The following is a 144,179-nucleotide window of genomic DNA, read 5'->3' on the forward strand; positions in this document are numbered from 1 at the left end:
TACTGAAATAAATGAACTTTTCCACGACATTCTAATTTATTGAGATGCACCTGTATATTATAATTATATTATATTGTATTATATTATATTATATTCGTAAAGGAATCAGTGAATTAATATTTCACTCATTACATAAAAAATGCTCATTTGTCGCCACCTACTGGCGTATATTATATTATATTATACTATATTATATCATATTGTATTATATTATATTATATTATATTATTTATATCATATTATATTATATTATATTATATTATGTTTGTAAAGGAATTAGTGCTTTTGAATGAATATTTCACTCATTACATAAAATATGCTCATTATATTATATTATATTATATTATATTATATTATTTATATTATATTATATTATATTATATTATTTATATCATATTATATTATATTATATCATATTATATTATTTATATCATATTATATTATATTATATTATATCATATTATGTATTCAAAAAAAGTTATTCAAAAGCACTAATTCCTTTACAAATATAATATAATATAATATAAATAATATAATATAATATAATATAATATAATATAATATAATATAATATAATATGATATATTATATTATATTATTTATATTATATTATATTATATTATATTTGTAAAGGAATCAGTGCTTTTGAACAAATATTTCACTCATTACATAAAATATGAACATTTGTCGCCATCTATTGACGTATATTGTATTATATTATATTATATTATATTATATTATGTTATATTATATTATATTATTTACACATTGTATTGTACTGGATTGTTTTTGTAATGCACAGATTTATGCATAAATTTGCACATTTGGACATTCACTCACTCATAATCGCATAATGTATGCCGCAGAGTTTATACCTACAACAATTTCCACTCGAAGCTGTGCATATTCTATCACTAAATGTAGTGCCAAATAGTGTATAAACTTGAATGTGGTTTGATATGATTACTCACAACTAGAGGGTGACAAACTCAGTGTATTTCTGTAGAGTACAACTGCTTATCTTCACCTGCTTTTTGAGTGTGAAGCTGTGATTTGTCTATGTCATACTTGTGATAGCCTAATAATTTCAAGTTAGATTAGTTTGAACAAATCCAGGACTACTGAATGATCAATTTGTTATGGCTCTACTACAACACAAAATCACACATAACAGATTAGTTATCTGTCCTGTAGCAGACTGTAATTCAATGCTCTGATTCCTGTTATAGTTTGCAGTTACTGATAGATTTCAGGTAATGTTCAACCAATGGTCAGGTCTCAGTTTTGGACCTACAGAAACCTCCCCATCATGTGTATATCACTGATGTTTGCTTGTCATTATAGGGTTAAAAACCACATTTATGTTTAAACAACCAGAGATCCTCATTTGAAACACTCAGCCTTGATGCAATATAGTCTCATGATCTTGTTATTAATTGCATGGGATAGTATTTGTTGTTTATGCCAAGTTTTTTACTTGACTATGTCTTATGACCATGTGAATAAGTGCTCTGATGTGTTAATAACCTGTTTTGCTGCTGCATACTGTGAGCTGGTGCTGCATAATATCACTGAGAATAAAAAATAGCTATATATTTAAGTAGTAAAGTTAAGAGCAAAAAAATGCTAATTTTAAGTGCATACTTTTCTCTTTTACGTTTAAAAAAACATAGTATTGAGCAGTAAGTATCCGTAATAACATATTGAGTAACTTTGTCCTAAAGTTTAATCTTGTGACCATGTGACATGCAAAAGCACATTCATATGCTGTCAACAGGTCATGTTTCACTGCAAGACACAACAAATTCACTGCAAAACAATGTATTCTTGTTTTGTTAACTAATTCAAAAACAAAGGAGAGAAAATAAGGAATAGTTCATCCAAAAATGAAGATTCTGTCATCATTTATTCACCCTCATGTCATTCCAAACCTGTTTGACATTCTCTCTTCCATGGAACACAAAGTGAGATATTTAGTTGTATGTCTAAGCTGCTCTTTTCCCAACAATGAAAGTGTATGGGGATCAGAAATACAGTTGTGCTCAAAAGTTTGCATACCCTTGGAGAATTGGTAATATATGTACCATTTTTAAAGAAAACATGAGTGAGCAGGCAAAACACATTTCTTTTATTTCTTATGGGATTCATATTCAACCGTAGGTTATAACAGAATGGCACAATCATAAAACAAAACATCTCCAGGTCATTCAAAGTCTTTGGTCGTCTTGCATGAACCGCACGTTTGAGATCTCCCCAGAGTGGCTCGATGATATTAAGGTCAGGAGACTGTGATGGCCACTCCAGAACTTTCACCTTTTTCTGCTGTAACCACTGCAGGGTCAACTTGGCCTTGTGCTTAGGGTTATTGTCGTGCTGGAAAGTCTAAAAGCGTCCCATGCGCAGCTTTCGTGCAGAAGAATGCAAATTGTCTGCCAGTATTTTCTGATAACATGCTGCATTCATCTTGCCATCAATTTTCACAAGATTCCCCGTGCCTTTAGAGCTCACACACCCCCAAAACATCAGTGAGCCTCCACCATGCTTCACAGTGGGGATGGTATTCTTTTCACTATAGGCCTTGTTGACCCCTCTCCAAACATAGTGCTTATGGTTGTGACCATAAAGCTCTATTTTGGTCTCGTCACGTGAGGCGTGTCAAGGTGTTGTCGCCTTGACACGATTGTAACCAGGCTTTTTTGTAACCGGCATATTGTAACTGGGCTTTTTTGTGGCATTGGCTTCTTTCTGGCAACTCGACCATGCAGATCATTTATGTTCAAGTATCGTCGTATTATGCTCCTTGAAACAACCACACCGTGTTTTTCCAGAGCAGCCTGTATTTCTCCTGAGGTTACCTGTGGGTTTTTCGAATTTTCCACTTCTTAATAAGTGATTGAACAGTACTGACTGGCATTTTCAAGGCTTTGGATATCTTTTTATATCCTTTTCCATCTTTATAAAGTTCCATTACCTTGTTACGCAGGTCTTTTGACAGTTCTTTTCTGCTCCACATGACTCAGTATCTAGCCTGCTCAGTGCATCCACGTGAGAGCTAACAAAGTCATTGACTATTTATACACAATTTAAAAAGCCACAGGTGTGGGAAATTAACTTTTAATTACCATTTAAACCTGTGTGTGTCACCTTGTGTGTCTGTAACAAGGCCAAACATTCAAGGGTATGTAAACTTTTGATCAGGGCCATTTGGGTGATTTCTGTTATCATTATGATTTAAAAAGGAGCCAAACAACTATGTGATAATAAATGGCTTCATATGAACACTATCCTTAAATAAAAGACAGTTTTTTTGCATGATCAGTCATATTTTAAAATCAATGCCAAAATTTCACAATTTCTGCCAGGGTATGCAAACCTTTGAGCACAGCTGTAGCTGTGTTCACCTTCAAATTCATTTTATGTACATTCTGCTAAAACTTACTTTGTGTTCCACACGAGAAAGAAAGTTATACATGTTTGGAACAACATGAGTAAACAATGAAAGAATCCTCATTTTTGGGTGAACTATCCCTGTTGTTCCAAACCTGTATGACTTTCTTTCCTCTGTGGACTATCTCCGCTCTGCAGGTCCATACAATGCAAGTGACCAGTGACCAAAAATTTGAAGCTCCAAAAAGCACATAAAGGCAACGTAACAGTAATCTCCAGTGATTTAATCCATGTCATCTGAAGTGAGCCAATAAGTTTTGCTTGAGAACAGAACAAAATATAAATCCTTTTTCACTATAAATCTTGACATCAGCAGTCTCTTTGATGATCATGATTTCAAGCTCGATTGCACTTCCTAGTGCCATCTAGTGCTCTGTGCATGCGTCAAGCGCTAGGAAATGTAATTGAGCTTGAAATCATGACCAATGGCCAATGGCAAGATGTACAGTTATATTTTGGTCTGATCTCACCCAAATCCAACTAGACTGCTTTAGAAGACTTGAATTAAACCACTGGAGTCATATGGATTACTTTAATGCTGCCTTTAAGTGCTTTTTGGAGCTGCAAAAATTTGGTGCCCATTCATTTGCATTGTGAAGACCTACAGAGCTGAAATATTCTTAAAAAATCTTTGTTTGTGTTCTGCAGAAGAAAGAATGTCATACACATCTGGGATGGCATGAGGGTGAGTAAATTATGAGAGAAATATAATTTTTGGGTGAACTATCTTTAAGCATGCATGGCATAGTTAATATGTGCAGCAGTCAAAAAATGTAAAGGTTAATGATTGTTGTTTGAAGGAACGTCAGTGCAAGTTGACAGTTATTGCAAAATGTTGCTCATTCGCTCATGCTTTGAGGCAGCCAGCTATCAATACACTGTGCACAGTGTACACACCCTCTCAGAGCAGAAGTCATTTGTTTATTTTCAGCACCCTTGTCCAGACACACAGAATCGGGGCTTACATGAACTTAATGAACTTCAGGGCTTACATTTGTTTTGTGCATTGGTTTACACAAGGTCTGACAAAGTGTGTACAAAAATGAATCAAAATTTTAAAGTAAACAGAGTACAACTGGGCTAAAGGCCCCCAGGGTAAAAAGGCACTTTTGATTTTTTCTCCTAAAATACTAAATAGCAGCACATTCCTTAACACCTGTTTGTCACTACGAACTGCAAAATTGTCCTGATCCATGAGGTCATCATATACAATGTGTAAAGGCTGATTTTAAGGTCACATTTATTTTGGGACAAAATACTGTTCAGTTTTTCAGTCATTTTCAGTTTTATTCAAGGTGATTAAATCAAACATTTTTCAATAATTGTCCAATACATGAAAGGATAGTTTTTAGGGTAAGAAGCCCCCCTGTTTCAAACAACTTGTTTTTCTAAGTGGGATCACCCAGTTACAATGGAGATTCATTTCATTTGTTTATAGAATACTTGGGATGCTATGAAATGCCAAATGATAAAAATTAACAGGAAATAGTGCACCCTTTTCTGAAGTGGTTATTTTGAATAAGCATTATATTCATTTGTTACTTAAAAATCACCTTGCTGTCTCAAAAGTATATGCATAAGTTGACACATTTTGCACTATAACTATTTCCTCTATGTCTACATCACTAAAACTCCTCCAGTGGCCTTGTGTGGGGTAAAAAGCCCCTTCGCTACCTCTTTATAAAAATGAATTTAAATCAAAAAAGCCTTCCATTATGCTCCATCAATATTCGATAAAAAAACATTTTTTTAATCTTGATACACTTTGCAACGAGAAAGAGTGCCTTTCACCCTGTTGTACCCTAAACTTGGAAGGTTTGTGCCATATACATCAAGTCTTTTGTCTAAAGAAGATTTTGTTGTTTGTCTGTAGCCTATTAGTGCACCAATCTGCATGTCTGGCAGAAGCGTTTTCTTCGAGTAGGCAAAGGAGGCACTGCCTCCTCAGAAATTTGGGTGAGAAAATTAACCGACTATACATAAATAAAACAAATAAAATATTACGAAATGTGAGCTCAGACAATGTGTATAGCAATCATACTGTATTTCTCCAATCACTCTGTTTACACCCAGAGGGAGGCAGCGTCTCTAAAGCCTCCCTTCAGCTCTTTGCCGTCACATTTAGCCCCTAAAGCAAATTCTGCCAAATTTAGAGAAAAAGTCATGTGAGGAGAGACATTGGCTACGATTAGCGCTGATTCGTTCAATACGCTGTCAATCAATCAATGCGATAATCCCTGCCTCTCATCCTCGCAGCGGTCTCCGCAGTTCGCTATGAATGGGAGGAACTGATGGAAGTGGAAAAACTATTTGCACAGTAAACTACTAACTGACACAGACAACCGCACATTTGGTCACGTCCAAATTAACTTGAAATGACTTGAAACATGAAATGTTGTGCTAGTGAGCCGCTTGAGCGCTTGCTCTTAAATGTGGCAGCTCGTGCCTTCATGAAACCTGCGATGTTTACCAAGGAGTAGATGACAAATGATCCAAAAATAAGATGACTAAAAATAATAGGCAAACAGGGATATAAACATGAAATATACAGTACATGAAATATGCTTGTTGCTGTATTCTTGTAGGTATTGTTTTTTTGAAGCAATGTAAAAATAATAATTATATTAAAATGCATACATGTGATGAATCTTTGATTTGACTTGATTTAATAAATAGTGTTAATATGAACTTACAAAAATATAAGTATTTCATGCTTATTTACAGTATAAGTTAAAAGGTATTTCATACGCCTTCCCGTACAGAAATCTGATATATGGCAATTAACATACTTTATATTTAAAACTATAGTTCATTTTGTTTGGGCATATATGTATATAGCCTATACAAATCCTAGGATAATAAACTATGATTTAAGAAAAATATGTGTTACATATAGGAACAGCCATTTTAAGTATTTTGTTACTTTGTTAATATGTTGTTGCATTTTTAGCGAATATTATTTTATTTTTATTTTTTTTACATCATATATTTTGATGTAGGCTTACTTTTTATATCATATGTTGTGATAAACCAGATTTCAGATTTGTATGTGTTTAATCTGAATGTGATTTAAATGTCAACTAGAACTGAAGTAGGAATTTACATTGGATTAAAATAAATGGCATTCTGCCTCCTCATTTCAAAGGTCCACCACACGCCACTGATGTCTGGTGATATACTTTACAAACTCCTAAACAACAGGAGTTGATAGACTACGTAGCGTTGACCGATTAATCAGTAAAGTTTCAGCCAATTTGAGATTATCATCATTAAGCAGTAATCATGCCTGTTTGGCCGATAAACTATAGTGGTTCGCCCTTGTATCGGCTTGAAAATCTATTGACAGCCCAACAGATAAAAATCATTTTCTGTTTTCTATGTTTTAGCCACTTTTGTGTAAATATTGTGTAGAGTTAATCTGAGTTCAGCAATTTTATGTATGCTTCACTTGCCATTATTATGTTACATCATGTATTGGCTTTGTATCATCCATTTGGCCACCTTGGTCTCTAGAAATTGGCATTGGCCATTAAAAAAAATAATACAAAATTCATATTGGTTCACCACTATTTAAGAGATCACTGAAAAGAGATGTTTGTGGGAAATTTTATTAATCATACAAAATTATTTTCAGATGCTCTATAATAGTGACAGACTGATATTTTCGGGCAGGCTAATTAATCGGTTGGTTTTTGCTTATTTTGAGATTATTTAACCATTCCTGCTTGGTCGATAAACCAACATGATCACACTGGAAGTCGACATGTTGTTTCTGAGAGTTATGGCTCCCTAGGATCGGTCACATTATGCCGACTCACCGACAAATGGCATCTCTTTTTGCATCGGCTCCAGCGTGTTCACCTTCCCCTGTTGCAAGACCAAAAGTACGTTGCATCAGCAGTGTACCTGGGTTTGGATCCTGTGTTGAAAAACAAAGTAATCACCTTCACATCATCAGTGACGAATGCGATTCAGAGGTTGCATTTTTCCTCTAACATTACATTTTTACTTTAGGTTTAGGATTGGGGTTTGGGTTGGGGGTACAATTTATAAAATATGCATTCCTCTTCTCTGTTTTACAGCCTCCACAGCTGAAAACAACTCGCAACACAACTCGCTTTTGGCGCCCCTCTGTGGACATTACACCTGGAAAATGGAGCTCACACATGCCCATACGCCCAACAACACATACCGCTTTGGCCACTGGGGGCAGTGTTTCAAATTTCGGTAAGCGCAGACCAATTTTAGCTGAAGAAAACTCAACCTACTGTTTCCGATTTCACTGTGAGATCAGTCTGGACAAACAAAAGTTCTAGTTCCCATTGTGTCAGTCCCAAAATATACGAACATTCAATAGATAGACATCTTAAATTTTCAAATCTTCTGCAGAATAAGAGTTTAATTTCCGCAAATTTGTGTACATCTCGTTTGCCATCATTCAACTGTATGGTGTAACAAAATGTTAATCTGCAATTATGAAATTATTTCTACCTTATCAAACCCTTAAAATGTATTTTGTTGGTGTGACCTCATGTATTTAGGTTCATTCAGTAATGATAAATAATATTTGTACCTACAAAAAATAATAATAATTTAGATGTTACCACATGAAGCACAATTTTAGGTTAGTTTTATATTTTTTTCTGTGTATTATGTATTAATATCTGCATTATTTTGATATCAGTTGACCACTACTCAATATGAATAGATCAGTCATGTCCAAGTCGGCACCCTCCACCCAGCCCTACAATGTGTGCCTGCATGCATGGAAAACTAGTTTCATAACCACTACTAGAAAGTTCCTGGAGAAGACACTATTATGCACATGTTCATATCTAATAATCACCATCACAGATAAAACACAGTACTATTTTTTCCTGAGAGCTTTATGAAAGGGATTTTATGGGATTAGATTTGTAACAATGTACACGTTGTATTTTAAAATGGGTCGTGATATTTGAGAGCAACCCCTTAGTTCTGAGTCTTTTCCCTGAAACAGACCGTCCTTTATTTGTGCCACTTCATTCAAGAGTGAAAAACATTCTTTAGCTTTGCACAGCCTGTTCGACTTGAGCAGCTTTTGTAGCTCTTTGGAGGCATGTTCAGTTTTGCCATTTGTGGACAACGATGACAAGACACAAAAGCATGCTGGCCATAAATAGCGCCGAGCAGCAGAGGACTGCTCCCTGCCTGCGGATCAAATTCTCCAAAGGGAAAAAGCAGCCCCTGGCCGCAGTCCCATATCAACTGCAAGACCAATGCTCATTGAAAATGCACGACCTGTAAGAAGAAAAAAGGATGGGCTGTTATTTTTTTAAATACTTTTTTAAGTGCCTTAGATTACAACCAAAAGCTACAAGAAATAATTTGTTCAAAAGGAGTGGCAATACCTTATCTTCTCCTACTGGATTTTAAAGGAAGGTTTCAGGTTCAGTACAAGTGAAGCTCAATTTACAGCATTTGTGGCAAAATGTTGAAAAACAAAATTTTGACTTGTACCTTGTGTGTGTATATATATATATATATATATATATATATATATATATATATATATATATATATATATATATATATAAAAAAAATCACAGTTATACTATCAGGTGCTTACAATAGAAGTCTATAAAGGTTAAAATAAAAACTATTTCCAAAGTATAGCAACAAGATGTAAACATTACATGATTTAACATGATTTTAGAGTGATAAAATAGGTTACTAACCTTATCTGTGTCAAGTTAGATCCGATATTACAACTTTATTGTGAGGATGACGTCACACTGGTGAAACCTGTAATCTGGTAAATGCTGTAACATCAGTAAATCCCTGATTTTATCACACTAAAATCATGCTATCACGTAAAATGTTTATGTCTTGTGGCTATACTTTTGAAACAGTATACACAGTATTTTGATGTTTATACACTGGCCCCATTCACTTCCATTATGCCATACTATAACTCCGATATTTGCTTTTTTCTTTTCTTTTCTTTCTTTTTTTTTTTTTTTTTTATAAATGAGGGATGAGTCGAAATTATTTTTTGTGGTAATCAAAATTACGCCACAAATGCTGTTGATTAAGATGAACTTTTGTTGAACTCATTTCTTTAAACATGTTAATTAATCAAGTATATGACTTAGAAGCAAAATTTCCAAGTTCAGGTTTCACTTGAGGGTTGCTTCAAGGGTTGCTTGTTTTAACTAAACACTGTTGAATCATTTAATACACAACAGAAACAAGCAAACATATACAATATAATTAACTTAGTCTTAAAAGCTGTATACAGTGGCTCCAAAAAGTATTTGGACATTTAAGCCACACTTAAAAAATATCAGAATTTCATTGCAGAGTATACAAACCACATCAAACCAACTTTTCGCACAAGTATCTTAATTTTTCTGAGCTTTTTTATTTTCTAATTTTACTCCTTTTATCCAATAGGTAATGTTTTATCATTTAAATATGAAGTATTTTGCTTGAGAAGTTATATATATATATATATATATATATATATATATATATATATATATAAGTGTAGTCAGGACATTACTGATGTAAAAAACAGCACCATCACTATTTGAAAAAAGTCATTTTTGATCAAATCTAGACAGCAGCCATCACTCCAACACCTTATCCTTGAGTAATCATGCTAAATTGATAATTTGGTACTAGAAAATCACTTGCCATTATATCAAACACAGTTGAAAGCTATTTGGTTCATTAAATGAAGCTTAACATTGTCTTTGTGTTTGTTTTTGAGTTGCAACAGTATGTAATAGACTGGCATGTCTTAAGGTCAATATTAGGACAAAAATGGCAAAAAAGAAACAGCTTTCTCTAGAAACTCGTCAGTCAATCATTGTTTTGAGGAATGAAGGCTATACAATGCTTGAAATTGCCAAAAAACTGAAGATTTCATACAAAGGTGTACACTACAGTCTTCAAAGACAAAGGACAACTGGCTCTAACAAGGACAGAAAGAGATGCGGAAGGCCAGATGTACAACTAAACAAGAGGATAAGTACATCAGAGTCTCTAGTTTGAGAAATAGACGCCTCACATGTCCTCAGCTGACAGCTTCATTGAATTCTGCCCGCTCAACACCAGTTTCATGTACAACAGTAAAGAGAAGACTCAGGGGTGCAGGCCTTATGGGAAGAATTGCAAAGAAAAAGCCACTTTTGAAACAGAAAAACAAAAAGAAAAGGTTAGAGTAGGCAAAGAAACACAGACATTGGACAACAGATAATTGGAAAAGAGTGTTATGGATATTAACCCCATTGAGCTTTTGTGGGATCAGCTAGACTGTAAGGTGCGTCAGAAGTGCCCGACAAGACAGCCACATCTATGGCAAGTGTTACAGGAAGTGTGGGGTGAAATGTCACCTGAGTATCTGGATAAACTGACAGCTAGAATGTCAAGGATCTGCAAAGCTCTCATTGCTGCATGTGGAGGATTTTTTGATGAGAACTCTTTGAAGTAGTTTAAGAAGTTCTGAATCTAATAGTAATTTTTCACATTATTAATGTCCTGACTATACATTGTGATCAGTTGAATGCCACTTTGGTGAATAAAAGTACCAATTTCTTTCCATAAGAGCAAAATCTGTACATTATTCCAAACTTTTTGCCACCAGTGTGTGTGTATATATATATACACACACACACACTACCGGTCAAAAGTTTTGAAACACTTGACTGAAATGTTTCTCATGATCTTAAAAATCTTTTGATCTGAAGGCGTATGCTTAAATGTTTGAAATTAAATTTGTAGACAAAAATATAATTGTGCCACCATATTAATTTATTTCATTATAAAACTAAAATTTAATTTAAATTTTTTTTTTTTGAAATTGATGACTTGGACCAAATAATAAAGAAAAGCAGCCAATAAGTGCCCAACATAGATGGGAACTCCTTCAATACTGTTTAAAAATCATCCCAGGGTGATACCTCAAGAAGTTGGTTGAGAAAATGTCAAGAGTTCATGTCTGCAAATTCTAGACAAAGGGTGACTACTTTGAAGATGCTAAAATATAACACAGTTTTGATTTATTTTGGATTTTGTTTAGTCACAACATAATTCCCATAGTTCCATTTATGTTATTCCATAGTTTTGATGACTTTACTATTATTCTAAAATGTGAAGAAAAATTATAAGAAAGAATGAGTGTTTCAAAACTTTTGACCGGTAGTGTATATTTTTTAAAGAAATTCCACTTGCTTTGATATTTTGTTATTGAATACAATGATATTCATCATCATTATAAGTGTGACTTGAGAGTCCAAATACTTTTTGGCACAACTGTATGTTATCCTCGGCTTAGAATGTGAATAAAAAACATGGTTTTTCATTAAACAACTCTTTCAAGTAAAGTCAATTTGATGAGTGAGAAAACACACAGGCCAAACGTATCATGTGTTCTGGTAACACCCTGTTGATAAGACAGAGCATTTAATTGAGCCAAGAAATCCATCCAAGAATTCCGCCACAAGATTTTATTTCAAAGTGGCAACTTTCTTCGATCTCAAAAGTATTGCCATCTTTACAGATAATATATAATCTCTTTTACTGTGTAAAAAAAACCCAAAAAACTTCCAAGCAGCTTTGCCTTCACATTCTGTAGTGTAAACTGTGCATCTTAATCATAAAGACTGCAATGGAACAGTTCAAACTCATCTGTTTATGTCCTTTTGCATAATAGGAATGAAAACTGTGGTAATTTCAATTCCGGTTGACAGTCACAGAAATTCCAAAGTCCACCTTCAATTGGTAGTGTAAAAACTGAAAAGTGCTTTTTACCTGCATGGACTTTCTAACGTGTTTGCCATTTCAAACGAGCCAGATTAGGTAGAAGAGTTCAAATAAATAGTTTAAAACTTGTAAAGTGCTTGTTACCGGTTAATGCGTTGCTGTGAGGCATTAACAAACAGCAGTCTCATATATTCTCTTACAGCATAATAGCATATCTCTTCAAAACATTTTTTTTATAAAGATATAAACTGAGCTTGTGCTGGTAGCGCTGTTAAAGAGATAGTTCCACTCAAAAATCGGAATTTTGACATCACTTGCTCACCCTCATGTTGTTCCAAACCCGTATTACTTTTTCTTTTATTAGTATTAGTCACCATTCACTGCATCTTTTTTCCATATAATGAAAGTGAAAGGTGACTGGGGCACTAACATCTCTTTTAAGTCAAACAGATGAATGGTTACAGAACTTTCATTTTTGGCTGAACTATGCCTTTAATATTTGATCATTTAAGCTTCGCACTGTCATTTGGCAAAACATGCAGGGAGAGAGAAAGAGAGAGAGACAGAACATTCTTTGGGGAAGTACAAAAACTACCAGCAGCCAAGGAAATAGGCTAGCAATAAACTGGTAGATTTTTTTTTGTTGCATATACAGTATGTTAATGAGATATCCTTAATGTGTGTGTGTGTGTGTGTGTGGGTGTGTGGGTGTGTGTATGTGTGTGTGTGTGTGGGGGGGGGGGGGGGGGGGGGCAAAGAAATCAAACTAACAAAAGAAAGGGAAAAAAATGAAATACAAAAAAATAGGACTATTCCTTCAGCATCAAATGATAGAGACAGCTGCGATGATGAAAGCGTGTGGAATCCAGATGGCACATGGCTGTTCAGTTTACAATGGTCTCCCCTCCAGCGATACGACCACACTTCCTCCCAACTTTTCAGCCAGAGTTGAGCGGTCCTGAATGTCATCTAAACCATTAACCTGCCATTCGTGTTTGATACCTGAAAAAAATTAGGCACGACTGAACGTCACAATTCAAAATAACCCTTTTAGGGTGTTTCATCAACTTTCCTGTGAATTTCTAGAAAGTAAAATCCAGTTAAAACATTTTTCACACTATCACTAGTTTTTCAATTTGTCTGCTAACAGTGTCTAAATATGCATAATATTAGATATTTATTTATTTATTTGAAAGTCGTGAAAATTTCCATCACTGTGTCATTTCCACCACATCTGTAATTCATGTGTTTAAAAGAAATCTGTGATGTGAATGGCATTTTAAATTGAATAATAAAAAAAAAAACTATATATAAAATGACCAAATCCTTTGTCTTGCTAAGGCTAATTTCAAAGGTAACATTTTATGTATCGTAAATACACACAATAACACTATTACACAATTTCACAAATATTGTGTATAATGTATTTGTGAAATTGCAATTACACAAATACTCTAACTTTTTTTAAAAACTTGATAGAAAAAATGTTCACACAATAAATATTACAGTTGTTTACGTTTATTTTACTCTATTTTACTCTATTTAGATTATCATAGTTTTAAACATTTTAAAATTAGTATTTTATAATGGGGTTCTTTTTATAGTTTAATATTGAAAGTCCGTGTATAGGACAAGACTAAAACAGTAAAATCTATACATAAACGGCATTCGAAAAGTACCAGATTAAATGATGAAGGCATGGTAAAAAGTCAGTTTTAATGTGACCTTCATATAACAAACAGAAAAAAAAGTTGACATCCGTTCATAAAAATAAAAAAAACCCTGGACATGAAACTGCCTGAAGTTAAAGAAACTAATGATTTTCAAACAGGTTTCCCAAACACTTCCACCATCTGTCAAATATGTTTGTATAATGAATACTCAATGCAATGTTCTACTGTGTACAGCTAGAATATACAGCAACCCTGTATTGTCCAATCAGCATCCAGGACCAGAGCTATCTATTAAATAAATATGCATTGTGTGTATTCTTAGTGAATATGACAAGACTCACCTGTAAACTTCTTCTTAATGGCATCTTTAGAGCTAGCGTAGATCATCTTGCTTTTTAACGGTGCACCTTCAGGGGCCCTAACATTTTAACAAAGCAATTAAAAATGTATATTCAGTAAACATAAAAAAAGAAAAAGAAAATTGAGTTTAGCTTAATGTAGTTTTAACTGCACATGTGTCCACAAAGACTCCATACCAAAATATAAATACCAAGTCTTCTTTCTTAGATTCTTTTGTCTCATAAGTAGCGTCATATAAGCCGTATCTGCAGTCGTTGAGAGGTAGGAGTTTTACGAAGCAGGCGTAGGGGTCATCGACGGTGTTTCCAATGTCTCCAACTAAGATCTGCTTGCCTTCCTCTACGACAATCTTCTTCTTGTCTTCACTGAGACAGAACAGCACGGCCTTCTTGCGCTTTTTTACCTCATCTGAGGTCGAGGACTTCCGTACTTTCATGTCATTGAAGACTTTGATGACTTCATCATTGACTGTGACACCAGAAGCCTGTTGATAAGAAGATGGTGAGATGAGTACAGATTAGTGATGGATGGTTGCGAAATATGTTGTTGAGATCTTAAAGTGATGGTTCACTTTATAAATAAAAAGCACAAAAGTAAAATGATTTAAGGAACTGACATGCAGCTCTTGCCATACAAAAACAATTAATGGTGAACAAGAGCTGTCAAGCTCCAATAAGAACAAAAACACCATAAAAGTAGTCCAAATGTCATTTTGGCATCAACGTTGATACACCATTTTTTAATCCTGGACACATGACCATGGGGTAGACGCAAACTTATTGGTTTATTATTGAACAATTTATATTTATAATAGTTTATCAGCAATAATTTATATTTATATATAAATTAGCAATAATTTATATTTATAATAGATTATCAGCAATAATGTGTAATAGTTATAACTTAGCAATAATTTACAATAGCTATGGTTTAGAAATAATTTATATTTATAAATAAATTAGCAATAATTGATTTTTATTAACAATAATTTATATTAATATTTGTTTATCAGCAATAATTTATAATAGTTATAACTTAGCAATAATTTATAATACTTAGCAAAAATGTATATTTATAAATAAATTAGCAATAATTTATATTTATAAATATTTGAGCAATAATCTATATTTATAATAGTTTATCACCAATAATATATAATAGTTACAACATAGAAATAATTTATAACAGCTATGACTTAGCAATCATTTATATGTATAAATAAATTAGCAATAACTTATATTTATTGGAAATAATGTATATTTATAATAGTTTAATAGCAATATTTTATAATAGTTATTACTTAACAATAATTTATATTTATTAGAAATAATTTATATTTATAATAGTTCATCAGCAATAATCTATAATATTTATAAATTATCAATAAATTATACTTATTAACAATAATTTATATTTATAAAATAAATTATCAATAATTTATATTTATTAGCAATAAGTTATATTTATAATAGTTTATCAGCATTCATTTATATTTATAAGCACAAATTTATATTTATGATAGTTTATCATAATTTATAAGCTTATCAGTAAGATTATCAGTGGGAAAAGACTTAAATTTAAGTCTGTTTCTCACATAAACATATTGTATGGTTTCATAAAGCTTGCAATATTGTGCAATTTAACTTTGTATGGAGTAATTTTATTAAAGTTTTATGGTGCTTTTTTGTTGTTGTCTTTTTTAGAGATTGAAAGCCATAGCTACTATGAACTGTTGATGTATGGTAGGAGCTGAATAAAGACAGTTCATCAAAAACTCTCCTTTTATGGTCTACAAACAAAATAACAGCATACAGGTTTGGAACAACATAAGGGTGAGTAAATGATGACAGCATTTTCATTTTTGGGTGAACTATCCCTTTAACAGAGTTTGTGCATTTCAATTTTAAATATTTTCCAGAAGGATGGCCAAACTCTAAGCATTTCAGTATTTCAAAACCAATATCATGATACATACAGTATCCATAGTAAACAACATCTACTGTATGAACACACTATACATTATTAAAAGTAACAAGCCATCACATTTGGATCACCTCATTGGCATTGACTGATCATAAACCCTGACTCATGTACATGCTGTGCATAGCCAGCTGGTCTGTCACAACAGTTAGAATCTTTCAATACGCATCGAAAATGGACTGCAAAGGCCAAGTAATAGTGGGGTGCCTGGGGCAAGGTACAACTACGAGAGCTCCTCCTGTGAACTTTTTTAAAAGACTCTTAGTTTTAATGATCAGTGACACTTCACTCCCAAAACACTCAACACAAGGAGGCCCTCAGATGTTTCTTTTTAGAGTTTTAGTGCATTAATCTGTTGAATCGAATGAGATCTTAAAATTTTTTTTATTAAGCAGAATGCACCCCACTGTATATGGCAAGGCATTTTAACATTGATTCCTCAGAACTTACTGGTAACTATTTTAAAGTTACTAGCATGTATTTTTAGCTTCTAGTATCTATTCCAAAAGCAACTGGTATCTATTTCAGTTTTACTGGTAACTATTCATTACACATCCAAGTATTTATTTATTAGATAGTATATATTCCTATATTTACCAGTAGGCCTACTTATTGAATACAAAAATAATACATATTTATTTATATTTAGTTACCACTAAATGACTATGTAAATACAATTTTACTTGTAACAGCTCATTAGATTCAAGTATCCTCCTTATTCTTTAGTTACTAGTAGAACTTCTTTTTTTACTCATAATTTGTAATGACTAGTCAAAATGTCAGAGGCTAATAGATAATATCCGAAACAGAGCACCACAGAAATAAATGGCAAAAATGTGCAATTTGTCACCAGTAACAATTAAGCAGATCTTTATATCAAATGTGGTATCCATTTAAATAGATAATAATCACTATCGGAACAGTTACTAGTGTCATAAGTAAGTGGTATTTAATAAGTATTGGTATAGATAGTAGTACAGTTAATATAGGAGTACTAACTAAAGTTGATCTGTTCATTAAAATGTTTAAATCCCATACACTGTGATCTATATTTCTATGTTTAATCAAATGCTGCACTAATGTTAGTAATAGATATCTATCAAGAACCTCTGCAACACTTATGAAAAATAATCAAAGATATAATTAAATGAAACATTTAAAATAAGGAAAAATATGAATGAAAAATAAAACCTAAAAATAACCATTTGAAAACGTTCTGTATAAGTTCTTATTAGGTTGTCACAACAACCTTCCTGCAACGTTCTGTGAATGCTAGTTTATGGTAATTAATATATAACTAAAAAATAACAATTAGAGAACGTTCTGTATGTCCTTGTTAGGTTGTCACACAAAAAACACACTGCAACGTTCTGGGAAAATTTGTTTATAGTTGTCAAAATAAAACCTAAAAATAACCATTACATTACGCTCTGTATAAGTTCTTATTAGACTGTTATACAAAAGCCTCCCTGCAACGTTCTGGGAACGTTAGTTTATGGTAATTAAAATAGAACTTAAAAATTATCATTACAGAACTGTATAAGTTCTTATTAGACTGTCATACAAAAACCTCTCTGCAACATTCTGGAAACGTTAGTATATGGTTATTAAAATAAAACCTAAAAATAACCATTATAGAATGTTCTATGTAAGTTCTTATTAGATGGTTATACAAAAACCTCCCTGCAACATTCTGGGAACGTTAGTTTATGGTATAAAAATACAGGAAACAAATAAAATAAATACATTTAACCCAAAGAAAATGTTCCTAGAACGTTAGGAATTGGTTCCCAAAAAATAACCAAATAGGAACCATACGCTAACGTTAATGGAACGTTCTGTGTTTGCAGAGAACAAAAGAATGATATTAGTATAATGAATAAGTACTGACAATTACGGAAATAGATGGTAGTCACTATTGGGAAAGTTACTGGTAACCAAAGAATAAGTACAGCTAAATTTAAAGCAAGTTACTAGTAAGTTTTGATGAACGTGTCTGCCAAGCAGCTTGACTCACTGCGCAGGCGCACAGACGTGTACTGAGCAGCTGGCGTAGAGCTGTCTCTCTTTCATTATGGCCAGCTAAACCTTTTTGAATCATGAACAAATATCCGAGCTCACTCCCCAACACACATAAGAGCCATCTCACACATTGAAAATGTTTATACTGCTCTGATCAAACGCGTTTGTGTCCGTCACTACTGTAGCGCTCGCCCTCAGAAACAGTTATTTCTCGTGCGTAAAAGTTGGAGAAGCCGTTCCCTCGGAGTGATTACCGTTATAAAGCAGGCTAAAAATTAGCTTAAAATGGCCGCCTCGGGCTATAGGCCTGAGCTATACATTTATCGCAAGTTAAAACTTATTTAATGAACGAAAAAAAATAAAATAAAATAAAATAAAACAAGCCGAATAAAACATATTTCTCAAGCGGAGCGCATACCATCACTGATCCCGCAGTTGCCGCATAAACAATCCAGCCGGAGCTGAACAACGTGACAGTCACCGAGCAGAAGTTTCACACAAAGATGAAGTTTAGAATAAGATCTAATATGATTCAAGAACGAACTATAGTGAATGTGCAAGGAAAGACCTGTGCTCACCATGCTGCCCGCTGCTTGTTGTGATGAATCAATGCACGATTATTTTCTTGGTACTTCAATCTGGGAATTTGAACAGCCGAGACAGTGTGTGAGTGTGTGTGTGTGTGTGTGTGTGTGTGAGAGAGAGAGAGAGAGAGAGAGAGAGAGAGAGCGAGAGAGAGAGAAAGTGTGTGTGTGTGTGTGTGTGAGAGAGAGAGAGAGAGAGAAAGTGTGTGTGTTAGTGTGTGTGTGTGTGTGTGTGAGAGAGAGCGAGAGAAAATGTGTGTGTGTGTGAGAGAGAGAGAGAGAGAAAGTGTGTGTGTGTGTGTGTGTGAGAGAGAGAGAAAGCGAGAGAGTGTGTGTGTGTGCGCGCGAGAGAGAGAGAGAGAGAGAGTGTGTGTGTGTGTGCGCGCGAGAGAGAGAAAGCGAGAGTGTGTGTGTGTGTGTGTGTGTGTGAGAGAGAGAGAGAGAGTGTGTGCGCGCGCGAGAGAGAGAGAGAGAGAGTGTGTGTGTGTGTGTGAGAGAGAGAGAGAGAGAGAGTGTGTGCGCGAGAGAGAGAGAGAAAGCGAGAGTGTGTGTGTGTGTGTGAGAGAGAGAGAAAGCGAGAGTGTGTGTGTGTGCGCGCGCGAGAGTGTGTGTGTGTGTGAGAGAGAGAGTGTGTGTGTGAGAGAGAGAGTGTATGTGTGTGTGTGCGCGCGAGAGAGAGAGTGTGTGTGTGTGTGAGAGAGAGAGAGAAAGCGAGTGTGTGTGTGTGCGCGCGCGCGAGAGAGAGTGTGTGTGTGTGTGCGCGCGCGCGAGAGAGTGTGTGTGTGTGTGTGTGCGCGCGCGAGAGAGAGAGTGTGTGTGTGTGTGCGTGAGAGAGAGAGAGAGAGAGAGAGAGTGTATGTGTGTGCGCGAAAGAGATTGTATGTGTGTGTGTGCGCGAGAGAGAGAGAGTGTGTGTGTGTGAGAGAGAGAGAGAGAAAGAGAGAGAGAGTGTGTGTGAGAGAGAGAGAGAGAAAGAGAGAGAGAGAGAGAGTGTGTGTGTGTGAGAGAGAGAGAGAGTGTGTGTGTGAGAGAGAGAGAGAGAAAGAGAGAGAGAGAGAGAGTGTGTGTGTGTGTGCGCGCGCGAGAGAGAGACCACTGCACAGCCGCAGTGAAGACTGGTCGAGCATATGCACTGTCACTGAGTGTCTTTTTTTGTTGATGGGACAGATGGCACTGAAATGAACAAAAATGCCACCAAAGATGTCTTGTTAAATGTTTATTCTTTTCTATTCCATTCTTAATGTTTGATATATTTATTACCACAATTTTTTGTTTACCTTTTGTTAGTTGAATTAATGTTTTTGCAATACTGTGTAAAATAAATCACATGTATAAAGTAAATTGAAACTGAATATAGATGGGCATTGGGCAATATGAATGAAGTATATCATTGTACTGTAATAACCAGTGTTGGGTAAGTTACTCTAAAAAAGTAATTAATTACTAACTACTAATTACATCTTCTACAGTGTAATTAGATTTCTGTACTACTCTGTCTTGAAAAGTAATTGCATTACTTATTACTAATTACTTTCTAAAACCCTTATCAACCTCGACCAGATGAAAAATACAAGGATAGAAATGAAATTGTTCTTTTAATTCTTTCAAATAAATCATATAAAATCAAATAAATTATGAACTGGCCAAAGAATTTAAGGGGGCTGCATTAAATTAAAAAACATATATTTTAACATTAACATTACATATTTCAGACTAGTTGAATGCGTATTGATCGGTTAAGCTTTGTTGATGTCATTGATGAAGGAAAGCTATTAAAGTGTTGCCACAAAATTACTTTTAAAGGGATAGTTCACCCCCCAAAATTTTTTTTAATTACTCACCCGTATGCCATCTCAGATGTGTATGACTTCCTTTCATCTGCTGAACTCAAATGAAGATTTTTAGAAGAATTTTGGACCATACAATGCAAGTGAATGGGTGCCAAAATTTGAAGCTCCATAAAAAAACATAAATCATAAATCACATAAATCAGCATAAAAACAATCCATAAGACTCCACTGGTTAAATGCATGTCTTCAGAAGCGATCTGATAGGTGTGGGCGAGAAACAGATTAATATTTAAGTATTTTTTTTATACTAGAAATTCTTATCCCTTCTCAGTTAATCTCCACTTTAACTTTCATGTTCTTCTTGTGTTTTTGGCAATTCACATTCTTCATGCATATCGCCCCCTGCTGGGCAGGGAGAAGAATTTCTAGTAAAAACAGACTTAAAAATGTATCCGTTTCTCACCCACACCCATCATATCATATGTTAAGATATGGATTTATGACGCCTTTATGTGCTTTTTGGAGCGTAAATACTTTGGTACCCATTCACTTGCACTGTATGGACCTACAGAGCTGAAATATTCTTCTAAAAATCTTAATTTGTATTCTGCAGAAGAGAGAAAGTCACACACATTTGGGATGTCATGAGGGTGAGTAAATGAGAATTTACATTTTTGGGTGAACAATCCCTTTAAGATAAATGGTAATAGGCAGGGTTTACTTCTTGTTGGACAATGTTTTCAAGTGCAACTAACTGAGGTTTCTACAAAACGTCAGATGCAATGCTGCACTCCAGTTTACTTGCTACGATTCGCTTATCTAAAATTGCAATGTATTATGTATGCTACGAATCTTTGATGAAAACCACCATTCAAGCCAAATATTAACAAAATTTATTTTACATACAGAAAACTTCAAAACCCATGTACACAGCAGGTAAAATTAATCTTTAAGACCTGGGAGAATAAAACTGTAATTCACCCAGCTTTCTGCTCTTTGGAACTAACTAAAGCTTCTTTAACAAAATAAAGGGGAAATGGACAAACAGAACTTATAAAAACAATCTTATAAATAAAGCAAGCAAATTATACCCAAATCTAAATAAATAACCAGTACACAAGTGAAAAGGAAAATAATAAAAGGGGGATAGTTTTGGTTCCTATGTAGTGTATGAGCAAGCTATAGGGACCTGAGATTCTTTTTTTTACAAGAACTATTCACAACTACAAAACAGAAATACTATTTGTTCCTTTGAGCTGCAAGACTTAATTTTTCATTTCAAGAGAGACTCAAGTTTGTAAGAATGTATACAAAATAGTCTAGAAATGCAGGTACAAAATACAGACGCACCATTTCGAGAAACACAAAAACACACAATGATATTTGTCCTGAGTTAACTTGAATGAAACAGGACATTTCAGAAAACACAGTGCAAACACTTTCACAGCACAGCTTTTTCTTGGGAAGAAAAACGCATTAGGATTCAAAGATTTCATACTAGTGGGAATAAAGGCTGATTTATACTCCCGTCACTGGCTGTAATGATAAATGCCACTTGATACTAGTCAGAGTGACATTTCGTTTGCACTCTGCACATACATTTTCTCGTGAACAAGGGCTAGGTAGAATTTTTATTGTGTCACACCACACAATAATGTTCATGAACGTTCCACAAATGCCATGGACCAACATAATTAGACAGCGGATTATGAACCGGCCTTCAGCCTCAGCCAGTTGGTGGGGTTGTGCGGAACTTTCGTTTACATCCGTGCTCGTTTCTGTGGAGGAGTCATGCGGTCAGCCAGGCCGAGTTTTTGAAGTTCAGAGTGGAAGAAGGCCTGCAGCCGTAGACCAGCTTTTGCTTCGTTGGTACTGCATGGATTGTACTCCAAACAGTTGGAAAACATTAGCTCCACATCTTCAACGAATTCCGCTGTAAGATTAGAAATAAATCAAGAAATTATGGTTAGCGTTAACTCGTGTTGTGCAACTTCAAGCGGTAAGGGAGGGTTGGATACATTCCAGATTTAAACATTTATAAATGTTGATTTGAAGTATTGTGTTACACTTGGACATTCTTTCCACAACAAAAATTGTTAACGTACCAGCTGTTTGATATTCACAGTTGTTGACCTTTTCCCGGATTGTACTCAAGGCAATGGGTTTCTTGATGATGTCATAGTAATCAGGCACCTGAAAATATTTGCAATAAAAATATACACCATGACCAAATGACTTGGTGTGAATAAACATAAGTACAGTGGAACATCACCAATAATAACATTTGCAGGGATTATTTAAGAGTACAGCTGGTTATAAACTGACCAAGAGTTGTTTGGAAGTGTACATGACAGTTACAGAGGCATACAAGTGTGAACAGCTCTTAACTGCTATATGTATGTACTACCTGAGTTCTGGACACCAGTTTCTTGAAGGGCCAGCTGTCTTCATGTCTGACCAGATCCACAGTGAGCAGCTCACAAGCTGACAGCTCATGGACACCCAAGTTTCTCCCTGAGCTTCGACGGTTGGATGAAGAATTGGTTGGGGCCAAGATAATCTTGGCTTTTGGGGAGACCTCTGCTGGACAAACAGTGACAAACCAGAGTACACTAGAGGTGAACAAGAATGCTTGGGTACATAAAATAAGGCATGGTTAATAGTAACCTTAATTTCACTGCAACGGATGGCTTCTAGTGGCTTACTGCTTTTATACCCGTTATAAAGACTTTTATTAGAAGCAACTGTTAAATAAATTTATAAGTAATAATAGTCATCAACTATCCACCTTTTTCACAGGTAGCAAAATTACCCAATATGCTTAGCATGTTCTTCCAATGCAGATGGAACAGACTTCCGCTTCGCAACTTATTCCCATTACCAAGCACTATAATATCACTAACAACAGTCAAAAACGGCAGAACAGTCTGTGTTTACTTAACGTAAATCACTTTCTCACTAATGTCTGCGTACGGCAATCCCGAATAGATGAGAACACAATCACAAACACATTTGCATGGTAAAGTTACTTGACTCTAGCGCTCGCTGCACGTGACCTGTATGTGTGTGTGTGAAAGAGAGAGAGACACAGACATACAGCATGCAGAGAGTGAGCGAGAGAATCCATGAATACAATGCGCTAGATTTAATTGCGTTTCTAATTGAGCACTTCAATATGAAAGGACAAAAAGAGGACATGTCCATGAAAAGAGGGAGTATGTTCATCATAGGTTCCATTTAAAAATCTTCCGATTCATATCATTATTTCTGCATTAACAAGTGCCGCCTTCTCATGCACTCTGCCGACAACAACTCTGTCCAACCTCATTCACATACACTCACGACATGAGATATGAACCTCGTAAATATGATTAATAAAAACAACAAGGAGCTTGGTTTAAATGTTTTCATCTTTCTTATCTTCCAAAATGACAGACATAATTTGGAATTATCTGTCAATGTTTTAAAAAAATAAGAGAACAGAGAATTAGTTTAATGCAACCACTGCTTATTACATCTGGTTTGACTCTAAATGTTTCAGCATTGGCAGCTTTTGTGGGGGCTTATAGTTGTGACACTCATTTTCCAGTAGTTTTTAAGCCACCTGTTGTTGTTTTAACACCCTATAACAGCGTATATTCATCCAGAGCCTCCGCTGCTCACCATCCCCAGTAACGTTAGTGGTGAGTGGTGCTTACCCAAGCAAAGTCACCATGCTAAGGGTTTGGAGGTTGTTGCCTGGCTGTTGTAATGAGGTTGCTAAAGTGTTCTGATTGGATTTTAGCATGATGCTAAGTGGTTTCTATGGTGTTCTGGGTGGTTGCTTACTGGCCAAAGTCAAAAGAGCTCATTCATATTCTGCAATTTTGTTCAAATTTATAGAGATTTCCTTCCACCCATTTTATTGTTTGCCTGTCTTATGTCTCAGATGATTTAAGGTATCATTCATGTTTTTAACAAAAACAGTGCAGGATGAGTTGTGCAATAAAATTTTAATACTTAGGGATAGGGGTTTAGAAAAAAAAAAAAAAAAAGCCTAATATCATGTATGAGCAAAAGTAGTTGTAATTAATCATTTTACCAAGTAATATAATTCATTAACAAATCTGTAGGCTGTTTATAGCTGGTGCATTAACATAGAACTGTTGTGTGGTCACAGGTGTGCACGTACTGTATCTATTTTACGAAGGCCTTGAACATTGCTCATCCAATCCAATTTCAGAGCCAGAACTATTTGGTATGGCAAAAACAATTGACTGCACAACTGACAAATCCTTACCAGTAATTGGTCTCTTCCTGGTGTCTGTATTCTGTGCAGCAGGACTGGACTGGTTGCTGGATTTGGCTGTTGTGTCATTAGTGGAGAGGACCTCAAGACTAAGACGAGCACTGGAGCGGCTGCCCGCCCGGGCAGGAGGTTTGCCGTTGGACACTGGGGTGGGTTTCTTCCCTGAGTTTTTAGAGCCTCCTTTATTAGTTGATTGGCTCTGTTTGGGTGTGCTCTGCTGGGAGCGAGGTGTGGAATGACTTGATTCAGCTTGTTTTGGTTTGTTGTTTGATTTGCCTCCTTTATTGCTCTGGAGAGGAAGCTTGACAGCAGCCTTCTTCGAAAAACTGAGGAGAGAATGTAAAAAAGACAAGAAAATAAAGTTAGTCTTAAAGGGATAGTTCAACCTGTTCACATTTACTTACCCTCAAGTTGTTCCAAATCCGCATGACTTTCTTCCATGGAACACAAATAAAAATGTTGGGCAGAATGTTAGCCTCAGTCACCATTTTGTTTTAATTGCATTTCTGTCCCCATACAAAGAAAGTCAATGGTTACTGACATTCTGAATAAAATCTCCTTTTGCATTCCATGGAAAAAAGTCAGTCCTATGGATTTGTAACAATACAAGGTTGAGAAATAGGGATGTTAATGACTGATCAAAAATCAATCAATTGTCTTTAATAATTTGATCGATTAAGCTTACAGATAGTCGATTAATAAATTTCAAGATAAATGGGTTCTGAAAAGAAGCCAGCAGACATTATATCTGTGTCTATACAGTCACCCACCGCTAGAGGGCGCTTGCGGGCTGCATGTCATTATCCGGTTCACAGAAGACAATGCACAGATGTGAGATGAAGCAGGCTCAATGTAAACAGTGTTGGAGCGTTTCTCTTGAAATGAACATTGCACACTGTAATAGTGTTAAAGTACATGACAACAAGCACTGTTGATCTCCTTGTGTTATCCCAACCTACAATTACGTCAGCGATCACCAGGAAAGCACGAAGGAACATTCAGCTGACATCTCACCATCGACACCTTAGAAACGGTATGTTAAGTACTAGGTTTACGCAGCATGTTATGATTTGACTTAATTTCAAATAAAAAATAAGTATAAATATCTCACGAGCCACAAAAAGAAGTTTTAATGAACTCAAATATGCATAAGTGATATCCTGTATCTTGTTTACAAGTTGTTTTTAACAGTAGCCTAATTCATTAACAGTAATTAAACAATTCACAAATTCATACTAAACAGCCTAAATGTACTAAAATCCACCGAACTAAGAATAATTTAAGAGCAAAATGTTAATACTTGCATTCCTTAAGTGTATAAATGTAAATTGTATTAAGCAATAGGCTACATGCACATATTATTTGGAGTCCTCCATGAACGCTCAATATAAATCAATTAATTGATAGTTAATTTCCACAACGATTGAAAATTTACATCCCCAGTTAGAAAATAAATTTGCAAGAAAACTGGGGGGAGCCAACCTTTCCTTCTCTTCCTCCGCTGATTGTTCTTCCTCTGACTCCTCTTCTTCCTCCTCTGATTGCTCTTCCTCGTCTTCAGACACTTCCTCTTCCTCCATTTCCTCCTCAGAGTCAACGGAGGAGCGCTGACGGGAGTTGATTCGGTGGGAGCGCTGTTTGGGCCGACACTCTGGGCAGAACCAGTCTTCACTAGGAACAGTCTGTAAATGATCATTACATTTTCTGTCAGAAGTTTAAAAATTTTAAACTGGCAAAAGGTGACCAATGCAACTACCTTTGTGAAGTGCCAAAAAGCAAGAACACGCAAACAAATGTTTACATATGCAAACAGTGTTGTGGAAAAGTGAATGGCCATATTACATAAATATATTCTAATTTCATAAGGTGTCCCGAGAATACCTTCAGTTTTGGCCGTACACAGTGAATATGGTAGCCTCTCTCACAGGCGTCACACAAGAGCATGTTCTCAGCATCTCCCTTCTTGCGGCACACCTTACAGCGGGCATTGAGGATGGATTTGGCCCAGGCTACACTGCGGTCCAGTGTGGACAGATGTAGGAAAACCTGTGACAGGCTGGAACAACTCAACAGAGACTCACGCCAGCGCTCCTGCACGGTCTTCACCTGCCGCCCACTCTCACTGCCATCTGAAGAGAACATGGAGGAAAACAGGCTTAGTGCCAGCCAATTAAACCAAAGTTACTTCTTAAAAGACAAAAGACTTTAAGAAGAATGGTAAATGCATTTAAGCTGGTGAATTTAACTCATACCATCTTTCTCACTGGACTGGTCGTCATCTTTCTTCTTGTCCTTTTTCTTCATCTTTTGGTCTTTTTTGGTATCATCATCACCTGAATAAAATAAAAGGTTTATTTACATTTGTGCGTTTGGCTGAGCTTTTATCCAAAGCAACTTGCAGTGCATTCAATGAATAAACTTTAAATCCATGACCTTGCTTACTTGCTGACATTGCTAGTGCCATTCTCTGCCAGTTGAGCTATAGAACAAATATTCAGTTTCTATTGCCCAAACTGAAAAACATCCTCCAGTTTGTACAAACACAACCATCCAAACAGACTTATTTAGCATTTCAAAAATATACTGTTAAAAAAATTAATGAATAAAAACATAAGAAGCCACAGAAGAAACATTGGTCATGTATTTCTGCAGATCTTACCCAGTGGAGCTTTCAGGAACTTGCGCTCTATGCCCTGCTCAATCTGAGCCAGGGCTTTTGCCAAGTAGTGGACGGTGTTGTTGACAGGCTGAGGTGTGCTCACACTAGTGGATGTGGCGCTCTGACACTCTGTCTTTAGCTCTTGCAGCCTAAACAAAAGAGACAATAAGTTTCCTTATACACAAAGGACAAATGATGTTAAATTTTGGTGCTCATGCGAGTGATTTCTCATTTCTCAGTCCCATTCACCACTACTGCTAATCATTTCTTTACCTGTCTTTGACTTTGATGTGGTTCTCATCTATTTCCATTGCCTCCTCTACGCCGTTAATCAACCCATTCTCTTTAGAATCTGGGCTCAGTAGTTCATAGTTCCCGCTTTCCAATACTGCTCTCCATGAACTTCTTTCCATCACCTTCGCAGGGACAAAAACAAGGTAAACTTTTATTTAAAAATAAATAAATAAATAAAATTACAGATCACAATTAATAATAATTCATATAAAGGTCAAAGCAAATTAAGAAAATCCATCATATAATGATGCCAATTTAGGTATTCTGCTTTCAACAAAGTTAAATAAACCCCTTAACTATATTTTTGATTAAAATCAAGTAACCATGTACTGCAGAATAACTTAAATAATATAATAGAAAATACATAGAGAAGTGGGCAAACCAACATACTTTAATTGCCCCCAGAGTTCCCTGATAGATGCGGTCCTCAATATCCAGTAGTAAATCTTTGAGACGATTCTCCATGAAGCGCTCAGCAGGCACAGTGCTTTCTGGTCGAGATGGGCCACCCTTAGATTTTACAGTATTGCCTTTGGCATCAGGCAGTGTTTTTTCTGTACAATAAATACACAATAATGAGCACAAATTCCATAATAATTATCTATAACATGCTTTAAATATAAAATCACTCTATGCAGGGCTACAAACTGTAATTACTTGAAAGCACCTTGTTCCAAAAATGAATTTGTATTTAGGAGCCCATTTAGTTGGCAAATGACAATCAAAATTTTCATTTTACAATGTTGTTCAGATACTACCACCACACATGCATAAATTCTGGGAGTCAATTTCAGTGGTCGAAAGGCCACTGAAATACACATGATAAGTGTGTGGTATTACAGCTAGCCTGGGTTGCAATACAGCTAAGTGAATCTCTCAGTACCTGATTGGTGGTAACGTTGAATAGCACTGCCATCCAGCAGTTGAATGATTCTGTCCTTCTCCTGCAGCAGAGCCTCTTTGAGGGCACTTTCTCTGTGTCCACGAGGGTTCAGAGCTTCTATGAGCTGCTCCACCTCCTCAGGTGTGCTGTAGAAGGACCACTGATTGGGCCTGTTAACTGGGGGTGAGGTGTTCTGGACCGGCACTGGCTCTTCAGTGGTGTAGTCGGTCTTCACAGGGCTCTCAGCAGAGGAAGGCTCCTCTATTTTGGGTTCAGGGGTTGGATGGGGCTCTAGCATGTCCTCTGTCAAACCAAAGAAGTCATCTTCGACGAACAGCACTCCAGCGGAAGGGAACAGCCAGTAGCGGCGATAGAGCCGGTCTCGGCCAAGAGGCAGAATGTAAGTGCAGGTCATTGATGTATGAATCCGTTCCAGAAGTTCTTTCTCTTTGAGCTGCTGTTGCTGTAACTCCTCTGGACTTAGACTGTCTCTCACTTCAACCTCATTAACCTGCTTTTCTTTAGGGGAGCTTTTCATTTTCTTTACTGGAAAATAAAAAAGGAACATTAGTTAATGTGCTAATTAGTAGTATAATATCATACAACATTAAAATAAATGACAATTTTAAAAGTGTAATATATGCGGCACCAAACTGAATGGCAAAATGAACAAGACACTAAACACTCCTAAACACTTCCATCCATCTGTCAAGGGTCAGACAAACAGCTCCGCCTTAAACTCGTGCCAATGTTGGTGTGTAATGATTCTCAAACAGGACAATGTTTTGATAGCACCACAGAGCCACATGGTGTTAACACTTTTGGGGAAAATAAGCCTATGTATAGCTTACTTACAGTAGTCAGGAATGCAAACTCATGAGGGGCAAAAAAGTGAGAATCACTGGTTCACGAACATTTTTTCCAGGGATATAAAAAAAAAAAACAAGAATAAGAATAAGATAAAAGCACCAATTCTAGCGATTTTAACGATTCAAGTATAGACAAGAAACAAAATCCTGCACATTGCTGTTTCTTGTGAATAACAATTTAATTAATACGTTTCTGTCATGCGACCATTGTCAGGTATTTGAAAAAGATGATTCAATTATAGCAAATTAACTGCACAATTGTGCAGAATTAGCTGCAAAAATAAAGGGTATTTTAGTGTGGTTTACTTCTGTTTCACAAATTTGTTCAATTTTATTAACTGATTAGTTCAGTGACACCTTATGGAGATGTCACTAGGTGGAGACAAATGAGCGTCTTATGTGCTGAGTCAGTCATTGAATCATTTTGAGTAGTTCACGACCAAAATCTGCCAAGAGACTTAATAGTGTTTAGCATTAAAAGAACAAAGCAGCTCTATAGTTTTCATTCAGTTTCAACATGATTTTTCATCCAAAAGACAACAATAATAGTCTAATAACAGTTTCAATAACATCCTTACCTTTTCCTTTATTAAATCTTGCATGACTTAAAATCTACTGATTTCAGTCAAATGTTTAAAAATTATGAGAACAAAGCTGATCTACGGTCTCATTGTCCTACAGATTCAAACTGCTGAGCATGACTTTTATCAGACAAGACAACAATGATGGCCTAGTAATAATATTTATGAGTTTTAATAATGTCCTTTCGTTATTGTAAAGCGCATGTGTTGAGTTGACGCTGTGTTCAATGGCAGTATCAAGTGCCGCTTTACCCTCCACATGACAAGTGTTGCAAAAAGAGTCACAGAGAGGCGATTTTATGAGTTTGCCATGCAAGACAGTGGGAGATGTGCACAATAAACATGGAAGAGAGAGAGAGAGAGAGGAAAGGAGAAAAAAAAAAAAAAACTGCCTATTGCTTTGATTGCAGAAATGAATAAAAGGACTTGTCTATCTTGAGGTCTCAGCATTTTCTTGGTGAATTTAAATTAGTTCAATAACTGGGGTCTCTGGATACTCTGAAATGATAAGGTAATATTTAATTAAAATAAATTATGAGATTCAATATCTCTTAAAATATTTCTTGTTGCTTTGTAGTCTCAAAGACATCATTTGTGAAGCAAAAATGTGTGTGAAAACACTGGTTTAAAGTGGAGTCACTTCATAGATTTCAATGTATTCGGCAGCGCTGATGCGAGTCATGTGAGAGCCCCATTAACGTATATAAACATCAGTCACTTTTACACATTACTCGTAGCTCTTCCGCCCTTGTCTCTCCTTGATGAACAAGGAAGACTCACATGCTGATGCCGAAGTGAATGAACAACATGCCCCTCTCATTCAGTCGGTCGGTCGGTAAATGTACCGGGTCATTCAGCTTGTCTACAAATGAGAAGTTTCAAGATTGCCACTTCTTCAGAGTTCACACTCCATTCCTGTCAGATGCAGAATCACTTTGCAGGCTCTGCTGTAGCCAAGCACGTGACTGACCGTAGCTGTAACCAATCGAGCAATCTGCCTCAGTAGGACTGCATTTGCCAAGCATGCGATTGACTACAGCTGTAATCAGTCAATCAATCAAGTGGGAGTCCAACAACCCCCCCCTTCCAAAACAAAAACTCTTTGGATCTGCACAAATCACAAAAGTGAGAGTTTGCATCTGAGTAATCTCTGCAAATTAGGCTGTTTTAGGAGAAAGTATTTTAACATTGAGAAAAAAAACAAAAAAACACTTCACCTTAAATTCTTCTTATAATTTCAAAAGTTGGTACCTTTCTTAGATGTGGTTGGTTGCTCCTCCTCATCTTCAGTGTGTTCAGCGTGTCCTTCCTGACTCTCTGTGCTTGTGTCCATCTCCTCTCTACAACAAACAAACAGATCAGTTTAAAGGTGCACTCAGTAACTTTTGTCTTTGTGTCATATTGGACTTAATGGATGCAGCATCAATTAAAATCAATAGTTTCAGTTTCAGATGCCATTGTAGAAATGTAGTATTCACAGTCAACCATGATTACATTAATCAATCAATCAGTGAAAGAGTCAAAAACAGGATGGTTCCTGAGATTAAGCGAGTAGTATTTGGCTGATCACGTGATTCTAACATGGCAGCCCCCATGTGCGGACCCTCTCCATGTAGAATAAAACAGCTTTTATAAGGTTACTGATATGACTGGAGTTTTCATTTTAATGAGTGGCCATGATTTCATACATAAATTGCAAAGCTACAATACATGTCTTTGAGTTAAACATTTTAATGAAGAAAAAATTGAGTGCACCTTTAAATCAAGCACATAGACTGAAACATAAACAGTGTCCTCCTAACTGGTTTGATTGGATTATTGGTTTAACTTACACTGCCACATAGCTTTCATTTTTTGCTTCCTCTTTGAGTTTTTCATGCTTTTCTTTCAATTTCTGTTCTTGTTCCCTCAGCTTCTCCTCCTTTCTTTTCCGAACCCTGGAACGTGGAGATGCAACCCCTTAATTTCCAAGAATAAAAATATTTAGTACTGAAAGATAAAGTGCATCTATGCATTACCTCTCGGCGGCTTCCTCTCTCACTCGGCGATGCTGTTCAGCTTTAAGCTCTCGCAGTTCCTGTTTGGCAGCTCTCTGGTCATCAGCGTTGTCTTCTATAAAGTCTCGTGTTGAAACCAGAGTCAGCAGCTTCCCACACAGAGCATGTAGGATCTTTAGCTTCTCTCCTGAAAAAATACACACAAAAGTTACAATAAATAACCACAATAAACATATTCGCTCTCTAGGTGCATATTATATTTTAAAAAGATCATTTTACGTGCACTGGTTTGCACACTCACCAGGCAGCAGGTCATACACAGACGTGGAGGAGAGCTTTTTGAGCAGGCCTTGGTTTAACAGACGCAGCTCTACACAGGGGTCATCAGTGGAGCCAAACCCACCCTGCTTCTGGTAGCGGAACTTGGCATTGGTGGAGCAGAGGTCAGCCCCTGAGGACAGGATGTGCAGCCTCAGAATCTCAGAGAGGGTACAGCTGTCCAGATCTAATTGCTTCAGACTACAGCCTACACAGAGAGAAAAGAAGAACATGAAGATTCACTGGATGGATGGAATTACTACATAAAATATATATTTACAAAATAAATTTTAACTGTCCGTATTGTTTTGGAATGGCATTTAAAACATTAAATACTTATTTCCATGGATGTCCTGACCACGGAGGACATCAAATCAGTACATATTTCAAAAGGAACATTATCTGACCTTGGTGGAGCTGTGGCCAGGCAGCAGCTAGTGACGCCACGGCACTGATGGCAGACTGTGTTGGGTCAGCATCATCCTCCAGAGCCTCACTCAGATCTAAGAATGAAAACACAGTCAGACACACGCAGCTCACTAGCATATTGAAGATCACTACCACAGAACTTGGACTTTCTTATAGTGGTAATCACACCATTATTTGACATTTCCAGATTATTGGCATCAAGTAAATATTGTGAAAAATGTATTAATTTAACCCATTTGATTTCAGGCATATACATATATTTGTAATATACAATACGTTCTTGGGCTGGGCGATAGGACGATGTAATCGGATATCGACAATATCTTACAAAGCTCCCGATTGCGACACTCAATTGACAGATGATGATCGACAATATTGGGAAATGGCAAAACCATGGATCTGGGAAATCAGAAAATATATTAAACAGTAGCCCAGGGTGTGAAACTAGAACCTGCCACTCACCAATGCAACAAAGCTGAATCCAGTTCACGAGTTCCTCATCCAAATTTATTTCATGCGTTGACATTGTGGTTGACAATATAAATGTGTATCTCAATATTTTAAGGCAATTATCGATAAAATATTCACATATCGCCCAGCCCCATTACATTCTGAATTTCCTCTCTGTAATCAATAAAGCATATCTGTGAGGGTCTGGGTTGCTCAGTGGTAATGACACTGGCTACCACCCATGGAGTTCGCTAGTTCGAATCCCAGGGCGTGCTGATTAACTCCAACCAGGTCTCCTAAGCAACCAAATTGGCCCGGTTGCTAGGGAGGGTAGAGTCACATGGGGTAACCTCCTCATGTTCGCTATAATGTGGTTCGTTCTCGGTGGGGCACGTGGCGAGTTGAGCACGGTTGCCGCGGTGGATGGCGTGAAGCCTCCACACGTGCTATGTCTCCGTGGCAACGCACTCAACAAGCCACGTGATAAGATGCGCGGGCTGATGATCTCAGATGCGGAGGCAACTGGGATTCATCCTCCGCCACCCGGATTGAGGTGAATCACTACGCGACCACGAGAACTTAAAGCACATTGGGAATTGGGCATTCCAAATAAAAAAATACATTAAAAAAAGGCATATCTGTGTGTTTAAATCTCAAAGATTTTAATTGATGTAAACAAGTCTCAAATGCAGTTTAGAACAAGAAAAGTTATGTGCAGTCTAATCTCTTGTATTACGCAAAAAATATTAAGCTCTACCACTCTAACCTTTCGTGTCAGCTTCCGCCACCTGGTCCTTGGCCACTTCCTCCTGCTCCTCAGCTAAAGCCTGGAATATAGCAGACAGGAAAAAGAAGAGCAGCTCACAGAGCGGCCCCTCAGGATCACAGCCAACCACTGCCTCCTCCAGAACCTCTGTCAACACAAACAACACAACATTCAATTCTGATTCATTCAAAAATGATTCAAGTCAGACTCCAGAAAACATTTTTTTTAAAAGGTAACAAGCCAATTAGTTAGCTAGAATATTTGGACACTTTGTACATATACATTTGGATGTATAAATGGGTGGGAAGACATGATATGGTTTACAAGTAGCCACTGTCTCTCACCCAGTGTTATGCCATCAGGGAACTCGTCCTTTAGGTCAAACAGCTCTCCAAAAGCATTGAGGAACTCTAGCACCATCAAAGCATCTCCAAACAGCTCTGAAGGAAGACGTGTTTTCACTGGCAAGGGTTTTGGCAGCTCCTGAGAACAGGCAAAATAAAAAAATAAAATAAAAAATAAAAATCTTGTGTGTTTATATGAGTGGTAGATTATACTGTATACGTACCAATGCACACATGTGGGACAGTCTATGTCAGGGCACATGCGTACCTTTAGGTCGTCACATTCCATGTCCTCTCGAGGTTTGCTCCATATCTTCAATCGCTCTGCATATTTTTTCTTTTCCTCCTTTAGCTTCTCTCGTTCCTGATGTGTATTTCATAAAATGGTTACAAAAACTGATTTAAAATGAGTTCTACATATCATTATAAACAAATGCAAAAGCGTACAAAATTGAAATTTAGAAGAAAAAAAATAATCCAACTCACCCTCTCTTTCTCAAACTTCATTCGTTCCCTCTCCTCTTTTCTTCTAAGCTTCTCCTCTTCCATCATCCTCTTCATCTCCTCTCTCTTTCTCTCCTTGTCCTCCTTCTCTTTCTTTTTGGCCTCTATTAGATCTCTCTCTTTCTTACATTTTTCTGTATATTGCATGTAAAAAAAGCAATACATTTATGTAAATTAATGATACATAATTTACATCATGTCCACATGAAACTTTCAGTGTGCAGTCCATTTTGGATTTTAAAACTTACCCACAGCCAACATCTGCTCTTTCTGTTGCAACAGTTTTAATCTCTCTTCAACATAATTCATCTGAAAGAGGAAAAACAACCTCACATCAGACACAATATAGTCCCTATTTGAATAAAATCAACTTAAACATGCTTTAAAAAAAATGCTTTAAGGTGTCCTTAATACTACAGTAAACCAAAATGAGTATATTTTTAGATTACAATATCCCAACTTTTCTCTTAACATACAGAATGTCATGCTTTGAACTGCATGATTTCTGGACGAAGACAGGCAAGTTGTAAACATTATAACTAACCACACAAGCACAGCAACACAGACCTCTGTTGGAGAGACATCATTTGGACGGCGACCTCTGCCCTTTCCAGGCGGACTGAAGGCAAAAACTGGGGGTTCATCCGGGAAGAAGTGGGAAAGACTCTGTTCTGATAACTTGTATTTTGCAACTGTTGATGGCTAGAAATAATAAGAGCAACCAGTTTTCAATCAATCTTTTAAAAATACAGTTACAAAATACACACAAAAACATTAATATCGCTGTGTATTAATGTTATAAAATGAGTAAACCACATTATAGCAATAAAAAATAATAATTTTCATAACCCACTTGTTCACTTACCTTCAGTCTGACGGTCCCGTTTATTGGTTCACAGTGCTGTTTAAGCAGGAGCTTCAATCTGTCACGACTAAAAACATTCTTTTTACGACTACAAGAGAAAACACCAGAAGGAGAAACCTGTCATCATTGTATCGTTAACTTGACAAAATTAAGTACAGAACAGGCAAGCATGAGTTGGAAATCAACAATTTAGAGTAACAAGAGTTTAAGTTATTTCTAGTAAAAAAACATGTTAACTCACTTAATCTGAGCAGCTTTTACTACTAATGCTTCGCAACCCTCTGGGTTGACAGGCTGAACTGTGTATTTAAACAAAGATGGACTGATGGCTTTCTTCTTTCTGTTTTAGAAAACAATACATAAGGTGAAACATACAATTTTCAGAACTCAGCATAAGCAGACACACTGAAACATTTCATGGAGATATTCAAGAAGGCAGTTCTGAACACTGACCCATTTGATGAAGTTTTGGGAGAGGTGACAGGGGTCTCCTCATCACTGTCACTGATGACAATTGAGTCACCCTCTATATGATGTTTGACATGGCCATTGACTGCTCCATTGGAATGGGGAGGTATGACCTCCAATATCTTGCAGTGTTGTCTGCTGAGCATGGAAACATTGTGTTAGAACAAATCTGACTGCAAAAGTTTAAAGCTGCTATGTGCATTTTTTCAAATGTTAAAATACTTTTTAAGATAGACAACTATAAAGACTACGGGATGTTTTACCATTTGCCATTTCATCTCGCGCACTGAATTACAAAGTATATTTTTTTTTACTGTGAGCCCACTTAAATGTGTTTGACGCTTGCACACTATGACTGCTTTGAGATACCATTCTAAGCACATGGACGGACACGGACTATCTAAAAAAACTGGGCTGCATGCGGATAGTATGCGCGTACTCATGGCAATGATAAATGTTTTACCCAAGATGTCAATGGGATCATATCATACAGTCTGGGATCATAAATGTAAAGGAACATAACAATCATACAGTGTGCACCAAGCTTTACGCAACCAAACATAAAACGTCCAGTGTCAAATGAAAATGGATCCGCTATAACAAACATAACATTCCCAAAACTTATCAAGGACATTCATAAATTGAACAGAGATAATCTTCGGTCAACAACACAGAACCAATCATGCAATCTGGGTGTGACCCGAGTGAATAACTGGATAGGCTGCCAGCAAATGAGACAGGAAGACACCCCCCCCCCCCCATGCTGCATGGCTAACCACGTCTGGTTGCCTCTGCGCAAGCTCTGATGCTGTCTGGGGCAACTCCTTGCAACAGTCCAACCAATGAGAGTGATTCATTTAAGCTCCTCCCACTCACTTCTGTTATCTCCAAATAACAAGGTCAGCTCATGATGGCTGACACTGATCCTCAGTTACAGTACAGGACAGAGGTCTGACTCAACTGGTTTCCTTCAACAGGTCAAGATCAGGCTTATTGTGAAGTCTATGCTATTATCTTTAGGCTCATGGTTGTACTGGGTTGGCATACTTGTTTTCCAAAGCTTAATAATGTACTGTATACAGAGCTGCCAAGGACTTACAGTGCTCCAAAAGACAGGCTTTGTCTAGGAGTCAGGCAGAGGGTGGAGACATATCAATGCACATCTGGGTGTTTCTCTTCTGTAAAGCAGTGGCCTGTTCTAAACAGAGCTTCATACAGGACCATTGTTCATCTTTATTCAGATTCTTTCTCTTCACCAGTATTGTGGTTCATCAGCCCAACTGTTTGAATGTTTGTTTTTACTTCATTAAAAACAAAAATCTAAACGGGTCAACACGTTTCCAAAAATTATTAATGCAATCAAAACAACTATCAAAAACTATATTTTTATATATTATACCAATATTTCCTACTCTACAAATCAGACCAGATGGGGTGTACGTTCGAAGGCTATGTAAAATAGCCTAAATATACAAGGGATGAGCAAATCAATATGCTTTCATGGCACAAGGACAAGTCACCACTTCTCTACATGTGTTGATGTTACAGCAGTGACAAGGGGACGAATTAAAAGATACAACTCCACGAGAGGGAAGTAATTAATGTGTTATTATACACATTAATACATTACCGAAGAATAGTTGAGATTATTAATAATATATATGATTATTTACTGAACACTGGTGTCTTGTATTGTTTTTGCTGGTCTTCTAAAAAACTCAGCTTCGCGTTGTACCTTACAGCACCCCTTAACCATCGTCCCTCATGACTTAGTTTTCTTGCGTTGTTAGACATTTTGAATAAATAGATTTTTTTGGTAGATTTTGTCAGCATATTGGTGTGCATGTAAACTGTCACAATCAAAGGTGAATGGCTGATTCTACAATTTCCCTTCAACACTGAGACAAGAAACATGCAAGGGTCTGGTAAAATTCCTCTTACACAGAAACACAACCTGTACTGTGATTCATGTTGATGAGTTTGGTTGACAACAATATCTGACATCTCACCTAGTACCAGAGCGACTGGCAACATCTACCATCTCTCCGGGAAAGAAGCGATCTTTCACGTAGGCATACACGTCATCGCATATTTCATGCAGGCGTGAGCGTTGTGTAAGTGCGGTCAGGTGCAGGATAGGGACCATCAGTGCAGTGGGAAAGTTCTGAAGATTAAGTCTGGCCCTCCTCTCACTCTCTAATGCCTCCTGGTAGGTCAAGCCAGGCTTCCCAGTCACTGCACAACTCCAAACCAGACTGTTACACAGAATGGTCCTCTCAAAGAATTCACTGTTAGAACAATACATTGTGTAATGTTAACTAGCTTAACATTTCTACAGTTTACACAGATAAAACATGTAATGCTCATGTTTGACAGATCATGTTTTGGTGAAAACAAAGAGCTGAGTGGCGATTCAACCCAAGATAGATCTACTTGTTGACTCCTACACACATAAAGGTTGAAGCTTTTGTCTTGAGGTAAAATAAGATAGAAAACACTGTGGGTAACATTAATCACTTTATCTAAACATGTGAGCCTATCCAAAGTTTCTTTACATTGTCATTAATTAACAATTATTGATGATTTAACTTATGGTCAATTTAATTTATGGTATGCAAGTTTATGAGCCATATAGTCATAACATATACATTTGTAACTTTTAAAGGAATAATCAGGTTTCATATGTTTAAGTTAAACTCAATCGACAGCATTTGTGGCATAGTGTGGATTACCACAAAAGTAATTTTGACTTGTCCCTCCAAAATTGAGGTTACAGTGAGGCACTGACAATGGAAGTGAATGAGGGCAATTTTTGGAAAGTTTAAAGGCAGAAACGTGTGGCGTATAATTTCATAAACACACTTACGTTATTTCTTCTGTTATATCTTGTGCATTAATTGAGCTGTAAAATGGTTTAAATCGTTAATTTTAGTGGTAGACTACTAATTTACCGGGATTACCGGGTTTAAAAAGATACGTACTTATTGCAATGAAGCTGTAAAATTGGATATTACTTTCCACAGAAAAGGTAAGCAAGCAATTTTATCACACTTAAATCACGTCAACTCGCATATTGTTCACATCTTGTGGCTATACTTTTGAAACAGTGAGTATTTTAACATTAACAGATTGGCCTCATTTACTTCCATTATAAGTGCCTCACTGTAATCCAGATTTTTTCTTTCTTTTTTTAAAAAAGAAAATTAGGGACTAGTGAAAATTAATTTTTGCGGTTATCAACATTATGCCACAACCGCTGTTGATTTAGCTTACCTTGTATGGTTCCCAGAAATTAGTCATGAGATAGGAAAACAAAAGCCACCCACCTAGATCTTAGAGAACTAAACATTAAATGTGCATTAGCATCTTTACTCTATTAGTATGTTCAAGTTAAGACCATTGGACTTTTTGGGGTTTTGGAATTGACATTTTTTCTTTATAATAAAAGGCTGGTGTGGAAACTTGCAGATCATGATGACCAACTCTCGTTTGTTTGCCAAATTACAACTAATGACTACTTTAATCATGCAGAACATTCACCTGCTAATAATCGTAATGAATAATGATTTTAATAAAGCTGTTACTCTATTCAAGCACTCCTGATGACAAATGTCATCAACATAATTAATAAAGCAGCTAACATATTTAATCTGTGCTGTACCTTCCAGCAAGCAGACTTGAGTGGTAAACTACTTGCTCCTCTTATTTCGCAACTTCCAATAACAGCCTTATGACAAATTATATCAATGTAATAATTTTAAAGCGGTAAAACTCGTTCCTCTAATGGCCACACACACTAACAATAGCAGCGACCACGTTTCTCGCTACAACATCCTGTGTGTATGGATGAGATCTGTCCCATCCTCACTAACACCCCCTTAAACACCACAGCAGGGGCTTCACGAGGACATCCCACCCGTGATGTAACATCCCTGAAGCTTTTATAACAAATATATACACACCTTTAAGGTTTAAATAACTTAGTCTAGTGTCTAGACCGCGGTTTAGTTGGCTAAACTGCGCTAACTAACTAGCAGCCAACTCTGTTAGCAAAGGCCCTAACTGACACCTGCCGGGTGTATGAGGGGGAAAACTCTGGAGTCTCTCTAAATACAGGACTATTTCACACAAAGGCTGTTGGACTAGAAGGAAATATGGTTTAAAATACAAAACCAGGAGAAATAGAAGTTGTTACTCGTTTTAATTGTGAAATACAAAACTTTCAAGCGGGCTGTCTCCATGGCTGTCACTTCTGTTGTTAGTTTCGGATGCTCGTGTTGTTGGTTGGCATCAAAGAGGAAGTTTGGACGAAGAAATATGAATTAAAAAAAATACATGTCTTACTCGTAAGTCCTGAAGATTTCATGTGTGACTTTACACAGGAAGACTTCTTCGTCTGGTTGGAGATCTGCGGGCGGTTTTTGCCTCACGAAGGGCTTCTTGTGGAGAAGCGGCATCTTTCTCTTTATCTCTTTCTCTGAGACTTTCAAAAACAACAAGCACATAAAGACAAACAGAGAGAGTGAGAAAATGTCAAATTAATACGGGTCCATTGAAAGTCATTCACATCTTCCAGCGAGACTCGTCGAACGCGGTTTTTTTTATTTATTAAATAAAAAAAAAAATTAACGATAATTTCCAGTCTTTGTTAATGACACGCGCTTCCCGGGTGACGTTCAAAACCCTGCCCACATGTTTCACCTTTTTGGATTCGAACCGAATTTAAAACAAAACCTCGATTCTTGTATGACAGATTAGACGGCCACACGGTCGCGTAAAGATTATATTTACCAAATCTATGATGTAGAAAAGATAATCGGCTCCACAAGGGGGAAAAATACAAAAGTATTAGGGTATGCCCCACTTCTCCGCGCGCTGAAATTCAGTGTGTTGACGACAAGTTTTGATCCGCTCTAGTTCACTTACCGACTGGGTAATACTGGGGGCGGAGCTTCTAGTATAATTCTGTCATTCCATTGGGCGGTTTCACCGCCAATCACGCTTGCGCAGCCAATGCTGGGAGGCGAAAGTGGAAATTGGGTTTTTCTTATTTTCCACCACTGAAGATTTATTTGGAATATTTTGTGGGTTAAAATTTTTGAATAGGCGTTGATACGATTGGATGACAGGTATTATATGGTTGGAAGTAAAAAAATAAAATAAAAAAAACTGTAGCGCCCATCACGTGAAATAATTTTCACAATAACATTTTCCAAACCACAAAGCTTAGTTTCCAAAAACTTTATGAACAGAAAGTACAATTGTTTTGCACATTCATAAAACAAATGTACATTTTAATTCTTTAATTTTTACTGAGAGTTTACAAATATATTCCTAGGCATTTAAAAAAAAAAAAAACCTGACAAAATAATATTAAAAATTTAGTAGATTTCTCTTGCTTTACAGAAAAAGAAAAAAAAAATTCAGGGAAAATTTTGAATCCTAACAATTTATACAATGTTCTAGCACAAAATGATGTACCAATTCACAAGAGTATTGGTTGAGTTTGGCTTATGCACAAGGCAGAATTAAACCCAAAGATATTACATAATTTACCCCTATGTGCTGCATCAGCCTACAAAAAACAAAAAACATGCAGTGTTCCCTCCCCTACTTCCTGTTTCAACAGAAAGAGTGGAAGACAATAATGCTCTAGAACAAAATGCAAAACCAAAGAGAGCACTTAATACATAAAGACAAAGTTTTTATTAAGTATCAATGATGACTGATTTTGTAGTAGTATAACCTCTGAACAACATTGGAAAAGCAAGCAGAACTTTACTGAAATCTATAACACAGTGAGAGTGTTTTCCCCTTGACAATAATGGCTAATAATTACATAAGCTTACAGTTTCTTTGAGTATAAACTTGTTCAGAACTGTAAAAAGTAGAAAAGTGTATTGTCACACAAGGTTTAACTTGAACAGGAAACTTTTTTTTTTTTTTCTCCCCAATTGTGGTATGCCCAATTCCCGGTGCGCTCTAGGTCCTCATGGTGGCATAGTGACTCGCCTCAATACAGGTGACGGAGGACAAATCTCAGTTGCCTCCGTGTCTGAGACGTCAATCCGCACATCTTACCATGTGGCTTGTTGAGCACATTACCGCGGAGACAAAGCGCATGTGGAGGCTTCACGCTATTCTCCGTGGCATCCATGCACAACTCACCACGCGCCCCACCGAAAGCGAGAACCACACATTATAGTGACAAGGAGGAGGTTACCCCATGTGACTCTACCCTCCCTAGTAACCAGGCCAATTTGGTTGCTTAGGAGACCTGGCTGGAGTCACTCAGCATGCCCTGGATTCGAACTTGCGACTCCAGGGGTGGTAGTCAGCGTCTTTACTCACTGAGATACCCAGGGAAACTGGGCAAATCTGCTTGCATCATTTGTCAAGTAAAGCCTCAATGTGGTTAATCAAATTCATTGGTTCCCCTGCCAAAGAGTCCATAGCTCTTTGTTAAGAGGGTCATAGTACCCTGTAAAGATGGATTTGCTTGAGAGAATCCGGGTCTGTATCATTTTTTAGATAAATAGAGTAGTCAAGTGGTACTTCCTCTATCCACTGGCTGAGCGTTAACATCTCCAGGGACTAAGGAAGAGAAAAAAGAACATTGGAATCTACACATAAAATTTTGATAAATTGCTGAAGTATTTAATTACACTGCCAACCACAACTGGAGATAAATTAATTAGTATTAGAGACAGAGAAAAGCTTCTTACAACCGTTTCTTGAAGTGAAGCGAGTGCCTCTTGAATGCATGGAACAGTTACCAACAGTGCACCTTTCTTTCGAAAATTTTGACTAATAAACTGCCATGCTCTGAAAAAGATACAAGAAAAACAAACTGAATATGAAAACTCTAAATATGATGGATTTACTGGATAATTTTGTTGTGTAAACCTTTATTTATTGTGAAATAAGTTTGCAGTCACTTACTGTATTTGATCACTTGGTTCCATGAAGTATTCAAACACATTGTTCATGATTAGAACATCTGCATTCTGCAATAAGGCAGCCTGAGAGCGGACATCTGCATGAATCACCTAAATGGGGCACATTGAACATCTCTATAAATATACCATCCAGACAAACCTTACAAGATGAACATACAAGAATATAAAAGTTATAATATATGACCTGAACTCTGTCACTGAAGCCATATTTCTCCATGACCATTGTTTGAAGCTTGACAAACTCTGAACTTATTTCAACCCCCACGAGCTGAGATGCTGCACTGTAGAGGTAACCCTGATGAGTGAAAAAAATATTCATTTTTCAGAGGTGATAATAATCTTGACATCAGCGGTCTCTTTGGTAATCATGATTTCAAGCATGATTACTCTTCCTAGCACTAGGAAGTGTAATCGATCTTGAATTCATTATCGTGCCTAGAAACTGCAATGGCAAGATGTACAGTGAAAAAGAAGTTACATTTTGGTCTGTTCTCACCTAAAACTGATTTGATCCCTTTAAAAGACATTGATTAAACCACTGGAGTCTTATGGATTACTTTTATGATGCCTTTATGTGCTTTTTGGAGCTTCAAGGTTCACCATTCACTTGCATTTTATGGACCTACAGAACTGAGATATTCTTCTAAAAATCTTAATTTTTGTTCTGCAAAGAAAATAAAGTCATACACATCTGGAATGTCATAAGGGTAAGTAAATTATGAGAGAATTTTCATTTTTGGGTGAACTATTCCTATTAACTTCATTTAAATGTCAGAGACTAGGTCTATAATTTCTAGGAAAAGATAACACTTAATTAATTTGCTTAACATTTGTATTATATACAGCCTCTCATATGTTATACATTGCTTAACTGTCGGAAGAAAAACAAAAGCAAAACATTGATGGGGGTGTCATAGCCTAGTGGTTAAAAATCTGGACTGCGAACAAAGGTTGTAGGTTCAAACCCTGCAATGGGTGATCCATGAGCTTCTACTATTGTGCTCTTGGGCAAGGCATTTAACCCCTTGGTTGCACCCCAGGGGGTTGTTCACATTGGAAGTATATGTAAGCTGCTTGTAATAAAAGTGTTAGCTAAATGACAATTGAGGATCAGTTTAAATAAAGTTTAGATAAACAAACAATCATCAGGATTTTACCCCATATAGCACAGCTCCTAGTCTAGAACCCACATCCACCACTAGCTTTCCTGTGAGATCTGGAAGAATATTCTGGAACAGAAACTGGAGCTCCGAGATGGAGAATGAATGCGAGATAAAATCTGCAAGACAAGATGAGTCTTATGACATCTCTTTATCATTGAGAAAATGTACTATTTATGCAGTTGCACAAGTTACAAGCAAGCACGTACCCAATGGTGCTGTTCTGTGTGATCCACAACTGAGGCAGTAGTTGCGACTCATCTTTCCCTCTTCACACAGTGAATCCACTGTTTCTTCATCATACAAAAACGCATCCACATGCACAGTGGGATGAAGTTTCTGATGAGTCTACAATTTGAAATATGAAATTCAGCCATTAATGTCTAAGTGAAATACTGAAAGTCTAGCATGCCTGAGATATAACACAAACCTTCTGGATAGCCATGGTCTCTGAGGGAACCACAGCTTCCAGTGGCAGGCAAGCCCTTAAGTCCTCTGCAATACTTTGAAGAATAACGCGTTGGTTGTCCACCAGAAAATCATCCAGATCAACTGAAAGTGTACGTGAAAAAGTAGAATAGACAAGTATAAGTCAATGGCTCAAAGAAATCGTTCACCCAATATGAACATTCTCTCATCATTTACTGCATGCCTCACTTTCTGTTGCAGAACACAAACAAATATTTTTAGAAGAATATCTCAGCTCTGTAGGTCCATACAATACAAGTGAATAATGACCAGAACTATGAAGCTCCAGAAAGCATATTAAGGTGGCATATAAGTAATCCATACGACTCCAGTGGTTTAATCAATGTCTTCTGAAGTGATCCAATTGATTTTGGACAAAGCAAAATATAACTTCTTTTTCACTAAAGATTTTGACATCAGCAGTCTCCTTGGCAATCATGATTTCAAGCTCGATTACACTTCTCAGCACAATCTAGTGCTCTGTGCATGTGTCAAGCACTAGCAAGTGTAATCAAGCTTAAAATAGTCTTGCCTAGATAAATTAACGGCAAGATGTACAGTGAAAAAGGAGTTCAATTTTGGTCCGTTCTCACCCAAAACCAGTTAGATTGCTTCAGAAGACATGAATGACACCAATGTAATCGTTTATTCTTTTTATGTTGCCTTTATGTGCATTTTGGAGCGTCAAAGTTCTGGTCATACAGGTTTGAGATACACTGGTGGCCAAAAGTTTGGAATAATGTACATATTTTGCTGTTTCGGAAGGAAATTGGTACTTTAATTCACCAAAGTGGCATTCAACTGATCACAAAGTGTAGTCAGGACATTACTGATGTAAAAAACAGCACCATCACTATTTGAAAAAAATCATTTTTGATCAAATCTAGACAGCAGCCATCACTCCAACACCTTATCCTTGAGTAATCATGCTAAATTGCTAATTTGGTACTAGAAAATCACTTGCCATTATATCAAACACAGTTGAAAGCTATTTGGTTCATTAAATGAAACTTAACATTGTCTTTGTGTTTGTTTTTGAGTTGCAACAGTATGCAATAGACTGGCATGTCTTAAGGTCAATATTAGGTCAAAAATGGCAAAAAAGAAACAGCTTTCTCTAGAAACCCATCAGTCAATCATTGTTTTGAGGAATGAAGGATATACAATGCTTGAAATTGCCAAAAAACTGAAGATTTCATACAAAGGTGTACACTACAGTCTTCAAAGACAAAGGACAACTGGCTCTAACAAGGACAGAAAGAGATGTGGAAGGCCAGATGTACAACTAAACAAGTGGATAAGTACATCAGAGTCTCTAGTTTGAGAAATAGACGCCTCACATCTCCTCAGCTGACAGCTTCATTGAATTCTACCTGCTCAACACCAGTTTCATGTACAACAGTAAAGAGAAGACTCAGGGGTGCAGGCCTTATGGGAAGAATTGCAAAGAAAAAGCCACTTTTGAAACAGAAAAACAAAAAGAAAAGTTAGAGTGGGCAAACAAACACAGACATTGGACAACAGATAATTGGAAAAGAGTGTTATGGATCTTAACCCCATTGAGCTTTTGTGGGATCAGCTAGACTGTAAGGTGTGTGAGAAGTGCTCGACAAGACAGTCACATCTATGGCAAGTGCTGCAGGAAGTGTGGGGTGAAATGTCACCTGAGTATCTGGACAAACTGACAGCTAGAATGTCAAGGATCTGCAAAGCTGTCATTGCTGCATGTGGAGGATTATTTAATGAGAACTCTTTGAAGTAGTTTAAGAAGTTCTGAACATTTCTTTCAAATTGTAATAGTAATTTTTCACGTTATTAATGTCCTGACTATACATTGTGATCAGTTGAATGCCACTTTGGTGAATAAAAGTAACAATTCCTTTCCATAAGAGCAAAATCTGTACATTATTCCAAACCTTTGGCCGACAGTGTATTCTTCTAAAAATCTTCAATTGTATTATGCAGAAGTAAGAAAGTCATACACATCTGGGATAAAATGAGGGTGAGTAAACGAGTAAACGATGAGACCATTTTTTGGTGAACTATCCCTTTAAATAAAGAACTTGTGAATTGGCAAAGGCAGACAATGTTAATCCAAACAAACTATTCAGCAAAGCGCTTAAATAAGCACTTAACATTACTGCATCAACACAAAACAAATGTTTAAATCTTTCACATGACCAAAAAGAAGTTTATAATAATGAATTCATTACCAGATGTTTTCAGCCATTCGAGTAACTTTGGAAGATCCTGTCTTTCCGTTTTGGACAACACTTGCAGAATTTCATTTCTGGCATCGCTAAAATTCATTGATTCAAGCTCTTAACACCTATCGTATGCCAAACACAGTCCAAGATGTGATACACAAGTATGAACCACATGCAGCTCCTGTATCATTTGTAGTGGGAGGAGCCTGTCTGAGTGTGATCATATTTTAAGGTAGAACTATGAATTAAAAATGGAAATCAACAAAGTGAACTGTTACAGGCGGTGAAGTTAATAACAATTTTTTACAGTTGAATCATATTGTCTAGTTTTCAAAGAATGTTAAACGTAACAATTCAACAATATATTATGCAGGATTTGTAATAACACCGTCTATTGCTGTTATACCTTAATATTTGCATAGGCCTCGTGACCTCTAATATAAATAATGCATATATATTTATACCGCGTTTTGTTTATACTGCGCTCAAATCTAATGAACAGTGGGTGAAAATAAATTTTAATTTTAGACCAATTTGTATTTACAAAAGGGACTACGCAGCTTTTAACCCGGAAGTAGAATGATGTCACGGGAAGTTGTGCGTTAGATGATGTTCGTAGTCGCTTTTCCACTAAGCAAAACAGCTGCTGCGAGTTAAAGGTAATATTTGACCGAATAATAGCTATTTATGTCATTTATTCGCATATTTAACAGAATCGTCGTCTTTAGTTTTTTACCGGCCACGTTAACAGGGTTTTAAATGCCTGATACGTGAAGCCCTGGTTTCATCATATAGCTTTATCTCAGCAAGTCAATATTTAAAATAGATGTTATGATAACGATGAAGTGTGCCAACGTTTTTATTTTCATATTGACCAGCTTTCTCTATTCGATCCTTGACTCAAAATGATCCAGATTTAACCAGTCAGTCATGACTGGTAGGATCAGTATCGCCAAAGTGTAATTAAAGGTAAATAATGTTTGTTCCACTTGTTGTTGTTGTTGTGTGTGTGTTTTTTTTTTTTTTTTTTGCTTGTTTTTTTTTTTTTTTGTGTGTTTTTTGTTTGTGTGTGGTCTTTTTAGGAGTGTTTCAATCAAATACCATTGGGCTGGTTCCACTGAAGTCTTGTGGTTAAGAGCGAGCTGTAACGAGAAGTGTTTTTGGGGGAAACCCCCACCACGTTGGATAAGCCTAATCCTTTTAACAAGTAAGGAAAGATACAGTAGGTTAAACACCCTCTCAGAAACCCTCTTTGAATGTCATCACCAAATTGCTAGTTGTTACCTTTGTAACAGGATGATGATCTATAAGAACAGTGTCTGCCTTTTTTAGTTTTGTAATCTGATGTAACCATAATCCCCTGTTGCAGGTTGACAGCTCTTTAACCGTAAAAATGGTTTTAGCTGATCTGGGGAGGAAAATAACCTCCGCTCTGAGGTCTCTCAGCAATGCCACCATCATCAACGAGGAGGTATGATGAAAATGATTCCAGCCTGACTATTTGGGCTTTTTGAGCATTCCGAAATCATTATGGCCAATTATAAAACATGTTGATATATTTACAATCTTCCACAGGTATTAAATGCTATGCTTAAAGAGGTTTGTGCTGCCCTGCTGGAAGCTGACGTAAACATCAAGTTGGTAAAGCAGCTTAGAGAGAATGTCAAGTGAGTACTATGAGTTTTGGTCATTTAAATACCTCATTAATCAGTATATGTGCTATTCGCTCTATAACATCTCTATAATCTTTATAACCACTCTATAATCTCAGGGCAGCCATTGACCTGGAGGATATGGCCTCTGGGCTAAACAAGAGAAGAATGATCCAGCATGCTGTTTTCAAAGAGCTTGTCAAGGTAAATAATGGTTTACCGTTTACGTCTTTCTCTTTAAAAAAAATAAATAAAAATAAAATAGTAACCTAATTAAGCATTTAAAATCACTGCATATGATTAATTTTCAGTAGACTTGTGTTGGGTGTTGCAAGTTTGACAGGCCAATGATTTTTGAAATTATTCTAGAAGATAAAGACTTAGTGCTTTAATTTTAGTTGGTGGATCCAGGAGTTAAAGCCTGGACTCCTACAAAGGGCAGGAACAACGTTATCATGTTTGTTGGACTTCAGGGCAGTGGGAAAACCACAACATGTTCTAAGGTGAGCAGTTCTTGGGGATCTGCACAGAGATTGTATACCTTTTACCTGATATACAGCTAATCATATGAGTTTGAAGCTTGAAAACAATTGAAATATTTAGGTACAAATCGAGATTCTCTTTTTATGCCACCTTAGTTGGCATACTACTACCAGAGAAAAGGATGGAAAACATGTTTGATTTGTGCAGACACATTCAGAGCAGGTAATGCTGATTGTTTCTGTATGTATTTGTACTAGAGTAATACCCTGTTCTCCAGGAGGGAAGTAAAAATTGCTTTTTGTTTTTAAAGGTGCCTTTGACCAACTCAAGCAAAATGCAACAAAAGCCAGAATACCCTTTTATGGGAGGTAATAAAATAATAATAAACATTATTGTTTTTCACAGACCTCATAGTTACTGTTGTAGACGTCCTGCTCACAAAACCTAAACATTGATCTATGTGTTTGTTTGTGTGAATTAAGTTACACAGAAATGGATCCTGTGATCATCGCTTCAGATGGTGTGGAAAAATTCAAGTCAGAAAACTTTGAAATAATCATAGTTGACACTAGTGGTAGACATAAACAGGAAGACTCACTCTTTGAAGAAATGCTTCAAGTGTCAAATGCTGTGGTAAGTAAATTATTTCCTGCATTTGAATAGTAGCATGTCAAGCAGGAATCAGGATAGTATAACGAAAGTGCCATGTAAAAGCATTCCACCCTATTGAAGTGAAAGCTTTGATTTGCTGTTGATGTAAAGCATGATGTTTGATGGCCATTATTAATGTTCCCACAGCAACCAGACAACATAGTGTACGTGATGGACGCTTCCATCGGCCAGGCTTGTGAGGCTCAGGCCAAAGCCTTCAAGGACAAGGTAGATGTGGCTTCTGTTATCGTCACTAAACTGGACGGCCATGCCAAGGGTGGTGGAGCACTCAGTGCGTAAGTACACACTTCACAGATTTCAGTTTAAAAAAAAAATGTTTAGTTAGCCTACTAAATGCAGCAACTGACATGAGTTTTATGTTTTACAGTGTGGCGGCCACAAAGAGTCCCATCATTTTTATCGGTACAGGTGAACACATTGATGACTTTGAACCTTTCAAGACTCAACCTTTCATAAGCAAACTGCTCGGTAAGAATGCTCAGCTGCTGTTTATTTAAAGCTGAAGTGTGGAACTTTTTTGATGTTAAAATTGGTGTTGTCGATTTAACGCATGAATTCAGTGCTTTTTATTTTTTTTACAAACATTGCGTTAAACAAATTAACGTAATCATGTCCCCAGACCATAATATGGAATATTCCTACCATCAGAGCAATGCAAGCTTGAGGTACCACCTGTTTTCAGCAGGGGACAGGAAGCGAAACTCCAGCTGTATAGGCAAAGTGCAGCTGTACAGAGAACAAACCACACTCAGGCTTGCCTGACACTAACGAAGCACTAGATGAGAACATTCATTCATTCATACACAGCAGGACGGAGTGCAATTCTGAATGCAGGGATCTCAAGACGTGTTTTTCTAAGTTTCAAACTACGTTTAACTTGACACAGCACCCAAAAAAATGCTGTGTTTATGATGCGACGCAATTGAATTCTAAATTCTGTTGCCAAATGGAATGCTGTGGACTGTAGGCCAATGATAGGCTTATGTTCAATAATATGGAAATAAACATATTGCCTTTTAAAGTCACATTTTGTCTTATCAATGCTTTACTCGTCTGCCAAAATAATGTAATGTATTTTAATTATCTGAATTATTTTTTTTACAATATATATTTATAATTATTTGATGATCATATATTGTGATTTTGAGTGGCTTTCTTGGCAAATGTTTTTATATGCAATTCATTGTGATTCAGTTTATTAATTGATCGTCGTCATATGTAATTAAAAATGTTAATCGATTGACAATACTTTCTCCCATCCCAGCTTAATATGCAAAGACAACTGCAAGTAAGCTAAGAATTTTTTTGAAACCTGTAAACACTGTCTCAGTGGCGCAATAGAAATTCCTCTGTTTGTTTTGATCAACAGCAGACGGGGGGAAAACATGTTTATTTTTGCAGTTTCGTTCGGTGGCACTACTGGTGCAGAAATGACACACTTCAGCTTTAAAGCCTTCATATGTAAGCTTTTAACACAGACATTTAAAGCTGAATTTCATAATTTTGGCACACTAGCGGCACCAAACTGAATTTGTAAAAATAAACATTATTTTCAAAACAGCTTTCTCAATACACCTCCAGCCTTCCATTGATCAAACAATCATAGTCCCGGCTTCAACTCGCAAAATTGGTTGAGTGAAAATGGAGTAAATATTGTTGTGTCTCATGAGACGGGTCGCTCAAAACAAACAGGAATATCTATAGCGCCACAGAGACACAGTGTTTAGTTTTTGAGAGAATTAACTTACAAATGGCTTACTTGTAGTTGTCTCCACATATTAACTACGAAATAGTTTTTTGGTAGTCCATGCCGGGTTGTTGGAGGTTGGAATTGTTTCAGGGGAGCCATACAAATTTACATTGTTGCTTAAATCATGAATATTAATTATATCAATTACAAGCATAATTTCCCAATTTAGATATAACTGGTATCATTAAATCATATGTTTCAGTTTTAATGTTTTTAATATTTTTGTCATATATATGTAAAAAGAAACATAATTTTCTTCATCTAGGCATGGGAGACATTGAGGGATTGATTGACAAAGTGAACGAACTAAAACTTGATGACAATGAGGAGATAATTGACAAGCTCAAACATGGTGAGACATATTTTCTATAAATGTTTATATATATATATATATAACACACACACAGTTGAAGTCAGAAGTTTACATACACTTAGGTTGAAGTCATTAAAACTCATTTTTTTTAAACACTCCACAGATTTAATATTAGCAAACTATAGTTTTGGCAAGTCGTTTAGGACATCTACTTTGTGCATGACACAAGTCATTTTTCCAACAATTGTTTACAGACAGATTGTTTGACTTTGAATTGACTATATCACAGTTCCAGTAGGTCAGAAGTTTACAGTCACTATGTTAAATGTGCCTTTAAGCAGCTTGGAAAATTCCAGAAAATTATGTCAAGACTTTAGGGAATTAGCCAATTAGCTTCTGATAGGCTAATTGGTGTCAATTGGAGGTGTACCTGTGGATGTATTTTAAGGCCTACATTCAAATTCAGTGCCTCTTTGCTTGACATCATGGGAAAATCAAAAGAAATCAGCCAAGACCTCAGAAATAAAAATTGTGGACCTCCACAAGTCTGGTTCATCCTTGGGAGCAATTTCCAAATGCCTTAAGGTACCACGTTCATCTGTACAAATAATAGTACGCAAGTATAAACACCGTGGGACCACGCAGCCATCATACCACTCAGGAAGGAGACTCATTCTGTCTCCTAGAGATGAACATAGTTTGGTGTGAAAAATGCAAATCAATCCCAGAACAACAGCAAAAGACCTTGTGAAGATGCTGGAGGAAACCAGTAGACAAGTATCTATATCCACAGTAAAACAAGTCCTATATCGGCATAACCTGAAAGGCTGCTAAGCAAGGAAGAAGCCACTGCTCCAAAACTGCCATAAAAAAGCCAGACTACAGTTTGCAAATGCACATGGGGACAAAGATCTTACTTTTTGGAGAAATTTCCTCTGGTCTGATGAAACAAAAATGGAACTTTTTGGCCATAACGACCATTGTTATGTTTGGAGGAGAAAGGGTGAGGCTTGCAAGCCGAAGAACACCATCCCAGCCGTGAAGCATGGGGGTGGCAGCATCATGTTGTGGAGGTGCTTTGCTGCAGGAGGTGCACTTCACAAAATAGATGGCATCATGAGGAAGGAAAATTATGTGGATATATTGAAGCAACATTTCAAGACATCAGCCATGAAGTGAAAGCTCTGTCGCAAATGGGTCTTCCAAATAGACAATGACCCCAAGCATACCTCCAAAATTGTGGCAAAATGGCTTAAGGACAACAAAGTCAATGTATAAGAGTGGCTATCACAAAGCTCTGACCTCAATCCGATAGAAAATTTGTGGGCAGAACTGAAAAAGCGTGTGCGAGCAAGGAGGCCTGCAAACCTGACTCAGTTCAAAATTCCAGCAGCTTATTGTGAGAATCTTGTGGAAGGCTACACAAAACATTTGACCCAAGTTAATCAATTTAAAGGCTATGCTACCAAATACTAACAAATTGTATGTAAACTTCTGACCCACTGGGAATGTGATGAAAGAAATAAAAGCTAAAATAAATCATTCTCCCTGCTATTATCGTGACATTTCACATTCTTAAAATAAAGTAGTGATCCTTATCTTGTATCTTTTTGTGTAAAGAAATGACATATATAAACTATATATAATTGTCAGTACCTTTATTCTCTTTCTTAGGTCAGTTCACACTCAGAGATATGTATGAGCAGTTTCAAAACATCATGAAGATGGGACCTTTTGGTCAGATCATGGTAAAGTAAACTTAGCTAAAAAAATGTCCATTTTTGATCATCTACTAGGTAGTTATTTTAACATAGTTTATATCTGTATTTCTTTGTATGATTTAAGGGCATGATCCCAGGCTTTGGAACAGATTTCATGAGCAAAGGCAATGAGCAGGAGTCTATGGCCAGACTAAAGAAACTCATGACAATAATGGATAGTATGAATAACCAGGGTACGTGCCTTATTTCCTACTGACAATGTATAGAAATAAATGTGATTTCTAAATTGGAAATTTTCAGGCATTTTTCGGAGGGTCCAAGTTATTGTGGTTTCTCATCGCAGAACTCGACAACAAAGATGGTGCTAAGCTCTTCGGTAAGCAACCTAACCGCATCCAGCGAGTCGCCCGTGGATCTGGAGTGGCTACCAGGGATGTACAGGAGTTACTCACCCAGTACACAAAGTTTGCCCAGATGGTCAAGAAGATGGGAGGAATTAAAGGCTTGTTTAAAGGTTGTATTTTTTGTTGGTATTGTTGTTTAATTTTAAAGGCAAATAGCTCATGAAGATGATGCTTTCAAATTGTTTTAGGTTCATGACACATTTAAAATGGGTGACTCATGGTTTGGTTGTTTTCAAGGAGGGGACATGTCCAAGAACGTCAACCCATCACAGATGGTGAAATTGAACCAGCAGATGGCTAAAATGATGGATCCCAGAGTGCTTCATCACATGGGTATGAGCCCTCTTTACACTCTAACTAACATGCTTTAGTTTTGACTTGAGCATGGACCGCATTGCTTAATTTTACTTTGTTGTTATTGTGTGATGCAACGGTAGCGAAATGACATTCTTGCTCAATAACAACTCAAATGACAATTGCTTGCTTATGTAGCTGTATGTGGCATTAAATGTAGCAGGCTCTCAGCTTCTTGTTTCCGATATATGTGTGCTATTCCATTAAAAAAAACAAAATGCTTGCCGCATCTTTCAGATCATAAAGTTTGAAGTGAATAATATTACATGAATGAAAAGAATTGCAGTAGAACTATATTGGAGCATTTTTATTAGGAAGTTCTGCATAGAAATGTTAAAACTATTCAGTAGAGATTGCAGTTGTTAAAGTTGTGCTTTTAAATACCTATATTTTTTTTCTTGGAAGGTGGCATGACTGGACTTCAGTCTATGATGAGACAGTTTCAGCAGGGAGCTACTGGCAACATGAAAGGAATGATGGGATTTAACAACATGTGAACCCCTGAGCCTGCAAACAGAGGACATGAAACAATCTGATGGTTTTAGCAAACAAAACCTGGGCAGATGAAGATGGTTTGATTTGTATGTCTTGCCACAAGTAATTTAATTATTTAAAAGGTGTAAAGCATTAAAGGCTCATTTACATGTAAAGCCCAGTGTTTCTGGATGAGGATTGACAATGGGGACTTTTAGGAGAAATGTATTTCCTGAGTTCAATCCAGCGACGCTTAAAATGTCTTGTGATGTCAGAGAGTGTTCCACTTGGCAACTATATATACGGACATCTTCCCTGTATTGCCAGGAACATTGGCAACTGAACACTTTCACCATTTCTAAACTGGAAATAAAGATAGGAATACTTATATATATATATGGATAAAGAATAAAGATTGTATGATTTTACAGTAATTATGATGGTCTTCATAGCATAAGATCTTCATAAATAGAAATAGTGGTTTGTTGTATATTTGACTGGTTTTTATTTCTTGGTTTCCCATGGAAAAGCTCTGTCTTTTATATTCAAGATAAATACAGTAGTTGCAAAGTAGTATGTGGCAATATTTTGTCAATGTTATAATAAAATTTTAAATCGCAACATTTTAACCGCATGTCTTTTTATCACCCCATGTTTCACTTTAAGACAAGTATGTCATCAAATATTTATGATTTATGCCCCCACCCCCCCCAATACACTGCATTATATGTACATTTGTAAGTCTTTATTTTATAAGGCTTGATTTGCAGAGAGATTAGTAGATGCTTAAGTCAATAGTGATCTTTGTGTCGTACCAAACATGATTACTCAAACAAATCAGTGTTTTAAATAAATCATTACATTACAGTTAAGTAAATATTGAGTGTAAATTAAATTATTCCCATTTAAGTTTTTAGAAGTACTTAAATTATGCTAAACCAAGGAAACTGCAATTACGCAAAGAGAAGATGCATTATAAAACTTATAATATTAAATTAACCCAATTAATTTGTATGGAAGAAGTTACTGAATTAATACTTCAATAAATAATATTAATTTGAAAATAAAATATTTGTAAATCATTAATAAAAGTCGTTTATAAAATTAATTGTATAAATTCCATGGGGGAAATTGCAAATTTTCTGACATAATTTATATAAATATTTTTTTCATACTTTAAAAATTCTAAAAAGAAGAATATAATGCTAACACTCAAAGATATATTGAATACTAAAACCCATCACTTTCATTGAAATGGGTTTTGGACTCTTGACGTGGCACTGACTCCATGTTGCGCTACTACGTCATCAGCTCGGGAGCGCGTGCGAGCCTGTGTGCGCGCTGTCACAGACTGAGAGAGCGAGACACAAAATCAAGATTTTGGGTACGTGAAAACACCACTTACTCTTTCAGAATAGATGACTGTTTACATTACTGTAATAATTCGATCAATTTCGACGATTCTGAGGCATTAAGTGGACTGTGTTTTAAGCAATCGAATGTTTAAAGGGCATTTAGCTTGAAGTTACTGCAGTGTATGAAGCATTATGTGTAGATCAACAAGCTGGTCAGATGAACTGGTTGTTCTGTCAAATGTTTAGTCAGATTTTATGTTTATAATTGGTCTGTTATATTAGCATTGCTTTTGTGTTGATGTAAGTTGATGTTTACCTCTTAAACTATCGAATTAGCTCGCTGTGGCTAAATTTGGAAGGTGGACAAATATAGTGGACTCATAGTTTAACTAAACTAAACTTGAATAAACCAAATAAAACAATGTATTTATTAATCTGGGACGTATCTGTTTAACTAACGCTATAATGACTATTTAAAAAAAAAAAGAAATCTATTTCCTTGAGATACATTGCCCTAACTCTTTTGCTATAAGTTATAAGATGCTAAAAGGGTCAAAAAAGTTTATTTGAAAACGAAGATTTTTGCATCTTTTTTTATTTTTCCTATAAAAGTTGTAGTTTACATTTTGGAGACTGTTTTTTGTTATTATTTATTTTATATGCATGGCAATGTATTTTCCTTCATTTTGCTTGTGTTCTTCTCTTCTGCATATGTGGCATGGCTAGGGAACTAGTGAGCTACCTACTCAGACAGCAGTTTTGGGCATCATGGCCATGGTTAGAAATAATAGAGAAAGAAATATAGGCTAGGATGTCATTCAAAAATGTTTGGGGATCATAGTAACGACAAGAGACATACCTTTTAATTTCAATCCACTGAGCTGCCTAACTAGTCAGCATTTTTGAGCATCATAGACACAACCTGAGATAAGATATACAGGTCTGGAAAAAATTAAGAGACCACTGCAAAATTATCAGTTTCTCTGGATTTATTATTTATAGGTATTTGTTTGAGTAAAATGAACATTTTTGTTTTAACTTGGGAAGAGTTCAGAAATCAATATTTGGTGGAATAACCCTGATTTTCAATCACAGCTTTCATGCGTCTTGGCATGCTCTCTTCCAGTCTTTCACATTGCTGTTGGGTGACTTTATGCCACTCATGGCACAAAAATTCAAGCAGCTCGGCTTTGTTTGATGGCTTGTGGCCATCCATCTTCCTCTTGATCCCATTCCAGAGGTTTTCAATGGGGTTCAGGTCTGGAGATTTGGCTGGCCAATGTGTGTCCATGACAGGGTCTTGATCCGGTGGCCCTCCATCCACACCTTGATTGACCTGGCTGTGTGGCATGGAGCATTGCCATGCTGGAAAAACCAATCCTCAGAGTTGGGGAACATTGTCAGAGCAGAAGGAAGCAAGTTTTCTTCCAGGATAACCTTGTACATGGCTTGATTCATGCGTCCTTCACAAAGATGAATCTATCTGATTCCAGCCTTGCTGAAGCACCAGATCATCACCGGTCCTCCACTTGGTCGTCTAATGGTTAGACGGAGACCTGGAGAGGCCTACAAGCCACAGTGTCTCACGCCCACTGTGAAATTTGGTGGAGGAATGGTGATGATCTGGGGGTGCTTCAGCAAGGCTGGAAGCGGGCAGATTTGAGCATCTTCTTAAGTTAAAACTTTAGTATTTTGTTGTTTAAAGATTTATCATTTGCATTATTCGAGGTCTGAAAACACTGCCTCTTTTTTGTTATTTTGACCAGTTGTAATTTTCTGCAAATAAATGCTCTAAATGACAATATTTTTATTTGGAATTTGGGAGAAATGTTGTCAGTACTTTATAGAATAAAAAAAAAAGAAAGAAATGAAAATCATTTTACTCAAATACATACAGTACCTATAAATAATATATCCAGAGAAACTGATAATTTTGCAGTGGTCTCTTAATTTTTTCCAGAGCTGTATAGGTTGTGTCTCAAAACCAAGTGAGCTACCTACCTAGACAGCATTTTTGGGCGTCCTGGTTGCATTGGAAAATGTTTTCTTGGTTGGCAGCTCACTTTGATTTGGCTCAGTTTATATCTTATCTTTGATCATTACAGCTTATTTTAATGATGTCATGGTTATAGTTTGCCTAGTGTCCAAAGGGTAAAGCAGGTGATTAGATGATTCAGATTGGACAGACAGTCCTTTATATGTAATATCTTTCCTAATATACCCACAGATCTGATTCCAAGTCTTATCTAAATACATCATGGCACACATTTCTGTCCCTTCTTTGCAAACCTTTCCTAACCCATAGTTCCCAGAGGGTGCTATGGCAACCTTCCAGGAGTTCATCCAGCAGAACGAGGACAGGGATGGTGTCCGTTTTAGTTGGAACGTTTGGCCATCCAGTCGTCTGGAAGCCACGCGCATGGTGGTTCCAGTGGCCTCGCTGTTCACCCCCCTAAAAGAGCGTCCGGATCTTCCCCCGATTCAATACGAGCCTGTGCTGTGTAGTCGGGCCACGTGCCGAGCTGTTCTCAATCCTCTGTGGTAAGTCCGTTAAACCAGGGTAAACAGTTTCCAACAGCATAATGAGTTCACAGATGGAGGATCTTCTTTTTCCCCATTGCATTTATTGCCAAAGAAAGATATTTACTGTGGAGTCTGGATGCAAGATATGAGATGCCCTAATATTCTTACGCCTTCTGTGTTTTCCTTTACCCCTCCCTACGAAATCAGTCAAGTGGATTACAGAGCAAAACTGTGGGCATGCAACTTCTGTTATCAGAGAAATCAGGTACATTTATGCAGTTTTATGCAATTTGTTAAAAGAATTAGTAATAGTGATAGACCGATATATCATCCATGGCGATTAATCGGCTAATATTTGGCCATTTTAAGATTAGCGGTTGGCCGATTAACAGGAGTGGTCATTGCATCTAATCAATGGTACAAATTGTCAGATATTTCTTTGTGAATTTTGAGTTATTATAGTGTTCATTTAAATTCAGCAATGTTGTTAGCCTCATATTTTGTATTATATACTGTATATTGCCATCATATCAGCTATTGGTAGACCACTAACTAATTAAATGTATTTTATATTATAGTTTCCACCAACTTATGCTGGGATATCGGAGGTGAACCAGCCTGCTGAGTTGCTTCCACAATTTTCCACAATTGAATATGTTGTCCAGGTAAAGCTTGCCATTTAAGCAACTTTTCAGTGGCATATAAATCTGGCTAATCACTGACAATTTTAGTCGCATAGCGCGAAATAGGTCTCAGTTGTGAGTGTTTTACGTGCATTGTGGAGAGTTGCACATAAAATAAAAGATTGATATTGGGATTTGAGAATCGATGTAGAGATCGTTCAAATGAAGATCGTGATGCATCGGAAAGTCTATAGTTTTACCTAGTCCTAATGTTTCTAAAAGTCTGAAATCAGTAACTAATTTTGTTTTATGCTTCTGTCTTCTCTATAGCGTGGTCCACAGATGCCCCTTAACTTCCTGTATGTGGTGGACACATGTGTGGAAGATGAGGATCTACAGGCCCTGAAGGAGTCTCTTCAGATGTCTCTCAGCCTGCTTCCTCCCACTGCCCTGGTGGGCCTAATTACATTTGGACGCATGGTCCAAGTTCATGAGCTGGGCTGTGAAGGCATCTCTAAAAGCTACGTCTTTAGGGGCACCAAAGATCTCAGCGCTAAGCAGCTGCAGGTGACGTTTGGAAGACTTTTTTAGTCCTTTTGGCTCATGAGATTAGATAAAATGCTCATTTAAGATTACAATGTGCATTTGAAACAGTTGATATATCAATACGGTTGTCCTAAATGTACTATATTTTAAATCTCGCATGCAGGAGATGCTTGGGTTGACAAAACCAACTGCAGCACAGGCAGGCCGAGGGCCACAGCAGCCTCAAGCTCCTCCTTCAAACAGGCAAGTTAACTTTTATATATATTTATCATATACCTTTTGAATTGTCTTGGTCTTTGGTGGTAACTGTATATTCTGTAAATGCACTCAGGTTCCTTCAGCCTGTACAGAAGATAGATATGAATCTGACAGATTTACTGGGAGAGCTGCAAAAAGACCCCTGGCCTGTCACTCAAGGCAAAAGACCTCTGAGGTCACTCGGAGTGGCTCTTTCCATTGCAGTTGGATTATTGGAGGTGATTGTAATTATTTATAGTATTACCATGACAAGTAAATCATCCTGCAGTGTGACATGCCAATCTTAATGTAATACTATTATAAACACATATTTTCTACTTTTTGTATAAAAGTTATGCAGTTTTATAAATTGAGGGACTACATGAAATATTTGTATTTAAAAAAAAATACAAAATAGTTGAAAATGGATCAAATCATTCAAGATTTTAAAACCATTAAAAGAACATACAATTTACACATTCCTTTATAAATGTATAAAAAACCTAAAATATGTAACCTAAAATATTGTTGTTGAAAAAATTCATAAACATGCTATTTGTCAACTACACCAGGGGTTTTAAACTGCAGGCCGCAAGAGGGTGCGAGGGGGTTTGTGGATTTAAAAAAATATATATTTTTTTAAAACAACAAATCAATTTACATTACAAAATTTGACATTTGGGTTTTATTGTGCTTTGTAAAGACTGTTTGGAAACAATTAGATTAATCATGTTTATCTTATTCTGTTGACAGCAATAGTTTATAACTGTAAGAAAAAAGCTGTCATATTTAGCTTGCTCACTAGTGGTTTTATGGTATATACTCAGTAAAGCTGCTTTTGAACAGAATTTATTGTGAAAGGGCATTACAGATTTATTTGGATTCAACTGTTTCACTTCATGTTTATAGACAAAGATTAATAGTAAAAATAAGATATGAAAAGAGATACACGAAGCAAATATTTTTGGAGATATTTTACAGATTATTTTTATAATTTATTTTGGCTTTAGTACCATAAGAATATAATTTAATTTAGCTAACATGTTATCTTTATAATATTATACTTACTGTTTTTCTCACACAGTAACATGGGGTCTTCATGCATGGAAATATAAAGCTGCCTTTATATCTTAGTAAGGGAGGTCCCTTGCAAGGGTAGCATCGTATTTGGGGGTCCTTGTCATGAAAAAGTTTGAACCCCTAGTAAAGCATAATAATGCCAGTATATATTTTATATAATTGATTTGGCTACTTAAAATAGCCTCTTTTTTCCTTCTTCTTTACCTTTTTGTGGTAGTGCACTTTCCCTAACACCGGTGCTCGCATCATGGCTTTCATTGGGGGTCCAGCCACGCAGGGTCCAGGCATGGTGGTAGGAGATGAACTGAAAACACCTATTAGATCCTGGCACGACATCGAGAAAGACAATGCCAAGTTCATGAAGAAAGCCACTAAAGTGAGACTTCCTGTATTTGTTGTTGGCATTAATTATTTGTAAAAGTTATTAGTTCATGCTCTTAATGGTAATTTCATTAAAGAGATGGAGTATCTGGATGTAGCTGTATCGTATAGTGATGGTTTTTAATTGTAAATAATTATAATTTAACGTCTACTATCTTAGCAATTTGACATTTCACAGCAGAACACTGTAATATTGGAGTGTTGATTTCTGAAAAATATAAACACCTTCATCATATCAAATAATGACATACCTTTATGTAATAGAACATTACTGATGAATACTGTTGAAAAATTTGGTCATCCTAATACATATTGCATTTGAATGTGTTATTGTTATCATTCACATGGTTCAAGTATTTTTGGATTCCCTTGTAGCACTATGAAGCCTTGGCCAACCGAGCTGCTGCCAATGGACACATCATTGATATTTATGCATGCGCCCTAGACCAGACAGGATTACTAGAAATGAAGTGCTGCACCAACTACACAGGGTAAGTGACTGAAAAATGAACAAACAAGTTTTTAAAATGAGTTGGTGTCAATTAAAGTACAATTTAAGATTACTTTGGTGCAGATAAAAACTGTTGAGAGTCAGTAAACACACATCTAGAAATATTTCCACCCCCTTGTTGCAGTTTTCAGTGTGAACTTTTAATCAAAATATGTGAAAACAATTGCTAAACTTTCCTCCTTTGCCATTATGTTGTTTTATTGTATTCTTATGGATTTTTGTACTGATTGAATGTACAATAGCTTGTATTCTTGAAGACAGCCCAAATACTTTTGCAATCAACATAGTCTTCTCTTTATTTGATGGGTAAAACATTAGTCACAACCTCTGGCTCTTAGGGCCACTCAAACATTTCTTCTTGATTTTTAAGCTTTCTGCTTGTCGTTTAACAACAGGGGTTATATGGTGATGGCAGACTCTTTCAACACATCCCTGTTTAAGCAAACTTTCCAGAGAGTTTTCACCAAGGATGTGCAAGCCGCCTTTAAAATGGCATTGGCAGGGACTCTGGAGATTAAGGTACTTTTGTTTTGTTTTCTTTATTTGTTTCTCTTATCATTCTCGGAAAAGAAAATGTTCCAGTGGTCTTGTTTTGTGTGGTGGTTTAGTTGTGCTACATATGGATTTACTTATAATGTCATTAAACTATTATTTCAGACTTCAAGAGAGATTAAGATTTCTGGAGCAATCGGCCCTTGTGTCTCACTGAATGCTAAAGGTCCTTGTGTGTCAGAAAATGTAAGAAGCACATTCCTTTTAAATCAAATAGATAACAGTTTAACTTGCATATATTTGACATTCATTTTTAATTCTTCTTGTAGGAAATTGGAACGGGAGGCACAAGTCAGTGGAAGATTTGTGGACTGGACCCAAATACTACTCTTGCATTCTACTTTGAGGTTGTGAATCAGGTATATAAGTGTAATATGTCTAGGATCTGCTCACAATGCACCTTGGCATTAAGACTAGTAATGTTGTGTTGTTGCTTAGGCCTACATGAAATTTGCTGCTGCAGAATTCGAACACTCCTCATTCTCACAATTCTACATTTTCACACGCCTTGCATGTTCAGTTATTATTTACAGTATTTTGGCTTCGTCGAAAACGCTTTAGACTCCAATAATAGTGTAACACATTAAACTGTTTAATAGGGCTGAAAGGATTAGTCGACGTTATCGACAACGTCGACAATAAAAAATTGTCGATAGAAATTTTCGTTGTCATAGTCGTTTGATCTCATTTAACGTAACATGAGATCACATTAAACTCTGAGCAGCACTGCAAGGAGAGGAAGAATTACACAGCTCACAATCCAGATGCACTCTAAATTTCACAGATTCAAGGGATGTAGATCGCAAAGTATGAGGGAATTATAATGCAAAAATACAAAATAAGTAAATACAGAAGCACTCTCGTTGTGGAATTATTGGAGCTGGAGCTGCCGCTCCGCTGAAGCAAAACTTGCGTGTTGAGCGTCTTTAAAGGAAACACCCCGGCGTTACATCTTAAATGCAGTTATATTAATGTGTTATAGCTTTATTAAAGTTCAAATAATATGGAAGCAGGTCATGTAAGTAACTACAAACTCTGAAACTGGCATTTCTCTGTGCGGTCAGTGCCTCTACTATGAGTTGCGCGAATGTCCCGATTTAAGGGGGAGAGATTGAAACTGCATCCGGCTGATGCACACTCTGTTGCGGGGACGCTCGTCTCTCAAGTGCACGCGCTTGCTGCAGCTAGATAATAACGTGATGGCTCGCGACTTATTGAATCATAATATGTTACTGTGCATTTCTTATCTTGAAGAAAATTGGCAATACGCATCTTTATTAATAAGAGAGAATTAGTTTTTTTGGTGAATTAAAGATGGATTGAAGTGAACAGAAAGGTGAGAGGTAGTCTTCGCCCCATTATACACTGCAAGAAAATACGTTTTCCAATCAAAATATTTAAAACTCCTTTAAAACAACGTACATTTTGCAGAAGAAAAAATGTAGAATGCTGAATATAATATTAAAAATACAAATATTTTAAAATATCTAAAAATCCTTTAAAAAAAAAGATGCATTCACCTGAGAAGCAGCATAAAAGATATTTAGACTTGCTTTTAGAGAATAGATCTTGAATATACGTATAATTTCTGTTTACAGCACTCGCAGAAGTATAACCAAGTGAAAAAATACACTTACACAAAATACACTTATATTTAATATACATTCTCTTAAAGCAAGTCTAAATATCTTATGTTGCTTCTCAGTTAATAAATTATTGATTATAATAAATTATATAATATTATTATAATTAAATGTATCTTGTCTTAAGGATTTTTAGACAATTTTAAATTGAAAACAAGACAAAAACACTTGATAACGTTGGGATTTTTTGCAGTGAATTTCTTTACTGAATTAAACTTTAAATCAGTGAATGTCATTTAGAGGTATTTTTAAAAGATGATTTTGTCCTCTATTGTTAGTAAGCATGTTACAACCTTTTAAGTCGGGGCACAAGCTGAATAATCGGTTGAGAGCTAATGATTAATCGTTGCAATAATCGCCGAATAATTGTTCTAAGAATCGTTAGATTAATCGTAGATTAAATGCAGCCCTACTGTTTGACCAAAATATATTTGAAAATGTGTGCTAGTCTATGACCCACAGAAATGTAGAACATTTATATAATTTTTACCATAAAATAAGTTACATTTTTGTGCTGTAAAGTTGTCTAAATCATCCTTTTGAAGCGGCTGACACTATTCTAGGTGGATGACATTCTACTTAATACAGCTTCAGTTGCATTTTCTGAAAACTGGCTGTAAATTTGCACCTTAATATGGTCCACTAGAGGGCAAACTTTCTTCAAACATGGATTATTATTTTTTCCCCCATTGAATTTAAATTGAAAGCATTTCTTCACTGCAGTAGTTTATAACCTTTTAAAGCTTTTAGTGTTTTCCAAAAGATCGCTGAAGTAGCAGATAAGTTATTGCACAATACATAGAAAAACATAACATTACATTTTCAACAATAATCATTGTTCCACATTTTATATTGAGGTAATTCTGAGTATGCATGACCTTAAAGGATTCATGACATGCCTTTTTTTTTTATTATTTTAATAAGTAGCAATAAGGTAAAGTAGTTGTTGTGGAGTCGGTTAGACACAAATGTCTACCACAGTGTGACATCACAATGTTGAAGAAGTAGACAATGAGTCGTTTTGGAAGCTTGGTTTCAACAAATGCTCTTTTTGCAGTGAGGGGGAAGTTTTGAATTCTGAAACGTATATTTATATTATGTTTTTATTGTACAAAGACCTCTAATGTGTGAAAATATCAAGGAAAATGTAATTCCTCATGTCATGACCCCTTTAATGCTTGCCGTCGTGCATTTCACAAGAAGTCATTGTCCATTGAAAATTCAGTTTGCTCAGAAATTATGATTAAATTATAAAATTACATACTAAATGTAGCAATTTAAGCACATTGCATCATGTATTTCTGTTACATTTAATTCGCCACTAAAGACGATTGCAAATAGAGTTTTGAAACTGTCGCTTGGTGTTAGAACAACCTTGTATAGTTGACTTAAAAGCAATTGAAATATGGTTGTTCAGTATAAGATGTCAACTGAACATTTTGTTATTGGTACGTTTTTGTTACACGGGATGACTCTGCAAAATTAATTAGAATCTGAGGTAATTCTTTCTTTTTGCTTATTGGTTGATGGCATGCCGGATGCAGAGTTTTGGTGCTCATGGTACATCTTAGCGTGCTTTATCTTTAGGTGGTAAAAGAGGTTACTCATATTTTCATCTTCAGTGATGACTGCCGTGCAACATCGGTGGCAGAGTAAAGTTTTCTTCTTGGTGATGGACTTTTTAAATTGCACCCCATTTAACAACAAGCTTATATTGACATTTTGGGACACTGTATTTTTGCTCCCATGTGTAAATAATGCAAAGCAATCCTGACACTAATATAAACGATATAGCAGAATTTCTACCGGGTATATATTTCTAATGTCACACAGTATAAAACGTCATACAGCCCAACCCTATTTGCATTGTAAGAAAGGTACTTGCCTTTTGTATCCTAATTTCACATTAAATACATTCTAAGGGTATTACTTACGTTTGAGTCATAGTATTGATCCATGGACTGAGAGCTGAAGTGAAGAGCACAAGCCATGTGGCAACAGCAGAGGCAGGCTGCAAGCTGTCTTTGCCCGTCAATGTCTCATAGAAGCAAATAACGATATATGGCAGCCAGCAAACAATTAGGCACACTGTCAACACACAAAGCACAAGATGTAGTTAATGATTTTAGACTGGCTTTTTTCATTAGCTGAAGAGCAATGTTGACTTACACTGTCTGAAGCATATGTTGCATTTGTGATGTATTTTATTGATTCATTCCTTTAAAATCTGTTTAGATCCTTGCTGTTTTTTCTTTATTTCCAAACTTGTTTCAAAGTGGAAAAATAAGAAATATTCTACATGCTTGTTTTTATAATACAAGCTATGCCAGCATCACTTGCCGGAAGTGCGCTTGACTACACTGCACATTTGGGTATATGCCAGGTTATAATACTCTTCTCCATCATTTGATCATAATATGATGAATTACTGCTGCCATGATCTATCGAAAATGTACAGGCAAACTGAATAGAATTTTGTGAATGAAGTGCAATCTTTAAAGAGCCAAATTAACATAGAAAGGAGGCGTGTTTGTTTGGAAAGGAATGACAATAACTTCATTTATTTACTCAAGACCCAGTGCTATTACAGCACTGATTGCGCCTGCTTAAACTAGATCACAAGTCGTCAGTGAGTAAGACGTAGGTTTTTGCACCTGAAATACCACTCAAAAGTGGTGCAGCTGTTTATTGAAATTGTCCCTTAGAAATTATTCATCTCTATGGCATCGTACATAATGGCAATGAGCATCCATGCATGGCTTTGTTGTTTTTGTCAACAGAATACTTCAGCACTATTTAATTAACATTTTATACACATTAAACACATATCATATCAAACAGGAATAAGTCTAAAGGTTGCTAACTCTTGAAACTGCTGCTATTTTGGTTGACATGCCTGATGCCACTGCGGTCAAGTGAGAGAAGTCTGATATTTAATAAAGTTTCCAACTTGTAATTATGAGATCAACAAAGACGTGAATGGTTTTTACATGTTGTAAACTCATAATCAGAGTTGAATAAATGTCCCTCGTTGCACCTGGTTCCTGACTATAAACACTATATTCATACATGAAGCACATCAGCAGAATGGGAACGATTATTCCCAGCCCCATGAAAAGCATGTTGAAGCCAGTGCTGTACGGTTGGAAGTGGGGAACACAGAGGAACTTTGTCTCGCTGTAGCCGTAACTACCAAAACCAAGCAATGTTGGAGCTGCTTTGAGAAGGCTATACATCCACACCACTGTGAGGATGACTTTGGCCCTGTGTGCCGTGAAGATCCCGGTGTAGCTGAGGGTAAAGCAGATCTTGGTGAACTTAGTGACGGTGGCCCAAGTGAGGGAATGGATTGACGTGATCTGGAACAGCAAGAACAAAAATGCGCTGCCCTGGCAGATGGCACTATTGCTGGTGTAGCCCTGCACTAGGAAAAGACTGTTATGGATTCCAAAAGGAATGATGGAGACACTCAATGCCAGAAGCTCAGGGTGAGAGCCCAGGTGTCTGTCTGCATGTTTTTTTTTTTTCTCCCCAATTTGGCATGCCCAATTCCCAATGCGCTCTAAGTCCTCGTGGTGGCATAGTGACTCGCCTCAGTCCGGGTGGCGGAGGATTAATCTCAGTTGCCTCTGAGACTGTTAATCCGCATATCTTATGACGTGGCTTGACGAGCGCATAACCGCGGAGACCTAGCGCGTGTGGAGGCTCACGCTATTCTCCGCAGCATCCACGCACAACTTACCACACGCCCCACCAAGAGTGAGAACCACATTATAGCGACCACGAGGAGGTTAACCCAACGTGACTCTACCCACCCTAGCAACCGGGCCAATTGGTTGCTTAGGAAGCCTGACTGGAGTCACTCAGCACGCCCTGGATTCAGACTTGCAACTCCAGGTGTGGTAGTCGCTGTCTTTACTTGCTGAGCTACCCAGCTCCCCCCCCAAGTTTTTGTAGCGTAACACTACCAACAGTAATACTGAGTTCCCAAACACAGAGCAGACATCAGCACGCCATAAGCATAAACCACCGCTGTCCACTGCATCTTGTCAAGCCACCTACTGTACGTTTACATCGCCATTCAAATGTAGGCATTTACAGTTAAGAGAACACCAAATACTCCTTCGTTGGCAAAGATCAAACTACTAGCTGTGAAGAGATCACATTATCTGTGCTGTGTGCCAAAGCTCCAGGGAAGGTGTTGCTGGATGGGAGGAGTAGAACTCATGCTGACCTTCACCTAGCACAACTTCACCAAACATTGTGCTCTTTTGGGAGTGTTAGTGAAGCCCCCCTCCCTTCCATCTTAACTATCAGTACCTGCCTCAGCCAGCTGTAAAACAGCAAACATGCTGCCTTGAGAGGCAAAACTATGTGAACAGCTACAATCACATGTAGCGGGGTAAATAAGCATCTAACATTTAGAGAGTCCAGTTTCTGTGGACACAAGGTGCACGGGGAGGCTAGAACTGCACTGCTCTGCAAACACAGAGCTTGAGATTCAATATCCTTTCTTTTGTTGCTGTTGTCGACTTTGAGCCTTTTTGTTCTCAATGTTTTTTGGTATAATTGTCAAGAAGCATGACCCTAATGCAGTTTAAGCCTTCAGAAGAGCTTAAGTCTTTCCTTCAGTTACATGATAATACGTGTTTAGTGTTGTGTCATGACTGGTGATTTAAATAACTTTTGTAATGGTTGTTTTTGCTTTTATTTTTTTATATCGATAGTGCACAATTTGGTGGAAATTGCATCTTATATTATTGGTTATAGGAAAAATGAAAATATGTAGACTTCAATTGCACTTGATTGTAATTAATATCTGGACAATTGCAATCACTTTGCAATCTCATGTTGAACAATTACGGGCCATGATTAAATTGTCATAATTTACTCACCCTCATGTCGTTCCAAACTGTTATGACTGTCTTTAGTTAGTGGAATGTAAAAGGAGATGCCTTGAAGAATGTTTGCACTGCTATACAGTGAATGCAGATGGTGACCAGTGGCCTTTAAACTTCAAAAAGGACCAAACAAAGAACCTTTTAAAGGAGTTCATATGACTAGGCCTACTGTATATATGACTTGTGTGCTATATTCCAATTATTTCTTATGCCATACGATAGCTTTGTGTGAGGAGCATACCGAAATTTAAGTCATTAAGGAGATTTTTGCCCTCAATTCTCCTTCACACTCGCTCATATTTAAACTTGACGCATCATGGAGACTTAAGAACAAATGCCGTTTAGTGTCATTGACATTAAAATTGGTGCAAAATTTCTTGATGTGGCAAGTTTGAATATGCACTCTCTTCTTGTGTTCCACGGAGGAATGAAACTGGTTGGAAGGGCATAAGGGGAAAAGTAATGAATGGATTCATATTATGGGGTGAACTGGTCTTTTAATGCACTTTAAACCGTATGCAGTTTCTCCCCAATTTGGCATACCCAATTCCCAATGTGCTCTAAGTCCTCGTGGTGGCGTAGTGACTCGCCACAATCCACTTTATAGCGACCACGAGGAGGTTAACCCAACGTGACTCTACCCAACCTAGCAACAGGGCCAATTGGTTGCTTAGGAAGCCTAACTGGAGTCACTCGGCATGCACCTTATACAGTTTTTAATTGTACATTTATGTGTCACTGAAAAGGGTGTTAAAGTCAAGAAGATGCCTTAACATGCAGCACATTGTTGAGCAAAACACTAAGCAATCTTTACTTGGTTTTCTTTTTCCTCAGCACAACGCTCCCATCCCACAGGGTGGCCGTGGAGCCATACAGTACGTAACACAATATCAGCACTCTAGTGGGCAAAGACGCATCAGAGTAACCACAATTGCAAGGAAGTAAGTCCATCACTGGTGTTACACATTTATATCAACCATTGATGCTTGCTATTTAAGGTACTCAGATCTTCAATTCTGCCATACTTCAACCCTGAATTGCCACAGGTTATTCTGAATTTATCAGCTGCTTTGAGCCAGGGAGAAGTGATAGTCTTTTATTGAAGTGTCCACTTGCTTCACTGTAAAAAGAAATACATCAGTATAGTCTTTTCGGGGTTTATTTGATCTGTAGGATATTCAACAGGAGGAAAAAACCTTGGACTAAAATATTGTGACAGTGCAGATTGTGCTTGGGGTCACCATCTTCTTTTTATAGATGTCTCCCATCACAGTTTGGACATCTTCTCTGCACATCAACCATTTGTTATCCTCAACAATCATGTCCAGTTTCCATGACAACTCGTGAAGACATCAAAAGATTCCACTTTTAGAATGTAGCATGTCTTTGTAAGAATCATTGCGCCTTCAAAAAGTAAATTCAGTCTTAGACAAAGACTAATGTGCTACTTCAGCTTTCAGGAGTACTAAAAGTGTCTTAAGTGCCTGAAACAACATTGAGCTCTTTGACTTAACTTATTGATGAATGATTTGTCTGTTGCTTTTTGAATACACCTCTTCAATACTTTTTTAGCATGCAAACAGCGAAGATGAATCAATGTGAGTCGGATTGATGATGCAGGTCATAACATGTCCTTCTCATCCTCTTCTTCAGCTGGGCTGATGCTCAAACTCAGATACAGAGCATCGCTGCGTCTTTTGACCAGGAGGCCTCTGCTATCCTAATGGCCCGTCTGGCCATCTACAGGGCTGAGACGGAGGAGGGGCCAGATGTTTTGCGGTGGCTTGACCGACAGCTCATCCGCTTGGTGAGTCTTTCAGAACAGCCAGTCTTTTTGGATGTACTGAGTAAAGAAGCACCACAAACTCTAAATTAACCTAGTATTTATGTATACTGATCTCTCATATTGATTATGGGTGAAAAAATATTATTGGGAATCAGACACAATTTCTATATCGGTGCATCACTAATTAGGGCTAGGTATTGAAACAGATTCCCTGATTTGATTATTTTAGGTATATTACAGTTAAAATATCAATTTTGCTTACAAATGAAAATAATTCTCTCTCGGCTAATGCTGTTAATTTTTCAGGGGACCTTCTAAATTGGTACATTACAATTATATTTTACACATTTTATTTTATCATTAGTTTTATCATTTGGTCATATTTTAGCATTTTTAAAAATGTACAAATTCCATGTATTCCATCAAAGAATATGATGTCTTGTAATTGCATATAAAATTATTGTTACATTTTTATTTGTTTACATGCATAATTTGTATTATCTACAAGTATTTCCATTGATATGTACAACAAGTGCTAAAATGGCAATGTCTCTTTAAGTGAGTGTCTCGCCGAAGTGTTTTGGTTGAGCACAAATTAACGAGTGCAGTCATGGCTACTTTACCGTGCTATGTGTGATTAGAATGAAATGTTTCCATTTTTTGTTGTTTTTGATCAACAACTGACTGTAAAGTATAGAAAGATTACTAAAAGAGACATTATTCAATGACAAATGGATTGCGGGAATCTCGTCTTTGGACACACATAACACGAAACAAGTCAAATCAAACTTTTACTCTCAATATGCAGTGAAAGGATCTCGGTGCTGAACTTTCTTGCCAATAAACTACTCACTGACGAGTGAAATCTGAAAAATGCACTGAAAAGTTTCCAGCCAGTGGCTTTTCACACACATTTTTTAGTTGCATATGCGAATCATTTACTCACATTGTAGAGGGTTGCCCAAAATGTAAAAGAACGTTCATTCAAATGAAGATTGCGATTAATTAGAAAATCAATATTTTTCTCCAGCCCTATCACTAATTAGTATTCAAGATATTGTATTTTTTTATCTTGAAATTACATTTAAATATAGCTTGAAATGTATAAGGCAAGTTTTTTTTAATTTATTTAAGAAAGCTGATTATGGTTCCTTAATCAAAATACCAGCACAAAAAACGGGATGTATTTCTCTCATTTGCAGTGCCAGAAATTTGGTGATTATCATAAGGATGATCCCAATTCGTTCCGTTTCTCCGAGACGTTCTCGTTGTATCCTCAGGTATGTGCCTCCTTTCTCACACTATGTGGTAATGTATAGCTGTGATCTCACCTGAGCCTGCACAACAAAGTAAAAATTATATCGTCTATTGGCAGTTCATGTTCCATCTGAGAAGATCTCCATTCCTGCAAGTGTTCAACAACAGTCCTGATGAAAGCACCTACTACAGACACCAGTTCATGAGGCAGGACCTGACACAGTCTCTCATAATGATACAGCCCATCCTGTATGCATACTCATTCAGTGGCCCACCAGAGGTAAACATGCAGTTTAGCTGTCTCCTGCTGCACATTTAATGTTTGTGTGGTCTGACTTACCCATGAGGGGCTTTGTGGATAGATGTTTCCCTGAGGGATCCCAAACTCATGCATATTCTTCAACTTATAGATATAAAACACATCATCAATGGATTTAATTAGCCCAATTTGTCTATTTGACATAAAACATATATAACCTATATAAACGTCTTTAGATCAGATTACATACATCTCTCATATAAATCATATAAGTAAGGATGATGTACAGTCAGCTGATCATATTGCAAAATAAACCCATATTAACTTAGGTTAAGTGGGTAACTAGCTCATGTAACTAACCTGCAAGCAAACTCACCACTGCCATATTTCCTCAATCCTCATTTCCATGGTAACAGCGACTTCTCTGATTTGTGGATCTCGCTTCGTGGTAGTGGGTAGTGTAGTGGAATTCTGCAATTAGTCTTCGTAGTTTTATTATAATTTTTGTTTTGATAGGACTAGAAAGCTAAAGTAGCTTTATTATTTGACATTTAATTGTTGGTATTAATTTCATTTTAAGTTTTTTTTGATGAGCTTAAAGACTCACTGTATGTGGAATCTGAAATGCAGTGTCATGATGACACTTGACGTCCCCCGACTCAACAGATTAAACATTGTTCTGTTTAATTAGTCAGATTTCTTTCTCGTTTTCATTCAAGCTCATATTATTGGCATCTTTATAAACCTTTTAGCAAAATGAGACACAAAACCCACAACAGAACGACCTAAAAATGAATACTGACTATTAACATCAAAGACTATTCAGGTATGTTTGTGCAAATTCATCTATCACTTAGTAATATGGCTAATAATAATACTATATTTGGCCTAGTGTTTGTAATTTGCGTTAGGCTGGTTAATCACACGTATACTGTTGATACATTTAAAAAGTTGTCCATTTTTTTTCTATTCAGCCTATGTCATGTTAATAATTTTGCATTTTAATAATTGTAGGTCCTATGCAGATAATGGTAATTCTAATATATTTCAATGTTTTATTTAAGGACATTATTGTTTATTTTTGTATAATAGCCAATTTTACTGTGTTGGGTTGCTGTTAAGGCTTGGCGATATATCAAATATTAGCAGTATAATCGAGATAATTTTGCCGACGATGTCAAATTTACTAATATCATGAATATCTTGATGATTTTAATGTGCTTTCATTTGGCCATTAAGTTTCATAAAGAGCATCAGTAGACTAATTTCATGATCCTTTAAGGCTGCACAATTAATCAAAATAACATCAAAATGGCAAGTTGGTCATATGTGATTATTAATCCACAAAAGCCAATTTAAAGACAGATAAACATGGTCTGTGTGTGATTCAGAGCAAATCGGTTACATGCTGATATGTGTGCACACATGACAGCGCTCTCAGATCAGTTCACGTGTATTGTGAAATCAAAGTAATGCAGCTTCAAGCATTCACGCAATTCCAAACATTAGTAACCGCTACAAGTTATTATACAAATCTACAAATGCGGCACGGAATAACAGAAAAGGAGGAAATGCTGGACATTGTAAACTGTCAAATAAACATAGCCTTTTCTGTGTCACAGCAAAAGCTTCTTGTGAAGTTCAAGTAAATACGACAGCACTTTCTGTGTCAAAATAAAAGCCCCAGGTGGAGGTGAAGTAAACAGGACAGAAATATAATACTTTTGTATGACGCAAATCTAATAATCCGAATAATGATAATTCAGCATTATATTATAATAATAAACCTGACGTGTCCCAGTAATAATTTAGTATTATGCAATGTTCAACTGGGATTTCAAAAATAAGTAAGTGAAGTAGCTTTGCACACCTTGTTCATTCACAAAAATGTATTAGTAAAAACATTTGAAGGTAAATAATGCTTTTTATTAAGATACTATGTATCATTGTAAATGAAATATAAATGTAAAGTGCATATTAATGAAAATGATTGAATTTCATTCTCCCTTGTGTTTATTTAATGAAAAACCAATTATTTTTAAATAGACTGTAAAGTCTTGAATCTACTTGGCTACAATGGCTGTTTGGATGAAATGATGGTTCCTCTGATTAAAAAAAACAAAACAATTTTGAGCCATTTCGAGCAAATTATCGAGATATATATTGAATATCGTCAATAGGCTGAAAAATTTTGAAGACAAATCGACCAGCCCTAGTGGCTGATTGATGTCCAATGTAAAGTCAAGAACCACTGGTCTGTAGTACTTATCGTTGAGTAGTTCAGAGTAAATTAAAGAGCATCAGGGCAATTGGTACAATAAGGAACTCAAACTGACATGTCTGTATTCTAATCTACTTTTAATGGAGGGTTTATGTCAGTTACAGTTTTTCCCCTGGCACAGGGACCAGAGAGGGGGACAGTTCCAAGAAAGATGTTTATCACAGCATCTAATTGACAATGACAGTCCAATAACAGGCTTTGTTTCCTGTTGTTGTAGCCTGTGTTGTTGGACAGCAGCAGTATATTGCCCGACCGTATCCTCCTCATGGACACTTTCTTCCAGATTCTGATCTACCACGGAGAGGTGAGATCTAGAATCACAAAGTTCTTGTCTTAAGATTGCACTCAGGGTTTTTGGTTTATCCACCCCATGACTGAGTTGACATTGGTTTTATGCCAAGCCTTTGGCAGTCTGCTTTGCTCTGAACTGTTCTGTGCACATGAAATCTAAGCCAATTTTGCACTGAAACAATTTTAAACTTGGCTGTGTGTCAGCAGAAAGATATTTTCTGATGAAACGCTTGTAGGTTTCTGGTGAAGTACATGCTAATGAAATGCAACAAATGGAGTGAGATGTTCCTTTAGAATCACAGCTCAAAAATGCATTTACTATCACTAGTCTGTAAACAAGACCTGTCAAATACTGTTTAAGATATAGTAGATGCTGATGACCTTTGAGAGAAACAGTGTGTTTTGCCTCTTGCAGACGGTGTCTCAGTGGCGTAAAGCAGGATACCAGGACATGCCCGAATATGAGAACTTCCGCCATCTGCTGCAGGCTCCAGTGGACGATGCCCAAGAGATTCTACAATCCCGTTTCCCCATGCCACGCTATATAGACACAGAGCATGGAGGCAGCCAGGTACAGCACACTATAATTTCTCATTTCTGCAGTTCGAAGAGGTCTTGAATCTTAAATATTTAGGTGTCAACTAAACTGAACTTGAAAGCTAAACTAAAAACCTAAACCAAATTAAAAGCTAAACTATAAACTAAACAAAAACAAACAAACAACTAAACTCTAAACTAAAAAAATTAAACTACATTTAAAACTAGGGCTGGGAAATTTAATGCGTCAGTTTCTGAGATGAATAGTTGACTGTTTAATGCAATTTATATTTTAAGGTTTGTTTTAATGTACCATACATGATTAATCGTGATGAATCACAGAAAACTGTGAGATTTAATTACTTTTAAATCGATTCATAGCCCTATTATGAAAAACTAAACTAAGAACTGACTTAGGGCCATACAGCACGATTGCGAGTGTGATGTTGCAGTTCAAAGAACGAGAAAAACTAAGGACTTTCACACAAAAAAAAAAAAGCATTTGTGCATGGAACTACTTTCTTATGCCACGGATCAGGATCTGCCATTGATAGTTCAAAAGATGTACACAAGCCTCCGTTACTAATTTCTCTATGTAATACTAGCCATCTGAGCTAGGTCCCCCCTGAGTATTTCGCGGTAGCCGGTGCACAAGAGTCATTGACTATAGAAACAGTTTTCTACTCCGCTATATTGATTACATCTCCTCACAATGTGGAAATGCCGGTATCAGGTAAGAGTCCTGACTATGTGTGACTCCGTCGGATGTGTCTCTCAGCTGCGATAAGCCTTGATGCTGAAGCTGTTAGTTAGTAATCCATGTGATCATGGAGTGAGAGACAGTGCCGATGACTTCAAAGAAACTGCTTGTTGACTGACGTGCAATGCACGTCAAACTTTACTGGCTCATAACACACGACATTTTGTCGCCACCTGCTAGCTAAAATCTTTTATGTCACAGGGATAAATGAAAAGACAGACATAGCTCTTTTACACATCTGCGCTGCTCGTACACTTTAGTTTAGAACGCCACGAATACAAGCAGAGTGATACAAGCAGTGAAGTGTCCGAGTGCTGATGGTGTGAGATATCAGTACTCATGGATTGTCTCTCATTCAATCAGATTTGAGAACCGGAACTAACTGTTGTACAAACTAAACTACTAAACTCAAAACTAAACCAAATTTTTTTTAAATGCACGACAGTTTCGATTTAAAAGTAATATTAAAAGTCTACAATACAATAAGCAATAAGACACGAGAGATCGTTCAACACGAGCTCTGTTCCAAATCCTACTGGGCTACCTTTAAAGGCAACACCCTAACTGAACTGAAACCTCACAAGTGACTGACAAGTTGTTTTAGGGTGCATAATTTTGCATGTGATGCCTTAAAATGCTTTTTAGGTTGGCAGCTTATCAGGTATTGGAACAGAATCACATTTTTAACATCCTTGGTAAACCATAGTAAAGCACATACTATAATGATGTATTGCTTTTTATCAAATGATAGCAACATGATAAAAATAATTGATAAAATACTTTTTTAATGTTCAATAAAGAAGTAAATATATTAATAATCTTAAAAACATTTTTTTGCTGTTAATATAGTTCATTAGCCTAACTGTAGGCTTTCTACGGTTGCCAAACAGCAGAACATCAGTAACTGCAAAACGGCAGATCAATATAGAATTCAAAAAGTTACTCATACAGTCTTTTAAACCACAGAATATGTTTATTTTATATACATACATCCAACTCGTCACCAGAGTATCACGATAAAAAGTTTACAACTCATATATGCACAGTCAATACATCAAACGCGATCTTCCTCCGATGCGTGCTGCCATTTGATTACATTAGTAGCGGTTGTCATTCGTCAAACAAAATGCTACTCAGTCTTTTCAAGCACATAATATGTTTATTTTATGCAACAAACAGCCTAATTGTCACCAAAGTACCACGATAACAGTTCACAGCTTGTACCTGTATATGCACAGCCATCACATCTAAACGTGATCTTCCCATGCACGCAGCCACGTCTACTTATTAGGCACAGATGTGGTTTTCATTCACATAAACAGCAACTCAAACAGTCTTTTCAGGCATATAATACATTTGTTTTCTGAAACAGACAGCAAAACTATCACTAAAGCACCACGACAACAGTTTAAAACTCGTATACTCAAAGTGAAAACATGCTGATCGAGCGTGATTATCCGCTGCACGCAGCCAAGTCTGTTTACATTAGTGCTTGTCAGAAACACACACACAGTGTCTGAGAAGTCAAACAGTGCATATAGGCAAACCGGACTGCTGATATTATTTGTTCATTTGTTTTTTACAGCTATAAAAATGAAAACATATATAAAACATATACAGTACAGCCAACATAACCCATTTGTTCACATGTTTACTATATTATATACAGTATTTTATTTTATTTTTTTATGACAAGAAATAAAAAATAAAATAAATAATAATAACAATAAAATTCTCCTCTACACTCTGCCCACCACTACCGACAGTGCAGTGTCACATGCAAAAATAACTCACTCAGGGAGCACTGCAGGGGAATTTAAACCCAACTCATGAAAAGATTAAATGACTGTAATGGCCCACTGAGACTTGGCTGCAGCTCTGCATATTAATAGACCATGTATGCTGTGTTTAGGGTCTGAAATTTGACCAAGATTTCATTTTTTCACCCCATCTTTTTCCAGGCCCGTTTCCTCCTCTCCAAAGTGAATCCATCTCAGACACATAACAACATGTATGCATGGGGGCAGGTGAGTGCTGTGTAGCCCATAAACACATTTCCTTTGTGAGAAATATTGAGGAGACAGTAACAGTGGCTGTTGTTGTATAACTATATAAACATGTCTCGGCTTGTTCTACTATTGTACTACCCACACCATGACTGACTGAATCAACAGGGTTACCACGATAATGGAATTTTTTTTTCTTTTTCTTTTTTTTAGAAAATATTAATTTTTCTAGTTAGGCTCTGCTCTAAAATGTGTCATAGGCTCTTGTTTACAGTAAAACTTGCTCGTAAGCCATAGTGATGTTCAATTTGAGAGCGCATCATTCTTTAGAATGGGTTCTTTTCAATAAATCAATCAAACCGGTTAACAAATTGGTCTTAAAGATGTATCTTTATACGGAAACTCTAAATCACACTTCCTGTATATGTGTGTGTTTGTGTAGGAGTCTGGCGCACCCATTCTGACAGACGACGTGAGTCTTCAGGTCTTCATGGATCATTTGAAAAAGCTGGCAGTGTCCAGCGCTGCCTAAGAGTCCTGAGACTCCACTCATCAGTCACATTGTCCCTCTTCTAAAGCCCAGAAACACAAATCCAGTGAAGTCACATAAGCCCGGTCCTCCGTTTTCCCCATTTATATTGTGCATATATAGATCCCAGGTCTTTTAAAAAGATAGTCCAGTTGATCGCAAAGTTAAATTTCATTCTTTAATAATATATTATGAAAATAAAAAAGGCAAACGCCACACCCTCATTAACACTAAATGTTGAATATGCATCAGGATGAGACATTGGTTACTGTTTTAATCAAAATAAATATATTTAGCTATGTAATTGTTGTGGCCACATATTTAAAGGAATAGTACACCTACTAACAGAAATTCTGTCATTATTTACTCACAATCATGTCGTTCCAAACTTGTATGCTGTTATTTTTTCTGTGGATTTTTGAAGAATCGTTATGCACCTGCCATGCAACAACAGTTCATAGCGGCCTGGGCCTGTCAATTTCCGAAAACCCACCAAAAAGCACCATTTACGATCATGAAAGTAGTCCACATGACTCATATGCAATGTTCTGAGTCTCTTGAAGCCATATGATTGGTTTGGGTGAGGAAAAGCATGAAGTTTAAGTCATTTTTTCATTGGTAATGTTGCCCTCCCCTAGACTGTGTTCATATCCAGAATTAAAAAATGGCATGTAGTTGTTTACTTCATGCTGAAGATCCAATAACTTTTTGACGTCGGTGATGTTGATGCAGCATTTTTTAATCTGGATACCGATGCGGACTAGATGCGAACTTCACTGGTAGTTAAAATCATCGGCGAATAACAACTTGAATTTCAATCTGTTCCTCACACAAAGCTATTGTATGGCTCTAGAAGACTTGGAATTTAGTGCACAAGTCTTATGGAATACTTTCATTGTTTTTTGGCCTGTTATTGAATGGCAAAAGCTGCTTAAAGATTCTTAGAATTTTTTATTTTTGTGTTGTACGGCCAAAATAACAGCATATGGGTTTGGAACAACATAAAGGTGAGTAAATACTGACAGAATTTTTAATTTTTTGGGTGAATTATCCCTTTAAATCTGATGTTTACATTTATAAATCTCTGTGATGAAACCTCATGTTGAACGGAAGGAGGAAACTAGGTTTTTCTGTAGCACACCTGCAGCAGACATTTTTGTTTGCCTTGTCGAGGAAGGTAAAAGCAGTTGCCATTGTAGCCAATTACGCATGAGGGCTTCAACGCTGCCTCTTGCCAACAGCGCAGAACAAAGGCTTATTTTTAGACCCCATTCGCATCTCGTCACCGTTGATGCTTTCTGATTCAGCAATGGGTTGAGAGCCCTATTCCAAGCACAGACTTGCGGAATGTGAAAGCTGCCTTTTTTCATCTGTTGCTCTGATATTTATAAGCCATTTCTTGCAGTATTGTATGTTTTGTTTCTAATAAAACCCGGCTTGATCACCCCAGTTTGACTGCAGAGTTCAGATTTTGTACAGTGGAAACAACTAAAAACACTTTTCTTTCTTTGTCACTCTTGCCTTTTAAGTCAGAAAACTGCTAGTCTCAAAGGACACGGAAGCTGTACATGCATCTCCTTTTCCTTTAAAGGAATGGTTCTGCCAAAAATGAAAATTCTATCATCATTTACACATCTTCGTGTCATTCCAAACCTATATGACTTTCTTTCTTCAATGGAAGACAAAAGAAATTTTGAAGAATGTCCAAGCTGCTCTCATCCTCAAAGCATACAGTATACAGCGACCATGAGCCCCAAAAATGATCAAAACACGATAAAAGTAGTCGTGCACTATATTCCCAGTCATTTGAAACCATATGATATATCAGAAAAAAAAGTAATTATTTGCTTAAAATCATGGCCTTTATCATCAGCTCATCGATCAGGGGTGCAGATTCCAGGGGTGATGGGGGGAGGTAACCCCCCCAATAATCAAAACAAGCAAGTACAACCCCTCCCCCCCCCTTGACCTTTTGTGTTCCACAGATGAAAGTAAGTCATGCAGGTTTGGATGAGGGTGAGTAATGTTGATTGAATGTTCACATATGAGTGAACTATTCCTTTAACAGAAAGCAATATGTTCCATGAGTGAACCCGCCTTTTCACTGTTGCTGACATTCGCATACGACTTTCAACTTTCAATAAGCTCTCAATAGATTGTATTTGTTGCAAGGGAAAAAGCACTGGTGAATCGCGATGTCAGAGCACGCGGTCCCTCGAGACATATCGAAATTTAATCACACATTTAAATAAAAATGCCTTTTGTGATATATTTAAAACATAAATGATAATTTCTGACATTCATAATTGTCCAATCTACAGAAGTAGCAGGCTTTTAAAATAAAGTATAGGACAAAAACCATTCATATATGTCACTTTGTGCTCATAGTTGTTCAGTAGTAAATGTCACATCTGGTCGGGCAAACGCATTCAGTTTAGCTGCACAAATGGAAATATTTCAAGCATCCTAAGTTCAAACTGAATCCGAATATTCCACTTCCGGCTTTATTACTCACGATTTAGATTCATTAATTACAATTTAAGCATTGCCTGTGTACCACACAAAGTCACAAAATTAGGCCCTACATACCCATTTACTTCATTTCTGTGGCTATTTTCACTTATGGACACATGGGAGCAGCAATTAGCTAAGAGAGCAACAGCTGAACTGTGACTATTGAAGTCAAAATTTAGAAGCTGTTCTTTCAAATGCCATATGTGTATAATGAACCTCTTGAGGTAGACTGTTCACATGTAAGTTTTATGGAAAGTCAATTACCAATTAATGCCTTTAGTGCTTATTCTATCAGAACTTACCATGTTATTCCCCATAGTTCTCAGTTATGGTTTCTCATCTGTCTTTACCTATTCATACTTTTATGAATCAACCCATCAGTGCATGATTGGGTTTTCATGCTTATTAAATTAATAAATTCAGCGCTTCATTAGATCAGTGTATATGAAAAGAATATTAGACTCCGCCCTGAGCATATATACTGAGATTCTATGTTGATATCTGAAACAATTTTCACACCAATTTCGCCTCAATGGCCATGAAAACCAGTAACTACACCTGTGAATTCCTCTACAGATTGATTTATTATACATTGATTTATTAGTTTCTTACCTTAAAGGGACAGTTCACAGAAAAAGGAAAATTCTGCCATCATTTACTCACACTCATGTTGTTCTAACCCTGTATGACATCTTTCGTGAAACAAAAAAGACGTTAGGAAGTGTTAGTCTCAAGTTGCCATTCATTTTCATTGCATTGTTTTTTTCCATAACATGAAAGTGAATGGTGACTGAAGCTGCCACTTCTGCCTAACATCTTTTGTGTTCCACGAAAGAAAGTCAGGTTAAGAACAACATGAGGGTGAGCAAATGTTGACAAATAAAATTTTTGGGTTTATCCTTTTAAATTATACCTTCATCTAAAATGTTCTCACATTTGTGATTTACCTCCTAGTCAACACATTTAGATGCAAGATGACAGCACAAAATGTCAAAAACAAACAAAAACAAAACAAACCTGTTGCCTTGGAGACGACATCAAGCAAACATCACCTCAAATATGCTTCCATTTTTGGCGATGAAAACCCAAATCTGCTTGACAAGAGTGTGCCTCAATGAATTTTATTTATAAGTACTGTACTGTGAAATGCCATATAGCTTGCAGGCACTGAGAATAGAAACAAAGCATATTGTCACAGAACTTGTGCATGAAAAGATATCGACATTCCCAAAGGAAATACTCTAATGCCGTCTCAACTGTTTGACTGACAACAGTGACTTAAAAGTATAGCTCACCCAAAAATGGGTGAAATTTTTTTTTTTGTCATTTACCTGTATGGCTTTCTTTCTTCTGTAGAACACAAAAGATGTTTGCCAGAATAACCACCTCAATCACCAATTACTTGCACTCTATATACAGAATATATATATATATATATATATATATATATACACATACACACACACACACACACACACACACACACACACACACACACACACACACTGGCGGCCAAAAGTTTGGAATAATGTACAGAATTTGCTGTTTCGGAAGGAAATTGGTACTTTAATTCACCAAAGTGGCATTCAACTGATCACAAAGTGTAGTCAGGACATTACTGATGTAAAAAACAGCACCATCACAATTTGAAAAAAGTCATTTTTGATCAAATCTAGACAGCAGCCATCACTCCAACACCTTATCCTTGAGTAATCATGCTAAATTGCTAATTTGGTACTAGAAAATCACTTGCCAACAGTTGAAAGCTATTTGGTTTGTTAAATGAAGCTTAACATTGTCTTTGTGTTTGTTTTTGAGTTGTCACAGTATGCAATAGACTGGCATGCCTTAAGGTCAAAATTAGGTCAAAAATGGCAAAAAAGAAACTGCTTTCTCTAGAAACTCGTCAGTCAATCTTTGTTTTGAGGAATGAAGGCTATACAATGCTTGAAATTGCCAAAAAATTTAAGATTTCATACAAAGGTGTACACTACAGTCTTCAAAGACAAAGGACAACTGGCTCTAACAAGGACAGAAAGAGATGTGGAAGGCCAGATGTACAACTAAACAAGAGGATAAGTACTGAGTCTCTAGTTTGAGAAATAGATGCCTCACATGTCCTCAGCTGACAGCTTCATTGAATTCTACCTGCTAAACACCAGTTTCATGTACAACAGTAAAGAGAAGACTCAGGGGTGCAGGCCTTATGGGAAGAATTGCACAGAAAAAGCCACTTTTGAAACAGAAAAACAAAAAGAAAAGGTTAGAGTGGGCAAAGAAACACAGACATTGGACAACAGATAATTGGAAAAGAGTGTTATGGATCTTAACCCCATTGAGATTTTGTGGGATCAGCTAGACTGTAAGGTGCGTGAGAAGTGCCCGACAAGACAGCCACATCTATGGCAAGTGCTACAGGAAGTGTGGGGTGAAATGTCACCTGAGTATCTGGACAAACTGACAGCTAGAATGTCAAGGATCTGCAAAGCTGTCATTGCTGCACGTGGAGGATTTTTTTATGAGAACTCTTTGAAGTAGTTTAAGATGTTCTGAACATTTCTTTCAAATTGTAATAGTAATTTTTCACATTATTAATGTCCTGACTATACTTTGTGATCAATTGAATGCCACTTTGGTGAATAAAAGTACCAATTTCTTTCCATAAGAGCAAAATCTGTACATTATTCCAAACTTTTGGCCGCCAGTGTATATACATATAAACAAACAAACAAACAAAAAAAGAAAGTGATTGGTGACTTAGCCTGTCATTCCACTTGACATCTCTGGTTTTCAACAGAAGCAAGCAAGTCATATGGGTAAACTATCCATTTGTCTTATTTCTTCCAAGGAATACATCATTTCTTATTGAAATAGATCTCTAGGAGGACTTTTGCTTTTCAGTGCACAGTATAGATTTGCAACATTTTAATTATGCATCAGATTTGATAAACCATCTCCATGGTTCATTGGAAGAAATTCAGTGCTGAAGATTTTACAGATTTTGGTCAATGTGTCTCGCTTTTCCAGTTCATTGACTGTGATAGATCCGGCTAATTAACCCACATGGTGCTGGCCTCACAGAACGGTGAAAATGCACTTATTATGGGAGATGAAATATGGTAGAGCTTTGCTGATTGAAATTCGTAAAATATCCCGACATAGATGAAAAATGCTTGTTGAATTAATGAACCTACCGCAGTTCCATTCATCTGCATTCAAGTGCACACATGATGAATGCACTATACAACAGTGAATCCATCGCAGCCTGGAGGAAAAAAATTGTAAGAAATGAATGAATGAGTATATAGAAGCAGAAGTATGAGACACATGCTTCAAAAGGAGCAGGTATTTTGTCCTTGCAATCAGGACAGCTGTTTGTCTTTGAAAGAGCTAGAAGAGCTTACTAAGAGTCCCCTCTGTGGACAATACACATGGAAAATGGAGATTACACGTGCTCATATGCCCAAAAACACTTACCGCTCTGGACACTGGGGGCAGTGTTTCGCATTTTGGTAGACACAGACCGATTTTAAGTAATGAAAAGTCAACCTAATGTAACTGATTTCATCATAAGATCAGTCTGGAATACATTAGGGTTAAAAAATAAAATCATACCTGCATGTTAACCCGAAGCACTAGTTAATGTTTTAAATTACACATATTTATTGTCATAATAAAATAAAATAATAATCAGTATGCTTTTGTGACAATTAATTGCAGTTTTCGCTTCCATGGCAACCCTGTATCGCAGGTTATTTTTCACCATGTACAGTAATTACCTTAGAGAGTTTAATCTTTAAGTCCAGCATGGTCACCTAAGGCTTCATTCAGCTGCAAGGACAGAAAAGATAACAAGCGAAATATTTTTAAATCCTTATTGTTTGTCATCAGAGAATTAAAAGTCATTAACTGAGCAATTACTTGTAAAGTTAGTCCAGTTCAAAAAATGTTAGCTATACGTGACTGTGCATATGCTTGAAAAATATTTTAAAACAGAGTTCATATTATTACATGACAGTCACAACTTTATGATTAAGGGATTTTTAATAAAACCTGCACAGAAGAGCATTCATGCAAAGAAAACACAGGTCATGGGAATTACATGCTATAAAAATCACCCTTAAAGAGTATTCAATATGAGGACATGAATACTTGATACGTACAAATTTGTACCCTGAAACACTGAGCCACATTTTGACTTACATATGAAACCATTGCTAAACATATGTTATCATCATTTCATATTCAATTAATTTATTTATTTTGTCCTGTGTTGCTGAGTAACTAAATGCTCATTATTTTGAGTATCCTGGATTGTCAAGGCAAAATCTTTTGTAAGTTCCACAGAGAACATTAAAACTAAATCTTATTTATTCAATCTTTAATAATTAATTCTATTTATCACACATATACAGTGAAATTCTTTTTTCACATATCCCAGCTAATCTGGGGTCAGAGTGCAGGGTCAGCCATGATACAGCACCCCTGGAGCAGATAGGGTCAAGGGCCCAACAGTGGTATCTTGGCAGTGCTGGGGCTTGAACCCCCAACCTTCTGATCAGTAACCAAGAGCCTTACCTGCTGAGCCACCACTGCTTTATAAATGTAATTATTCTTTTCTTTCTTCCTTGAAACACACACACACACACACACACACACACACACACACACACACACACACACACACACACACACACACACACACACACACACACACACACACACACACACACACACACACACACACACACACACACACACACTCTCTCTAAAAATCGTATTAGGTATGTTAGCCTCAGTCACCATTCACTTCCATTGCATCATTTTTCATAACATAAATGTGAATGGTGACTGGATGAAAGATGTTCCAGGTATGAAAGTAAACATCATGGGTTTAGAACAATATGAGAGTGAGTAAACAATGACAGAATTTTCATTTTGGGTTATTTATCTATTTAAGAAAAGAAAATGTGCAAAAACTAATAGCCTATTTAAAATCCATCTCTGGAAATCATAATCTTTGCATCCTATTTGTGCTGTAATATTCCTCATTTGTAAACTGCTTTGGATGTGTCTACTAAATTTATAAATACAAATATTTTGGTCTAATCTATGTCCGTGAGGTCTGATTCCAGTTGCGCTTGGTTGCAATAACATCCACAGCACAGCATCTCTTGTTGAACAGAAGATGTAGCATATCATGCTGCTTTTGTGTTCATTCAGGGTAAGTCCCAGATGTCCAAAAACAAGTGTTCCAGTGAATGAGCATGATTTCGCCAATAAAGAGTCCTGCTTTTTCACTGAACTCTCTGCTACTGATGGAGCTCTCTCCTGTGAGACTGACAGCTCTATTTCAGTCACCATATCTGTGCATTATATGAAGTGCAGTTAAGAGAACTGATCTTTTCTTGGTGAACCCATAGGACAGAAAAAACAGTTGTTTTCCCAGAAAGTAAATATATTAAATGGAGAACAACTCTGCTTAGGTCTCCTGCATCTCAGAGTTTTCTTCTGAGAAAACATCTGTAGTTCAAAGGCAGTTCTGATGTTACTTTAGTTCTGTGTAAATGAAATGCAGCATCAGAGCAGCCTTAAACTTTGTCATGATAGAGCTTATATTTAATTATTTAGTATCATATTTAAAGTATAACTACATATTTTCATTCATTTCATATTTCTATATTCATAATTTGTATTTTAAATATTCGTCTCATAACATTATGCATTTGTAACTACTATGTAGAACATTTATGCCTGCTCTGAGCAGCATTAAACCGTCTGTGTAAATACAACTAAATGCCACTTCAGATGCAGATTCTGTGCCACTTTTGCAGTGTAAAGATTGCTAAACATATTAGATCTCGAGTCAGAGTTTCCTCAGCAGTTTTGGAAGAGATCTTAGGTTGTCAAGATAACACGATACAAGTCTTAAATCAAAAGTCAGAGATTTCAATTTGAATTCAACAAATGTATACTTATTTTTGAAGTCCATAAATCTGAATTGTGTAACTTTGCGGTGTTAAATACTTTCAGCTTAAAGGAATATTCCGGGTTCAATACAAGTTCAGCTCGATCAACAGCATATGTGGCATAATCTTGATTACCACAAACAATTCATTTAGACCTTGTCCCTCCTTTATAAAAAAAAAAAAAAAAAACTTTGCAGCTCAAATAATACACAAGTTTTAACATAAGACTTAAATGTACTTTTGTTAAATTATAAGCTTCACATTTCTGCCTTTAAACCCTCTAAAAATTGGCCCCATTGACTTCCATTGTACAGTGCATCCGGAACGTATTCACAGCACTTCACTTTTTCCACATTTTGTTATGTTACAGCCTTATTCCAAATGGATTAAATTCATTATTTTCCTCAATACTACAAACAATATCCCATAATGACAACATGAAAGAAGTTTGTTTGAAATCTTTGCAAATTTATTAGAAATAAATAATAAAAAACAAATCACATGTACATAAGTATTCACAGCACATTACTTTGTTGAAGCACCTTTGGCACCAATTACAGCCTCAAGTCTTTTTGAGTATGATGCTACAAGCTTGGCACACCTATTTTTGGGCAGTTTCTCCCATTCTTCTTTGCAGGACCTCTCAAGCTCCATCAGGTTGGATGGGGAGCGTCGGTGCACAGCCATTTTCAGATCTCTCCAGAGATGTTCAATCGGGTTAAAGTCTGGGCTCTGTCTGGGCCACTCAAGGACATTCACAGAGTTGTCCCGGAGCCACTCCTTCGTTATCTTGGCTGTGTGCTTGGGGTCGTTGTCCTGTTGGAAGATGAACCTTTGTCCCAGTCTGAGGTCCAGAACCCTCTGGAGCAGGTTTTCATCAAGGATGTCTCTGTACATTGCCGCATTCATCTTTCCCTCGATCCTGATTAGTCTCCCAGTTCCTGCCGCTGAAAAACATCCCCACAGCATGATGCTGCCACCATCATGCTTCACTGTAGGGATGGTATTGGCCAGGTGATGAGCGGTGCCTGGTTTCCTCCAGACATGACGCTTGCCATTCAGGCCAAAGAGTTCAATCTTTGTTTCTCATGGTCTGAGAATCCTTCAGGTGCCTTTTGGCAAACTCCAGGTGGGCTGTCACTGAGGAGTGGCTTCCAGTGCCACCCTATCATACAGGCCTGATTGGTGGAGTGCTGCAGAGATGGTTGTTCTTCTGGAAGGTTCTCCTCTCTCCACAGAGAAACGCTGGAGCTCTGTCAGAGTGACCATCGGGTTCTTGGTCACCTCCCTGACTAAGGCCCTTCTCCCCCGATCGCTCAGTTTGGCCGGGCGGCCAGCTCTAGGAAGAGTCCTTGTGGTTCCAAACTTCTTCCATTTACGGATGATGGAGGCCACTGTGCTCATTGGGACCTTCAATGCTGCAGACATTTTTCTGTACCCTTCCCCAAATCTGTGCCTCGACACAATCCTGTCTCAGAGGTCTACAGACAATTCCTTGGACTTCATGGCTTGGTTTGTGCTCTGACATGCACTGTTAACTGTGGGACCTTATATAGACAGGTGTGTGCCTTTCCAAATCATGTCCAATCAACTGAATTTACCACAGGTGGACTCCAATCAAGTTGTAGAAACATCTCAAGGATGATCAGTGGAAACAGGATGCACCTGAGCTCAATTTTGAGTTTCACGGCAAAGGCTGTGAATACTTATGTACATGTGATTTTTTCGTTTTTTATTTTTAATAAATTCGCAAAGATTTCAAACAAACTTCTTTCACATTGTCATTATGGGGTATTGTTTGTAGAATTTTGAGGAAAATAATGAATTTAATCCATTTTGGAATAAGGCTGTAACATAACAAAATGTGGAAAAAGTGAAGCGCTGTGAATACTTTTCCGGATGCACTGTAAGTGCCTCACTGTAACCCAGATTTTTGCTTTTTTTAAAGAAAAGGAGGGACGATTTGGAATAATTTTTTTGTGATAATCAACATTATGCCGCAAATGCTGTCGATTGAGCTTAACTTGTATTGAACCCTAAATATTCCTTCAATATGCAGAGACAACTGTAAGTCATCAGTAGGATCACTTTCCCAAAAACTTTAAACTCTGTCTCTGTGGTGCTATAGAAATTCCTGTGTTTGTTTGAGCGATTGGTCAGCCCAACACAACAACACTGATTGGGGGCAGGATTATCTATTTTTTCCGATCAACAGGAGGCATATTTGCCGTTTTAAATTTTTTTTTTTTTGCAATTCCATTCAGTGGTGCTACTGGGGCAAAAATTACACACTTCAGCTTTAATGTGGCTAAATATAGTTCACTAATTTTTGATGAGCCACCAAGCACTAATTTGTAATATCTGTATCAAAATCCACTCACTCCATAATAATAACAACATAAAACCTATATGTAACTGTCCAGTGAGTGCAGCTAATTACTTGTGTTGCCATGTGGTGTGCTCTAAGCTAAATGTGAATTTATTTTTTTAATTTTTTATATACAGTTGTGCTCAAAAGTTTGCACACCCTGGCAGAAATTGTGAAATTTTGGCATTGATTTTGAAAATATGACTGATCATGCAAAAAAACTGTCTTTTATTTAAGGATAGTGATCATATGAAGCCATTTATTATCACATAGTTGTTTGGTTCCTTTTTAAATCATAATGATAACAGAAATCACCCAAATGGCCCTGATCAAAAGTTTACATACCCTTGAATGTTTGGCCTTGTTCCAGACACATAAGGTGACACACACAGGTTTAAATGGCAATTAAAGTTTAATTTCCCACACCTGTGGCTTTTTAAATTGCAATTAGTGTCTGTGTATAAATAGTCAATGAGTTTGTTAGCTCTCACGTGGATGCACTGAGCAGGCTAGATACTGAGCCATGGGGAGCAGAAAAGAACTGTCAAAAGACCTGTGTAACAAGGTAATGGAACTTTATAAAGATGGAAAAGGATATAAAAAGATATCCAAAGCCTTGAAAATGCCAGTCAGTACTGTTCAATCACTTATTAAGAAGTGGAAAATTCAGGGATCTCTTGATACCAAGCTAAGGTCAGGTAGACCAAGAAAGATTTCAGCCACAACTGCCAGAAGAATTGTTCAGGATACAAAGAAAAACCCACAGGTAACCTCAGGAGAAATACAGGCTGTTCTGGAAAAAGATGGAGTGGTTGTTTCAAGGAGCACAATACTTGTCGATCCCTCGCCAAACGATCGTCACTCTAAATTACAGTGTGCCAGAAGCTGTGAGGCGTGTCAAGGTGTTGTCGGGCATATTGTAACTGGGCTTTTTTGTGGCATTGGCTTCTTTCTGGCAACTCGACCATGCAGCTCATTTTTGTTCAAGTATCGTCGTATTGTGCTCCTTGAAACAAGCACACCATCTTTTTCCAGAGCAGCCTGTATTTCTCCTGAGGTTACCTGTGGGTTTTTCTTTGTATCCCGAACAATCTGTTTTCAGTTCTTTAATCGGGTTTTACTGAAAGTTAGACACAAAAGTCTTTACATTTTAAATATTACTTAAGTGAGGGCTTTAACAAGGGTATGCCTATATTAAAACTAGAACTATTTCACTTAAAAATATGTAGACTGTGCAATTAGTTTTGTAAAGCTTTATGTCATTGCAGTTGGTATATATTTTTTTTCTTTGTAAAAAGTCCCTTTCTATTATCCTTGTGTGTGTGTGTTATACAAAAGTTACAGGTTTACTGGACTTTAAGTACCAATATCTAGAAAGCAGGGTGGCCAATACAATGCCTGTATTTACACATAATACAATTTAATGATGGCAAATGTGACACAATTTGCTGAAATTAAATGATATCTAATTTTACTCAAGATTCAATATCATTGTAATCACAGTACAGATAGCCAGACGTAAGTTCATACTGGAAGTGAAAATGTAAAAAAAAATTCACTAGCATATGGTAATAATAACATTATTATTATTATTATTATTATTATTAATAATAATAATAATAATACAAAATAAGAGTTGATTTTAGCCTATATTTTGTGCCTTTTCCAAAATGACGGCACATTTGAAGGCCCCTCTCCGCAGGTTATTTTAACATTAGACCGAGTTAATGATGTGTGAACCGTGATTGTGCCCCATGGTCCAGCAGCGCCGCTTTCACACCATCCTCTAACAGTAGTAGGTCATTTTAATCACAAGATGTGATGCTCCACTAACAGCCTCACATTTCACACCCCACACAGGAATAAGGTTTGACAGCTTTATTTGGATTCACAGTCTGCCTGAGCACTCAAAATCCTGAACAGTGCGGAAAAGCTGTGCATGTATTTTCTGTCCTAAAGGGATAGTTAGCTTGTTGTTCCAAACCCATATGATAATATTTCTTCTGTGGAACACAAAAGGAGACATTCATTCACTTTCAGTGTATGGGAAAAGATGCAATGAAAGTGTATGGTGACTGAGGCTACATTCTTCCATCTCCTTTTGTACTCCATGGATGAAAGTCATTTGGGTTTGGAACAACATGAGAATGAGTAAATGGCAAAATTTATTATTTTTGTTTAACTATACCTCTAAACACACAGACATCAAAGAAGCCATATTTTGTCTCCACTTTGAATAAATGTGTATATTTGTTTGCACTCAAACTCAGCTGATGGAATGGCACTCTGATGGTCCTTTTGATGTAATTAATATCTTAATGGGTTTCTATTTGCTAATGACGGGGGTGTGTGTTTGGCTCAACTGAAGCTAAATTACTTTAATAACTCTCCTCTCTAGTGCTGATGATTACTAGTCATTTTAGTTCACTTTCATTTTCAGCTCCCCATACGTTTTATAAAATGTATTTGAAATTATATATATCAGGCATTATACATTTTCAGTTATCCATGTCATTTTTACATGTTGAGTTACACAAATACTTGATTTCTCTAGCAGTGGTTTGTGTGTTGGTTTTAATCACCTAGTTCAAAACTGTTTTAAATTAAAAAATATTTTCTGTTTATTCTATTCTTTAAGCTAAAATTCCAGTTTCATCATATTTTTGTAATAGCTGGATAAATAATAGAACACAATAAAACCACACTGTCATCATAACTTTTACACTTTACACATTGTTCCAGAGAAAAACATGTTTTGGAAAAGCATATTTTTCATAAATGACAGGTTAGGGCAAGTTGTGTTTGATATATTTGGTCACGTCAGGTTTATACAAATGAAATACAATTCCTATTAGTCAAAACAATGTTATTTTTAATTTGCCATTTCCAGTTTTGCTGTTTCATGTACTTTTTTTTTTTTTTTTTTTTCAGAATTTTACTGTCATCAAATGCATTTAAATGCAATTAAAGGCTATATTGCAATTATGTTGGGGAAGGTTTTTTTTTTTTTTTTTTTTACTTTAGGTGGTACTTCATATTGCTCAATCAATAAATACATACATAAATGAGGATAAATGGAGAGATTCATCTTAAATCAAAAAGAAAGTCCTTATAGTAACATTGAAATGTGAGTTTTTTTTTAATTTATTGCAAGCTTTGGCCGGGTATAAGGGAAGCTATGAATCTCATGCAGCTCTAAAGTCTTTCCTCAAATCACAAATTAATCAACGCTGCATTAATCTGCGCTCCCAGCACACCGTATGTGTTACAGTTGCTGCTTGCGATGAGGTTTTACTCTTTACTTTTGGCAGAAAGCCAGACAGAGAAATGTGTCCTTCTTTAAACTGACAGCAATACAGCTGACTTAGAACTGTAAAAGGAACTTTACATAATAGGCCAATGATGAATCAAGTATTAGCTTAGGGTTTCTTTTTACTTTAAAGGGATAGTTCACCCAAAAATGAAAATTCTCTCATTTACTCACCCTCATGCCATCCTAGATGTGTGTGTGACTTTCTTTCTTCAGTAGCACACTGTGACGTGGAGGAGGGCGTGGCTGGGCCGTGAGGACACACTTTTATATCATTAAACTTTACATTGACTGGTCAGCCGGTTCCCACCTCCTCCTTGCCTGTCCTTGAACTGTTACAGTGGTGCCAAAACCCAGAAGGCATGAGGGATGCACTGTCGCAGAGTCCTCGCCGCTGCCATCCGCCAGGGGTGCAGCCGCAGCCGTCTGCCTGGGGACGGAGGGGTCGCTGCCGGCCTCCGAAGGGGAGGAGCAGTTCCATCTGCCAGGGGCCGGAGGACTCGCTGCCGTCCATCGGGGAGGAGCGAGCTGGTGTCCACCAGAGGGTGGAGGAGCGGTTGAGGACCGGGCGGCAGCGTGTCTCTCTCTCCTCTCTCCCTCTCTCTGTGTGTGTCTCGCTCGCCCTTTCTCTCTCCCCATGCCTCCCCTCATCTCTCCCCCAGGTTCCCAGGAGGTGGTCAGGACGCACGGCCGGCGCTGAAACAGGTGATCAGCGGGAGAGTGAGATAAAGGGGAGCCGGAGACGCCAGTTCGAGGGAGAGAGACGCACGCGGCCGTGCTGCATGTATGTGTGTTTGTTTGTTTTTTTTAAGTTCATTTTTATCATTAAACCTTACATTCATTGTTCAGCCGGTTCCCGTCTCCTCTTTGTCCATCCTTTGAACTATTACAAACACAAACGAAGATTTTTAGAAAAATATCTCAGCTCTGTTGGTTCATTAAATGCAAGTGAATGGTGATCAGACCAGCTCCAAAAATCACAAAAACGAAACATAAAAGTAATCCTGCACACTGCCTCATTTCAAAAGTCCACCACACGCCACTGTTCAAATGTATAGACACAACACATAAACATTATACGTGTTAACATGATTTAAGTGTGATACAATCACTTACTAACCTCATAAGTGTCAAATTATATCCAATATTACAACACTGTTGCCATGACGACGCAACACTGGTAAGAACTGTAAGCAATTTTATCACACTAATATCATGTAAAACAAAGATTTTATTTTGTTAAAATTTTCAACTAATTATGTTAACATGTATAATGTTTACGGTTTGTGGCTATAATTTTGAAACAGTTATTTAAATGTTTATGGACTGAAACCATTTACTTCCATTGTAAGTGTATTACTGTAACCACAATTTTTGCTTCTTTTTTTATATATAAATAAGAGATGAGTCAAAATATTTTTTGTGGTAATTAACACTATGCTAAAAATGCTTTAGATTGAGCTTAACTTGTATTGAACCTGGACCATTCCTTTAACATTATTTAATGCATTATGAACAAACATAACCAAACAATAAATTTATATGAACATAGTACATTTTTTAATTAACATTAACCAATATAAATGCTGTAAAAAGTATTGCTCATTGTAAGTTCTTGATACCTCATGCATTAACTGTGTTAATGAATGCAACTTGCACAGTATTCAGTACCAAGTAGAAAGCTATATTTTATTCCAAACTCACTGCAGCCCGGTTCCTGTCTAACTTGTTGGGAGATGGGGCGGACAATGTCACTGCCTTTAATTTACAGACAGGCAGGGTTGGGAGGGTTACTTTTGAAATGTATTCCACTACAGATTACAGAATACAATGTAATTTGTAAAATGTAATTTGTAACGTATTCCGTTAGATTACTCAAGGTCAGTAATGTATTCTAAATACTTTGGATTACTTCTTCAGCACTGATAGATTTTTTCACTTGTTTTGACTATAAAAACTCTGCCGGTACAGTAAGACAAAATACACATGTTAAAAATACATTCTCTGAAAAACCGAAATATCTTATGCAGTGTTTCTAAAACAAGATCAATCAAATTGATCTCGTTTTAAGGATTTTTTAATATTTTTACAGGAAAACAATACAAAAATTATCAAGAATACAATTTTTGCCCTAATATCAAAGGTCTTACTAGAAAAAAAGAAATTGTGAATTTTCTTGATAAAAAAATATGATCGTGTCTGGTAACGTGCATGTGCAATGGCTAGAAATAGCATTTTAGCTTAGCATAAAGCTGACAATTTACACAAGGTTTATTTCTATTTCTTCTGCTCCAAACTTACTTCAAACTTACTTCTCTGTCTGCTCGTATGAATGTAACACATCATAAGAAAGTGTTTCACCGCTGTTCAAATGCACTTTGGATTGCATCATTTATATGTATAAATGTTTTCCATCTGAAAGGACTAAATATTAAATGAAACAAATGACAATAAAAATGCAAAGTAATCTCTTCAGTAATCAAAATACTTTTTGAATGTAACTGTATTCTAATTACAAATGATTTAAATTGTAACTGTAGTGGAATACAGTTACTTATATTTTGTATTTTAAATATGTAATCCTGTTACATGTATTCAGTTACTCCCTAAACCTGCAAACAGGGACATCAATCACTTGGAAAACGGGGCTCAATGACAAATAGAAGTGGAGGAATTCTCTTCGTTTGATCTGTCCTTAATCCATAATATCAGTCAGGGAAAAGCTGGGGGACTGACAGAGTCTGTGTGCTGAATGTTTATACATTATTCATGACATTTGCCTTAAAGCAGGGGAAATTAAAAGAGCATGACACAAAGTTTAAGACTAAAGATTAAAGTTAATTTGTTTTGTGATGTCCCAGGTGGGCCCTCCATTGCTGTTGTTGATCTAGCGAGTTGAAATTAAAGTTTGATCCATGGACACCCAAAGGGCAATGCAAGACATTAATATTTCCCTCCCAGCCCCCATCTTGATGCTGTATGAGCAATCATTTCTCTCTATTAGACCTGAGGGAGCGTGGAACAATATCTAAGCACATCAAGGTTGGAAATTAGAAACAGAGAGGTGGCAATTGTTTTGGCCCTGCCCTGTCACAATGAAGCATAATTCCTTTGAGCACAAGAGAATGAACTGCTGTGTAAGATAGTATTAAGTATAAATGAGAAACAACAATGTAAAATGTGAAAATGTGCAGTTGTTAACCTCAATGAGCTATGATCTGAGCCTTAAGGGAATAGTTTTTCAAAATCTGAAAATATTGTCATTATTCATTCCACCTCATGTTGTTCCAACTCCATATGATATTATTGTTGTGGAACACAAAATGTGAATTTCTGAAGAATTTAAGCAGTTCTTGACAGTCCATAGAGACTGTCTGTCAAGCTTAAAAAAACACACCATAAAATCACCCATAAAGCAGTCCATATGACTTGTGCACAATATTCTAAGTTTTCTGAAGACATATGATAGCTTTGTGTGATGGACAGACCATAAAGTGAAGTTGTTATTCACTGAAAACCTTCCCAACAATCAAAACAAATACCACACCTCTTAAAAGCTTCAGCATAGGGGAAGATTTTCAGTGATTTTTCTTCCAAAATTCTCCTTTTGCATTCCATGGAAAAACAACAACATACAGGTTTGAAATTACATGAGTAGTGAGTAAATAATGACAGGATTTTCATTTTTGGGTGAACTGTTCCTTTAAAATTGTGTTTTGTTGATGTAACCTAATATAGTAGTTGATCCATTCATATAAAATAACTTATCTGACTTTTGAATGAATCAGTTACCACATGAAGCAAAGTTTTTGCCAGATCTCGTGACATTACCTAGTTCATTACACATATCGCAGCTGTTCCAAGGTTTAATGTCCATTGTGTGGTGCTGAAAGCGTGCAGTGTTCACCAAATTTGGGGTTTTTAGGGTTAATGCCCTAATATAATTCTATGATACCAGGTTGCCATTTTTCTTTAGGTTACCTGACAAAACAGGGGTCAACATTTCCAATGGAAAGTCCTTCATTAATAAATAAATAAAACAAAAGTAAAAATGTTGGTTGCAATGAGTTGTTTACAATGTTAGTGAATGGGGCCAGTCAATAAACATTAAAATTAACATTGTTTCAAATGTAGAGCCACAACACATAAATAGTATACATTGCCAGATTGCCATTTTTCTTTAGGTTTCCTGACAAAACAGTGATCGAAATTTCCAACAGAAAGAAATTAATTATTACTGCATGCATCCGAGAGATGGATCATATAGTTTAAGAGCACACTGTGGGCAAAACTGTACATTTTTCGAGTGTGTGCTGTTATCATGGTCTAATACATCACCTCCACCTTTCTGCATCTGTTGCCATAGTAAACCCATTCTCCCTTCAACCAAAACACATGCAAACTCAAGTGCTTTCCACTTTTACCGTAAGCTTCAGCGGTCTCTATGGCAATGCTTAAAGGCACCTTTGATACTTTGAGTTATGTGCAGCAACTGTATGAAACAATGGCTGTGTTGAACATTCTAATCAGTGAAAATGGAGCACTAATTGCTCACAAAGTCAGCTCCCATATCTCTTGCAAACACAAAGCCACTGCAAACACAGCAGTGTAGATTCCTGGTTTAACATACTGACACCGTCTGCGAAGACAGAAGTGAGAAGGAAAATATTGCAACTGCATTTTACCTGTCTATCAGAATAAGCTCAAAGAGTTAGACTTAATTTTTTACTGAAGACAATTTCCGCCAATTAAAGAAATAGTTCACCCAAAAATAAAAATTGTCATTAGTTACTCACCCACAAGTTGTTCCTAACCTGTATGTTGTTGTTGTTATTTTCTGTGAAACACAAAAGAAGAATTTTTGAAGATTCTTCGCAAAGCTGTTTTTCATTCAGCGACAGTTTATAGTAGCCACAATTGTAAAGCTCCTAAACGGACAAGAAACCAACTATAAAAGTGGTCCACACAACTTCTGCACTATATTCCAAGTCTTCTGAAGCAGTATAATAGCTTTGTGTGAGAAACAGACTGGAATTTAAGTCATTATTCACTAAATATCTTCCCCTCTTCTACAGCTCACCAAACTCATTCTTAAAGGAATAGTTTATCCAAAAATGGTAAATCATGTGCCAAGGAGACTGCAGATGTCAAGATTTATAGTTGAAATGGAGTTACAAATTGGTCTGTTCTCAGCACAAAACTGATCATATAGCTTCAGAAGACATGGATTACACCACTTGAGTCATATGGATTACCTTTATGCTGCCTTTATGTTCTATTTGGAGCTTGGAGGTTTTGGACCCCCCATGGATTTGCATTGTATGGATATTAACACATCATATCGCCTTCAAAAAAAAAAGAAAAAAAAAAAAAGAAAACATTTTACAAAAAGGTTACATTTGTTAACATCAATAAGTGTTAAGTATCAGTAGAAGTATCCCACATGCAAAAACCCAGTGTTGTACTATCAATGATGTCAAAGCAAGCATGACGCAGTGACATGCTATTTTTAAACCTGAACGGGGACGCAAATGAGATTTCAAGGCTTCGGAAGAGGGGAAGATTATCAGTGAATAGCAACTTCGTCACACAAAGCTATCGTTCTGCTTCAGAAAACCTGGAAAATCGAGCGCGAGTCATATGGACTACTTTCATGGTGCTTTTAGGAGCTTGACTGACATGGTCCCTTCAATGAAAAGTTTTTGTGTCAAAAAGAGCTCGAAATTGTTTTTATACTTATGTATTTCACAGAAAAAAAATAACAGCATACATGTTTATAATGACATACGGGTAACTAAATAATGATGACAGACTTTTCATTTTTTGGGTGAACTATAGCTTTAAACCTCACTCTTAGCAAAACAAAGACAAGTAAATTAACACCTATAAAGAAGAAAAATCCAACAAGTCTCTCATTTTCATTTACTTTGACTAGAAGGATCAAACCATCCCTTTCCAACTCAATTAATCAGAAATGAATAAAAAATCAAAGGTGATACCAAAAGTGTCATAGCACCTCAATACACAGTTCTAAAAAGTGCCAAGCTGCACACGCAGCATAATTGGAGACAACTTAACCAACTAGACTGCACATAAAGTCGTACGAGTCTTCAATGCCTCACCTGAAAGAAAACATACAAGATTGATGGTGGAGACAGAGTGTGGCGAGTTCTCCTTGAACACACGTCAAGACCGTGTGTGAGGATGTGTTGTCGCATTAGTGTTAGTAGGTCAAGGAAATGATTGAATTCACTCTGAAAAATTAAGTTCCGAAGATACTTCATTTAGGAGTTTATTTCGCTTTTGTGTGGATTAGTAAACCCCAGCATATGCAAAACAAACCCCTGTGTAGCCAGCTATGGATGTGAGGCACAAGCAAGACATCTAATTTAGAGATACTTCAGCCTGGCTTACCATTGATTACAAAAGATGTGACACACCTTCAAAAGATCTGATGTTTTGCTCTGTTTGCCACTGGCCATTTCAGTCTGCGGCCAGGATCCTGCTGTGAAAAACATCATTATAAATTTGGCCTCAGTTCAGGGGTCATTTTGGCTTGTTACATTCTTGTTTATGTAGCCATTGGGGCAATTCATAATTTACTGCTGCAATGGCAGATTATTCCTTTAATCATTGAAATTAGCTGGACAACAATAATGTTACAAATTATCAGAGTTCTTGGATGATGCTTTGTGTCATTTGACAAGATCAAAAGTGTGCATACTCATAGTTCATATGTGTGGGATGGTATATACACTGATCAGCCACAACATCAAAACCACCTGCCTAATTTTGTGTGCTGCCAAAACAGCACCAACCCGCATCTCATAATGGCATTCTGAGATGCTATTCTTCTCACCACAGTTGTACAGAGCGGTTATCTGCTTTACCATAGACTTTGTCAGTTTGAACTGGTCTGGCCATTCTCTGTTGACCTCTCTCATCAACAAGGCGTTTCCATCCACAGAACTGCCACTCAGTGTTGTTTTTGGCACCATTCTGAGTAAATGCTAGAGACTGTTGTACGTGAAAATCCCAGGAGATCAGCAGTTACAGAAATATTCAAACCAGCCCATTTGGCACCAACAATCATCCATGCGATTATCTAATCAGCCAATAGTGTGGCAGCAGTGCAGTGCATAAAATCATGCAGATACAGGTCAGGAGCTTCAGTTAATGTTCACATCAACCATCAGAATGGGGAAAAATTTTGATCTCAGTGATTTGGACTGTGGCATGATGGTTGGTGCCAGACGGGCTGGTATGAGTATTTTTGTAACTGCAGATTTCCTGGGATTTTCACGCACAACAGTCTCTAGAATTTACTCAGAATGGTGCCAAAAACTAAAAACTTCCAGTGAGGGGCAGTTCTGTGGACAGAAACGCCTTTTTGATGAGAGAGGTCAACAGAGAATGGCCAGACTGGATTGAACTGACAAAGTCTATGGTAACTCAGATAACCGCTCTGTACAATTGTGGTGAGAAGAATAGCATCTCAGAATGCTATTCTGAGATGCGGGTTGGCGTTGTTTTTGTGGCATGAGGGGGACCTACACAATATTAGGCAGGTGGTTTTAATGTTGTGGCTGATCGGTGTACAGTATTACATATGTCTTCTGTATCTTCTAGAACTGCGATACATCATGAATTAGCTTGGAAGGCCATTCGGCACCATTATAATGGTGTTTTTCATCTCCTAATGGACATTTAATACACAATATAGGACTGAAATTCAAGTGAAAACTGAAGGACAGTTATGATACAGGCTTTGAGGTGTTTCAACGTTCTGCCACAGTAAAAGTTCATTCCGAGCAATGGGTAATAATTTAACAATGGCACCCTGATAGTGAAATGTCATTAATATTGACAATGGCCTTTTTCAAGCTGTAGCTCTTCACTGTATGTAATGATCTACAAGTGGCCAGCCACAGCTAAGAGAGGTACGTACAGATAGGAGAGAGAAAGAAAGAAAAAAGTTATAGCCATTTTTTATGTCCCAAAAATAAAATGTATCAGCTGACAGTTATTCTTTTGTTTCTGTGCATATCTGAGACCAAAAATGAATTTCTACATTGAGAAGACCTCATTAAATTATTCAAACAGATTCTGTAAACATCCAAACAATGAAAATAGTCTTTGGCATTGCATAAATACGTGAACAACAGTCTCCCTTTGTAAACAAAAAGGACAATCTTGTGTGACCTGTGGATTTAAAACAGAGACAAAGGAATTAACTGCTACTATGCCATGCAAGATTCTCCACTGTAAGTCCCCAAACATTTTGGTCAATGGTGGTTTGTATATAGCTCTCCACTCTGGCCTAACATCATGGTTTAATCCCAAGACATTATGCCAGTGTGTGTCAAACCACAGATTCAGCTTTTCTTTATTCAGCACCATTACACAATATCTATACATCAGTTTGCCAGTCACCAAGTTCAGATTAACCTTTTCATGAGTAGGGTCTAAAATTCCTCTGCAGAGTTATTTTTGCATGTGACACTGCACAGTTGGTAGAGGGGGGCAGAGTGTAGACAAGTATTTTTTTGTTTTATTTTTGTCATAACAAAATACTGTGTATAATAGAGTAAACATGTGAACAAATGGGTTATGTCTGCTGTACTTTTTTATAGCTGTAAAAAACAAATGAACAAATAATATCAGCAGTCCGGTTTGCCTAAGCACTGTTTGACATCTCAGACATTGTGTGTGTGTGTGTGTGTGTGTGTGTGTGTGTGACAAGTGGTAATGCAAACAGACTTGGCTGCATGCATCGGATAATCACGCTCGCTCAACATATTTTCACTGTGAGTATACGAGTTTTAAACTGTTATCGTGGTGCTTTTGTGATAGTTTGGCTATCTGTTTCAGAAAACAAATGTATTATATGCCTGAAAAGACTGTTTGAGTTGCTGTTTGTGTGACTGAATAGCGCATCTGCACCGGTGTCTGTGTGCATGGGAAGATCGCGCTTAGATATGATGGCTGTGCATATACAAGCTGTGAACTGTTATCGTGGTACTTTGGTGACAGTTTGGCTGTTTGTTACATAAAATAAACATATTATGTGCTTGAAAACTCTTTGAGTAGCTGTTTGTTTGATGAGTGACAACCGCTACAAATGTAAACAAATGGCAGCACGCATCGAAGATCGAGTTTGATGTATTGACTGTGCATATGAGAGCTGTAAACTTTTTATTGTGGTACTTTGGTGATGAGTTGGATGTATGTATATAAAATAAACGTATTCTGTGGTTTAAAAGACTGTATGAGTAACTGTTTGAGCGAATATAAATCACAGACTCTTGACCAGTGCAGCCTGTGTCGGCACAAAAGCCGATTTGAATCTGGCAGCTTGTAAAGTATCTGGCTGTTTCAGAATCACATGTGTGATGCTACTTTGCGGGGCCCAGTTATTAACCGTCACATATGTGTGACGTTACGTATGAAAGGGATAAAGTTCATGTCACTATACCCCAAGAAAGCACCTGAAACTTGATCAGTCACATTAGGGATTGCTCTCCCATCACTATACTCTTGCTGTGAGGGCTGATCTCCAGCGATTCACCAACTGACCCATCACACACATAGATCGCAGTCCTACATATATGTGTTGCTATGTCAGCAACATGAGAGAAATCTGATTCAGACAACTCAACCAGGTGGAGTATTGTTGTTATTCCAGATTTACATAGCTGGTGAGTGAGTGCAGGAGTAACTCCACTAGTAATGTCCAGCCGCGCCCCATTAATCAGAGGCTCCCCCATCAGCCAATGTAGGGAGGCAGCACAGCCTCTCCTCTGGACATTAAATAGACTCCATACTTTAAATATTCCACAATAAAAGTTGGGTAGCCTAGAGGTATCAAGCTTTTTGGGGTCCATTAAAAACAAACATCTGTCCAAACCCAAAGCCCCCACGGTATGTAATATCCTGCAAGCCACAGGCCTCCATGTTAGATCCTGTGGGCCTGTAAGAAGCCTCTGGATGAACTGGAAATGAAAATCAGCAACTCTACTGGACAACTGTACAAGTCCTTGGTCTCCCTCATCTTTAGGTAGATATAAGATGGCCTGTGGAACCTAGTGTAAGCGGTCCCAGAAAAAAATCAGTTAACTGCCTGGATCTTTGTCACCAGATTTAAAGAAAGAAAGAAAGAAAGAAAAGGGTTGAAAATTAACAAAGAAATTCATTTCTGTTACAAGCCCTGAAACAGTCCACCCCTTGCATACAGAGGGTGCTGATAGTGGTCTATCATTGTCTGAAGTGTTTGTGTATTGGGGTTCTGCAATGGTCACAACCTAAGTACAGTGTGGGTTAAAGGTGGTCTGCTGATTGGTCAGTTAAATGTATCCGGTCTGGTTTTTGGTCACATGGTCAGGGAAAGGATTAAAAAAAGATTGTAACTTGGGCTCTGGGCTTCGTTCTTTTCTCAGGCCATCAGGCCAATCTCCCAGCTCTCAATAGCATCTCTCTCTATTGTCCATGGACAAGAAATGCACAGTTTGAACCATCTTGCTGTTGACATTTCTTAAGTTACTTTGGCATTCCTACAGCTTAAACCACTGTAGTTGAAAAGCCCACCTTACGAAAGAAATAAAGAAAGCAGCAAAGAAAGAAATACAGTACATTCAGAAAGTATTCAGACCCCTTCATTTTTTTACATATTGTTATGTTGCAGCCTTATGCTAAAATGCTTTAAATTATTTATTTTTTTCCACATCAATCTTCTCCATAACCCATAATGACAAAGCAAAAACCCGATTTTTGATAACTGCAAATTTATTAAGAATTAAAAACTGAAATATCACATTGACATAAGTATTCAGAACCTTAACTCAGTACTTAGCTGAAGCACCTTTGGCAGTGATAACAGCCTCAAGTCTTTTTGGGTATGATGCGACAAAATTTGCACACCATTCTTCTCTGCAGATCCTCTCTAGCTCTGTCGGGTTGGATGGGGACTGTCGATGAACAGACATTTTCAGGCCTCTCCAGAGATGTTTGATTGGGTTCAAGTCCAGGCGTTATCTTAGCTGTGTGCTTAAGGTCATTGTCCTCAGCCCAGTCTGAGGTCCTGAGTGCTCTGGGCCAGGTTTTCATTTAGGAAACCTCTGTATTTTGCTGCGTTCAGCTTTCCTTCAACCATTCCCCCAGTCCCTATTGCTGAAAAATACCCCCACAGCATGATGCTACCACCACCATGCTTCACCATTGGGATGGTACTCTGCAGGTGATGAGTGGTGCCTGGTTTTCTCCAGACATGACACATGGAATTGAGGCCAAACAGTTCAATCTTCATTTCATCAGACCAGAGAATCTTGTTTCTCACAGTCTGAGAGTATTTTAGGTGATTTTTTGTGTCTTGCACTGAGGAGAGGCTTCCGTCTGGCCACTCTGCCATAAAGCCCAGATCGGTGGAGTGTTGCAGTGATGGTTGTCCTTCTGCAAGTTTCTCCCATCTCCACACACGATCTCTGGAGCTCCACCAGAGTGACCATCAGGTTCTTGGTCACCTCTCTTACCAAGGCCCTTCTCCCCCGATTGCTCAGTTCAAGGAAGAGTCCTGGTTGTTCCAAACTCTGCTCTTGGGAACCTTTAATGCAACCAATATTTTCTGTAGCCTTCCCCAGATCTGTGCCTCGACACAATCCTGTCTCTGAGCTCTGCAGGCAGTTCCTTTGACCTCATGGCTTGGTTTATGCTCTGATATGCATTTTCAGCTGTGAGATCTTATATAGACAGGTGTGTGACTTTCCAAATCCTGCCCAATCAATTGAATTTGCCACAGGTGGACTCCAATCAAAGTGTAGAAACATCTAAAAAAATTATCTAGAGAAATGGGATGCACTAAATTGAGCTAAATTTCAAGAGTCATAGCAAAGGAGTGGTGGTGGTGTAGTGGGCTAGAGCACATAACTGGTAATCAGAAAGTTGTTGGTTCAATCCCCCACAGCAACCACCATTGTGTTCTTGAGCAAGGCATTTAACTCCAGGTTGCTCCAGGGGGATTGTCCCTGTAATAGCAACTTACCCCATGTAGTAAGTTGCTTTGGATAAAAGCATCTGCCAAATTCATAAGTGTAATGTAAATGCAAAGGGTCTGAATACTTATGTCAATGTGATATTTCAGTTTTTTTTTTTTTTTATAAATTTGCAAATTTATCAAAATCTGTTTTTGCTTTTTCATTATGGGGTATGGAGTGTAGATTGATGTGAAAAAATATTTAAAGTATTTTAGCATAAGGCTGCAACATAAAATGTGAAAAAATGAAGGGGTCTGAATAATTTCTGAATGCACTTTAAATAAATAAATAAATAAATATAGAAAGAAAGTAAGAAAGAAAGGGAAAGATGGAGGAGGAAATAAGGAAGGAATGAAAAAGAAAGGAAGGAGGGAAATTAAGGAAATAAGGAAGGACAGAAGGAAGGAAATAAGGAAGGAAATATAAGAAAATAAGGAAGAACAGAAGGTAGGAAATAAGGAAGGAAGGAAATAAAGGAAATATAGAAGGATAGAAGGAGGTAAGGATGGAAATAAGGAAGGACAGAAGGAAGGAAATAAGGAAGGAAGGAAATAAAGGAAATAAGGAAGGCTGGAAGGAAGGAAATAAAGGAAATAAAGGAAATAAGGAAGGAAGAAAGAAAGAAAGAAAGAAAGGAGGAGGGAGGGAGGGAGGGAGGGAGTACGTGTGGTGAGCAATCGGACCAGATGACATTCCAGGAGCCAGTTTATGGCAGAGCCCCTCTCTAACTGTCAAGGCAAAGAAGAGTGGCTACATTTTTAATTGGATCGTGGTAGGACCAACATAAACAAATGCCAAGCACAGCCATCAGATAAGCTGCTTGGACAGCTACCAGATACTTCAGAAAGTAAGGCCCTGGACCTTCCAACACATTGGAAAAGACTTTTCATTGGTCCATGAGTGGTTTCTTAGCAACCTCTCAAACCCCCCATCCTAAGGTTTGCCCTAAGACCAGAGGTGAATTCTTCAAGACCTCTCGAAGCAGCATTAACTTACCATGTGGCAAAAGCTGAACCATAGAAGCCACAATGACAAATCTTTACACACAAACTTTTACTCCTAACATGGACACCAACTGCAACACATCCACACCATGTTTGTTCAAAGAACTGTTTATGTAAATCGAAGTTGTTCACAACAGAACTATGGTGGTATAAATTAATGCATGTGTAATATGTAATCTTTCAATATCATGTTTGGTCTCTATATCTTCTGAAAAATGCCAAAGTATTTTTGAAGAGGTTTGGAAAAGGAACAATGCTTAGATAAAACTTTAAAGACATTGTTCTAACTATGTACATTAAAATATGCAAATGTTCCACACAGAGAAGGGAGGGTGAGCCACACTGTGTGGGCCCCCTCCGATGTCAGAAGCCAATCATAACCCTGAAACAAGAAGTGCCAAACTGAAATCTCCTCCTCATCAGGAAGGTATAAAACTATCCTCCAGATGCCCACACCTTGGTTCTGAGTTCCCAGCTGTTTGAGTTCGGGGGCAAACAGAATAATAATCAACATTCTGAATCTCTGGAGGCCTGGGTAGCTAAGCAAGTATTGACGCTGACTACCACCCCTGTCGCAAGTTCGAATCCTGCTGAGTGACTCCAGCCAGGTCACATGGGGTAACCTCCTTGTGGTCAGTATAATGTGTGGTTCTTGCTTTTGGTGAGGCACGTGGTGAGTTGTGCGTGGATGCCGTGGAGCATAGCATGGACCTCCACACGCGCTACGTCTCTGCCGTAACACGCTCAACGAGCCACGTGATAAGATGCGCGGATTGACAGTCTTAGACGTGGAGGCAAATGAGCTTCGTCCTCCACCTCCCGGATTGAGGCGAGTCACTATGCCACCACGAGGACTTAGAGCACATTGGGATTTGGGCATTCTAAATTGGGGAGAAAAGGGGAGAAAAACAAACAAACAAACAAACAAACAAAACATTCTGAATCTCTGGCCTGAGTGGTAGGAGATGTAACAGAATACAAACCATCCAACATGCTAAGTCTCCACTTCACAGAGAGAGAGAGGATATCAGATCACCCAACGCTTTCAATGTCCATCCGAGAGACAGTAGAAGATTGACCAAGAACCAAGTCTCACTACAAGAGACTTTTGCAACGCCAAGTTTGGAATCCCTGTACCAGGGAGATAACTACTGCGACAAAGTTTAGCTCTGGTGAGCAAACCTTCAAGTTTCGTGCATCAGTTTTAGACTTCAGGACAAAAGTTGCTAAATCTTGTGCCTTTCATTTGCATATATTTGTGGTTTTTCCAAAGGCAATGTTTGTTATGTGTGCTCCCTAACAAATCATTTTGCTAGACTATGTGGGCGGCTGATCAGGCAAGTAAAATTTTACACATGCCAAATGTGATTACGATCAAATGTTTGTTGCTAACATTAATGAGTGTGCATTAATCTGCACTGTGGCTTTCAGAAGTCTGTGTGAGGTGACGCAGTGTGAACACAGCCACACATCCATATTTTGGGTGTGTGGGTGTGAAGGACAAGAGGTGGAGAATTCATCTCTAGGCTTATAAACCACAGTGAGTTTTGGGGGAGGGAGAGCACATCTGCAGTGAATGCTGCAGTGAATATAGCGAGTAAGAGTATTTTACTGCACAAAGAAACACAATAGTTGGATACTTTCCATGGAGTGAATCTTGTTTACCAGACTCTGTAGTATAGCTTAGGGGTTAAAGATCTGGGCTAATAACCAAAAGGTTGAAAGTTCTAATCTAGCAATTGGTATTAATAAATGTAATTAGTAATTATTTATTGAACAATGGTGTCTTTTATCTTTGTAATAATCACAAGAAGCTGTGCATTACTGTGGCATGTTTCTTTGTACTAAAAAACACCCTTAATCTGTGGTAAGATCCCAGTAACGCAGTCTTTTGTGGCTTCTTCTATTATATCATCACAAGTCAGTTTATTTCATACAGATTTTATAGACAGAGGGGCAAATTGTAGTGCCTATTTGTGTCATTCGTTTGCAAGGGAATTGTTCTTCAAAAATATAAATAATAAGTCCTATAATTTGTCTCTGGTTCTTTGCAAATTTTCTCTGAGGACAGGTGAGTTATTTGCCACTGCTAGAAATGTAATTAGGGCAGCAGAGCTCAGCTTTAACTGTCAATCACTGCTGAACAATATTCCAAATATAGTGTAAGGTTAATGGACTAATGTCAGCCCAAGCAACAAACATGGACTTTAGTTAATTGTCCTCATTAAAAAAGAATGACATTATGGCAGAACCATCATTGTACAGCATCAAGGGCCATGAGTATGTCTATAACTACATTATCCTTCTAAAGACAGCGGGGATTAGGCCAATTAATGTAAATATAACTTGACATGTTAACTGCTACACTGTACAGTTTGAAGGAGCACCTTATGTTAATTATATTGATAGAGGTGCAATTGTTTTTTCAAAGGTCTGAATGTTCTTTTTTCTTTCCTTCAGACTCCACATGAGTGTTTGACAGGAACTGGAAAAAGACAATTTATTATTTTATAAAACATGAGTGCTAATGACTGAACACAAGTGTTTGATGAACTAGCTCTGTTCCCAATAGTGAGCTGCAAGGGCGCCGGAGCCTGACATTTATCTCACAATTGTGACTTTATATCTCAAATCAAATCAAATCACTTTATTGTCACACAGCCATATACACAAGTGCAATGGTGTGTGAAATTTTTGGGTGCAGTTCCGATCAACAAAGCAGTCGTTACAGTGATGAGACAGTACCAATTTACAATAACATCAAATTAACACAACACAATTTAAACATCTGATATACACATAATTACACTCAACAATATACAAATAATAACATACACTGTACAGTATACAATACACACTATATAGATACACATTATTCTATAAAAATTAAAAATAAAAATATATAAAAAAGTATATATAGTAGTAAATATAGAATGTACAGTATTGCACTGTATTGACATTCAGGCTGTCGGTTGATTGTCAGTTGTTAAGAGAGAATATAATATAATAATAATATAATTTATGACAGTCCGGTGTGAGATATAAGAGTAAGGGTAATAAAGTAAGGATAATAAAGTGCAGTGCTGATGTATTTTGATCGTGGGAGATCAAGAGTTCAGAAGTCTGATTGTTTGGGGGAAGAAGCTGTCATGGAGTCGGCTGGTGCGGGTCCTGATGCTGCGATACCGCCTGCCTGACGGTAGCAGTGAGAACAGCCCATGGCTCGGGTGGCTGGAGTCTCTGATGATCCTCCAAGCTTTTTTCACACACCGCCTTGTATATATTTCCTGGAGGGAGGGAAGCTCACCTCCGATGATGTGTCTGGCAGTTTGCACCACCCTTTGCAGTGCTTTGCAGTTGTGGGCGGTGCTATTGCCGTACCAGGCGGAGATGCAGCCAGTCAGGATGCTCTCTACAGTGCAGGTGTAGAACCGTGAGAGGATGTGGCGGTTCATTCCAAACTTCCTCAGCCGTCTCAGGAAGAAGAGGCGCTGATGAGCCTTCTTCACAACGACGTTAGTGTGAATGGACCATGTGAGTTCCTCAGTGATGTGGACACCCAGGTACTTGAAGCTGCTGACTCTCTCCACTGGTGCTCCATTGATGGTGATGGGACTGTGTTCTCTGTCTTTTCTTCTGAAGTCCACCACAAGCTCCTTTGTCTTACTGACGTTGAGGGAGAGGTTGTGCTCCTGACACCAGTGTGTCAGAGTGTGCACCTCCTCTCTGTAGGCTGTTTCATCATTGTCAGTGATCAGACCTACCACCGTCGTGTCATCAGCAAACTTCATGATGGCATTGGAGCTATGTGTTGCCACACAGTCATGTGTGTACAAGGAATACAGTAGTGGGCTGAGAACACAGCCCTGTGGGGCTCCAGTATTGAGGGTTAGTGATGAGGAGATGTTGCTGCCTATTCTAACCACCTGGCGTCTGCTTGACAGGAAGTCCAGGATCCAGCTGCACAGCAAGCTGTTTAAGCCCAGAGCCTGGAGTTTCTCATCTAGCTTGGAGGGCACTATGGTGTTGAATGCTGAGCTGTAGTCTACAAACAACATTCTCACATAAGTGTTCTTTTTTTCCAGGTGGGAGAGAGCAGTGTGTATTGTAGATGCAATGGCATCATCAGTGGAGCGATTGTTGCAGTAAGCAAACTGCAATGGGTCAAGAGAGAGAGGCAGCACAGAGCAGATGTAATCTCTGATTAGTCTCTCAAAGCATTTGCTGATGATGGGGGTCAGAGCAACAGGACGCCAGTCATTTAAGCAAATTATTTTTGATTGCTTTGGAACAGGCACAATAGTGGATGTTTTAAAGCATGTGGGGACTACAGACAAAGAGAGGGAAAGGTTGAAAATGTCCGTAAAAACACCAGCCAGCTGGTTCTCGCACGCTCTGACGACGCGGACCGGAATGCTGTCTGGGCCCGCGGCTTTACGGATATTCACCGTCGGAAGGATTGGGTTACATCCGCTACAGAGACGGAGAGTGAACTAACCTCTGTAGCTTCGGCCGCGAGAGCTCTCTCCGCGAGGGCGGTGTTATTTTCCTCAAAACGAGCATAAAAAGTATTTAGCTCATCCAGGAGAGAGGCAGTGGTGTTCATGGCGGAGTTTTTATTCCCTTTAAAGTCCGTGATGATGTTAATTCCCTGCCACATGCTTCTAGAGTCAGTGGTGTTAAACTGTCCTTCAATCTTGTTCCTGTACTGGCGTTTTGCAGTTCTGTTTTTCGGAGGGCATAACCGGCTTGTTTATGCTCCTCCGCATTCCCGGAATTAAAAGCGGAGGTCCGCACATTAAGTGCCGCGCGGACATCGTTATTTATCCATGGTTTCTGATTCGGATAGATCCATATTGTTCTGGTCGGAACAACGTCCTCTACGCACTTTCTGATGAAACACATTACGCTATCAGCGTAAAGCTCGATGTCATCATCAGAGGTGGACCGGAACATCTCCCAGTCCGTGTGATCAAAACAGACTTGTAGCGTAGAGTCTGATTGGTCCGACCAGCACTGGATCGTTCTGAGGGTGGGTGCTTCCTGTTTCAGTTTCTGCCTGTAAACGGGCAGAAGCAGAATGGAAGAGTGGTCCGATTTGCCAAATGGTGGGCGGGGGAGGGATTTGTAGCCATCCCGGAATGGAGAGTAGCAATGGTCCAAAACCCGGTCCCCTCGTGTGTTTAAACTAATGTGCTGGTGGTATTTTAATGCGACTGATTTTAAACTGGCTTTATTAAAGTTCCCGGTCACAATGAACGCGGCCTCAGGGTGCGCGGTTTCCTGCTCACTTATTTCCTTCTCACTTACAGTTCCTTGAGTGCCCGGTCTGTGTCGGCTTGTAGGGGGATGTACACAGCAGTGATAATGACCGCTGTGAATTCCCTCAGTAGCCAGAATGGTCGACACAGAAGCATGAGAAATTACAGATCAGGAGAGCAGAAAGACTTGATGGAATGTACGTTCCTCTGATCACACCAGGATTTGTTGATCATAAAACATACACCACATCCTCTGCTTTTACCTGAGAGGTCTTTCGCTCTGTCCGCTCGGTGCACGGAGAACCCCGCGGGTTCAATGGTTGAGTCTGGAATCTCCGCAGACATCCAAGTTTCCGTAAGGCAGATAATGCAGCAGTCCCTTGTATCTCGTTGGAAAGAGATCCGCGCTTTCAGCTCGCAGAGCTTGTTATCCAGAGACTGAACATTTGCCAGTAGAATAGTGGGTAGCGGGGGTCGATTTGCACGGCGTCTTACTCTGATGAGAACGCCGGCTCTGTTTCCCCTTTTCCTTTTGCGTTTCCGCGGCCGTGCTGCCCAGACAAAGGGCTCCGCTTGCGTGTTTGTAAACAGCGGGTCGGCATTGAGGAATTTGAAGTCCGGTTTGAAGTCCAATGTCCAAAAGTGTTTGTCTGTCGTAGACAATAAGGCAGACAACATCCAATACAAAAAACATAAGAATTGTGAACAAAACAAACAAAACATTACTATGTTGTGTCGGAGCTCGCAACACAGCAGCCATACTCGGCGCCATCTTGATAACCAGATAGAACCATTCTCACAATTGCATCTTTATTTCTCTTAATTGGAGCTGCACAATATGGAAAAAAATTTGATATGTGATAATTTGTTGGATAATACGGTAATCCTATGATGATGTCATCGGAGAGCGTTGAACATTGTAACCCCCACCGCCCAAATATACTGACGTTTATTTTTAAAAAAACCGTCTATCCCAGAGATCACAAACTTAGATGTATTTTGTTCCAAATTGCATATAGACTGCATATAATATATAGTGTTTTACCATTAGCTACATATCCACAAATGTGACACGCTCCATCATTTGAGTCGGAAGTAGTTTTTGGAAAAACGCTATTTTAGTCTTAGCTTTCAAATTGTCAGTTTTATTAGATGCTCTTTAATGCTGTGTGTGGCAGAATACGGTAGCTGGCCATTCAAGCAGAGTGGGCCACAATGCTCTCTATCTCCGACTTATAGCACAAAATAAACAGACCATAAGAGGGTAGGTTGAAAGATACAGTACAACTTACTGAAATGTGTCATCTCTCATGTCATTCCATGGTTGCCTGAGCCCCAGAGCACCCTTGCATAAAATGTAGAGTTGCCGCAAACTTGCTGCAAAACCACTCATTAATTATCACATGCAAATGAGCTTTGCGGCAAACAACTTCTGGCAAACATTTGCAGCAAATAGCAAGCTAATTTGCATATGAACATCATGAGTGGTGAATCTGTGGCAAGTTTACAGCAAATTTGCCAGAACTCAAGATTTTTTGTATGGCGGGAACTTTTTGAAATAACTGGTTTAATCACTGTGGAGTAATATCCTCGCGGTTTGAGTGCGATGATTGGGGAAGCATCCATTGGCGGCCGAATGCAAAGTAAGTAAAAAATAGTGATGAAAATGTCACAGTGTATACAACTGTATTTTATTTAAAATACAAACAGGAAACTAGCATGCTGCAATTCTGAAAACAATGCAAAAAAACAAAACTTAAATGCTGTCTCTTAGGACTTGAGCTGAGTAAATTAATCCTCAGAGAGTAACCTGAACAGCTCGCAAGTCGGCATGAGCCAGGAAAACTTTGCCCTGATAATAAACACCTTGCTCAGATACTACATTAAAGTGGAAGATGACACACATGTGAAGTGCTATGTTAAGCCAAAGAAGTAATTTAAACAGCTGATGTTTGCTGCCAAGTCCATCTAAGTTAGTTTAATTTATTTATAAAAACTGGCGATCGTCCATAGACAGATCCACTGGTGGATGTTTGATTACGCTACTATAAAGGCCTATTCTCTGCTATCTGTGTCACCATAAACGTTACTTTTTAAAGTATTAAATTCATTCCATTATGCATATCACAATATGTACAATTGCGATATTTTTATAAACGCCATATATAGTGCAGCCATACTCATAATTTATTGCATTTGCGAGATGTAAACTCGCACTATGAAAATAGTCCCAATTGTTAGATAAAAAGTCAGAATTACCTTTTTTATTTCCCTTATTCCTGGCAGGGTCTGGCTTTTATAAAATGCATTGCTACAAGGTTAGTAAAAAAAATTATTCAAGGCAAGAGTCAAATTTAGAATACACTGAATACCGAAACGAATCGATAAAAGTACTTCGGCCTATTTAAAAATTCACTAATTTACTAGAAATTTTTTGTACAATTTTATTGCTTATTAGAGTATCACATTGTTAGCTTATCAGCATGCTAGTGCTGCAGTTCAGTTCTGCAGCAGAAACTCTGAGTGTGTTTACATGCACATTCTTACAGGATTATGCTTAATAACCCAACAATAAGCCGCCATGTAAACGCCTCAAACAGTGTTCTTTCTGGCTTATCCAATGTGCACAAGTGTTGTGAGCATGCCTGTATATGTTTTAACGTCGAAAGCAGAGAATAATCCAATGATTTCAAATTTACGTTGCCGTTTTTTTGGAATAAGCACATTTTTGTTGGTGCCGTGTGAAAGCACATTGCGAGTATGCTGTTGTAATTTGGAAGTTTGCATCGAAAGCACTTTCACAATAAAAGGGTTTTCTATGTAAATCTATGCTAGACGGACGTCTTTGACCCTTACGCCATGTCGCGCTGTTTTTCCAGAGACTCGCACATCAGCAATGCCTTTTTAAGTGTCATTTTAATCTCGAAACATCTGCATTCTGTTCCATTCGTTGCACTGCATCTTGCTTTTTTAAAACGCGCTCAGTCTTGTTGGGTCCTTGCGCTTTTGTTTGCTTACACGCTGCTTGAGTGTGCAATGTGAAACAGGCCTTACTGTCCCAGCTTTCAGAGTTCTTCATGAGGTACTTGACCGTGGAGTCTGTTTTATTAAAGGTGACACTCCATGAATATTAATTCAGTGGTGAGGATGTGACTTTGGCAGAACCAAAGTGGGAGAGAAATCCAAGAGCAGGAAAAGGCAGATTAAAATTGGGATGATGTATAACATAGTGCCAGGCCCCATTCAGTACCAGGGACAGAGAGAGGCTGGACCGTCACACCCTCCCATTAATCCCGATTAACATCCACCCGCCTTCCCTGTCCTTTAATCAGCCTCTATCTGTCACCTCTGTTGATTGCACCGGGCTCAGAATGCAAATGCGATCCATATTTGGAATGCTGATTTAAACCATATTTTAGCAGCTGAAACATTACAGTGCTTTTGTTATTAAGTAATGCATTGTAAACAGTGTGTCTTTTCATGAGTCTCTGGGACCTCAATAAATCCGCCACACTAAATCAGCTCTATTACATTAGCTATTTATGAAGCCAATCTTTTATCTGGAGACTGCTTGCATCGACTGAACTATTCAAATTTTACACCTACCTTCTCTGATCATGTGATGAAATTGACCGTCTCAATTATCTACCTAAAAATCTATTTGTGTAATTACTTGGCCATATAAGAATGCTTTAATTCAGTGTGACCTAATTGTGTGATTTCTAGGTTACTTGAACACTGCCTTTATTAATGGCCATAAATTATTAGAAATTATTACTAACTTTATCATTGTGGACTTCCGGTTATGGCATGGCGCTGAATGGTAAACTTCCGACTTCCAACTACAAACTAAACAGTAACATGATTAGATATGGTAACAGATAAGCCTATAATACATGAGAGGAAGGTATGTGTGTGTGTCTGTGTGAATGGGTGTATGTGTGTGCGTGTGTGTGTGTATAAGGAGAGAAGGAGGGCACAAAATGGCGGACGTGGCTCTCGTTGAGAGTATGTCACGTGAGGTTTCCGGCCAGAGCATGTGGCCGCGAATATGGGCGGAGAGACTGGTTAATGGTGCATGCCCGTTTAACTCATGTCTCCACTAGTATGATAACTTAGGGACAAAGCTGGGCTCTCTCGCCAAGTTAACTGCCCGCCAAATGTGTGTGCGGGTATGTTTGTGAGGGGTTGTGTGTGTGTGTGGTTGGTACGAGAGAGAGAGAACAGAGTGACGGCACCGAAGCCGATTTTAGCGACCTTGGGAGAGAAGGCAACCGTTATAGTCGTTGGTTCTTTAATGGATAAACTCAGTGTGCCGGTCTCACCCGTGGTGGCGGAAATGCCCAACGTGGTTGGATGACAACACAGCAAATCTCATTCATGGTAACAGTAAGTTACAATAAAACCTTGAGTATTATTAACGGCAATGAGCGGACTCTGCGGTTCGTAAACTGTACAAGCAATAGCCTTGATACAGAAGATAATAACACACTATAATAATCTATCTCTGCCCAGATGTAAATCTCTTACTTGAGTCACGTGAAGACACAGGTAGAATGTGTGTTCATCCATCGTTTGACTCAGACTCGGTTCCTCAAATCTTGGGTGATGATGGGAGGCCATTTCCTTGCTCTGTCGGTGGGCGGTACGGCGGCTGATTCTCTGAGAAATCAGTGAAGTCAACTCAGTTGAAGAAGGAAGAGAAATCTTCTTTCTTCACTTCTGCAGGCAAAAGGGTGAGATGCGGATTGCTCAGAGGTCTCCTTCGGATCCGTTAGTGTGCTCGGTGGAACACGGAGAAATCTTGGCTTGTCCAGTGAGATGGAGATTGTATGGCCAAAGTTCAGGTACGTATGTTACTTCCTTGGGCAACAGGGCTACACCTGGGAGCAGCAGGGCTGCAACTAGACGCGGCTCATACTGTCTCTGGAACCAAAGCTTAGATGCGTTCTGTTGTGCGTTTCATCCATTATGAGTTGAGAGTTCGATCCTTCAGAATTTCGCACCTAGGTGTAAAGTGAGCAAGGCTTGATGGGATCTGTAGTCTGTTTTGGACTCCCTTTGTTTGATTTTGGCACTATTTGTGTTATCAGGCTTTGAGTGTTCCTACAGGACACAGTCAGGCTTTATGACTGTATGTAGACCTGCCTTTGTCTCCTATCTGAATATATGACGCCCAACAACATGATCCTCTTAAAATAAATAGTGTGTTTAGGTCATTTTATAGGTCTTTATATAGTTTTGATTATCAATGAATGAAATTCAAGTTGAAATCAAGTTGAAATTCCTAAACTTTCAGATGAATGTAGGGAATATGAAAGCCGGCCGAGTGTCAGGACCAGATGGGATACTTTTAGATTTTTATAAGAAGTTTAGCCAGAAATTATGTTCAATGAATCATATAGACAGGGTGGATTTCCTCCATCTTTAAGAATGCAATAATTATGCTACTCCTTAAACCTAACAAAACAAATACAAGTGTGAATCATATCACCCAATTTCATTGTTAAATTCGGGCACAAAAATACTTAGCAACAGGGGCGTACTGGCCATAGGGAGAACTTAGACTTTTCCCAGTGGTCCGGCCGTGAAACAGGACAGAACGTTCAAAGGAATTAGCATTGGCCTATTACACATTATATTTCCTTATATGCAGACGATATTATTTTATTTCTTATAGACTTAAGCAAATCTATTCCAGATCTCCTCCATCTGATTAAGAGATTTGGATCTTTTTCAGGATATAAAATAAATCAGGCTAAATGCTCTATTTTGTTTCTTAATTGAGAGAAAAAATATAAATATTCGTATTTAGCAACAGATCTTAAAGTTACAGAGTTGTTTACATATTTAGGACTTCAGCTTGTGCCTGATGTTGAGGAAATATTGTCAGTCGACTACAACGCTTTAATAAACTCTGTTTCTAAGTCTATTGATAGATGGTCAGCTCTACCAATCTCACTAATTGGCCAAATTAATATTTTAGTGTATATAATTAAATATAATTAAATTAATTTGGAATAACAAACATCCAAGGGTGCAAACAACTTTTATTATATCTTCCATATGTTAGCGGTTGCTTGAAACTCCCAAATATTCAGTGGTATTATTGGGCATCTCAATTAAGATTGATCATGTATCATTTTTCAGCTGATTCTCTTCCGAAATGGATAGAAATAGAAACTTCTCTATTAGACTCTGAGCTTCCTTTCAATCTATACCTTTATTCTGCCAAAACTAAAATTCTGAGAAAACATAACAGTTCATTATAATACAATCCTATTGTACTGAATATTATACATGTATGGAAGGAGGTACGTAAATATCTAGGGGGAAAAGATTCTCTATCTATATATAGCCCAATATTGTGGAATGACAATTTTATTCTGGGCCATAGAGACCCAGGCTTTCAGCCTTGGGCTAGGAAAGGATTATGGAAAATTAAAGACTTATACAGTGAGGGAATTTTAATGGCATTTGCGGATATAACCGCAAATAATTCCTAAAAAAAAAATGTTAATACCTCCAGCTCAGGGGTTTCTTAAATTCTACTCAAGGGCAGAACTCACGGAACCAGAACCAACTAAACTGGAAAAATGTATGTCTAGACAATGTCAGGGTAGAGGTCACCTTTCCATTCTGTATGACATGTTAATTTCAGGTTCAATAGAATCAACTAGATCTAGATTAACATTGTGGAAACAAGACTTGGATTTACATGTAGCTGACGATACGGTGTTGAGGCCCAAACACAGACAGTTAATAGCCGTCTGAAATTATTGTAGTATAATTGGCTAATGCGAACATATATAACTCCAGTTAAATTAAACAAAATGAATTGTAATATTCCAGATAAGTGTGTCAAATGTAATTCTTCAAAAGGTACACTAATCCCATTGTATGTGGGAATGTGAAAAAAATCTGAATTTTGCAAGGAAGTTAATCGGATGATTTCATTTATGGTTTCTGTAAACCTACCTTTAGACCCTGGATTATTCATTCTAGGTATCCTGCCAGAAAGCACAAACATCACAAATGACATAGATACAGTATGTTAAGAAATATATGTAGCTTGCAGGCTAAAAGACTGAAAAAGTGGAAAGGCCTACAATATCTCGATTGATAATGGAGATGTCCTCATTAGTGTCGTGCAGCGAAGCCATTATCTGTATTTATATCTGTATCTACTCATATGACAAAATGATCTGTATCTGTCTCTCTATTCGGATAGAACCGGGTATGGGCGGGGCTTAAACCGGAAATGTGTCAAAATTAAATGAAACGGGCATTTTTAAGTGTTACTCTTACATTTATAGTTTCTATTAATAAAAAAAAAAAAAAAATATATATATATATATATATATATATATATATATATATATATATATATATATATATATATATATATATATGCCTTTTCATAATAATAGACTTATAATAATAATAATAATAATAATTATTATTATACAGTTATTATTTAAAAAAAGATTATTAGTATTTTATTTTTTTCTTACCAGATGAAGCTGAATTTGTTGGCCACATTAACTGTGGAATATGTTGTTAATTTTGTTTTCTCCTGGTATTTCAGATATTAATATCTGCATGAAACAGAATTTGCATTTGTCTGTGCATGTATAACAACATTATTCTGGAGGCAGGAGGTGTTAAGCAAAATGTGAAATGTCAAGCACACATTTTGCAGTGAATAATAAATACAAATTTTTACGATAGGACACCAGTTAAATAATAATAATAATAATAATAATAATAATAATTATGTTACATTTATATAGTGCCTTACCAGAGTTCAAGAACACTTAACATTCTCAAATTTAGCACAGTTTAAAGAAGAAGAAGAAGAAGAAGAAGAAGAAGAAGGAAGATTGAGCATGTTTCAGATTTTTCGTTTTACATAAGCAGGAATATTCCTAATAGATGAATACTCTATGGAGCATTTGAACTTTTTTTCAGAATAAAGTCTAAACCAGTCAGTTACCTTATTCGCTGATGTGGATCTAAATGTGATCAACTTTAAGAGACAGATAGACGAGCTCCGACGTGAAATCATCACTTCAGGTCAGGAATTTCACATCGTGCTCAGGTTTAGGCTAAACATAAATACATGGGAATCACGTGTGAATCATGTGATACATTAACATAGAAAGAAGTGGAAAGTGTATATGATGTCGTATCTTAGGTAATGCTACACTTGACAAGCTCCAGACACACACAATTAACAGAGGCTGCAAACGGAGTCGAGACCGTGCCCATCCGATCTGAAATCGCAACGTGCGCATTTTCATTCATCAGGTTTACACTTTAGAAATATTGGCTGCACGGATTCATAAAATTGTTGTAATTTTGGATATGTTTATTTAAAATGTCATTTTATCCTTGTGCTTTTTGGATAATCAGTCAAACAAAAACAAACAAATATTATTCGGATGAATCCGTTATTCGTTTTGAAGTCATTATTCGTGCCTTTCCGAATAAGGTACTCAGCTTCGGGCACATCCCTAGTCCTCATGCATGGCAATGTAAAAGATAACTTAAATTTGAAATGGTATGGAGCCCCTTTATATCATTTCTTGAACATAATGATATTTGTAATGTAGAAAAGGTTGATTAAAGTGTTTGACCAATGTATATTGTGCATTATTCAGTCCCTTTAAAAATGGAGATGTCCAGTGTGTGATCTCTCATTTGCTGTAACTTGTACACCTGATCTATGTATGTCTGTGTAGCCCCCCTATTTAGTTATTTATTTCGTAATTTTAGTATTACATTTTTTTTTCTTTCCCTCCTTTCGCTGTTGTTGTTGATGGTGTTTTTTATTTTTATTTATTTATTTATTCTTCAGTTGTAGGATATGTAGATTATGTACCAATGGAAAGGTTAAAAAAAAAAAAAAAAAAAAACCTTTATCATGGTGATATCTAATTTACCCGGGAAAGTGGACCACTTTTATATTCAAATGATAATCTACACAGGACAGAACCTGACACTGGAATAAATACATAATGTTGATTAAGGTCTTGAGGTTACCGGCCCATCTTGTCCAGTCAATAAAGGGTGAGATATTGTTCATAATGTATTTGTAACACGAATGGTTCAGATGTATTGCTTGGAAATTGACTGGGTATTGTTCAGTGGACATAAAGAAGAGCTTTAAGCCACTGCCTGTGTGAATAGAACTTCAGCTGGTCTCCGTACAGATGACCCTTGGGGATAATTTGGAGTTATGGCCTTCATTACAGTGCAGTGGACACAGATACAATCCCCTTAAGCACCTTGGCAATAGATGGTTATGTGTGTTTTCTGCTGAGTCAAAACCAGCGGTGCAGCTTTTATGGATCGGCAAGGTGAAAACATGAACAAATGTGCCAAAGGATTTACTAAACTGTCAGATCAGTCATTCACTCGTCTCTCCGTCCATCTAGAACATGTTGTTATAAAAACCTGCCTAGAGAAAAATTGTAGCACTTTTTCACAGCTTTCGGAGTTCTCAGTTTTGCTTAATTGAAGAACCAGCAATTAAGCTGATACTTCATGCTGTTGAGAAGTTTATTTGTAAATTCTTTAGGATAATTAAAAACAAACAAGTCCATTTTGACTTTACTGTACAGTAAGTGTATAGAGCAATTAATGTGGATAGCTTAGCTCAGATAATTTGAGATTATTGAGTTGTCTTTTTCTCAGGTGAAAAGTCTGAAAAGCAGGAGATTTATGCAAACGAACTTAATCTCACTGGTGTCTAGGGAAAGCATTTGATATATCAACGAGATTTCATTTGTGATAAAGAGTGCATACAGTACAGCAGAAGGCTGTGTACTAAACCACTTTACAAAAAAATATGAATGACTAAAAAAATATGCCACAGGAGTGATGTGTCCTGTTCAACCACAACACCAGTCACCAAAGTCATATCTGCTTTGATTTAATAATCACAAGGAAAACAGAATCCACTATGTGCCCGGCTGGTTGAAACAAGCACAGAGAGCAACAGAAGTACTTTGTAGATAAGTCTTATCAACCATTACATCAGGTATTAGAGCTGGAGTACTCAAGGAACACAGGATGTGAGGCGTAATGCAAAGGATGTTCATGACCGATAGGAAAGAAAAATCACAAGTGAGATCTCTTTAATATCTCAATTGTTTCTCCTAGGCAGCAATGAGATTAAATTAAGCGCCAATTGTTTCTTCGATTTTTCTCCTGAGAAAAATATCCTGTTAATCATTCAGAAGAGATCTTTTCAGCCAGTATGTTTACATGTGCAGTTCTACTCAAGCTACAATAGTCGAGCTACAGTCTTCATTTACAGTATCTGTCCAAGTATACATGAGTCATGACACAATGCATAATCGAAAATGTGAAGGAAGGGCATAAGCTTAGGAAGTGTTAAATACATGTTACTTATCACCTCTGTCTTTCAGAGCAAGCGCATAACGTAGAGAGCAGTTGTTTTCCGATTAACGTGTAAACATGCTGGACGAAGCCAAGCTACAATCGCATTATCTAGGTCTGTTAGTTTGACGTCACATAAAACGGAGAGGCACGATTTCAGTCGGACTAAGCGTTTACATGACATTTCAAAAAGACTGACTGAAATCACATTTTTAAAGTGCATGTAAACGTACTAAAAGTCTCAAAGTTCACTCAAATTTGCCAAGTAACCAGTCAATTAGTACATTTACATGCACTTTAAAAGTTCAAGAATCAGTCGGACTTTAAAATGTCATGTAAACGCTTTGGTCTATCTGAAATCGCACCAGTCTGATTTTTGGGAGGTTTGAAACAGTGGGTATTTTAACATTTACAGATTGGCCCCATTCACTTCCATCGTCGTCGTAATACATTTTTGTGGTAATCAACATTATACATGCAGAAATAAATGCAGTCGAGGCTTTTTGATGGAATATTACAAGGTCATTTTTTTTCTCTTTTGAATAACATGCACATATGAATTGTTCATAATGAGTTTATAGTAATAAGAAAATAGGGTCATTTTTGATTTCATGATAAAAAAATAAAAAAATAAAACAATAATAATAATAATAATAATAATAACACGAAAACAGAGAACTTAATTACGTTTCCTGAACTGTGAAAGAGCAACCTTTGAGCAATAAAACTTTCCTGAGGGACCTGAAAAGCATCCTAAAATTTCCTCTATAGACCACCTTCAATATGTTTTCAGATTTAGCCAGGATTTTTTTAGTTGCGGTTTCCAAAAAATGAACAGCATTTATTGGTATATGTATTTCACCACACTGAATAGGTGTGAGAAAATCCACATGCACTTAATCCAACAGCAACTTTTTCATAAGAGGGAATTCCACTTCTTTTCACTAAAACTTGCAAAAGAATAGAAGCTTGGGCGTTTTGGAGGGGCCATTTTTTTTTAATTCAGAGATGGAACACAATTAATGAGGGTTCCATTAAGCAGACTTTAAAGGTGGAAAATCCATTAGCATTACTTGTAGAAAAGTACTGATCAACAATAAGAGAGAAGGAAATAATGAAAGATGGGACTGTTTGTTTGGTGGGTGCATTTTTACTTAGTGTACTACATATATATATTTATGAAAGCTTTTAGTGTGGATTCCACACTGAACAGATCTGGTCAGAGGAACAACAGCACAATATGTGTGCTGTCATTTTAGACTGATGGGATACCTGTATGTATGATAAATGCATTTCTTGGATAGAAAACACTGTAAACATATACATTAGGCTTCAAAGGTCTGAGAAAACATTGAAAAGTTTTTTATTTAAACCTGGAAATAAACAAAGGTTTAAGATTAAAAAACATTTTAATATAAAATGAATCATTATTTATAGGTTACTTATCAAATTAATATTTTTGTATAAATTATTATGTTCAGAATATAATATATAATAATTATTATTATTATTCATTTATTAAATTAGATAAATGCAAAATAGAAGCATTTTCACTAGAGGTCTCAGACTTTTGAACCCCACTGTACCTTTATAAAAGTTTTGTCCAGTGGAAATTGTAGGAAAAAAAACTGTTCAGTAGGCAGAGGAAAGACGTACCAGATTTTTGATTATATAATATTTGGTATTTTACACAGGGCAGTCAAAATTGTTTATTTCCTTCCTTCTTCAGTAACAACACAACCCATTCTCCCCTACAGTATACACTAAATTAAAAAAATATCTTCTGCGATTGTCACAACAATATTTTCCCTGCTGCATCTTATTGGTCACCAGTTAATTCAGTTGAAGCAGCAATTGCCTTAAGCATTCATTTACTGCATTCCTGTGTAAATTACTTTTTTATTTTTTTATTTAAGTTGCCTGCAAGAGATAAAATGAACCAAGATGGAAAGTGCTTGAAGGTGCAAGGATAGTGGATTATTCTGCACCATTATCAAGTTTGAGACTTGCACCAGCAGTTCCATTCTTGATTATACAGAACAAGGTTTTAATAGATATTAAACGATTATGGGTGTTCAGTCCTTTAAAAGCCTTTAAGTCAATTAAACAACTGTACACTACAAAAGAATATTGCTCTTAATTAACTTTTCAGTTCCCGTTGCTGCACACAAAGTTGTCTGACAGTATAATAAGTACATTTCATATGCAGTGGAACAAGAGATATTTGCCCTTAGACTAACAGGTACACCTCTTGCATTTCATTTCAAAGGATGACAGTTCTAAAATTAAAATGTAACAACTCTTCCCCATTTGCTTTAATGCATTGTCTTTGACAGAATAATGTTTAAATGTCAACATGTCATGTTTCTTTCACAGCGTCTGTCCTTGCCCTCAAATTCTAAGAATTGATAGAAAAAGTACTATAAGGTGAAACAAAGTAATTTTTTTCTATTCAAACTTTCCCTGCACAAAATTGGCCACATTACAGAACAAATCTTTTTACTCCACTGAATATATCTAAGAGAAGGCTTATTTTGAAAGTCAGTTTAGGCACATACTTTATAATTTAGCCAACAAAAAGACTACTGGACATTTCCAGTTCATTTAACAAACGTTGACTATAGCAGGGCATATTGTCACACTATATGGGGTAAGTTGCCACAAATGGAACCTATTGACACTGACTGAAACAGCAAAATAATTAAGAAATGTTTATAATACTTGTGACAACTTCTTTCTCAACCTTTTGATTAAAATGTAACCTGATTATATACTGTCCCTTGTCTATACAGATGGTTTTGTGTGTGTGTGTGTGTGTGTGTGTGTGTGTGTTTACTATATTTACCCAACAGCTTTTACAAAACTATCATGATATTGGAATTTTTATTTGGAAGAATTAATTAAAAAATATTCTGGTTTACTACAAAAACATGAGAAAAAAACATGAAAAAACTACAAAAACAAGCATTTGCATAAGTAGACTTTTGACTGAAATTGTATAGTAACTGATAAACAGGGAATTAACAACTTCCATGTCTGACAATTAACCTTGGCCTCTCTTATCTATATGAATATAAATTAATCAAATTCATATCACCAGAAAACTTTAGATTGGACTTTATTGTGTTTGCAATATTCCATACTTTAAAATCTATTTCTGAATATACTGTATTATTTTAATGTTAATAAAATATGATTTGTCTGACATCCTGTTTATGACAGTCTAATAGATGAACTCATGTCAAGCTACAAATATGTCCAAATGGGGTACACGTCTATGTGTATGCCTACAATATATGTATTTAATATTCTGTGCCTTCTTTTACTCTTTCATCAATTACAATTTTCTCCTTTGAACATAAATATCACAATATTTTCCTATTCTCATGTTACTCTTTCATCTTCCATTTGCTTACTGTGCATAATTGCCAAGACTCACAAAATTCACTTATATCAAAAGAACTTTATACTGAATGGTTCCTATCACAGAGTCACTTTTAACCCATACCATTTACACAACTTTTAAACCATCCACCTCCTTTCATGAATACGAATACATTGCTTTCTATAAACATGCTTTTCTAATTCCCAAATATGTGCTATGATTGTCATATTAAACACCAAGATTAAAGGGTTTTAGACTGTAATACTGAGCTAGATGACACTTTTACAAAAGCATAAGAAAGAAATGAATGGCATTTCGAGAATGAGTGATTAATGTCTGTGGTGTTCACGGTAATGTATTTCACTGATGGGCTTTTAGACTGCAGCAAAACAGAGAAAGAATTGCACAAAAAATGGATTATTATTAAATCGTCACTCAAAGCTGAGGACCTACAGTAGGATGAATGTACCTCAAGTATAGCCTAATATTTCCAGTAAAAACAAAATATTTTTTTTTTCAGTCAGCATTAATAATGTATTTTCAAGGTTGCTTTGCACATTTAACATATTCAATACTCTGATTCTATACAAAAGTTCAAATTATTCAAACTAAAATGAAGCCAGAATCATTTGAAACTAATCAATCATTCTCAATAAATAAATCTCTTTCTTGGATATTTGTGAACTGGCATTGCATCTGGTTGACATACTCCCAGTTCAGAGTTCTGACAGCACGATTAGCAAACACGTTTCAAAAGAGAGCCAGCAAAAATCATCAATCTCATCACATTTTCTCATTATGCAGTTTTTGATGTTCATTTCCTGTTTGACTGGCAGCCTATGATAAAATCAGAAGGTATTATGTGGCAAGAAATTGCACCGTGATAAAGGGAACGTTAATCAAAGCAAATATCAAGATTTCGCACCCTGATAATGGTTTATAGTGCTACTTTATCACCTGGTCCTTTGTTCATCTAACAAACAGTGATTCAGAGTGAGAGAGAGAGAGAGGCAGGAACTGTAATTAAATATCTAGCCTTAATCCTTGAGGAATTGAGATGCTATAAATAGGACTGTTTTGAAGCTGTGGGCGAATTTTGCAGTTTGCTGTATTTGGTACAGAGGAAGCCAGCAACATGGCAGCGGTGTTCTTGTTGCAGTAAATGGAAATCCCCTGGGCCTGAGTACTTTTCCTGAGTACTGAGAACATGCAAGCATCAGGCTTTATTGAAGCTCAGATTTGTTATCTCATCCGCTGCAATTACAGTTGCAATTTAGAGACAGGAGATGCGGTTTGTGTGACTAAACAAAACTATCTCCACCCTGGCTTGGGTCATAACATTTCCTGCTGTCCTCAAAAATCATAACAATCAGCACAACCTGAGTTAAAACCTCACAAATCTGGAATAGAGAGCTGTAAGCTTTTTAAAACTGTGTTTTATGGAGAAATCATTTATTTTTCGGCATTCTGAGAGAAAACACAGAATTCTTCTATGAGAGACAACAAATTATAGCTACAAAAATGTTTTAACTGGCTCTTGAATTTTCCCCAGACATGACTGTTTGATATTTAATTCATGACCACAGGAGTACTGATGCATATCTCCTGCAATCCATTTAGAGAAAACCACTTGTTGGTCTGTGTAAGAGAAACTTTCCACTTTCTTTTTTCCTTTGAAGCTGAAGTGTATAATTTCGGAACCTCTAGCATCACCAAACGTACTTGCAAAAAAAACTGTTTGACTGTGTGGAAAAAGATGCAATGAAAGTGAATGGTGACTGAGACTAACATACTGCCTAACATCTCCTTATATCCTAATATTGTGTAGGTCCCCCTCGTACCACCAAAACAGCGCCAACCTGCATCTTAGAACAGCATTCTGAGATGTTATTCTTCTCACCACAATTATACAGAGGGGGTATCTGAGTTAGCATAGACTTTGCCAGTTCGAACCAGTCTAGCCATTCTCTGTTGACTTCTCTCATCAACAAGGCATTTCCATCCACAGAACTGCTGCTCACTGGATGTTTTTTGTCCATTCGGAGTAAATTCTAGAGACTGATGTGTGTGAAAATCCCAGGAGATCAGCAGTTACAGAAATACTCAAACCAGCCCATCTGGCAACAACAATCATGCCATACTCAAAATCACTGAGATCACATTTTTCCCCCATTCTGATGGTTGATGTGAACATTAACTGAAGCTCCTGGTCCATATCTGCATGATTTTATGCACTGAACTGCTGCCACACGATTGGCTGATTAGATAAACACATGGATGATTGTTGGTGCCAGACGGGCTGGTTTGAGTATTTCTGTAACTGCTGATCTCCTGGGATTTTCACACACAACAGTCTCTAGAATTTACTCAGAATTGTGTCAAAAACAAAAAACATCTAGTGAGTGGCTGTTCTGCAGATGGAAATGCCGTGCTGATGAGAGAGGTCAATAGAGAATGGCCAGACTGGTTCAAGCTGACAAAGTCTACGGTAACTCAGATAACCGCTCTGTACAATTGTGGTGAGAAGAATATCATCTCAGAATACTATTTTGAAATGCGGGTTGGCACTTTTTTGGTGGCATGAGGGGGACCTACACAATATTAGACAGGTTGTTTTAATGTTGTGGCTATTCGGTGTGTGTATATATATATATATATATATATATATATATATATATATATATATATATATATATATATACAGTTGTGCTCAAAAGTTTGCGTACCCTGGCAGAAATTGTGAAATTTTGGCATTGATTTTGAAAATATGACTGACCATGTCTTTCATTTAAGGATAGTGATCATATGAAACCATTTATTATCACATAGTTGTTTGGCTCCTTTTTAAATCAGAATGATAACAGAAATCACCCAAATGGCCCTGATCAAAAGTTTACCTACCCCTGAATGTTTGGCCTTGTTACAGACACACAAGGTGACACACACAGGTTTAAATGGCAATTAAAGGTTAATTTCCCACACCTGTGGCTTTTTAAATTGCAATTAGTGTCTGTGTATAAATAGTCAATGAGTTTGTTAGCTCTCACGTGGATGCACTGATCAGGCTAGATACTGAGCCATGGGGAGCAGAAAAGAACTGTCAAACGACCTGCGTAACAAGGTAATGGAAATTTATAAAGATGGAAAAGGATATAAAAAGATATCCAAAGCCTTGAAAATGCCAGTCAGTACTGTTCAATCACTTATTAAGAAGTGGAAAATTCGGGGATCTCTTGATACCAAGCCAAGGTCAGGTAGACCAAGAAAGATTTCAGCCACAACTGCCAGAAGAATTGTTCGGGATACAAAGAAAAACCCACAGGTAACCTCAGGAGAAATACAGGCTGCTCTGGAAAAAGACGGTGTGATTGTTTCAAGGAGCACAATATGACGATACTTGAAAAAAAATGAGCTGCATGGTCAAGTTGCCAGAAAGAAGCCTTTACTATGCCAATGCCACAAAAAAGCCCGGTTACAATATTCCTGACAACACCTTGACACGCCTCACAGCTTCTGGCACACTGTAATTTGGAGTGACGAGACCAAAATAGAGCTTTATGGTCACAACCATAAACATTATGTTTGGAGAGGGGTCAACAAGGCCTATAGTGAAAAGAATACCATCCCCACTGTGAAGCATGGTGGTGGCTCACTGATGTTTTGGGGGTGTGTGAGCTCTAAATGCACGGGGAATCTTGTGAAAATTGATGGCAAGATGAATGCAGCATGTTATCAGAAAATACTGGCAGACAATTTGCATTCTTCTGCACGAAAGCTGCGCATGGGACGCTCTTGGACTTTCCAGCACAAAAATGACCCTAAGCACAAGGCCAAGTTGACCCTCCGGTGGTTACAGCAGAAAAAGGTGAAGGTTCTGGAGTGGCCATCACAGTCTCCTGATCTTAATATCATCGAGCCACTCTGGGGAGATCTCAAACGTGCAGTTCATGCAAGACGACCCAAGACTTTGCATGACCTGGAGGCATTTTGCCAAGACGAATGGGCAGCTATACCACCTGCAAGAATTTGGGGCCTCATAGACAACTATTACAAAAGACTGCAAGCTGTCATTGATGCTAAAGGGGGCAATACAGAGTATTAAGAACAAAGGGTATACAGACTTTTGAACAGGGGTCATTTCATTTTTTTCTTTGTTGCCATGTTTTGTTTTATGATTGTGGTATTCTGTTATAACCTACGGTTGAATATGAATCCCATAAGAAATAAAAGAAAAGTGTTTTGCCTGCTCACTCATTTTTTCTTTAAAAATGGTACATATATTACCAATTCTCTAAGGGTATGCAAACTTTTGAGCACAACTGTATATATATATATATATATATATATATATGTATATATATGTATATATACAACAGTTAGTTCTGGTCCACGAATCTGATTGGACGAGATACGTTCCATTACTGATGGTCTCACACCATCGGCACTCAGACGCTTCACTGTTTGTATCACTCCGCTTGTGTTCTTTGCTGTTCTAAACTAAAGTGTAAGAGCAGTGCAGATGTGTTAAGAGCCATCTGTCTCTTTATATTTAATATTGTGACATTACATATTTTAGCCAGCAGGTGGAGATAAAAGACCATTTTTGTGTGTAATATGAGCCAGTAGGTGAGGTGAAGTGAGTCAGCGTCATTCAGTGTTTCTATTCAACAGCACTCCGTGATCGCTCGAATTACTACTACACTACTAAAGCTAGGAAATAGCTTTAAATGGCTTTAAACTAACAACTTCAGCATTAAGGCTCATCACAGCTGACACAACAGACTGATTTAATTACACAAACTCAAGGTGCTTACCTTTTACCGGAGTTTCCACATTGGAGAGGAAATACTGTTCAAAATGGCAGAGGAGATTGTGGTTTCTATAGTGAAAGACTCTTGCGCATCGGCTACAGCGAAAAAGGGAGGAATACCCCTGCTTGAACGGCTATTTTTCCACTGAGAAAATGGGATTCATTTCACCAAAATGACATTATCTTCAGAAAGCTGACTAACAGACTACAACATCATCAGCAGGTGATCGCACACGCTCCATTTCTCTCTCTCTCTCTCTCTCTCTCACACACACACACACACACACACACACACACACACATCCACATCCTTGTTTCTCCAATAACTTGTTAGAAACAGCCCAAGCCATGATTTTAGTTCTAAAGTGAAATTTTTGAATTACGAACAAAGGCTTGGACGCATCATTTAGTTTGAACCAGCAATGGCAGATTCTGATCCATGGCGTATGAAAGTAGTTCCATGCACAAATGCGTTTTTTTGTGTCCTTACTCAGTTTTTCCTAATTTTTTTTACATTTACTTGTTCATTGAACTGTTGTATATAAGCAATATCACACTCACACTCTATGGTGACTATATATATTTAAGCAATATCACAGAAGCAAGTGTGGACTGCTGTGATTACCTATGGCACTCGGCCTGAGGCCGAATCCCAGCAGTGCTGCTGTAGGGCCATATAGCACTCTTGCTCGTGTGATATTGCACACACATATATATATATATATATATATATATATATATATATATATATATATATATATATATATATATTTACATAGTATACTGTAAATCCATACAGTATATACTGTATATTACGATATATCTATATAGATAACTTAATACAGTAATCAAATCATAATAAATCACATTTATCAATATTTGTTTTGGTGGTCTTTCTAGTTTGTATTTTTGTTCTGTTTTGGCCTATCTTAGGCATTTTGGTTTTCCAGCCCTGTTGGCTGTAGTCTGGGCTTCTGTACTTCCCTACGCCCTGTTATTTGTTAGGTTATTTCTTTTTAATACAATTCTTTTTGTTGCATGGCTGTCTGCTCCTGGGTTCTGTTCCCTCAACCCTGACAACCGGAGGAACACAAAAACACAATCATGCCAAATGAGGAAGATGTCTTTGTTTGAAACTAGGAGGAATATAAACAGGTACACAAAACAACTGCCCAGCCTTTAGATGGTCACCTTTGCTCTTCACTCAGTGCTAACACAGCATGCCTGTAGTGTGTTCAGTCTAATTACATGCAATCTACACAACTTCACTAGATCTATTGTGACTATGATGTGTGTGTTTACTTGACAGTTTCCTCTCTTGTGTGGAGGTCAGTAAATGTCACCATATTTTATTCATGTGTTATGAGAATATGAACTGCCAATATGTTCACTTATTGGCTTGGATATTGTATTAATTAACTCAGAGAGGTCGGGACTCATGGATCCACGTTTTCTCAGAGGCATGGCTGGATACAGCATCTTCTCCAAGCTCCTGGAGAGCCAATTACTGGGTCATTTCAAAGATAATCAAGAATAAATGGGTACTGATTAGCTATGCCACACTGAAGTTTAATTTCAGTGCATGTTTACTATTGATATTCAAAAGCATCAGAGTGTTTGCTGACGTATGTGATTCCTAGTGAAGGAAAACAGCTAAATGCCTCACTGTAGATGAACTCCTCAAAATCTAGTAAATACTGAGTGTAATTTATACATATCTCGTGGCAACAACAAAAAAAAAAGAAGTAATTCTTGCCTGTGCAAACGTCACTACCATGATGCTTCAGGGGGTTGCTATATGGTTGCAAAGGTGTTTGGAGCGGTTTTAGCCATAGACAGTTTAGTAGAGATGGACCATTGGTATTAAAATGACTGGGAGAAACTGAAATGCCCAACGGCCAACAGATGTAGAAAAGTAACTTTTTTTTACAGGAAAAAGAGCCAATCACCTTTAAGATACAGACATCACCTGTCAGTCAACCTGAGAAAACACATGCGCATTAGGGGGGCGTTCATCAAAAAAAGGTTGAGAACCACTGCATTAGCTGAACCAAACTGAAAATATCATTTTTTTTTTAGCTTGATCTGAGATAAAGAAGCACAGTTTATGATACCAGTGTTGCCAGATTTTAGTGCTGTTGAAATATGTTCTTTGATCGTAATCTTGACCAGCCATTTTGGAGATTTCGGTCTTTTCCCATTCAAGTAGATAGGTGCTGCACTTGCATGCTGCTAGTTTACAAAGAAAATAGCTACCTAGCCTGCCCTGGTGCATTCCAAAGATGGCCGCCGAGTGGACTGACTTACCTTGAAACTGGGACTTTGTTTAAACACATTGTTAGGGTGTTCAAGTGGTTGCTAGGGGGATGTTTACTATCCCAAGTCTCTCCTTCAACGCAAGTCAATGGGATTTTTTTACCTCTTTTTTTTTTATTTTATTTTTATCATCCACCAAGCGAAAATCCTAAGTCTGATCACCTAGAAAAGTAATAGCACACATCTTTCCAACAAGCTGCTCAATTTGAGGTATCAGTCATGTCCACACTACAAATGTGCATTATGAGTTACACGCTTGAGTTTAAAGGGCGAAATACAATCTACGCAAATATGCTTCTAGCTATATTAGCTTGATTTTGTGCATTGTTGCATTTGAAAATGTCCATTTCCATATTTCAACACCCTAGTCCTACTGTGGGTCTCAGATTTGTTCAGCACAAATTCTGTCTTGGGAACTGTATGTTTTCCCCAGTCTAACTAATAATACATTCAAATGCAATATATATTAGTATTTTTATCTTGTTTTCCAGTAAAAATATCTAAATATTCTTAAAACAAGATATATTTACCTGACAAGCAAAATGGCATAATATATGTAATAGAAATCTGACAATTTTGTTTTTAAATGCATGTTTAAAACACACACACAAAAAATCTGCTAATGGGATCAGACAAATATACTTGTTTTCCCTTTGAATTAAGTTATTTTTGATTTTTTTTTCTTACCCCACTGGCAAATAGTTTTTATTTTTCTTGTTTTAAGCATAAACCTCACTACATTTAGTTTGGTTTAACTGACAACAAGACTAAATATCATATGCCATTTTGCTTGTCAAGTAGTTATCTTGTTTTAAGAATATTTACATATTTTTTATTGCAAAACAAGCCACAAATATTAATTCATTCTAATAATACTAATAATTTTTATTATTTTTTTGCAGTGCATTGTTCAATAGTTCAAATGAAAGTGAATTGCTATAACCTAACGAAACAGTCTCACATAAGCACCCATTGTTTCTCTAAAACAGAAGATCAAATTTTGTCAGTTGTGCATTGGTCTGAAGTCTTGGACTGATACTGAGGTTCACTGAACAGTCTGTGTCCATTTGCAATGACTAAACGGGCTCTGGTCTCCCTCCCACTCAACATGTGTCTCACTGACATCTTTCAAAATATTACTGCAATTCATTTTTGTGGTTGATTATATAGTTCTGTGTTGAAGATGAAGGTAAAACTACTCACCTGTCCACTCAATCTGGCCAGGTGGTTGTAACCGGATTTGACATGATAAGATTTCTGGGACAAGCACTAAACACATAAATGCTATGCAGCACAACACAAACACAACAAATCAGAACATAACTAATGCATGCTTTTTGAAACTCTGAAAGTTGGAATTTCCAACTTCCTACTAGGAAAAGTGCAATGGAATGCCACTTGAAGTCGGACTTCCAACTTGGAAACTCCTTCGGAAATCTTAAACTCAGTAATGATAAACATTCACTTCTAGTAAATAAAATAAATCAACAAGTCAAAGTTCATACATTGCATGATATTAAAGCTTAACAAATGTTTGCAGAGGCAGATTAAAGCATGGTAAACTATACTCTCTTTTGATAATTATACAGCACAAATGCAAGCATTGCAGCATTGTTTATCAATTTGGTGGCTATGAGACATCTCTGGTGACAGTCTATAGGGGCGGTCACACTACACTTCGCCCTCCATTCACTCCCATTCAAAAGCATCCAAATGCAGTAGAGTGGAAACTCAAGCTCATGTGAAGAAATTTCGTACTACGTTGCGTACCAAAGTTCAAGCTTGGTAAACTCTGAACCGTGAATTCGTATGACAAGAGGACGCACGACCAATAGGAGACCGAAATGTCACACGCTGACCTCTTGGCTCAATTCAAAGGATACACATTTCAAAGCTGCGATATTTATTGTTGCAGGAAAGTGAGTAAACAATATATTCTAACAGTTTTAATAAAATGTTATTTGTTATTTGTGATTCATTATTTACTATTACCAGAAGCCCTCCCACGTGACATCATATCCTGGTTCGTAGCATTGTCTGAAAAAAAAATTGTGTTCTCAAAGCCTAGTGTGACCGCCCCTTAAAGGTGCAAAATGTAAAATTTTTCATGTAATATTCGACTTTTTTTTTGCCAATGTGTGAACGGCTTGTAACACAACTTAAAAAATGTGCCCTTCCTGAACTTCCTAGGTTGCCTATTAAAGCTATAGACTGATTTTCATGTGAAGGGAGCGGGTCGCTTTTGCTAGGAAAATCCAAAGGATGTGACATTTTGCACGCTCCCGAGAGCCTTGCCTCAGTGCTTCCGCTATTTAACATTGTCAACAGACAATCTGCAACACTAGGTAACGTTATCTTAGAGATGGAATGCAGCAAACTGCCGGCTCCAAACACAACACCGACTCCTACACAAACTCAGAGTAAGCCAAAAAAAAAAAAAAAACATTTATTGAATCCCATCTGGCTAAGCGGGAACGTGATCGTGGTCGTGGTCGAGCGAAAACTAGAGTGAACATCGGCAGGACATTTGATTCCTGGAGGGACCTTCGTTTGGTTTTGGGGATCAGAACCATCCCTGATGTATCATGCAAAGAAAAGTGATTACTTCAAACTACAGTCTCGCATAGTCAGACCTATATCCACACTTTGTTTTAGCCCTGTTCCAGCACTGGAGAGTCAAATATAATATACAGTCTCAAAGTTTGTAGTAAAACAATCATAACTGTGTAATTTTAATTATGCTACCTCATCTGTTAGCATGATGCTGGTGAATCATGTTCAGTCTCTTTGTTTTGGTCGATGCTCGCTCGCGTCCCTATAGAGTGTGTGTGCGCGATCACGAGCAACAGGCTGCAGTTCACTTAACGGCCACAGGTGTCATTAATAACAAAGGATTCTGAATCTTACATACTGCACCTTTAAAGGAATAATTCACCCAAAAATGAAAATTCTCTCATTATTCACTTACCCTGATGCCATCCCAGATGTGTACGACTGCCTTTATTCAACAGAACACAAATGAAGATTTTTAGAAGAAGATAGAGCTCTGTCAGGTCCTTATAATGCAAGTAAACAGGTGCCAGCACTTTGATGGTCCAAAAGACACATTTAGGCAGCTAGAAAGTAATCCATGCAACTCCAGTCGATCAATGAATGTCTTCTAAGGCAAATCGATATGTTTGTGTAAAAAATAAATTGATAATTAAAATGTTATTAATTTTGAAAAAGTTCTTCCTGCCAGCAGCTGACATATCACGCAGCTGTCACGTGACGTAAGTGTGATGGCGAGTTCATGCAAGAATATGGAAGCGGCGCTTATTACAACAGAAGAAAGGCCATTTCAAACAGCATCAGAGCCTTGGACAGAAGCACCGATTTAAAGTTAAAAAACGTTTTACGTTTTGCTTCAGAAGACATTCACTGATTGACTGGAGTCATGTGGATTACTTTTATGCTGCCTAAATGTGACTTTTGGACCGTCGAACTGCTGGCACTGGTTTACTTGCATGATAAGGACCCGACAGAGCTCTATCTTCTTCTAAAAATCTTCATTTGTTTCCTGCTGAAGAAAGATAGTCATACACATCTGGCAAGGCATCAGGGTAAGTGAATAACTAGAGAATTTTCATTTTTGGGTGAATTATTCCTTTAATGCCTGCTAAGCTAACAGAAGCATTGCAGTTTTGTTTCCTTAAACGTCATCTTCCGAGAATCTGGCAATGGAATGCCTTTATGGTTGGAGATGGGAGATATCAAGTAGGAATATCCCACATGTGACTTTGAATGGAATGCAGCATTAATGTGCAGTTACGAGGAGCAGGATTTTAGACCAATGAGACTTTACAGTGTGCAGTGATACCAGGCGCAACGCCGCAGAAATGAAAGCAAGCCATCAACTAAATGTGATGTTGCTAGTTGCTTGTCGCAATCACAGCTGATATGGACAACAACTGATTAGCATGGACGAGATACCATTTATTACCAGTTGCTTTATCGCGTCACGTCTGTTTAGAACACAGTGTTACAAGAGGCACGTACTTCCACCTGTGCTGTTTTTTAAAAGTTTTTTTGATGTAAACGTGCACTAGACAAATGTCTTTGACTTCTGTAATGCATCTCACTGTTTTTGTAAGCATCTCAAGCCATGGAAACCACGTTTTCTAGATGCTGTGTCAAGACACTGTGTCTAGCTGTTTTAAAATGCAAGAACGTGTCCTGTGTGAACAGCCCCTGCAGTAGGGGGTTGTTCTCTGCTAAAAAGCTCATAACTGGTCACCATGTTGTGTTTTGAATGCTACACACACAAAAAAAAAATACCTTAATTATTATTTTTGTCTTGTATTCCAGTAAAAATATCTAAACATCGTTATAACAAAATATATTTACTTGATAAGCAAAATGACGCTTGATTTTGAGTCTTGTTCTCAGAGAAATCTAACATAATTTACTGAGGTTTGTGTGGCATTTGCCAATGGGGTAAGAAAAATAAACATAAGTCAATGAATGTATTTTTCTTACCACATTGGCAATTATTATTATAATTATAATTGTTTTGGTTTTTTTATTGTAAGCATAAGCAGTAAAAAATTAAACTTAATACAACGAGACTCAGTACCTTTTGTCACTTTGCTTGACAAGTAAAGTATCTTGTTGTAGGGATGTTTAGATATTTTTACTGGAAAACAAGAGAAAAAAAAAAAAAAAAGTAGAACTAGAACTAGACCATCACTAACTAGCAAGGAAATTCATGCTATTCTAAGCTGTTATTTTCAGCAGGGTCATCAAAAAAAACACCATGACTGTTCTGTGATGTAAGCTGTCTGGAGCTGATGAAGTTAAAGCAATGTTTAACTTATCAGTTTAACAGTTCTTGGCATTAAATACTGCTGTGGGCTCTACATCTTTCAAACCCACTTTTAATTACATCATGACTCACCACTAACTTCCTTGAAGATGCTGCTGTAGGAGCAATTCAGTCCTAGAGCATGTGAAATGTATTTTTAATAAACACACACATACACACCACCTACTTCAGAACACTGCTGTATTGTGTAACAGGTTTTCTGCGAGAACTCTGATCTAATTTTCACACAGAGCTGAAACTGGGTCTATAAATATGATGAGTGAGTCTTAAATGGCTTTTTAAAGCCATTAGGCAAAGAGAGCAATTCAGGGTTATGTTCATGAAGCTACACTGGCTAGCGACAGCAATGATCAAATATTAATATAGAAAAAGTAGTAATACTGTATAGAGATGGGGTGAAACTTAAAAGTAGATTATAAGAGCATCAGTATGTAAATCCTGCTATCAATTATTCAAAACATAAATCTAAAACTAGATTTTCACTGGTGCTTGCCTGTCCAATACTCACTGGCATAATGCAATGGTGTTGTGGATGGTACCAAGGCATGTGTGGTTGTTAAAGGAACATTCCGGGTTCAATAGTTAAGCTCAATCAACAGCATTTGTGTCATAATATTGATTAGCACAAAAATTGATTTAGACTCGTCCCTCGTTTTATTAAAAAAAAAAAAAAAAAAAAAATGTTAATTGAGGTTAAAGTGAGACACAATGAAAGTGAATGGGGCCAATTTTTGGAGGGTTTAAAGGCAGAAATGTGAAGCTTGTCATTTTATAAAAGCACTTACATTAATTCTTCTGTTAAAACTCATGTATTATTTGAGCTGTAAAGTTGTTTAAATTGTCATTTTTACAGTCAGTTTAGAGTTTTAGGGTTCCTTGACTACATCGTCATGGCAACAAAGTTGTAAAATTGGCTATAACTTTACACACAAAAGATTTGTAAGTTGTTTTGTCACACTAAAATCATGTTTACACTCATGCTGTTTATGTCTTGTGGCTATACTTTAGAAAAAGTGAGTGTTTAACGATCAAAAATTGGCCCCATTCACTTCCATTGTAAATGCCTCACTGTAACCTTGATTTTTGAATTTTATAAAGAAAAGGAGGGGCAAGTCAAAATACATTTTTGTGGTAATCAACCACCCCCACTGGGGTGATCAAAGGATGCCAGCGGGTGCTGAGAGCAAATTAATAGAGAGGGGGACATTAGGTTACAAATGGGGGGCGTTTATCAGTAATGTTATTCAAATCTATCATCAAGTTTCTGTTTGTATTAAAATGTTTATGTAGACTCCGTTATATGTGTTGTATCGCGGTTCATTTGATTTTGAAGTCTAGCGACACATCTGAAGTATCTGGTTTAGCATCGTCAAATAGACAGGCGAAATCACAACCTCCGCTAATGCACCTGTATGGCTCTGTAGGTGGATACGGCTCAATGGACAGAGCAGTGTGAGTGCAAATCAGGTGCGTTGGTACCTCTGATCATTGCAGCGCTGCGAGAACCAGTGAGAAGCACGGCGCAGGAAACCGGCATAGAATTCTACATGACCTCCCTTGAATTTACTGTAGGAACACTAACTGTACTTAAGGCAGAAACATATTCATAATACATATTATCATATCACTACTTCAGCTCTATTAAATAGATACATTAGGGGAGTGGGGGAATATAAAACATTTTTGTTACAACTTTTAAATGTTTATATTTTGTATTTATTTTTTTTACATGTTTAGAATAGGCCTACTGTTTGTAATTACAAAAATGCCATCATTTGTTTTATAGAAATCATGTTACATCTAACCACGGTGGCGAAGTAGATCCATGCGTCCATGTGCTTACTATGGTCTTGTTACAAATACCACTGTTAAAACTATACAAATAAATACATTTTAATTTTCATAGGTGCAAATGCAAAACACCATTTTTTTTAAAAGATGAAATAGAAATGCGCAAAACCAAAAAAAAAAATAGGCTAAAATATTTTTGTTTGAGTGTAAGAAAATATAACTGGTTTTGGAGACTTTGGAATGAAGTAGGAGGGCATTCATCAAAAAAAGTTGAGAACCACTGCTTTAAGGTGTTCTGAGGGGATTTCTGTGTCATTTCTGGGGGATTGCTGGTGGTTCCTAGGTGGTTGCTTACTGGCCAAATTCAAAAGAGCCCACCCCCAAGTGTCAATGACAGTCTGGTCTCTAGATATGGCTTGTGTCCCTCCTTCAATGAAAGTCAATGGGATTTTTTTACCCATTTTATTATCTGCCAGACCAGCTTTTTTTAAGAATGACTGCTTCACACCATTCCTCAACAAACCAGGAGATTTGAGGTATTGTTCATGTCCAGATACAAGACTTTCATGAGGGAAGGAACTACAATCCCACGAAGCATTGCGAATGACATAAATTAAAAACGATTGAAAAAATATAAAACTATTGATTTGAATTCGTTGATTATCGATATGGAAACAATAATAATTTTTTTTTTTTTTTTTTTTTTGCTAAATATTCAGATATACACAAATATATAAGTAGTTTGAGAATGTAGCTAGACCAACTTGATTGCATCATTCACAGTGCATCATGTAAGTGGGCAGTCGCTGCAGAGCTCTTTTGGCATGCTTTGTTGGACGTCATCCTCTGATTGGTGAATCTTTATAGTTTAGTTCTATAATCTTTATACTATAGTATAGTTCTTCACCAGAAATTCTGTTATAACACAATTTTATGTAGAAACAACAAAATGATGGCTTCAGCAGAAGCATATACCATTGCTCACGGTAGGTCTGTCTTTAAAGGTTCATAGATTTGTCATTAATAATTAATTTCTTTATATGGAACAATTAATGGGATATTAATTTCCAGAACCAGACTGTTGCGCTCTACTACAGTAATAGTGAAGCTTGTGCACAAAAGGAAACAGTTGTGATTGTTGGCTTGCAAAAATTGTGCTGTCCCTCAAAACACCCCTTTTTACCTTCATTTCAACCTCTTGTGCTTTGTTCTTTCTTTGCATGCCAGTGAATCCTTTTCCTGTCACTCATAATTCAATTTCCTTCCTTAATTCCCACCCTCTGACACTCGAGACTGTAGAACAGAAAATCAAGTGCTTCTACAGCAACCTCACTTCCTGCCATTCTCCGAAATTTCCTCCAGGAAGCATCTGATGGTCTCACATTAAGCGGCCCATCAGAGGGACAAAATAATACTGCATTAGTCATGGGACATTCTACAGTGCATCAGTCCCATGTGAGCCCTTGTAAACACATTCTCAGGTCAATCAACGCACATTTGAATCTGACAGTGTTGAGTGCGACATGTAAACAGAGCTACAGTACTACTGTAAACAGCATTCCCCAATGCAATGAACAATGCTTCCACCAATTTTTTTCCTCAACTTTGTTTGGTCAGTGGACCCTGCGATGGACAAAATGTGCAAGGCAATATAAATGGAGAAAAGTCCATGTCCAATGTTACAGAGTCACTCATTTTGTCTTTATCTTTCTGAAGCAGAAAGATATCTTTGAAAAAGTAGTTTGGGTGTTTCCCATGTATTGAAACCTGAAACCCTCAAAGAAGTAAAGGGTGTGGATGGTTGAACTGTTTATCAGAACTCTGCCAAGGAACATAGAATTTTCCCTATGTCTTTCCCTCAGTTTGAGCTCATCTATCACTCTGTGGGAGTTTGGCTGTGGGACTGTATATTATGGAAGCTCTTGCTTCAGTAACAAAAGATTTGTTTCATAGTTGCGATTGTTTTGCTTCGGCCTCACCACCACCCAGGAGGAAGTGTATGGCTGTATCAAGGCCGAGCAGATTTCCTGCGCTTGTTGTCTTGGGAGGACCTCACAGGGCTGGCTAAGAAAGCATGCGAAAAGAGCAGACATTGTAATTTAGTTCCAGTCTGCAGAGCCAGCGAGCATTTAGGCTGAGAGAGAGCAACATCAGACGGACAAAATACAGGAGGACATGGATTTCTGGATGGGATTATATCTTGTGAGCTTGCTGAACATGGTTTGCTGCTTGCCAGAGGCATCTTACACCATTCATCTGGACAAACGCTCATTCAAAGATGCTCAGAATTACTGCACACCTGGTAGTTTCCTGACCGACATACCAAATGAAAAGGAAACTGCCAAGATACTGAAGGCAGTCTGGGAAAAGAATAACAAAACTGCCACTTTATTTTGGATTGGACTGAAGAAGTATAAAGGTAATTGCGTGAAGCAAAATTTGCCTCTTAAAGGATTCTACTGGATGGTGGACAATAGCACTCAATCTAATGGTATAACGTGGAAAACCACACCCACGGACACTTGCATAGATGAACGCTGTGGACTGCTTTCAGTGGAATATGATGGCTACAGTGCAAAAAGCAGCGGTGCTGTGGATGCCGCCTGCAAACAGACTCATCCTTTCATTTGCAAACGAAATGTCAAGGTGGCATGCCCTAAACCATATATCTTAGGTACACATGATATAATTGAGAACCCAAGTGAACCATTCGCACAACAGATTATTTGCAGTTCTGATCACAAATTCAATTTGAAGTGCTCAAACGATCTAGTTTGGACCGTGGTTGGCCACCCAAACATGGACGTTTCACAACTTTGCTTGCAGTGTGAGAAAGGCTTGAAGAGAGATTCATCTGGAAACTGTGTGGATATCAACGAATGTGAACTAACAAATCCATGCAAGTACAGATGCGTGAATACAGAAGGCTCCTATAAATGTGCATGTCTGGACAATGACGACAACTCAGATGCTTGTAATGAATCAACACCGCCCACCACAGATCCCAAAAATTCAAATGCTGAAGAGGGCAAATCTGTGAATCAACCTATAATTCTGCCTGATGAAACCAGTACAAACAAGACAATCGTGCTCATTGAAGAAAGCACTGGAGTCATTTCATATATCATAGTACCTGTGATTATAGCACTGCTGATTTTCGTGGTGCTGTTGGTCATCATAGCTGCCATCATTAAAGGCTGTCTCAGGAGGCGCTCGATAAAACTGGCTCGGAGGAAGGCGGAGGCCGTAGCTCTGAATGGATCGAGCTACATGGAGAAGGTGAATGAAAAAGAGGAAACCTAAGTGAGAGAGACTGTGCAAATGTAAAAGATAATTCAGTCCAACACATGCAGACCACAGAGGGTGCGTTATGGAAGAATCTCCTTTCTAAGAACATTTCTGTGTAAAGTCTTGACTCACAAGAGCGCTGTGTAATTACTTTCGCCTTTGACTGCTTTTCTCGTACAGTTAAAATCAGGGTCTTTATTCCATTGTGGATATTAAATTAATCAGTAAAGTCATCATTGGTAATTCAAGTTAAGAGGATTTTTGGTATTAAAGTGTACATTGTTTTTGTTTACTCATTCATAGTTGATATTTAAATGTATGTGGAGATGTACATGAATTGTAGAACTGAAATATTTTGGTAATACTTTCACTGGATTTTTGCTTTGGAATTTTCTGGTGTTTTCTTATTATACATGTCTGTTTTGTTTCACAACATGAATGTTTAATATCACATGTGTCTTCTTTATAATTGGAGTTTTATATCAATAAAAACTGATGTTAGAGCTGCTGTATTTTCAATACAATGAAAAATATGAAACTGCTACAACTACTACATTGACATCACTGCAACAGGTGTCCTGAAATGAAAGCCCTAGGGCTTTGCGAACAACAACAAAAAACATCTGACTGCAGCTGAACAGTGGAAGACGGGAGTGTTTGGGAAACCTGTTCAGACGTTATTATTTTGCAGTTCCGTTTGGTACCTCTAATGGCACAGAAATCACTTACAGCAGTTTTATTAAAAAGCAAATATGATGCATACCACCTTTTGGTCTCAAAAATATGATCATGTCAGCCTATGTATATATGTTTTTGTGAATATTTAATCAAAATAAATACATACATGAAAGTTTAAAACAAATTAATTTATTAATAAAAATAAATAAATACTGTAGACTCACCATGGGTGCAATAAATGACAAAGACGAGCTATAGACCAGCCTTGTATTAGACATATGCAACAGCAAAATCATAAAACTGAACATGTAAACATGGCTGTGGATCAGGGTATATGCAGAGAACATTTGTTTCCTGCTTTGGAAGGCCAAATGAATTTGGCTTTTAATGTTCCCAGCGTTATTCTTCATAATTGCATCTACTAATTACAGAGCTATATACAGTAACTGAATTTTTACTAGTGAGAATTCTAATTAGAGAGCTCTCCAATTAAATTTTACTAGTAAGAATTTAAATTACAAAGCTCTCTAACTGAATATTTACTAGTGAGAATTCTAATTAGAGAGCTCTACTATTGCATTTTTATTAGTACAAATTCCTATAACAGAGCCCAATTGATTATTTACATGTCATATGCTTCCATTGACTACCATTCATTTTTAATTACAGAGCTCTACAATTAAATTCTTACTAGTAAGAATCCCAATTAGAGAGCTCTGTAATTGGAATTCTTACCAGTAGAAAATCTATTGTAAAGTTCTCTTATTGCAATATTACTAGTAAAAAAAATGCAATTACGAGTAATGCTGGGAGCATTAAAAGCTAAATCGGCTTGCCATATTCCTGCTCAGCATGAGTGTATGTCACTTCAGCTAAAGCTTCTGATCACTTCTGATATCTAAATTTCACTGTCAGTATCAGACTTACAATCAAACAAATAGCCTACGATTTTAGATTTGGTGAACTTTCATAACCTTGACATAGACTTAATTATTACAGCGCTTGGCAGTACTATAGGTCTAATGTAATTTCTCAAAAAAATATTGAAAAGAATAATTTTCTACTTCTGTTGCATAATTTTCTAATCAGTTTTTCTCATATAGCCTACAACTGCTTAATGTACAAGATCCCAAAAAGTATCAGAAACAATTCAGAATGGTGTTCTCTCTTGAATATGTAAGGGATAATTAACAG

At 37.2% G+C, this 144,179-nt stretch overlaps 6 protein-coding genes across 10 annotated transcripts; 3 read left to right on the forward strand and 3 right to left on the reverse strand.

Annotated features, from left to right (window-relative positions):
• Window positions 1-11,860: 11,860 nt before the first annotated feature.
• LOC127411520 (cofilin-2-like) lies at window positions 11,861-19,149 on the reverse strand. Its single transcript, XM_051647176.1, has 4 exons — window positions 18,809-19,149; window positions 14,405-14,712; window positions 14,210-14,286; window positions 11,861-13,197 (listed from the first exon to the last, which is right to left on the reverse strand). The coding sequence occupies exons 1-4, from the start codon at window positions 18,809-18,811 to the stop codon at window positions 13,085-13,087; spliced, it is 501 nt and encodes a 166-aa protein (XP_051503136.1). The 5' UTR covers window positions 18,812-19,149; the 3' UTR covers window positions 11,861-13,084.
• Window positions 19,150-21,481: 2,332 nt separating this feature from the next.
• Window positions 21,482-41,241, reverse strand: LOC127411507 (bromodomain adjacent to zinc finger domain protein 1A-like). 5 transcript variants are annotated; one of them, XM_051647149.1, is made up of 28 exons: window positions 41,111-41,241; window positions 40,664-40,802; window positions 38,329-38,607; window positions 36,305-36,457; window positions 36,093-36,191; window positions 35,852-35,939; window positions 35,554-35,688; window positions 35,235-35,295; window positions 34,969-35,120; window positions 34,751-34,846; window positions 34,483-34,621; window positions 34,139-34,285; window positions 32,901-32,996; window positions 32,477-32,701; window positions 32,197-32,362; window positions 32,011-32,115; window positions 31,430-31,518; window positions 28,729-29,274; window positions 28,236-28,399; window positions 27,825-27,967; window positions 27,552-27,700; window positions 27,145-27,225; window positions 26,774-27,021; window positions 26,375-26,574; window positions 24,884-25,218; window positions 23,012-23,187; window positions 22,710-22,797; window positions 21,482-22,537 (listed from the first exon to the last, which is right to left on the reverse strand). In XM_051647149.1, exons 2-28 carry the CDS (start codon window positions 40,774-40,776, stop codon window positions 22,365-22,367), a joined length of 4,446 nt encoding a protein of 1,481 aa, XP_051503109.1. In that variant the 5' UTR covers window positions 40,777-40,802; window positions 41,111-41,241; the 3' UTR covers window positions 21,482-22,364. The 5 variants fall into 5 exon arrangements, with proteins under 5 accessions (XP_051503109.1, XP_051503108.1, XP_051503106.1 ...); XM_051647148.1 differs by having other exon boundaries at window positions 36,305-36,454; window positions 40,664-41,217; XM_051647146.1 differs by having other exon boundaries at window positions 40,664-41,217.
• A 761-nt stretch (window positions 41,242-42,002) lies between these two features.
• zgc:109986 (uncharacterized protein LOC553566 homolog) lies at window positions 42,003-47,295 on the reverse strand. The gene is made up of 8 exons (XM_051647171.1): window positions 47,120-47,295; window positions 44,869-44,990; window positions 44,648-44,786; window positions 44,436-44,557; window positions 43,463-43,573; window positions 43,262-43,368; window positions 43,045-43,144; window positions 42,003-42,913 (listed from the first exon to the last, which is right to left on the reverse strand). Exons 1-8 carry the CDS (start codon window positions 47,214-47,216, stop codon window positions 42,791-42,793), a joined length of 921 nt encoding a protein of 306 aa, XP_051503131.1. The 5' UTR covers window positions 47,217-47,295; the 3' UTR covers window positions 42,003-42,790.
• A 320-nt stretch (window positions 47,296-47,615) lies between these two features.
• LOC127411516 (signal recognition particle 54 kDa protein-like) lies at window positions 47,616-55,565 on the forward strand. Its single transcript, XM_051647169.1, has 17 exons — window positions 47,616-47,772; window positions 48,196-48,320; window positions 48,483-48,584; window positions 48,689-48,780; window positions 48,885-48,969; window positions 49,164-49,268; window positions 49,404-49,470; window positions 49,559-49,616; window positions 49,731-49,881; window positions 50,047-50,195; window positions 50,288-50,388; window positions 51,936-52,022; window positions 53,658-53,731; window positions 53,829-53,937; window positions 54,048-54,218; window positions 54,346-54,441; window positions 54,868-55,565. The coding sequence occupies exons 3-17, from the start codon at window positions 48,507-48,509 to the stop codon at window positions 54,957-54,959; spliced, it is 1,515 nt and encodes a 504-aa protein (XP_051503129.1). The 5' UTR covers window positions 47,616-47,772; window positions 48,196-48,320; window positions 48,483-48,506; the 3' UTR covers window positions 54,960-55,565.
• A 687-nt stretch (window positions 55,566-56,252) lies between these two features.
• On the forward strand, window positions 56,253-80,443 carry sec23a (Sec23 homolog A, coat complex II component). Its single transcript, XM_051647157.1, has 20 exons — window positions 56,253-56,320; window positions 58,597-58,832; window positions 59,022-59,079; window positions 59,393-59,479; window positions 59,768-60,004; window positions 60,147-60,226; window positions 60,315-60,459; window positions 61,518-61,676; window positions 62,057-62,172; window positions 62,588-62,711; window positions 62,850-62,930; window positions 63,014-63,103; window positions 70,123-70,229; window positions 70,942-71,095; window positions 72,277-72,354; window positions 72,450-72,611; window positions 75,089-75,175; window positions 75,578-75,733; window positions 78,421-78,486; window positions 78,908-80,443. The coding sequence occupies exons 2-20, from the start codon at window positions 58,612-58,614 to the stop codon at window positions 78,995-78,997; spliced, it is 2,298 nt and encodes a 765-aa protein (XP_051503117.1). The 5' UTR covers window positions 56,253-56,320; window positions 58,597-58,611; the 3' UTR covers window positions 78,998-80,443.
• A 60,390-nt stretch (window positions 80,444-140,833) lies between these two features.
• On the forward strand, window positions 140,834-142,810 carry clec14a (C-type lectin domain containing 14A). The gene has a single exon (XM_051646064.1). It carries the CDS (start codon window positions 141,195-141,197, stop codon window positions 142,320-142,322), a length of 1,128 nt encoding a protein of 375 aa, XP_051502024.1. The 5' UTR covers window positions 140,834-141,194; the 3' UTR covers window positions 142,323-142,810.
• Window positions 142,811-144,179: the final 1,369 nt, after the last annotated feature.

The sequence above is a fragment of the Myxocyprinus asiaticus genome, chromosome 20, assembly GCF_019703515.2.
Source record: "Myxocyprinus asiaticus isolate MX2 ecotype Aquarium Trade chromosome 20, UBuf_Myxa_2, whole genome shotgun sequence".
NCBI lineage: Eukaryota > Metazoa > Chordata > Actinopteri > Cypriniformes > Catostomidae > Myxocyprinus > Myxocyprinus asiaticus.

Coding starts and splice junctions, on each gene's coding strand:
- LOC127411520 (XM_051647176.1), bottom strand. Junction 14,287..14,404: donor GACTTGGTATTTATATTTTG/GTATGGAGTCTT, acceptor TTAAAATGTTAG/GGCCCCTGAAGGTGCACCGT. Junction 13,198..14,209: donor CATTAAGAAGAAGTTTACAG/GTGAGTCTTGTC, acceptor AATTTTTTTCAG/GTATCAAACACGAATGGCAG.
- LOC127411507 (XM_051647146.1), bottom strand. CDS start 40,824: ATGTGCTTGTTGTTTTTGAAAGTCTCAGAGAAAGAGATAAAGAGAAAG. Junction 35,940..36,092: donor GTAAAAGCTGCTCAGATTAA/GTGAGTTAACAT, acceptor TTTCTCTTGTAG/TCGTAAAAAGAATGTTTTTA. Junction 32,116..32,196: donor AGAGAGGAAGCCGCCGAGAG/GTAATGCATAGA, acceptor TCCACGTTCCAG/GGTTCGGAAAAGAAAGGAGG.
- zgc:109986 (XM_051647171.1), bottom strand. CDS start 47,216: ATGAATTTTAGCGATGCCAGAAATGAAATTCTGCAAGTGTTGTCCAAA. Junction 43,574..44,435: donor TAGGAGCTGTGCTATATGGG/GTAAAATCCTGA, acceptor TTCACTCATCAG/GGTTACCTCTACAGTGCAGC. Junction 43,145..43,261: donor GAACCAAGTGATCAAATACA/GTAAGTGACTGC, acceptor TATCTTTTTCAG/AGCATGGCAGTTTATTAGTC.
- LOC127411516 (XM_051647169.1), top strand. CDS start 48,507: ATGGTTTTAGCTGATCTGGGGAGGAAAATAACCTCCGCTCTGAGGTCT. Junction 49,471..49,558: donor TGCAGACACATTCAGAGCAG/GTAATGCTGATT, acceptor TTGTTTTTAAAG/GTGCCTTTGACCAACTCAAG. Junction 54,219..54,345: donor AATTAAAGGCTTGTTTAAAG/GTTGTATTTTTT, acceptor GTTGTTTTCAAG/GAGGGGACATGTCCAAGAAC.
- sec23a (XM_051647157.1), top strand. CDS start 58,612: ATGGCAACCTTCCAGGAGTTCATCCAGCAGAACGAGGACAGGGATGGT. Junction 70,230..70,941: donor GTAACCACAATTGCAAGGAA/GTAAGTCCATCA, acceptor CCTCTTCTTCAG/CTGGGCTGATGCTCAAACTC. Junction 72,355..72,449: donor CGTTCTCGTTGTATCCTCAG/GTATGTGCCTCC, acceptor GTCTATTGGCAG/TTCATGTTCCATCTGAGAAG.
- clec14a (XM_051646064.1), top strand. CDS start 141,195: ATGGATTTCTGGATGGGATTATATCTTGTGAGCTTGCTGAACATGGTT.